This window comes from Pelodiscus sinensis, chromosome 1 (genome assembly GCF_052426305.1).
Source record: "Pelodiscus sinensis isolate ZL-2025 chromosome 1, ASM5242630v1, whole genome shotgun sequence".
Classification (NCBI taxonomy): domain Eukaryota; kingdom Metazoa; phylum Chordata; order Testudines; family Trionychidae; genus Pelodiscus; species Pelodiscus sinensis.
Window position 1 is genome coordinate 135,047,230 of NC_143052.1, and position 115,409 is coordinate 135,162,638.

The 115,409-nt window shown below is 45.6% G+C and overlaps 1 protein-coding gene across 15 annotated transcripts; it reads left to right on the forward strand.

Annotated features, from left to right (window-relative positions):
- The first annotated feature begins 962 nt into the window (after window positions 1–962).
- RIMKLB (ribosomal modification protein rimK like family member B) lies at window positions 963–87,645 on the forward strand. 15 transcript variants are annotated; one of them, XM_089771740.1, is made up of 11 exons: window positions 963–1,914; window positions 2,821–3,334; window positions 10,124–10,346; window positions 56,915–57,145; window positions 64,251–64,337; window positions 70,330–70,533; window positions 74,710–81,718; window positions 83,867–83,951; window positions 84,593–84,635; window positions 87,158–87,226; window positions 87,465–87,645. In XM_089771740.1, exons 3-7 carry the CDS (start codon window positions 10,172–10,174, stop codon window positions 75,171–75,173), a joined length of 1,161 nt encoding a protein of 386 aa, XP_089627866.1. In that variant the 5' UTR covers window positions 963–1,914; window positions 2,821–3,334; window positions 10,124–10,171; the 3' UTR covers window positions 75,174–81,718; window positions 83,867–83,951; window positions 84,593–84,635; window positions 87,158–87,226; window positions 87,465–87,645. The 15 variants fall into 15 exon arrangements, with proteins under 15 accessions (XP_089627866.1, XP_089627870.1, XP_075758320.1 ...); XM_089771744.1 differs by having other exon boundaries at window positions 83,883–84,127; XM_075902205.2 differs by having other exon boundaries at window positions 83,883–83,951.
- Window positions 87,646–115,409: the final 27,764 nt, after the last annotated feature.

Below are 115,409 nucleotides of genomic sequence, written 5' to 3' on the forward strand. Positions count from 1 at the left end.
GTACAGATCACAGCTGGAGGATTCTCTGCATCTTGGGGTCTTCAAACTATTTGAAGGCTTCAATATCTGAGATATAGGTGAGAGGATTATTCTAGGAGGGGGTGGGTGAGAGTCTGTGGCCTGCATTGTGCAGGGGGTCAGACTAGATTATCATAAAGGTCCCTTTTGACCTTAAAGCCTATGGCTACGTCTAGACTGGCCACTAATTCCGGAAAAGTCATGCAAAGCAGGTAAGTCAGAATAGGGAAATCCGCGGGGGATTTAAATATCCCCCGCGGGATTTAAATAAACATGTCCGCCGCTTTTTTTCCGGCTTGGGGAAAAGCCGGAAAAAAGCATCTAGACTGGCCCGATCCTCCGGAATAAAGCCCTTTTCCGGAGGATCTCTGAAAGTAGGAATAAGAGATCCTCTGGAAAAGGACTTTATTCCGGAGGATCGGGCCAGTCTAGACACTTTTTTCCGGCTTTTCCCCAAGCCGGAAAAAAAGCGGCGGACATGTTTATTTAAATCCCGCGGGGGATATTTAAATCCCCCGCGGATTTCCCTATTCTGATTTACCTGCTTTGCATGACTTTTCCGGAATTAGGGGCCAGTCTAGACGTAGCCTATGAGTCTATGTGGCCCAATCTCTGTGTTGGCTGTGTTAAACATGGTGGTGGGGACATGGCAGCACGCTATGGGGTAAGGACGATTGTGTCTGTGCTATGTCAGGGCCGCAGGGCTGGTGTGGTGCAGGTGTTGTCCATGCAGGGGCGTGGGCTGCGAGGCAGCGGGACTGGTGTGCGGCACGCTGGGGGGCCAGGTGTGCCCCACACTCAGAACGGGCGCGTGGCAGAGAGGCGGGGTGGCCGCGAGTAACACGGGGCTACCGCTGGGGAGAAGGGCGGGGCGGGGCACAAGTGGCCAGGGCACAAAGTGACGGTTAATCCCGCCCCCTCTCCCCGCTTTGTGGCGCGTGAGCTGTTCGCTGCAGCGCGGGCTGGAGGAGGGGGGCGGGCCGGCCCTTCTGCGCGTCTCGCGCAGCCCGAAGAAGCAGCAGCGAGCCGCTCCTGCGCTGAGGGGGGGATTCTTGCCCAGTGCGCGTGCTCACCCGGCCGCCTCGGTCCCCTGCCCGAGCCTCGCGCCCCCTCCCTTTTCGTATGTTAGCGTTCGGCGCCTCGCGCACTCCCCCGGGCTGAGCTGGCTCAGTCGGACAGCAGCAAGCGCAGGAGGCGGCGGCGGCGGCGGCGGCTCTGCGGTTGGAGCATCCGCAGCACGAGCAGGGGGGAGGAGGGCTCAGCAGGAACAGCCGAGGCCGGGCTCCCCTCTGTCCGTCAGAAGGGGAGGGAGACAGCGGAGGGGGAGGGGGCCGAGGAAGGGGCGGCCCGTCACCCCGTCTCCCAGCGTCGCCGCGCGCGCCACTCCTGCTCGCAGCGGGGCGACTCTCCACTGGCCCCGCCAGCGGCCCGGCTCCCGCAGCGCCCTCCCCCAGCCCGGGGCGCGGGCTTGGCGGGTCGCGCTCTTGGGGGGCGGCTGTTGTTTTCCCCTCGGTGCTTAGCGGGTGTGAAGGCCGGGGCGTGTGCGGCGGGGAGCTCAACTGCTTAGCCGCTGGGGGATGATGTAGGAGGGTTGATTAGCTTTCCTAATTAGCGTGAATAATTCGGGGCGCTGCCGGCGAAAGCGATTGCCGGGGGCTTGCTCGGGGGCTTCTTTTTCGGTGGGTGGGATTATTTCTTCTTTTTCGGTGGCCCCTTTTTTCGGGATTATTCTTCTTTCCTCTCCACGTCCCACCCTCCGGTTTTCACTGGTTTAGTTGGTTCCCATATGTATCTTTTACACTGTGCCTGGCGGAGACGGGGAGCATTTTAACCTCCATCCCCAACTTTCCCACCATCACACGCAGTGCTGCCCGGGAGGACAGAAGCAGCGGCCAGGTTTGTGACTTTAAACAACCACGTTTCTTCAGGCGTGCATTTGAACTCGTGCTGTGTCCTCCACCCCAGACTCGTGTGCTGTGAGAATTCTCTGTCTGTGGTGGTTGTGCGTGTACCATAATATCTGCATTTACACACTCGTGCTTGCAGTCTGTATATTCACATGCATCACTGTGTAAACATGTTAAAATACATAAAGGGGTGCAAAAATGCGGGGGCGAGTGTTTGTATGGTTCTAAAATGCGTACAAGCGTGTATCCTATACTCTTATAACAAAATCCTTTCAACTGGGTTTCTTTCTCTTTAGTTGACTCTTTTTATTTTAATATTCGTTTTTTTATTGTTAACTTCTGCCATCATTCACGTATGATACATAGTGCCAAAGACGATTCAAGTGCTGAATAGTCATTAATCTTCCACTATTTAAATTTACTAAATTATGTAAGCAAACATCTTTAGGAAATGGATTTTATCTTTTGGTTATTTGCTTCTGTTTAGAAACCACTAGGCTTTATGGGGCTATGATTTCATTCACATGAGCATGCTTCTGAGTTTAAACATGGTTCAGTTAATTTAATAATTTTGTGTCTTGATTGGCTTCAAAATGTGATATTTGAAGGGTGTAGAATAAAATATAAAGCATGAATTTTCTTCCTGTATTGACATACCTGTTATTGAATGCAGTTATCCTTGGGTAACCTCATTTGTTCCCTATTAAGACTTCTGATTTTGTATATTTTATATAAATTATTTTACTTAAGGTCACGCTCCCTAAAATTATATCCATCTGATTTTTCTTCATATCTTGTGTCTGTCATTTTCTTTTTTCCAGGTTACAGTCTGATTTCCTGGTCAATAGGTTGGGTTGTTTTTTTTTATGTCTAATATAAATCTTTCTTTCCATAGGTGTTGGTGATTCCAGACCAGACAGTTAGGGGTTCAGTTCTCAGGAAGCAGAGACGCAAGGGGCTTATTGGATTGAATCTATTTTGCGCAGGGCGCCACAGCTCTACATCAATATCCTATCTTCTCTTGCCCACCCTCCTCTCCCCCAAGGGGGGGGGAGGAGCTGGGAATCACTTTTAATACCCCCACCCCTTCCCCAGCACACCTTGGTCCCTGGGGCAGACGCCAGGCATCACCCATTGTTGTATTAGGAGAACATAATCCTCGTCGCTCCTTTCCTGGCTTTGGGGGCTCCAGCAGGACACTGTTCCCTCCCTTGGAGTGCAGATCAGAAAGGCACTGAGAGGACTTCATTAGCACCTTCTTCTCAGGGGACATCAAGGAAAGAAGGTTACCTGCAAGCCTTCACTTCACTGGGAGAGCTGGGACTGAAGCACCAGCTATTGGAGGCACTGAAAGAAGCACCAGTCTTTCACACCCCTTCATCTCCTGCCCCCTGCTCCCCAGTCCTCTGGTAAGTTGTACCACATTAATTCATTGGATGCTCTTTCCCCTCCCCCACTGCTACAAGAGAGACATGTAGAGATATTGAGAAGAGGGTGGGGGAAGGGAGATGAGAGAAATGGTTATGTACATGTTTTGGGGGGGGAGGTGTATCACACACCCACTCTGCTATGGAATAAGGACAGAAGCCTGCTGTCCTCAGACAGTGTAGAATTTATACCTTATGTGCACACTAGAGAGGTGTGTAATAGCTTTGAGTCTCTGAGAGAAATGAGATGGATATAACATGTTTACAGATCAAGTAGTGGTGGGGAGTTAATGTTGACCAATATCAGTTTTTTTAAGGCAGGGAGGCAAGGGAATAGATTACTCGCTGAAGATCAGGAACTGTGGTGTATGGGTGAAAAATGTTCTCCCCTACTTGCAAGCTTGGAGAGATGAGGAAAGAGGGGGCAGATATGTCTGTGTGTGAGGGAATTGTGTGAGATGGGCTGCAGGTATCTTTAAGATTACTCAGTTGAAGGGAGGAGATTTGAGCCCATAAAAGTAGGAGGAGGTTCTGCAGGAAAGAGGGCATACTGTAAAGGAGGCAAAAAGGAAGATGATTTTATTTTTTTATTCTGTAGTCTTGTTTACCACACAATATGCTTACCATGGTCCTTCCTCCTTGGACTGCAGTAATCTACAAGTACCAAAAGGAGATGGGGAAGAAGGGTGTATGAATACAGTGCTTATGATTTCAAAGAAGTGTGTTTTAGATTCACCTGCCTGCAGTGTTTAAAAATTGTATAATGTGTATATGGGGAGGGCAGATGATGTGTAGGAGTGATGGATGGATTAAACTGCTGTTCAGGATACCATGGATTTTTGTTTTATTCCCCCCCCCCCCAATTTCATTGTTTTTTGTAGTCTTTTGTTTTCTCTAAAGGCCTTGAAGCAGTCATGTTGGTACATGTTGCCGTTTTTATAAGAACATCTAATTTTTAAAAACAGTGAGCTGACCTGTGGCACTTTAAAGACTAACAGTTTTATTTTGGCATAAGCTTTCGTGGGTAAAAAGCTTATGCCCAAATAAATCTGTTAGTCCTTAAGGTGCCACAGGACTCTTCATTGTTTTTGCAGATATAGACTAACATGGCTACCCCTCTGAAACTAATTGTTATTTCTGTAATAAAGGAACTCTACTCCTTGAGGCTGTCCCTAGGCATCTATGTAGTGACATGAGGGTGGGTTGCATTTGTTTTGGTTTTATTTTTTAGTAATATAATAAATGGTCAAAGATATTTTTTAAGTAAGTCCTTATCTGTGAATATCCTATTGGTTAAATTCTTGATTCATAACTGTTTCTGTAAGTTTTTTTTTCTTAGGTGCTGATTGCCTTGGTATCTATATGCACAGAAGGTAGAATTAGCTACTTCCTGTACTTCAATTTAAAATATTTTTGATTAGTTCTTTTTTCAGCATGACATAGGGAGCAGTTCTGGTTCCATAATGTAGTCATTTATCATGACTCTGCTCCCCTTGCACAATGACTCTGAAATTCAGCCACAGTCTTTTTCACCAATGTATGATGGATGGCATTTTGCTAACTGTCCCACCTTATCTCATCCCTGACATTGATCAGAATTATTATGGCAATCATGGGCTAGCTATCTTCCTTCCTGCTATTTATGTCAGTCTCGCAAAGGTCCTTTGCCAGTCTTGTAGCTGTTGATCCCACTGTCTTAAGGTGTGGCCTTGAAATAATGTAGAAATTGCCATCATGGAATAGGCATCTGTTCTGTTTAAAGTATAGTCCAGTATCTGCTTATTCATGAGGATTTGGGGGAAAGTAAAATAACCTTCCTCTCCCCAATAATGTGCTAACGAGAGTATTAAGAATTTGTTATAAATCAGAAACAAGGGAGTGCGTAGTAAAGTGTGGTGGGTGGGGTTTCTTTTCTTGATCACCTTCTCCCTGGGATGATCAGATTTCCTCCCACCTTCTGAATAAGATTTGATTACCATTATAGCCCCCAAATCTGAGCTGATAAGGCTCAAATAGACTTTGAGATCTATTAAAAATAAGATTAGCTTTTACTAATAACTCTGGAGTAGCTTTGGATGTAATTGAGACCAGAGTCTAACCCAAAAGACTAGAAAAGAGTTAATGAGAGATCCTCTCCAGTATCTTGTGCCCCCCATACTATTCTGCAGACAGTGGGAATATACCATAACCACAGATCACAAGCCAGACCAATTGAGGAATCTAAATGACGTGCAGTCCTAATGTTGTGAAACATCTGGAATTTCATTCAGCATTCCTTCACAGAATAAATTAAGTGTGTTGGTGTTTTTATTTAAAATGCAGCGGACTCTTGTGACAGTGGCACATTGGGGAAAAAGGCTATGGAACAGTTTACTTCTACAATGGATTGATTCTAATTCAGTCACTTGTCAGTAATACCTAAAGGAGTTACTATCTTGATGGTTGTTCAATTTGTGCCGTAGGAATTGTTGGATTCTCAGTTCATCTGCTAAAGGAAAACTCTTCACATTACAAACAAAAAAATAGATTAGCACAGTTGTTCCTTTTGTTGGCTGACAATAGTCCATGGAGATACTGCATTGCTAGAGGTAAAGGTTGAGATGCACTACCATACTATCCATAATCAAATCACTGGAGGGTTGTGACTGATTTAATCTCTCTGAAGCAGATACAATCCCTGATTGCAGAGATAGTCTAACTGGCATTGAGTTAGCTGTGGTCCTTAATGGGATTTTTGTTGTCACTTTCGATCAGGTAAGTGGGTCGAGCATTTGATTGTTTCCAGTTTGGAAATTGTGGCTTTCAGTGCAAAGGCTTTTCAGCCATCCTAATATCGGAAGATGTTTACACATCATCTGCTTCCCTTTCCCCCTCATACATGGATTTTTGGAATTAGTACTCCCATAGACACTATGGAAAATATTTAACACACATGCGGCGTTATCTTAGTCTGTGTCTGTTAGATCATGGTGGGTGGGGTTAGTTTCTGGGGAGGAGATCTGGAAATCATATTCTACTTAAAAGCTGATGCTGTATGCAGCTGTCTGAAGCTTGGTGTACGCTGGTAATATATGTCAGTATAACTGTGTTGCTCTGGGAGTGGATTTTTCACAGTAATGGCATCTAATTCCTGGTGTAGACGATGCTATGTTGACAAGAGACCTTCTCTCGTAAGCATAGCTGCTGCCTCTTCATTACATGGATTACCTACCCTAGTGGGAGAAGCTCTCCCATTGATGTAGGTGGCTTCTTCACTGAATAACTACAGCAGTGCAGCTGCAACCCTTTAAGTGTAGACAGATTTTGAGAAGCAGACATTCCTCAGAATATTATTGAGAATATGGGCAGTTCTCTTGAGATGCTGGTGTTAATGGAACAAATTATATTTTTTTTCGGTGTGTTCCTAATGACACTAACTTTTAAGAATTCTAATGAGAGCTTGAAGCTGAATTGTCCAGACTGTCTTTCTGATCAGAATGCTAAAATAATGGTGATAAGATATCTTTACACCCCTGCATGACTTTCTTAGACTGTGAAACAGGTGGTGATCATGTGCTATGATGCTGGCAGAACAGAAGACTGGGAGCTAGGATTTGTAAGTTCTTTCCTCATCTCTACTGGTTGATTTGTTTTCTGGCCTTAAGCAAGTTCCTTAACTCTGTGTTCCAGTCAGTAAACTGGGGCTGTTTTCTACCTGCCTTACAAGGATGTGATTTATAATGTTTAAATGTTATAAACCACATTTAGATCTTCAGATGAAAGATACCGTAGAAAAAGAAAGTCCTGCTTCAAAGAAGGCTGATCTATATCTGTTGTTTACATAGATCAAACTAATTTGCAATTTAAACAAATTAGTTATAAGATATTTCTGATGTGTACATCATCTTAATATATATGTGACAGTATCTAGATGACTTTTCTCCTTCCTGGTCCTATTACATCTATGCATGAGAACTTGAAGTCTCCCACTCCTATGCTTGTTCCTAAGAAAGGAAGAACCAAGATAATCAGGAAATAGACGGCTGAGTCTCTGCAGTGTTCAAGGATGGAAGTAGTGTTAGGTTGGGAAGAAGAGATTTGAGAGAGGGGAAGTGAAAGGAAGAGATTCCTTTTGGCAGAGAAACTAAGGGGCAAATTGGTGGCAAGCAGTAGGAAACAAGCACAAGTGAGAGTACTTGATACTTGTTTTGATACTGGCAAGGGGATGAAATGTAGGGTTTGTTTCTATAGAGAAAAATTGTTAATTTAGATTGGAGATGTCAATGTATAATTGACTACAGGATTAACTGATAAATCTGGATGGGGGGCAGGTGGGAGCCGATATGCACAAGGAATCAGCTTTCAGGCAGGCTGTCCATGCGTGCTGTCTCTGTGGACCCGCCTGCCTCCCCGTCCTTGCTGCCTCCTATAGAGGGAGGGGAGCCAGTTTAAAAGCCCCTGCTTGCTCCCTCCCTGCCCTGCTGCCTCTAATGGGAAGGGTAGGCTGCTGTGAAGCAACCTCTGTCCATGGTGGTTTGGGTTCGCTGTGGACAGAAGCTGGTTCATGGCAGCAGCCCCAGTCTGGGGGGCGGTTCCGAGCTCCCCGTGGACAGAGGCTGCTCCGGCATCCTACGGAGCACCCTCTGTCTGTGGTGAGCCTGGGCCCACCATCGACAGAGGCTGCTCTGTGGCAGCAGTCCCTGTCCGTGGGGAGCTTGGACCCCTATGGACAGGGGCTGCTGCCACCCCACAGTGTTGCCTCTATATCACAGGGAGCAGCACAGAGTGACAGGCAGCCAGTCTGCATAGGGAGCTGGTTTTTAACCTGTATCAGAGGCAGCAGCAAGGCATGGCAGGGGGCAACCCAGGAGTGGTGCCGGGAGTGCACTGGCTGCTGGCTCCTACCCCAGAGACTATCGAATAGTCATGTAACCGCCAAGAATTAATGCGGTTATACAACTATTCAGTTACATGATATCTAACATCTCTAATTTATATACACTACTTATTGGTGTGGAAAAAACAACAAATGGTCTGGTAGCACTTCAAAGACTAACAAAACATGTAGAAGGTATCATGAGCTTTCATGGGCACAGCCCACTTCTTCAGATGACTGGAGTTACTGGTATGGACACTCATTGCAGAGTGCCTTTGTTTGTATATTAGCTTAATGCACTTTGAAAGTATACTAAGATGCCTGAGTGTATTCTTAGTGTGCAGGAAGAGTGTCCACATGGGGAATTAGTGTGGGAGTTACAAGTGTGCTTTAAATTCACACCCTAGCTTAGTGTATGCTAATTTCCTTGTATATACAAGCCCCTTGAAATACATGCTGCAGACTTATAATAGTTTTAAAAATCAAAACATGTCCGTCTGTATTTGTATACATTTGATGCTTTATGGCTTGGTTTAAAATAAGGTATGTCTGCCTGGTTAAGGGTTATAGCGTACTTTTAAGGAGGAGGACAATAAGTGGCTTCTTTCTGTCTGCCATTAGTAAGGAAATGTTTGTAGAGAGTAGAAAGGCTAAACTGACAAGGAACCTACTGAACTTGGCTTTTCCTTTGCTGTTTATATTTTGCTCTTTCTGAACTAAATATCCTCTTCCAGTGCTTAATATGCTGCCAGCAGAGCTTCAGTAACCTGCTAGCCATAGAAGGAAACCTTAACCTAATTCCCAGAGGCTAATACGGAAGATGAAGTAGGGCAGAGCTGCAGAATTGCCGGCTAGTGAGGCCCAGGTTCCTAAGTTTCCAAAGAAATAGCAGTAGAATGATGTTGATACGATTTTTGGCAACTTTCTTGCTGTACGCAGGTCTCCAAATAGCAGATGAAAATGACCAGTTTTAATTTCATCCTGCTGTTTGGGAAAGTGAGTACCAGCTTTGCGTGTCTACAGTTACATTTTCTAACAGTTTCTGGCCACTGATGGGTGTTTCCAGAGAAAATCTCAGCATAGGGAAAGTCTTTGGGTAGATGGAACCTGCTTCAGATAATATTCAGGAATATTCTTTTCCTTTTTTGCCATCCATGAGAATAGGAAACTTAATACTTGAACAAGTGAAAGCAGATCATCTTTAATTCTGCTGCTTACTTCATGCTTCCTCATATTCATCAAGGAAGGTTTCTTATACACCAAAGGAATGGATTTTTCAGTGATACAGCCTTTTTTCTTGATTGCTTTACTGTTTTGAATGATGTCAGCAGGTGGTAAAAAGGTTACTAGAGACTGACATCCTCTATGTATCCAAAGCGGCATGGGGAGCAGCAACAGTGCAAAGCCATATGGTGCTACTTGTCACCTGGCAGGATTATTTGTACCAACAATGTGGAATGAGGAGGCTGTGGGTTTTATAATTTGAGGTAATATGAATTCAGTACTTTTCAGCTCTTGTGGGAATGGGTTAGAATCTGCTGATATATTCAGTGTTTGAGGAAGGATGTCCTTTTAACTGAGGAACAGAGTTGGGACTAAGACCTGAGTCCTGATTCTGCCATGGGCTTAGTGTATTGACTTGGGCAGGTTACTTTATCACTGTATGCTTCAATTTTTCCATCAATAAATTGGGATAATATTGAATGTCTTGACAAGATAGCTGGGAAGATTGATGAATGCTTATATTAATTGCGTCTTGCTTTCCTTGGATAGGATATGCTATATAGATACATTTTTTTCCCCTCCTCTCTGGACCCGGGGCAGAGCGTTGTGTACAAGGATGAGGTTGAGGTGTGATGGGAAGCATGGACACACAAACCTTCATATTCTGACTTCTTATCTTCCCCCTTACCTAGAGTTCCGTTGAAAGGAGACCCCAGAGGTTGCAAGACTACTCTATCAAGATGTGCAGCTCAGTTGCTCCCAGGCTGTGGTTCTTAACAGATCGTCGTATCAGGGAAGACTACCCTCAGCAGGAGATCTTGAGGGCGCTCAAGGCCAAGTGCTGTGAAGAGGAACTAGACTTTCGGGCCTTGGTGATGGATGAAGTGGTACTGACCATTGAGCATGGAAACTTGGGTGAGGATGAGGGGGAGGGCAGAGTATGGGCTGGGGAGGGGATCTGACAAGGAGGCTGTAATACTGGGGGTGGCTAATCTTTGTATTAATAAAGTACATATGTGCCAGCATCAGTATGTCTAATATAAATAGTTCATATAAATGCACTGCTCTTGGGTACTTGATCATCAAATAGAAATTGTTGACTTACAGTTAGATAAGTTTTATGCTCTGCCTGCATAATGAGGGGAGCAAAGCTGTTTTAGAGCAAAGAGGTCATGCTTGGGCATTGAAGCCTTACTATATGAGAAGGTTCTCTCCAAGAGATCATAGTGAGCTAATACAAGGTTAACTGTCTCCCGGATGGCTGGGTTGAAGAGAATTGATTTCATTTAATTTTTGTGGGTTTTGTAAGTTGATTACTCATGTTTAGGGGAAGCCATGAGGGTAATACATCAATATCTCGCTACAGGTAGAGAGCCAAGCAAACAAACTGAAAGTGAATTTCAGAGAGGAGTAATATGAATGATATTGGAAGGAGTGATTTATATTGAGATTAAAATAGTTAAATATCTGTAGCTTAGTTAAAAGATGACTAAGATGTGTCCTCTTCAAATATGATAAATATAAACATGAAAAATGAAAAGGTATATGGAAGAGGAAGTGAGCAGTGAGGAAATAAAATGTCAACAATGAGCACAGTTATTTAGGTTAGTTGAGACTGAAGAAGACTGGACTTAAAAGAACAAAGAAATTAGGTGAGTGGATAGCACAATGGCAGCGGGGCCGACAGCCACTGTGTGCCACTGGGCAAGGTGAGGAGGGGCTACTTCACACTCCCGGAAAGGGCCAGGCAGAGGGTAAAAGGGGTAGGTCCAAGGGCATTCAGCCTTCAGCGCCACCAGGAGCATGGCAATGGTCCCTCCTCCAGTCCTCAAAGCTGTGCAGAGTGGCACTCGGGTGCTCCCATGGCAGTTCAAAAGGGACTGGGGCTCCACCTGCTGCCACAGTAGCAGCGGTGGCGGCCAGGAGTTCCCACATTTGTCCCCTCCATTGGTGGGCTTGCACAGTGGCAGATGAAATTTAGGGTTGACAAATACGAAGTACTGCATATCAAAATAACTTGATCTATTGGTACACCTTCATAGGTTCAGAATTAACTGTAACAGTTTTGGGAATAAATTCTTGGTGGTGTTGTGGACAATCAGTGAATACCTTTAGTAGTGATGAAAAAGAAAATAAGACATTAGGATGTATAAGTAATGGGATTTAAAATAATACTGAAAATACAATACCATTATTACAAGTGGAGTGACATTATGTATAGTTGTCTAGCAGTTCCCGTTATCAAAAGCTTTCTAACCTTTAAGATTTCTAATGCTCTGTGATTTGTATCAGGAGCATGACCTTTTCCTGTGGTCAGTGAAGTGTTTTGTGTTTTTCCCCATGAAGTTTGTTCAGATTTGGCAGTGATCATGTTGTGCAAGCTGTACTGAACTCCACAGAGTTTGCAAGAGTCTTACTGCTAACATTTCAGAACATTCCGTCTGCACTGAGCATTCTTCCTTATGCCAGGCTAAGGCAACTACACAGAACCATAGGTACCAGTATTGAAAGATAGATGGAGTGGGAAACACATTAAAAAGCTGGAGGCCAGAACATTTCTGATGGTAGTGGCTTCATCCACTATCAGAAGAAGAGATACTGGGCTGGATGGACCCAGTATAGCCATTCTTGTATTCTAACACTGTGCAGATATAATCCAAGAAGATACTGACATGCTGCTGCCAGCTCATTTTATTTTTGCAGAAATTGTAGGTACCTAATGTAGTGTAGGGTTCAAGTGTCACTAACACATGGTGTAGGGAAGGTTTTTACACTTGAGTTTGTGTTTGCATTTTTCTTTGTTAGAAACCTAGGTCATTATGTTTTTTTAAAAAAAAAAAAAACTTTTGGCACATTTTGCATAATCAATAGCACATTTTCCTTCAGCTTGTGTACAGTTGTTGTCATCCTGTTGCAAAAATATGGCAGAAACAGCAGAGGTTCAGAGGGAAAACTGATCAGCAGCAAAAAAAAAACCCCTTACATATGATGAGATTAAAAAGACTGGGACTGTTTACCTTAGAAGAGATGAATAACAGAGAATATAATAAGCTGTCATACAAAATAATGCTACAGAGAAAGTAGACTGGGCCCTTCTTTCCTACATTCTTACAAAGCAAGAACGATAGAGCACCGAGTAACATTGAAAGCCAGCAAGTTGAAAACTGATAAAAGGAAAAATAGTGCAGTGCACTATTAACAGTGGAACTGCTTGCCATAAAATACCACTGAGTCTGAAAAATTAGCAGGATTGTGTATCTACATGGAAACGGAGAACATCCAGAGCTACAGTAATAAAGTGGCTTTTTTTTTAAAGCTTGGAAGGGGTAGAAACTGCTAATCATTTGGGGGCATGAATCAGATCCTAAAGGAAGTGATAGAGGACTTTCCTTATGCGTTGGATGCTCCATAATTGCAAACTTCAGGGTTCTTGTAATCAACATTGAAGTATCTCTTGTTGGGCATGTTGGAGATAGGATACTATATTATTAAACTAGGTCAGTGGTTCTCAAACTGTGGCTCAATCCTCCCCCTCCCACTCTCCTCAGCAAGGAGCCCGCACTATCCCTACCCTGCTCCTGCACCCTCACCTGTACCTGGACACTCTATCCTCTGCCTTCTACTGCACCCTCACTTACTCTTGTACCTTGGCCAGACACCTACCCTGCTCCTGCATCTCCCCCCTGGACAGACTTTCTATCCCCAGCCTGTTTCTGCAGTCTCCCTCTTGGCTAAACGCTTCCCTCCCCAAGTGCTCCAGCAGCTCCCCTTGCTCTTGTCTGCTCCCCTTGGTGCAGGAGCAGAGTGTCTGGCCTACCTCCCATCCAGACTTGGCACCCTCACCTCCTCCTGAACCCCATCTCCCACTCAGATCCTTCACTCTCTTTCCTATCCCACTTGCTGGCAGACTTGTCCCACAAACTGAATCCCACATTTTGTAGGCCATGGGGGTCTACAAAATCCACTAACCCTGGGACCCCAGAAGAGTAAACCTGGCCTATGAGAAGCCCTGAACCTCACTATTCCTTGTCCCTCCCTCTCCCTCTGTGGGGCTCGAGCGTAAGAGGAGTGAGGTGTTTCAGTTGGGGGCCACATCAGTGAGGGTTGAGGGATTTTTTAGAGGCTTTTTTTGCTTCTCACTTATGTGGTCTCCAACTGATTGTTCTGTGGGTCAGTGGTCCCCAACTCAAAAAAGGTTCCCCACCCCTGCCATAAATAAATAAAACATGGAAACCCTCTGTGTTGGACACAGATTATTTAAAATGAAGTTTGATAAACTGACATGAGAAAGTTAAAGTGCTTAATCTGTTTAAGAATTTAAATTTATATTTTCTTTCTTACTGGTTAAATTAATCCATTCTCTCTAGCTACAGCACTAGCAAAATGACTCGGGCATAATTATGTAATTAATAGCGAGTTTCCATTAGCAACTGGTGGTCTGCAGAAAGGTTTGCATTGAGCTTGGTGGGCTGTGGGACAAAAGGTCTGAGAACCACTGAACTAGGTGAACTGTTGATCTGATCTAGTATTGCAATTGCTCTATCCCACTGAATGTGACCAGAAATAAATGGAATAAAATTGAGCAAAGTTGTGTGACTTGAGTCTGGATATCAGAAAATGCATGCTAACAGTAAGAATTCTGTTAAACTAGGGAATGATCTTCCCTCATCTCTCCGGGACAGCCATAAGGATCTTGCGCAAAATGGGCTTTTTGCGTGAAAAGGAAACGTCTGCATGGCTTCTTTTTGTTCAGAAACCCCTTGTGCAAAAAGAAACGGCAGAAAATGAGCTAATGATGTCACAACTCATGCTAGTGAGTCCCACGTTAGCATATTTTCTGCCGGAAAAAACCTGTTGTGCAGACGTAGCCATAGAGACTACTGGCACCATTCCTATCCATCCTGGAAAATAAATTCATGGAAGATAGGTCCATCAATGGCTATCTAGTTCTTTTTTTAACCTTGTTAAAATCCTGGTTGTCTTAACATCGTCTGATAAGGAGTTACATAGGTTGACTGTGCATTGTGTGGTGAAATACTTCCTTTTGTTTGTTTTAAATCTGCTACCTATTAATTTAATTTGATGACCCCTAGTTCTTGTGTTATGGGAGCAAGTAAATAAGGAAAAATTATCTACTAATCCAATAGTTTTCTATATAGAATTGAGAAGGTTTTGCATAGCTTTTTGTTAGTTGGCCAGTTTCTTTAAAAAAAGACAACAGAGAAATGGAGTAGGGGACGTAGATGCTGGTGAGAGCATCACTAAAGAACCCTTCCACCAAAATTGTTTATCTGAACATCCATCTTTGAAATCCTTGCTCAGTAATTACCAGCAGTTCTTCTTTGCCTCTGATATTGGAGGGGAGAGAAGGTTGGGTGTGTGAGATAAAACAGAGAAGCTCTTTTAGGAGCTCTTCATCAGGTAGAGCTGCTGAATTGAATGTAGGTGGTACGTCCTAAAAACTATTTGGTCATAAAACGACGACTGCAGACTTTAGAGGATTTTCCAGGCTCCCCCACACCTGGAAATGCAAAAATGAATGAGACCCTGGATAATAATGAACTACAGGAAGGGAGAATAGTGGTATGGGCATAAGTGGAAAAAACCCCAGCTGGGATTAGCTGGCCTGTTTGTTACCAGGTGGATGATGTCTGGAAACTGTAAAAGGGCTTTATTTCTATATTTTTGAAAGGGAGATACTCATAAAACCAAGATATTTTGTTGTGGAGAATGACTGTAGGGGCAAGCCAATAGGAGATACTGATTCAAGCATTTGAGTTTTCTCAGGTAGCTGTGACCTGGAAGGATGCAATCAAGTACAAGTCCACCCTGACCTACCTCTCCTCCACATCCAGGGACCTGACTAATTTCTTTCCATGCAATTTGTATCTTGTTACTGATTCAGCCATCGAGTTGGAAAGAAGTAGTTGAGGTCCTGTCTCACTAAGTTCCTGTGGTGGCAGACAAAGATGCTAAAGGGAATGATGAGAGCAGGACATGTGGGCAGAGAACTGGAAGGAATAATGAGGATTAGAGGATGATGATCATTCTTCTTAGTACAACAGCATAAAGAGTAGAAAGGTGCTTTCTTGTGTTTTAGAAGCAGTCCCTCTTACTGAAGCCCTTTAAGAGCCTCCATTAAATCTACTGAAATACTTTAATTTCTCTGCCTTTGTGTACAGATATTGCTGCTGCTCCCTTCATCATCTTTTTGGTATTAGTCATTCAGCTTTGTTTGAGAGCTCTCCCTACAATATGCAGCAGATAATTCTGGGAATGATGGAATGGATGCCAGTATGTATGGCAAGCCTCATTCAGCACTGAAGAATTGGAATGTCTCCTGCTGCTGCCAGCAGCTGTCACAAACTGTTTCCTTGATGATGTGTGGATTAAGGATGTTAAGAAGTGGGTAACTGACTAATAGTGTAACCGATACAATTTATATCAGCTACACAATTTGTCAGTGAGGAGAGGAACTCTGTCCCAACTCGTGCTAGGTCTAGGAGCTACTCCTGCTGCAGCTCTGCAGTTTAATAGTAATAGGAGCTGGGTGTGCAGGACTGTGGTGCCTCTTCATTTTAAATGTAGTAAGAGCTACTCAGCTCTTACTACAATTAAAATGTAGTATCTCAGCGGAGGTGGGTCCAGGACCCGGTGCGAGCTGGGACAGAGCAGTCCCAGGTCGTGCTGGATCCCAGACTGCTGTGCCTCTGCCTTCCCATTCCTCCTCCCCTGCATCACAGAGACAGTGCTGGGGTTTCTGCTTTCCCTCAGCCCCTCCCCGCACACTTGCTGCCTCTGTATCAGAGGCAGCAGTGTGGGGAGGGAAGTGAGTAGTCAAGTATTGACTTGACTAATCATTTACATTCCTAGTGCAAATGTTGTAAATCCACACTAGAGACTGGAGAGGAAATTTAGAGGCTGGAGAGAATTTATGTGAATGTAATGCTCATGGAAGGTGCTGAGATCGGTACCTATTAGAGCTGTCATAGTCTTTTTTCCATGATCAAGAACAGCAAAGGTGCAAGATATTTTTTGTATTGCCCGCCTCCCAGTGTACATCAAGTTTTAGTCAGGGCCATGTCTAGGAGAAAAAGCAAGATTAATCTCTGGTTTATTTAATCCTTGGTTTCTCTGGAGACATTCCCAACATTCTAAAATTAAATTTAAGGATTGTTTCTTTGCTTACCTTATGAAACCTGATATTTGCTCTACAGGACTGCTCATTGTTTTTTAAGGCTATCTCAAAATTTCATAATTATAAAACAGTGCAGTGACATGCAGGTTCCTTTGCTGTTAATTATATCAGCAGTTGTTCAAGACACTTTTATAACTACAGAGTTGGGTGTTGACAAATTAAAAAGCAATTTCAGTTTACATTTTAGTAGTACCCAAATTCCATCACATTAATTCTGCCTCTTGCTCTCTCTAATCTGAATTTCCAAGGATTTGCTAAATTGATTCAGGTTAAACCCAAGAGTTCAGAATCACTATTTGGACAATTACAGAGCACAAATTGTGGGGTTTATAATGGTAAGAGCAGCAACTTTTGTCATTCAAGTCCTGGCATCTAAAGAAACTGCAATTTAAACTGTTATATCTGTATACACTTTATAGCTGTCACATGAAGTGGCAAACATTGCTGATTCTCTGCATGTTTTCATCATCATGGTATTGAATATAAATTTTCCACTGCTGAACCTTACTTGCAGGTATTAGAGTTCACTAACGTGGTATTCTGTCAGCTAAAATTATTCTGAAGGCTAAAAGTGTGGATAGTTATCTGAAAATTCTTAGTCATTCCAGTGGGTCTTAATAATATCCCACCAATAGTAGAACTGGCCTCACTCCAGAGTATCATCTGTGCATGATTAAGTAATCTAGTTAGAAGGACAAGAATCTCTATGTGGGGAGTTGTTTCTTCATCTATCATCTCAGAAATGCGTATAGAAATCAAGCCATTGTTTTTTGCTTTAGACAATTGAGCAAGAAACTGCAGCTAGAAACTTGCTCAGAAGGTCAGTGTCTGAAAATGTTGAAGAATATGGTTGGATTTTGGGATTTCTGCAAGGAATCCCAAGGATGGCTGTATTGGAAAAACACTTCTTTATCTGGCATTATTGGCAAATATGACTTTTTGGATTATGCCCAGTTTCCAGGATGGCACTCCAGGCCAGTTCTGGTGTTGAAGCAACTTCTCCTGCTTTTGAGGTTCCCAGAACTGCTCAGGAAATCAGACCTCCTAATCTGCAGATGCTTCACCTAACAGCCTGTTTTTTGGATGGGCATCTTTGCTACCAAAAGGATGCTCATCAGCAGTGTGAGATGTCCTCTTTGGTTGCAGAAAATAATCCATAAAGTGATCCTACCTAATCGAATGGAAGCTTTACCGCCTGGGCTTAGTGCAAAGGTGTCACAGATACTATCGGCATTCTTAGATTATCTCCTATCACTGAAGGTATTGGTGCTTGCTCTCAGCTCTGTCAGGATGTATGTAGTGATCACTGATGTTTTTCCATTCCCTTGTGGAGGGGCACTCAGTTGTCATTTACCCATTGACTTATGACTCTGGAAGGGTCTCATGTGGATGTATCTTCTCATTTAATTGATTGCTTCCCAGTGAGACCTCAGCCTTGTCCTCGTGGCATTGATGAAGTTGTTCTTTAAACCTATGGCATCCTACTCCCTTCCCTTTCTTTCCATGACGGTTGCTTTTCTGTAGCTATAAGATGAGAAGATGGGTGAATTGGGGACCATGACAGCAGGGCCCCTTTTTCACTATGTTCTGAGACAAAATTTTCCTGTTTTGTATCCCAAGATTCTGCCAAAAATGGTTTCCTGCTTTCACATCAACCAATACATACACTTACTAGCTGCCTTTCTGAAGCTGCATGCCTAAGAGGAGGAATGGCGCCTTCACTGTCTATAGAGCTCTGGATGAACCTATTCATGAAATTTTCTAGGCTATTTCTTGTTATAGCAGAAAGAAAAAGGACAGGCTATCTATGCTCAGAGAATTTTTAAGTGGGTTTCAGGTTGCATTATGCTCTTATCAGTTGTTGGGACTATTTCAACCCCGTGGAGTACAGGATCATTCCACAAGAGTGCAAGCATCAACTACGACAGTGCTTCTTGACATGCCATTCGTGGCCATATGTATGGGAGACATTTTATTTAGTGGGACTTCTGCTGATGCATCTTTTCGCACATTTCACAGAATCATAAAACACTAGAACTGGAAGGAACCTTGTGAGGTCATCGAGTCCAGTCCTCTGCCCTCATGGCAGGACCAAGCACCATCTAGACCATCCCTGATAGATGTCTATCTAACCTGCTGTTGAATATCACCAGAGATGGAGGTTCCACAACTTCCCTAGGCAATTTATTCCAGTGTTTAACCACCCTGACTGTTTGGAAGTTTTTCCTAATGTCCAACCATTTCTTTGAAGTTTACATCCTAACTGGTTAAATCCAGCTTCATGCACACATTCAGGCTGTCTTCTATCAAATCTTATGGCAGGGGGCTGGAGATGTGGAGGTGCAGGAATCTGGGTTGAGGTGTATGAGTGGCTCAGGGCAAGGGCTTTGAGGATGATTGACTCAGGGCACAGGGTTGGGGTGTATGTGGGTGTACTGCAGCCCTAGCCCCCAGAGCCACTGCACAGCAGCCAGCTTCAGCTCAGGCAGCTGTTGGCCATGTGCCCGGGTTATACCCTAGCCCTGATCCCGGAACAACTGCAGTATCACTGAGCTCTGGCAGCCATTCACCACACAGCCTGGGTCTCCCCACACCCCTGTGCTCCTCCCTCAAGTCCACCAGCAGCAGGCCAGGAAGGTGAGTGCTGCTGTTGAGGAGGTGGGTGAAGTGCAATATTTTGGGCATGCCCCCCAGGTGCACACCCAGTGAACTCCAAAAGAGCCATACTTAGATCTCTGGGTCACAAGCCATAGGTTGCCGACCCTTGCATTATAAGAGGCTATTTTCAGTTGCTTGTAATTTGGTCAGGTTTTAAGTAGGAATGTTAGATATCGTGTACTGTAGTAATTGTGTAGCTGCAATAATTTTTAGCAGTTACTAAAATACTTCCTGGGGGCGAGGCTGCCAACCAGTGTACTCCTGGCTCCCGGCCCCAATCCCAGGAAGTCCCCTGCCATCCTGCGCTGGTTTTAAAAATCAGCTTCCAGTGCAGACTGGCTCCAGCCTACCATCCCGCACTGCTCCCCGTGGACAGAGACTGCTCCATCATCCTGTCTGCTCGCCTCTCCCCCATCCCAAGCAGAGGCAGAAGTGTGTGATCTGGTGCTCATGGGGAGCTGGCTCTTACCTTTGCCCCATACTGCTGCCTCTGTGTGGGGCGAGGGGGCAGGCAGTTCCACGGGAACGAGCATGTGCTGGGAGCCAGCTTTTAAGCCAGCTCCCCCCAAGCATCAGCTCTTGCTTTCCCCCCTTGCATCCTCTGATAGAGAGGCAGCAAGGGGCAGAGGGAGGGTTGTGTGTAGTCATTTGGATTAATTGATATGCCTAGGTTAATTGGTTAATTGTTTACATGTCTATACGGTGATATCCCTAACTACTTCTTCGGGTAGTGTCCCCGTGGGTGCTCCACTTGAGGTGTTGGGTTTGTCCCGGTGTTGCAGTTGGGAGAATCATCAGCTGTAGTTCAGCCGGACCGCGCATGTGCGGCAGCACACGCTGTTCGCACCGCTTGTGAGCATGCGCACGATCCGCCTCCCACCAGTTCCTCCTAACCATTCAGTCGCAGGCGGAGCTACTCCTTTCTCCTCAACAATTTGTCAGCAGAAACCTGTGAATAGTTTAGTTAAGAGTTCATAGTTATATAGTGTTAGCTTTTAATATACCCCTGTTACCTCATATTTAAAAAAACAAAAATTCCTTCTCCTCAGTTCACCATGTTGGCTTCCCCTGGTTTTAAGAAGTGTACACAATGCCGCGACGCAATGCCAACGTCAGACGGGCATTCTATGTGTATAAAATGTCTGGGTGAGGGTCATATACCCCAATAATGCCCACACTGTACAAAATTGACCGCCAGGGCCAGGCAGGACTGCGAAATGAGGCTGAAACTGCTACTCTTCAGCAAGGCGCTCCAGCCCGGTGATGCAGACCCTTCTAGGCCATCGACATCAGCGACCCCAATGAAGGGCACGAAATCGCCACACTGCTCATCTGCATCTAAGAGTGGGAGTGTTAAGCCTGGGTTCTCGGGCTCAAGGTTACCCTGGGAGGCCGAGCAGCATAAGTCCAGCCGCAGTGTCTCAGAGCCGAGTCCCTCTCGTCATAGAGGGCTGGCATTGACACCCGCCATGCCGCTAAGACCAAATTCGGCTCCGGCATCAACTAAATGTAAGCCGGCACCGGCAATATTGACGCCTACATTGCTGTCTGTATCCTCACCGGCACTGACACCAATGGCACAGGCTCCGCAGGCACCGGCTCCGTTGGTCGCTGCATCCACTGCCCGGGCACCGAGAGCAAGGGCACCGAGCACCCACCATTTGTCTCTGGCACCATCTTCTGCCGCCTCGCTCACAGCTTCCTCTCCCACATCGGAGTTGAGCTTCTTCCCGGCACCAACCGAGCATCGAGCACACGCCATTACACCGAGGGAGCATACACCTTCAGCAACGCACCGATCACCGTGCGGGGGAAGGCCAAGCAAAAGTCCAGATGAATAATAACTCCCTCTCCCAACCCGGAACCTGTGTTTTTTTTTTTTTTTTTCTCCCCAACCACTATCACCAGCCTCAGTCCATTCAGTACCACTCCAACAAGAAACACAACCCACACCTATACCAGAAGATCACAGGCACTCCTCGAGGTATTCACTTTCACCTCATGATACAGCAGACATTCTCTCTCCTCTTCATATGCTAGACACAGATCTCGCTCCCCTAGATCGCTCACACGATCGTCCTCTTTGAGATATCGCCATGGCTCTAGAAGGAGATACTCACAAGACCACTCTCCTAGACACTACTATCACAGTCATTGAGACTATTACCGTCGACGCCAATACTCTTTGGAGCACTCTTTATCCAGATCTCCACGCCGTTATCATCGACACTCCCATAGTAGTTTTAGGTTGCCCACACCAGCAGAACCGTCTACCCGACCACCTACACCATCTGGCGATGTGCTGCTTCCTCCGGGACAATCAGAGCCAGTGCAGGCAACTGTACCAGAACAGATGCAACCGCTTGCCCAACCAGCGTCAGAACACTTTGTCGTCTTCGCCAGACGATGCGGTCTTCCCCGGTGACTCATCCCTTACCGGTGACATTTGCCAGTTCCTAGAACTGTTCAAAAGAGTGGCGGCATCTCAAGAGCTTCACGCAGCAGAGGTTCAACAAAAACAGCATCACCTACTGAAGAACCTCCAAAAATCACAAAAACCGAAAATGGCACTACCTTTCGATGAGGCAATCATAGAGATTGAGGACAATATTTGGCAAACACCTGCATCGGTCCAGCCCACACACAAAAGATCGGACAAGAAATATTTCATCCCCCCTAAGGGGATGGAGTTCTTATTTACGCACCACGCCCAAATTCCCTAATCTTTAAGGTAGCGCAACAAAAATCCAAAGCACCACAGCATAAGAACATCGCTGCAGACAAGGAGACCAAACAACTGGACCTGTTTGGATGGAAAATTTATTCCTCTACTACTCTGATACTCCGGATGGCAAATTATATCGCACATCTCTCCAAACACAGTGTCGACAATTATTGAAAAATGGTAGCAGCCTTGCAGTACCTTCCAGAAGATCAACGACAGCTCGTTAAATTGCTGATTCAGGAAGGCTACATGGCTTCAACAACTGCCCTGCCAATCACGTTAGACATTGCTGATACAGTAGCTCAGTGGTCATGAGGCGGTCCTCCTAGTTACGGATGGCCTCAGTTCCTAAGGACCTGCAAACTAAAGTTGATGACCTACCGTTTGATAGACAGAGTCTCTTTGCTGAGAAAACAGATTGGCTGTGTCTACACTGCACCCCTTTTCCGAAAGATCCCTGTCTAGACTGGTGCTTCTTTCCGGCAAAGCCCTGAGCCGGAAAAAAGCGGCAGCCATGTTCATGCAAATGCAGCAGGGAAAATTTAAATCCCCGCTGCATTTGCAATTCTGACTTGTCTCATCTGCATCCCTTTTCCGGAAAAGGGGTGCAGTGTAGACACAGCCATCAAGTATTACGCTCCGGCAAGGACTCTAGGACCATCCTAACAACATTAGGAATGTACACACTTCCGTATCGCTGTAAGCGATACATTCCTTACTTTAAACAGCGACCATTCACATACATGCCACCCAGGTACCAACAACAAGACCAGCAGCAACAATGTATGAGACCCAGACAACAAAAACATAGACGACAAACTGGACGACCTTCCAACTCCCAGTACAACAGGCAGCAAGTTTGACGGTTCCATCGAGGGATTGTGAACCATTCCTCTTATGTATCCTCCAGAATCAGAGATTATTTCACCATCGACTGAAACCCTACCAGCACAGATGGTTTGCCATCACTACAGATTGCTAGGTCCGGGAATTAATAACATTAGGCTACTCCATTCTCTTCCTCTCTCTTCCTTCCACCTTCCCCCAATACCGTTCCTTTTCTGGGACCCCTCTCACCAGAACATTTAAATGCAAGAGGTTCTTCGACTTTTAGATATTGGGGCGATGGAGAGAGTGCCCGACCAAGTTCAGGGCAAGAGATTTTACTCCCGCTGCTTCCTCACAGAGAAGAAATCGGGAGGATGGAGACCTAGCCTGCACCATCGGAATCTCAACAGGTATCTCAGGAAACGCAAGTTCAAAATGGTAACCCTAAACACTATTTTCCCAGAGTTAAACGAAGGCGACTGGTTCACGTCCCTCGATTTACAAGATGCCTACTTTCACATGACAATACACCTGGCCCACAGATGCTTCCTAAGGTTCGTCATAGGACCTCACCTTTTTCAATACAAACTCCTTCCCTTTGGCCTGTCATCCATGTCCAGGGTCTTCTCCAAGACGCTGTCAGTGGTCGCGGCATATCTCCATCGCCAGGGCATCATGATCTTCCTGTACCTGGATGACTGTCTTATCAAGGCTCATACGTATGACCACACTCTCTATGCCACCGAAGTCACGCGGGACTTATTCGCGAATCTCAGCCTCGTACTCAACGTTCCGAAGTCCTCACTAACATCACAAAGATCCCTTGTATTCACTGGGGCATGATTAGATACTATGATGGCCAATCTTTCTCTCCAAAAGATTCCACGGAATACAAACCCTCACACAAACACTTTCCATCAGTCCAAGGGTACCAATACTTACCTGTCTCCAGCTACTAGGACACATGGCAGCCGCGACGTATGTGGTCCAACACACCAGGCTACGTCTCGGATGCCTCCAACACTGGCTGGTATCTGTCTACCGACCAGGCAATTCCGATATATACAGACTAGTGACATTGTCTCACTATCGGTGGCAATCTCTAACATGGCGGGCTTCCCCAGTGAACATGCTCGCTGGAGTTTCCTTCCATTGTTCGCATCCTACTATCCAGGTCACGTTGAACGCCTCTCTCCTAGGCTGGGGAGCCCATTGCGAGGGCACCTTCGCTCAAGGCCAGTGGAACATGCAAGAAATTCTTCAGCATTTCAATCTCCTCAAGCTCAGAGCGGTATGCAATGCATGCAGGGCATTCCTCCCAAGGATCTGCGGACAGATGGTCCAAGTCTTTACGGACAACACCACCATGGTTTACTATGTCAGTCGCCAGGGTGGGGCCCATTCCAGATCCCTCTGCGCAGAAGCAACGAAGTTGTGGAACTGGTGTATACATCACGGAATCACCATAGTCGCTACTTATGTTCTGGGCAAGGACAATTCAATTGCAGATGCCTTGAGTCAACATTTCTTTCCCCAGCACAAGTGGGAACTCAACCCAGAGGTGACCCACTCCATATTCCAGAGGTGGGGACATTCTACCATAGATCTGTTCACGACACATGTCAATGTGAAATGCTCGAAGTACTGCTCCAGAGCCAGTCTAGAGCCAAGATCCCTGGGGGACGCGTTTCTGATCAACTGGTCTCACTGTTTCCTCTATGTGTTTCCACCAGCCCCACTTCTCCTGAGAGTTCTGGAGAAGATAGTAGAGGACGAGGCCACAGTAATACTCATAGCCCCGTTTTGGCCCAGACAGACGTGGCTTCCCCTTCTGCTACAAATGTCTCGCCATACCTGTTGCCTAACCTACCCGACTTGCTCACACAACCGGGACTGTCTATGACACAATCCCAGATCGACTGGCTCTGCCTCAAAGGATGGCTCGTAGCTGGTTCCATTGCATGGAGTTCTACTCTATAGCAGACGCAAATCCTCGTGTAAGACTTACCTGTATAAATGGTGACATTTCCACGCTTGGTGATTGGCCAATGAGCTGGATGCACTTTCCACGCCAATCGATCGCTTCATTGATTATGTACTTCATTTACATCATTCCCGCCTGGGGATTTCATCCATCCGGATACACCTTTCTGCAATTTCTGCATTTAGACAACCAATTGATGGGGTGTCAGTAATGGCTCACACCGTGACCAAGAGCTTTCTGAAAAGGCTGATGAACCTATACCCCCCACACAGGAAGCCTTCCCTGCTGTGGGATCTAGAGTTAGTTCTTGATACTCTTACATATCCACCATTCGAGCCTTTAGCTACCTGCGATTTCCCCAATCTCACTATGAAAGTTGCGTTTCTCCTGGCTATAACTTCAGCTCGACGAGTTGGAGAACTGGCAGCTTTGTCTGCCAATCCACTGTATATTTTGTTCACCAACCAGGAGGTAATACTTCGTTCTCACCATAACTTTCTACCAAAGGTGAACTCGGATTTTCATATTAATGAGCCAATAATACTTACTACTTTCTATCCTAAACCGCATAATTCTGCACAAGAAGTTCGCTTGGATACCCTGGATGTCCGTAGAACACTGGCTTTTTTTCTAGAACACACTCTGCCCTTTCGCCGATCTCCACACCTTTTCCTATGTTCGGATGCAGGAATTAAGGGCCAGGCATTGTCCTCACAGCATGTATCAAAATTAATTGTGAACTACATGCTACCCCTTACTCAATAGACCCATTACCACACCACTTATTGCTCATTCCACCAGAGCAACATCTTCTTCACTGGCATTTCTCAAAGCAGTCTCAATTCAAGACATTCTCTGTGCAGCGACATGGTCCTCCGACATGACATTCGCTAAACACTATGCCATAGACGCTATGGCCAGGGAATCAACACTGGCTTCCACGGTGCTGTCCACAGCACCCAAATACTGACTCCGATCTCTCTCCTGCAGATGGGGCTACTGCTCTGTACTCACCTCAAGTGGAGCACCCACAGGGACACTACCCGAAGAAGAAGAGGAAGTTACTCACCCTGTGTAGTAATGATGTTTCTTCGAGGTGTATGTCCCCGTAGGTGCTCCACAACCCGCCCTTCTCCCCTCTTCAGAGTCTCCTCTTTATGTCTTTCAGGAGTGACCTGATTAGGAGGAACTGGGAGCTGGATTGCGCGCATGTTCACAGGAGGCGCAAACAGTATGCGCCACTGCATGTGTGCAGTCCTGCTGAACTACAGCTGACGATTCTCCAACCTGCGGCGCCGGAACAAGCACAACAACTCAAGTGGCGCACCCATGGGGGGGACACACCTTGAAGAAATGTCGTTACTGCACAGGGTAAGTAACTTCTTTAACCTCTTGGGTTAAAATTTGCCATGCTTTATATTGATTTCCCTCTTCTTCCCTCCCCTCGTTGGGAAAACTTCATCCAAAACTGTTCAGTTTCAGAGAATGCAGTTATGGAAAATATTTTGTTTCAACTGGAAGTTCTGGCAACCCTTTCTTTGAGAAGCTGTAATGTCCTCATGCTTTAGAGCAGGAACTTGAAATTTGGCAAGGTAGTGAACTTTGTGTCATGAATGAACCTTTTGTTGTCCCTGTGAAAATTCAGCCTTTGAAAAATCATAGTTTTGCTTACATGCTCAGAAGAGACTTGCTAGAGCTTTACAGCAGGCCCCCGACTTGCGACATGATTGGTTCCTGGGGAAACATCTTAAGTTGGGGGAGCATCATAACTCTCTAACCCTCATTTTTGATTGGCACCGTGCACTGTCATAAATGTAGGCCAAGAACATAAGTCGGGGTTTTTCAGCCCCTTCCACACTTACAACCATTTTTTTAAGTGCAGAGGATCGGAACTCGGGTGGTTGCAAATTGGGGGCCTTCTGTACATCTAAATTTCCTGAATCTGCAGAGAAGAATGTGCTCCTGTTCTGGACTGAGGAGGACTTTCCTTATAATTGTAGCCCTAGGATTGTACAGGCTGGGTTGGGGCTGCGCACTGGATTAGAAAGCAGGCAGACTCTGCTTTCACTGCACCCTCACTGATACTCAGGCTGCATGAAAGAGTGTTCCCTGTGATCTGACTGAGTCTAATGTATGTGCTTCACTGGTTCTGACTACAGCTCTTATGCATCATTCCTTACTGACAGCCGTTACAACTAATACACCTCTCAAAAGGCTTCCTCCTAAATTGAAGCAAGCAATTATTTCCCTAATACCTCCACCTCCAGGTTCAAATTGATCTTTCTGATACTGGAGGGGTGAACTTGTCCTTAGTCAGAGAAAGTGGACTCTTCATTAAACTCAAGAGGTTGATTCTTACATGTCTTGTTCTAGATATGTTCTATAGCCTTTGTGGGGGTGCCTGCCCCTCATTGTATTGGCCGCGATATAAACATTCTGAGGACGAATGGCCCAGACATAACTGAATCATTCTACCATATCAGTGGCCCTTTTGGAATCTTGGGGTTTCCCTCCACCTTCTAGAGCACCTTGGCTTCCTTACCTACCTACCTTTCCCTTGTGCTTTTGGCTAGGCATTGGGAGCGTCTGCAACAGTGTCATCTTTTACCTGGGGTTAGTACTGTGCACTGGAAAATTTGTGCTCTGGATTCTACTGTAGTGGAGTTGAAGGAGGCTCCACCTTAACCCTCGCCCTCTTTTTCATCTGGTGATGAGAAGGCAATAAGTCTGCTTCTCCCTTTCCTGGTGAGCTTGTCAAAATTTATTGTGGAAGGTTACTTCAGTTCTAGATTTCCATCTGGAAGAGGTACATGAGAAGTCTTGACAGGCTCATGAACGTTTTAGCTTTGGTGGGACATGATTGGTTAGCTTTCCCTGTTAATTAGGCTCTATTGGAGCCCTCTTCCCTGCTTGTCTCTCTAAAAAGGATAGAGAGAAGATATTGCATCTCTTTTCAGGGATTCAGATATTTTTATGCCTGTCTTCCAGGCTTCCTGGTAGTCTTTTCTGCTAAAGAAAAAGTGTGTCAATAACACCAGGCCTTGAGATCGAAAGGGAAAGATGCAAAGAAGCTGGACCTATTTGGAAAGAAGCTTTTTACCACAGAAGATTTGCCACTTAAATCGCAAACTGTCATACTCTGCTGGTACAGTTTTAGCCTTTGGAATAATGTCTTGAAATGCAAGGACAGATTTCACAGTGAATTAAAGTTAGATCTCACTGTTGTGGTCAAACTTCGTTCTTCTTTGAGGAGTGTCCCCGTGGGTGCTCCATCTTCAGGTCCATCAGTGCTGCTGCGCTCATGATTGGAGATTAGCGATAACAGTGCCCTGTGGCCGGCTGCGCGTGTGGAGCAGGCGCGTGCAATCTGGAGTGGCTACTGCGTATGTACAGCTGGTCACTCTTAGTTCCTTCTCAACTGCCATTGACTTTGGTCGCAGTTCAGCAGTTGCCTTCTACTATAGATAGTTTTTCGTGTGTTCACTTACGTGTTAACGTATTACACTAACAGTGTTAGCGACTTACGTAGTTATTACCTCAGAATTAGTTACTCTGTTTGATTTTTCTTAACTACAGAACCCAAAGGGATAAAAAAAGTATTAGAATTATTTAGATTAAGCTCTTTTTGCAGACACTGCAGTTCTGCCAAAAAATCTGTTTCCCATTATATGCCTGACTCACTCGATTTAAAAAGTGTATGGGCTGCAGACTATATTTGACAGACCAGACAGATTTCCCCATTGCCTTGGGGAAAAGCACCCCATAGAGCACTGTCCTCATTGTCATACGTTAACAACGTGTACCAGAAAGGCCAGGGAGCTACAAGTAAAAATGACTCAGCTTGAGAAAAAAGCTCGTCTGGCTCTAACCCCAAGCAGAATACCTCTCCCAGTCAGAAATTACCTGGGACGGGGTTGGAGAGAGAGCAGCGCCTGAAACGAGCCCGAAGGACTGGGGCAATAGTCAGTCCCAAAGGAGTAGGACCTCTTCTTGGGATTAAAATAAGGAATAAGGGATCTTTCAGAAAAGGCTTTATTTTCCGAAAGATCTGCGTCTAGACTGCTGCTTTTTTTCCGGCAAAGCTCTGAGCCGGAAAAAATGGCAGCCATGTTTATGCAAATGATGCGGGGGATTTAAATCCCCGCTTCATTTGCAATTGCGATGTGTCTAATTTGCATCTTTTTTACGGAAAAGGGATGCAGTCTAGACACAGCCAAAAAGAAAGAACATGCCTCTGCTAAGGGACCCTCTGAGGCGAAGCGCAAAACCTCCTTGCTAGCACTGGCGAAAACAGCTCTGATGCCAGACAAGTGGTGCAACCAAGTTGAGAGTGTTCCACCTCAGGCAGCAGCAACGGCACCATCAAAGCGCTCAGCGCTGGCCTCACATAAGAGGCAGCTGGCACCACAAACAACCCCACTATGCATGCCACACATGGTGCAGCCCTTAATGCTACCTCCCACTCCACCAGTACCACATTTTACAAAAGCGGCAGAGCTACATGTTAGTTCAGTGCCAGGTATTCTTCTTTTTGGTATTGATGGCATGCATAATACTTCAAGATATAGTCCTTCCTCCATACCTGCCACTTCAGCAACCCCTGTGTTTAGCGATGATGAGGAAGTGTCTAACACATCACATTTACCAAGACACTGCTTACCCAAACACCAGCAATAATTACAACAATGGCAACCTGCATAGTGGTTTCCTTCTCCGCTTCCTCCCAACTGACCGTATTGGGACCCATGGGCGGCATACAGACCACAACAGGGTTACCAACTTCAGCTACCATCCTTGGCACCGAGGTTTCGGGCACCAACACTCCAGTCTTCAGAACACTACAGTTCAGAAGCAGAAGACCAGGAAGTGGACATTAATAGCGATGAGCCTGATGACACAATCATGCCCCTACCAACAATCACCGAGGATGTTATTAAGCGATTTCAAGACCTTGTTTAGAGAGTTACCGAGACTTTAGAGATTTCACTGTCTATCTCTGAGACACAGCATAAACTGACATATCTTGAATGCACATCCCCATGAATGAGGCATTTATAGATCCTGCCAGAAATATCTGGCAGACGCCCGCCACAATCACACTGACCTCCAAGAGAGCCGATAAGAAATACTATATTGCCCCTAAAGAAACAGAGTTCTCTTTTCCCACCCCATACCAAACTCCCTGATGGTCGAAGCAGTCAACCAGAGAGGGAAGCAGCAGGCTACTTGTTTCATCCCACATATCAGGGATTGAAAGAGGATGGACATAATGGGGAGAAAAGCATATTCATCAGCAAGTCTTCAACTCAGAATAGTTAGCTGTGGCATTACTGGCAAAATACACACACCACATCTTTGACCAGTTAACAGCCTTTATTGAATCATTACCAGGCAATCAAAAGGAATAGTTTTAAGGCTAACATCAAGGACGGCTAGCTAATATCATGTATGGCCCTCCAGGCAGCGCTTGATTCAGCAGATACAGCATCTAGATCTCAGGATTCTGCTGTAGTGGTGAGATGGGCCTCTTGGCTCCAGATATTTGGCTTCCTGAGAGAGGTACAATCCACAGTGGAGGATTTGCCCTTTGAGGGCACCAAACTTTTCTCAGAATCCACGAATACTTCACTGCACATTCCAGAGCTACTCTAAAAACTCTAGGCATCCACATACCTGTCATGAAAAGAAAGTAAGGCAAACCATTCACTCAAAGATATGGACCATAACTGTTCATTCAGCAGCAACGGCACTATGACAATAGACATCAGCTACATCAAAACAGACACATACAATGCAATGAATAGTCATCGACTCCACAACCGTCAACATCTAGACAACACTTTTGAAGTCTTGGACAAGGGTCTGATAACCACAATATTTCTGAGGAAGCAATCAGAACCGTTCACAATATTTGGCAGCAGACTAGCTGCATTCTATCCAGCATAGTCTGGCATGACCACCGACAAGTAGGAATTGGAAATTTGTGAAAATTGGCTACTACATACCATTTTTAGTTATCCCACCATTTTCCATCCCCCCCCCATCCCTTTTCAGGGACCCCTCTCACAAGCATGTGCTTGTACAAGAGGCAGAACACCTTCTAAAGCTGAGAGCCATAGAAGACGTACCACAACATCACAGGGGCAAGGGTTTCTACTCCCATTACTTTCTGACCACCAAGAAGTCAGACGTTTGGAGACCTATTCTGGACTGCCTCAGGTTTTAAACCACTTCGTCAGATACCAATGCTTCAAGATGGTGACCCTTGCCACGATTATCCCTGCCTAGGAAAAAGGAGCTTGGCTGTCTATCCTCGACCTCCAGGATGCTTACTTTCAGATATCAGTACACCGGTCACACAGGAGATTCCTACGCTTCACTATACAAGACAGACGCTTCTAGTACAGAGTATTACCATTCGGACTCTTGACAGAACCAAAAGTGTTCTCAAAGGTGCTGGCGGTAGTAGCTGCACATCTATGCAAGATGCTCATCGCCATTTTTCCCTTCTTAGATACCTGTCTAGTGATGGGTCCTATATAACAGCACACATTGCAGGCAGTAGCAACAACAACAGTCCTCTTCAAGACACTCAGCCTCCACATAAACATAGCAAAGTGCACACTCACCCCGACTCACATTAAAGTTTATAAGGGCACACCTAGATTGCACACAAGCCTGGGCCTCACTACTGACCCACAGTGGAGCTACACTGAGGGATCTTACAACAACAGTCCAAAATAGTCCAGTGACCTCAGCATGTTTCTGCCTTCAAATCCTGGGTCCCATGGCAGTGGCCGCTTTTGTAGTACCCCATGTTCACCTACATATGAGGCCACTACAAGCATGGCTGCATTCAACCTACCACCTGAGAATCCACTCTCTGAACAAACAACTCTCCGTACTGATCAGAATTAAATCTTCTCTCACATGGTGGACCCAGCAGGGAATGAGTGCATAGGCATCCCTTTCCAGGGCAGCCTCCCCCGTCAGCCACAATTACTACAGACGCATTGCTGCTAGGCCGGGAAGGACACCTTGGCCATAGAGCTGTCCAGGGCCAATGGACTCAGGACGAGTCCAGGCAACACATCAGCCAACTAGAACTAAGGGTGGTTCGAAAGGCATGCTTACACTTTCTCCCCCTAATATACAACAGAACAGTCCAAATCCTCACGGATAATGTTACCACAATGTACTACATCAATAGACGGGGAGGAGCACGCTCCTACTAGTTATGCCAAGAAGCGGTCCTATTGTGGGAATAGAGCGTCACGCACAACATACACCTAATTGCCACTCACCTCCGAGGCAATGACATCATACTTGCCAACACTCTGAGCAGGCAATTTCTACAGAACCATGAATGGGAACTAAACTGATCAATGCTGACCTACCACTGCAAGAAGTGAGGGGTCTTGACAGTAGATCTATTCACCACATATAAGAATGCTCACTGCCCACAATACTGTTCCAGGGTGGGGCACAGGGTCCCACTCCTTGGGGGATGCCTTCAGCATCCAATGGATAGCTCACCTAGCACATGCATTCCCCCTTTCCCTCTAATACAAAGGGTGATCCTCAAGATCAGACAGGACATGGCCAGAGTAATACTTGTAGTGCCCAACTGGCCCAGACAAACATGGTACTGATGAGCATCCGCCCACCACATCGATTTCCACTAGTACGCTCCCTGTTTACACAGTGCAGGGGCCAGATACCCCATCCAATGGTCCATACATTACATCTCCATGCATGGATGCTTGTTGGCTAAACAATACAGAGAGGTCCTTCCTGGATTCAGTACAGCTTATGCTCACAAATTCCAGGAGACCTACAACAAGGAAGACATACATGTAGAATAGGAAGTGTTTCACAGCCTGGTGCAAGTTGTTCTCCTCCTATAAACCCTCCCACACAGGAGTCTCATGAATTCTACAATACCTACTGGACCTACTCTCTCCTTGAGTTCCATCGGAGTTCATCTTGCTTCCATATCAGCCCTTCATGCCTTCAAACAGGGATATTCTGTCTTCACAGACTCCTCCATAATGCTTTATTAGGGGCTACACATGTTCCCCCCCCCCCCCATGAAAGGACCGAATTCTACCCTGGGACTTGAACCTCATGCTAAAAGTTCTCATGGGCAAGCCATTCAAGCCCCATGCCATGTGTTCATTATTGTATCTGTCCATAACAGTGGCCTTCCTCGTAACAATTACCTCTGATAGATATGTCAGGGAAATGGTAGCTTTAATGGCAGATCCCTCCCTCCCCCCATACACAATATTCCACAAGGACAAAGTGGCACTGCGGATTCCTCCCCAACGTACTTGCCTCATTCCACTGCAATGAACCCATATAGATATCTGTCTTCTTCCCAAAGCTGCACAAGGCCAACAAAGAGGCAACACTCCTTACCTTGGATGTCCACATAGTACTTGCCTTTTACCTGCAGTGTACAGAGCCCTTTTGCAAAACACTATGACTGTTTCATCTGTGGAGGGATCACAAGGGTTACCCATATGTGACAGGCCCATCGGGGTCCCGAACTAACCCGGGGGGAAACCTCACCAGCTCCCCCGGCAGACAGGCGGGGTGACGGTGCTCGCCACAGCCAACCTGCCACAGCCGGGTCTGAGGGTGGCAAGATGCCACATTTCCCACCATGGAGGAGTCACAGCAGAACAGCATTGGGGCACGCTGGCCAGCCGCTGCGTAACCTGGGAGCACAGGAAGGCCCTTGGGATGGGGCTCCGGGATTCCAGCCCAGCGTCCCAGGGTGTGAGGACGCCCGGGGGTGGGGTGATGCACCACCACGGCCTCACCCTGGCCATTTGAGAAGAGGCTGGACCAGAGGCAGCAGGGAGGCTCAGGAGGAAGGAGCCACTGCCAGTCGCTACCTAGGGGAGAGGACGTTCCCCCACGGTGGCAGGAGGATGGCAGGAGGCGGCAGGAGGATGGCAGGATGCCACAGAACCCTACTGAGTCCGAGGATGGCGGCAGATGGGTAAGCCCCAGAGAGTCGCTGGCAGTGATGGAAGCTGGGCGGGAGGATAGGAAGCAGCCTGGGGCAGAGTGTTTCCGCTGCCCATGGGCTGATGAGCTTCAGGGTGGAACCTTGTCAGCAGGTGAAGGGAATTTATTCCCCAAACATTAGGGTCATGGGCTGGGACCCAGTGGAGAGGGCGGGCCTGAGTCCCTCTAAATCTCCCTTCCCCCCCGCCTCAGCGCACTGTCCTCATCTGCACACCACTAGGCACTGACTTCAGGTGAACCCAGGACTGCAGGTTGCTAAAACTTGGACCCCAGGAAGGGGCCAGGAAAAGGGGCTAGGAACCCCATGGCTGGGTCAGAGACCAGACGGTGGGTCCGCTGTGGCCCCCCCCCCCCCTCGGTTGGGAGGGAGCGCTCACACCCATTAAACCTGTCACCAACTCGGAACCGTAACCAAGATTAGACGGTGGGTCCACTAGGCCCCCCTTGCGAAGTTGGGAGGGGGCGCTTGCACACAGTAAACCCGTCACACCGTATCAAACCAAAGAATTTCAAAATGGGTATCTAGCTGCAGCCACCTAGTGTACAACTTAGTAGGGAGAGAGCCACTACTCCATGTCAGGGCCCACTCCATAAGGGCTATGGCAGCTTCTAGTGCATCCCTTCACCGTGTACCTATGGAACACATTTGCAAGGCTGCGACATGGGCATCCATGCACACTTTCATGCAGCATTTTGCTATCCAAACATTTGCAGATGCAGAGATGAGTTTTGGCCACACAATACTCAGTCACAGACTCTCACCTACTGATGCTGCTTCCTCCCTCTGTGACTCCTGCTGTGTAGTCACCTGAAAGTGGAGCACCACGGGGACACTCTTCACAGAAAGGAAGTTTACTCACCAGGTGTATTACTGGAGTTCTTTGACATGGTGTCCCTGTGGGTGCTCCACCACCCACCCTCCTCCCCTCTGCTTCGGACTCCAGCACATCCAGCTCAGAGAAGGAACTGAAGAAGCGGCTGGCTGCATGTGTGCAGTAGCTGCTCCAGATTGCACACACCAGCGCGCCGCATGCACAGCTGGACACAGGACACTACTGTCAAAAATCACTGATTGTTAGCGCAGCAGCACTGATGCACCTGAAGGTGGAGCACCCATGGGGGCAACCATCTTGAAGAACTCGTTACTGCACCTGGTGAGTAACCTTCCCTTTAGTTGCCAGAACAGACTTGCCTGCAAGGCTTTGCAGTTTGAACTATGAGCATGTCTGCCCTATAAACGTAAGCTGACTTCAGTGAAATCAACATCCAGCTGCCGAAGCAATTTTTTTTTTTTTTGCTCAACTACTTTTCCTCTGGAGTACCAGCATATTTATTTTTTTTCTTTCAAAAAAGCACTGCTAAGGACCATAACGTTATAAAAAAAGACTTAATACAAAGTTTCTACAATATAAAACGTAAGTCTTTTCATAATGTCTTATAGAAACTTTGTATTACTTTGTATTAAGACTGCATTATAAAGGCTACTACAAAGTTCAGACTTACGAAGTTCCGATGTTATAAAACGACTGATACAAAGATTTATCCACATTCGTAATATTTTGCATTTCAAAAGGGTGGCATAGATATGCCATATCTTTAGAAGCTTGGACTCTGCTCAGCTGTGTACTGTTATGGGCATTACAAATGCCTCACTACTTATCCTGCAATAATTCTAGATCTTCAAGAGGAGCCACTGCATGGAACATTGCAATGTCCTTCAAGCAGTTCTGCTCTCAAAGCCATAGAACAGAACAGAACAACAGCAGAACTTTGGAAGCGCCAATTCTGGCCCTGAGAAACAAGCAGTGACTGGTAAGGTGGCATTGTTATGCAATTAAAGGATGATGATTAGTGGCTGGAGAACAAGGCCATTTTCCTGGAACTATGTGCAGAATTTTCGCCAGCCTGCAGGGACCACAACACTAAAATGAGGTCTGCTTTCATAGTGGGGAAGTGTGTGTCAGTTGCTATGTGGAATCTTACAACAGCAGACTGCTAGTGGTCAGTAGGAAATCCAATGTGGGGGTGTTTTGATCCAGTTATGCAGGACCATTCATTACTTTGGCTAAGAAGCGTTGACTGTGTCAGGCTGTCCAGTCTCTATCTTGGGTGGGCATAGAGGAAGTTCCAACATTGCTAAGGCAAAAAGGATTTTATTCTTTATACGTCTTAATTCTGAAATCAAAGTGGGGCTGGGGGCAGAGGTTCCTCAGTTCTATTTTAGAACATAGCTAACTAAATTCCTAAAGAAAATACAATTCTAGTTTTTTATACGTTCCATCGATCACAGTAGTATGTTGTCTTTAACTTAAAAGATGCTTATTTTCACATGTCAATTCAACAGAACACCCCCCCCCCCCCAAAATTCCTCAGGTTCAGGGTCAATGGATTCCATTGTCAATCCACAGTGCAGCTCTTTGGTCTGTTAGTAGCTTCTCATGCTATGGATCCTGTACCGTAGGCACATCAAGCGGATGGAGCAGTTCCACATGCGCACCCTATGATCAATCATGCGAGTATGCTGGCAGGACCGAATTACTAACCAAGAAGCGCTTGATAGAACTAGTTCCACAAGTATCGAAGCCAAGATCCTCCAGATCCAGCTTCAATGGTCTGGCCATGTTCTCCGCATGGACAAAAGCAGGATCCTGAGGCATCTGTTCTACGGGGAGCTGGTACGTGGTAGTCGCAAACAGGGACGCCCGAGGAAGAGGTATAAGGATAACCTGAAGACCAACTTGCAGGGTACAGGCCTTCAACCTCGACAATTTGAAATAGCTGTTGCAGACAGGACTAATTGGTGTTCCCTTATGAGAAAAGCAATGACAAAGTTTGAGGACTACCACCACCAACGCCTCACAGCTGCACGTGAAGGACGACATAGAGCTGTGTTCTCTCCTGTCCTGACAGCCGGCATCCCATGCCCTATTTGTAGCCGCATGTGTGCTTCAACCTTTGGGCTCCGGAGCCACACGCGTATCCGCAAATGAAATGCACAACATGTCTTCCTCGGCTCCCGAGAGACAACCAACAACAAGCTTCTCATACATTCACAAAATGTGTGCCCTTATAAACTTTGTAGGCATTGCTATGGCCCCCCATCAGTACACCTGGCCTTTAAAAATGAATGGCATAGAGATCACTGCGTTAGTGGATTCAGGGAGTACAGTCATGCTGATCTCAGGAGAGCTAGCGGGGCGGGACAAGCTGTCCCAAGCTAAGTGCACTGGGATATCCTGTGTACATGAGGATGTCATCTCTTACCTCACCATCTTTGTGAGGATAGAAGTCCAAGGGAGCATCGCAAGGATGATGTGGTGGTGGTGGTGGTGGTGGTCTATAGGCTGCCCTATTTGGTTGTCCTAGGATGAGACTTCCCTATATTTAACAACCTGCTCCCCCTGGACGGGGCAGAAGAAGGTAGCTCCCTCCTGATCTTCCATGAATTTGCCCAGGACCAGTTCTCTGGGCCAGGGAAATCCTGGAAGACAAGGTGGCAGAGGAGAGCAGCTGAAAGGTTGAAAACAAGAATCTTGGCCCAAAACCTAAAGCATGCACTTACAGGGGGAGAGGAGGAAGCGGGTACGACTACTAGGAGGGCAACACAAGAAGTGGATGAGCCAGAAGCAGGACACAGTTCTTCAGGGTCCCTGGAGGAGGGGCCCGAAATAGGCCCCCTTAAGCTCAGACATGTTGGACCCTCATGGGAGAACTTTGGGCAGGATCAAGCCAATGATCCCATCTATCATAATGTCTGTAAGGACATAGTCGAGGTTAATAGGGTCCCGGTGGAAGGAAAGAGCAAGGTCCTGGGCCCTATTATATAATTGAGAGATCTGCTATATTGAGTAGTTCATGTTCCACTACTTGGTCTGGATCAACTCTTGCCTCGGAAGCACTGGTGGGCAGTATTAGATTTAGCCCACAGCCATTTGTTTGGGGGGCATCTAGGGGTATTTAAAACCCTGGACTGGATGTTATGGGGGGTTCTTCTGGCCAAGGGTTTACATGGAAGTCTGAAGGTATTGTGCCTCCTGTCCCGAGTGTCAGTTATATGGGCCCTGAACACACCTGAGGGTCCAATTGGTACTCCTACCAATTATTGAAGTCCTCTTCAAGAAAATTGGACATAATTGGGTCACTAGAGAAGTCCGTATGGGGCCATCAGAGCATTCTAGTTGTTTTGGACTGCGCAACCCAGTACCTGGAGGATGTGCCCCTACGCAATAACTTGTCCAAGACTATCGAGGAGGGAGGAAAAATTGTTCTCCTTGGCCTCTGAGAATAGAACAAGAAACAAGGGGGTTAAACTGCAGAAAGGTGGTTTAGGTTGGACATTAGGAAAAACTTTTTAACAGGGTGGTTAAACACTGGAATAAATTGCCTAGGGGGGTTGTGGAATCACCATCTCTGGAGATATTTAAGAGCAGGTTGGATAGGCATGTATCAGGAATGTTCTAGAATGGTGCTTGGTCCTGCCGTGAGGGCAGGGGACTGGACTTGATGACATCTCGGTCCCTTCCAGTTCTAGTGTTCTGTGATTCTATCACTAGAGAGCTCATTCAAATTTTCTCTAGGGTGGGAATACCCAAAGAAATCCTAACGGATCAAGTGACTCCCTTTGTATCAAATTTGACAAGGGACTTGTGTGCAATGCTCTGCATATAGGCCCTGAGAACATCAGTCTATCATCCCCAAACTGCCAGGCTTGTTGAAAGGTTTAACAGGACTCTGAAAATTATGATAAAGAAAATGGTACGCCAGGATGGAAAAGACTGAGAGACCCTGCTTCTGTACCTCAGGTTTGCCATAAGGGAAGTCCCTGAGGTTTCAACTGGGTTCTGCCTGTTTGAGCTGTGCTATGGCCATAATCCATGGGGTATACTGGACCTTGCCATAGAGGCTTGGGAGGTGCAGCAAATCCCAGGAAGAAATATTGATCACATACTCCAGATAAGGAAATGTATTGGCTTGTTTCTTCCAAAATATAAAATATGCTGATAAATTATGACACTTTCCTCCAAGAGTTTTTAAGAATATTTAGTATTGTGGGCATACTCTGCATGAATGAAAGTATCCAGTTTTGTTGGGAATTGGTCAAGGGTGGGATTCTTGGTTGTTCAGGTAATGTGACTATGAAGCTAAACAGAATCAAATACCATAGTTTCCATATGTACTGTTAAAAGCTTTGGCATTGCAAACTGTTCAAACTGGCTATTACTGAGTTGCATCCAAAATGCTGCTAAATGAGGGGGGTCATCGGAAAAATATGTAACCATTGGACATTAAACTAAGCTTTTTGCAAAGCTGGGGTGTTGTTTGCAGGACTAAGGAATGTTGGCTGGGGAAGCTTAAGTATCAGTGTATAGCGCTAACTAAACTCAAGACCATATTTTCAAATGTGAAGGCTGGCTGCAATGTAGCCTCCTGTTTTGAACATAATATCTTCAAAGGCCAAAACTAAGGGCACGTCTAGACTACAGGCTTTTGTCAACAGTCTAGACTACAGCCAGTTTTGTCGAAAAGCAAGCCACTTTTTTGACAGTCTAGATGCTCTCCTTTGAGAAAGCACAGAGTGGATGCAATAGTGTCTTTTTTTTGACATAACTCTGTCGCAATAAGGTGTTATTTCTCATAGAATGAGGTTTACCACCGTCGACAAAACTGCCGCGTTCTGTTGACTTACTGTCAACAGAACTTAGTGGTAGTGTAGATGCAGGTATAGTTTTGTCGACAAAAGTCCACTTTTGTCGACCAAACCCTGTAGTCTAGACGCACCCTAAGTATTTTTGGAAACTATAGGTTTGGATAGCAGAGAGCTTTCCTTATGCTTGCTTTAATTTGCAGTCTTTGGAGTGGAGTAATAATAGTCTTTGAATGTTTTTCTAATCACAATTTGAAGAGCTGCATTCAAGTGTAATACCATGGGGGGTGTTGATTTTTTTGTATCAAGTTCTTAATTACTGACCTTTGTGTTTCTGGTGTTAGCTGGAAGATCCTGCAACCATCTCAGAATGAGATAGGTAGTCTTGGGGTCACTTATTTTCTTTATAATTCTGGCATGGGACCCTGCAGTGCTGCAACAGCCACACACACAGTGTAAATCATATAACTTTTGTATAGAAACCAAGGACATCTTAACAGGGCTAGAGAAAGCTGAGGTACTTTTCCTGTGTTTGCCCTCTCTCTGGTTGCAAATTCTTAATTCCTGCCAGTTGACACTAGCCATTTTATAGCTCATAATCCTGAGAGCTTTTTCTCTAAGGTGCGTGTCCTATGACAAGTCCCAAGTCCACGTGCAGTGCACATTTGGGAGCATTAAATATTTGTCTTTCTAGTGGTGCGTACTCCCACAAAGCAGGGAATTCAAGAGATTGGATTTATATGTCTTAAAGGCTTAGTCTCTCTTATTTGAAGAGTAATGGTGTGAAACAATTGTTGATCTCTTGTCTAAATATTTTTATTGTGTGTGCAATTTCTAAGTTTACTGACAACTGCAAGAGAAATATAAGGAACAGTTTCTGGCTCTACTTTAAAAGGGTAGCTCATGGTCAGAACATCTCTTCAAGTGGCTATTGAGGCCACTTATATGCTCCCCTTATTCAGTGGTCACCACGATTTCCATGATACAATCTTCCTGGCTTCAGGTTTCTAGTGTTTTGAAGAAAGTGTAGAATACAGTAGAAGATTTATCCTATGTAGCATCTGTACTATTTTTCAGCATAAGTCTATGCTGTGCACACCTTGAGAGAATCCCATACAATACTTTGTTCACTAGGAGTTTACATTCCACAGAAAACTGCTTAAACCACATTCTTATAGATCAGGGATGGGCAATAATTTTTGATGTGGGGCCACTCCAAGATAAGTCTTGGTCAGTGGTCAAGGGCAGCACTTTACTATGGATGCGATGCGGGATCTGGGATGAAGATTGGATGCACAAAGGAGCTCAGTAGGGGTTTGGATTGCAGGAGATGGTGTGGAGTCTGAGAGGGAGTTAGGGTGAAACAGGGGGTTGTGACTTGGGGCAGGAGAGGATTCTGACCTGAGGGATGGGTGTGGGAGGGGATGCTGGGTCTGTGAGAAAGTTGTGACCTTGGGGAGGGAAGGTGCAGAGGGTTTGAGTGGTGACCTGGGGTAGGAAGGGGTGGTGACCTAGGGTAGGGAGTTGAGGGTTGGAGGCAGGGTCTGGCCATAATGCGCTCACCTGCAGTGCAGTGGGACCTTGAAGCAGACCCAGGCCACTCAAAGCAGCTGGCTGCTCCACATGTCTATCTCGCTATGTGGTTTGTGAGGGTGGCTTTTTGCGCTGCCTCTGCCTCTAGCACAATCTCATAGTTCCCATTGGCTTGGAGCAGTCTGGGCTGTGGCAGGCAGGGAGACTCTCTCACGGTCCTGGTGGGACAGGCACAGGCTGGATCCAAAGGCTTGGCAGGCCGGAGCCTGCCTCTGCTGTAGATCCTCTTTCCAAGGATGCAAGGATTTCTTGAACAGAAGGTCAAGTGCTCCTCCAGGTCTCCAACTGACTTTGTCTCCAGTAGGCGCTTTTCACCAGAATACTCCAACCTCTTAAGTAGCCATTTCGACTGCTCAGTTGAGGACAGCAAGGTAATTATATCTCCTTCCTTTGGAACAAGCCTCCCTCTTTCCCAGGGCTTGGGAAATGTCACATCAGCAAAGTGGATACTCAGTACAGAGGGGTTACGTTATCCTGTGCATCTCTCTCACTTTTTCCAGCTCACCTTCCCCATCCTGTCTCAATGGCTAATTTCATAAAACTATACTACTTCAAGTAGGATAGAAGAAGTTCCTTATCAACAGAGGGAAAAGCTTCTGTTCTTGATACATCCTGAACCTGAGGCTATTTGGTAATCTTTGCCTAATTCTAGAGGTAAGTAAGCTGAAAGTTTTCTTTAACAAGTTTAGGATGAACACTCTTGTCTCCATTCTCTGTAAGTTGGAGACTGTTGTGCATCCCTCAGTTTGCAGGATTCATACTTCCATGGGGGAGTGCTTCCTGTGGTCAAGATGCAGCATTGATTCATAGCATGTAATCCATATACATACTTGCCTTCCGGCTGTCGTCAGCCCTCTGGGCCTTCTCCAAGTGCATCTCAGTGGTAACAGCTGATGCTGTTTTAAGAGTTCAAATATTTTCTTACCTGGACAATTGGCTAGTTCATGGAGCATCAAGCAATGGAGTCCCAAACAGCATCTGTGTCATCAGACAAATGTTTTCTCATACGAACCTGAAACTAAATTTGGAGAAATCACAGTTACAGCCAACACAGCACATAACTTCATTGGAGCAGACCTTGACGTCATGATCACTGTGTGTTGTATTACAAGAAAAGGGTTTTAGTCTACAGCCGTGGTGTCCAACCCACTAGCCACATGTGGCTGTCCGGTTGAGTGTGGCTAGTTGTCTTGAACAATTGTCAGTTTGGCCAGTTAAGAGTGGCTAGTTCACTATTCTGGTAGCCACTATAGTGGCTCCATGTGGCTCCACTATAGTGGTGACTGCATCAGAACTGGGTTCACCGTCTTTTTCAGAAAGCTCCATGTCCAACCCAGCAGCATCACTACATGCATATCTATTGCTTCTCAGCTACTTGGCTTTGTGCATCTATGTAATTCCTACTAAACTTCACTTTTGCTCTCTGCAGTTCTGTTTGGTGTATCATTTTTCCAGTCATCTATGGACATTCAGATTTGTGCTTCAGTCTCCAGACTGGTAGATGGATCTGTGGAACATGTGAGAAATGGAACTCCTTTGGCTTCCAGAATTGAGTATGATTCTAGTAACATATATCTACAAAAGCATGGGAGGTTCATCTTGATCGACTTCAACCCCAGCTGCACAGTTAATGATTAAATGCTTAAAGTTACATTGTTTAACCCATTAACTTTTTAAATTTATATTTATATCCCTAGTTAAGAGCCAGGTTGCACAAGTTTGTATTGGCAATAGCACTGCCATGTTTTATCTGAACAAGTAGGGAGATGCAAAATCATCTCAGCTATGCCAGGAAGCTATTCTCTTATGGAATCTATGTATAAGAAACGGTGTCTCCTTTAATGTTCCATCTTCCAAAGTGAGACAGACAGTTGCCGGTTCCCTTACCTGGGATTTCATAACATGTTTTCAGTCAAAAAGAATGTTCTTCAGATTTTCCATCATGGAGGGTATTTAGTGATAGACTTGTTCAGATTGCAGGAGATTTTGCTTCGGGACCGACTGCAGCTGGTCTCTGTCACCACAGATACCATCCTTCTCCCTTGATGCTATCATTTTCTATATATATTCCCTTGAGTTCCTCTCATTCCAGAGGTATTCAGAAAACTGAGACCAGGTCTGGACCACGTAGGGAAGGTCGGCTTAAGGTATGCAACTTCAGCTACATAAATAACTTAGCTGGAGTTGACATACCTTAAACCAAGCTTGGCTCTGACTCCGTAGTCGGAGGTTGACAAGAGAGATGCTCCCATCGACTTCTTTTACTCCTCGTGACAGCAAGGAGTACTGGCACAAATGAGGGCAACTTCAGCATTCAATTTAGCGTGGGTCTTTACTAGAACCACTAAATCAAACCCCAGAAGATCAATCACCAGTGTTGATCCTTTGGTAAGTGAAGATGTGGCCTGAAAAGAGAGAATTGTAATCCTTGTGGCATCAACGTGAGTATCCATCTGGCTTCCATACTTGCTCTACATCCACCAATAGGTGGCATCTCTCACACTGGGATTTCTCAGTTCTAGAAAGGCATGCTTAACACATACTCTCATGTTCCTGATCATGTATCTCTATAGTGCAGTAATATAGTCCTCTCAGAAGTGCTAGGATTTCTTTTTCAAACTGTGGTGACAACCCACTACATATACTGTTAATGAAGATGGAGTTTTGGTGACAATCTGAATCCCACCTTGTGAACATGAACTTGAAGCTTTCCTGGATGATCACAGGGATTTCAGCAACTTCCACTCCAACATAGACCTGAGCCTTTACCAGTCCATAAAGGAGATCCTCTTCCTTGACACTACAGTACAATTAAATGATGGCCACATTACCACCACCCTATACTGGAAACCTACTGACTGTTAGTTTTACCTATATGCCTCTAGCTTCCATCGAGGACATATCACACAATCTGTTGTTTATACTCAGGCCATAAGATACAACTGGATTTGTTGCAATCCCACAGACAAACATCTATAAGATCTTTATCAGGCATTCTTAAAACTTAAATACCTACCTGTGGAAGTGAAGAAACAGTGACAGAGCCAGACGAGTACCCAGGAATCTACTTCAAGACAAGCTCAACAAGGAAAATAACAGTATACCACTAGTCACCACTGCCAGCTCCCAGCTTAAATCCCTCCAGCACATCATTAGCAATTTACAACCTATCTTAGAAAATGATCCCTCACTTTCACAAGTCTTGGGAGACAGGCCTGTTCTTGCCTAGACAACCTCCTACCTGAAGTAAATTCTTTCCAGCAGTCACCCATCACACCTCAGAAACACCCAAGAACCTGCTGCAACAAACCCTGTTGTCAATTCAGTCCACACATCTATACAAGCAATATCATAACAGGATTTGACCACATAAGCCACAATATCAGGGGCTCACACAACTTCACATTCTCTAGTGTAATATATGCCATTAAGTGTCGGCAATGCCTCTCTGCCATGTATATTGGCCAATCCGGACAGTCTGCGAGACAGGATTAATGGACACAAATCCGATATTAGAAATGGTAACACACACAAATCCATAGGGAACATTTTAACTTGCTTGTTCACTCAATCATGGATTTAAAAGTAGCCATTCTTCTATAAAGGAATTTCAAAAGAGTGCAAAATTGACTTTCATATACAAATTTGACACTTTTTCCCTTGGCCTGAACTAAGACTTGAACTGAATGGCCCATTATAAAACCAGCTTTCCTTACTTTCAACACCTCATTGACATCAAAAGCTAAGTATGGGACACTTCGAGTCCACTCAATTAGCCTCATTAGCACCTGCACTACAGTTGACAAACCCTCCCCCCCCCCCTCCCCACCTCTCTTTCCCACAAAGAAAACAGAAGTGCATGTACCACCCTAGTGGTACTACTGGAAAAATTCTCTGACTCAGGTGCAGTGTTCTCTAACCTTTTCAATCCTTGGGTGTGTTGAACTTTTCTTTGGGCAGGTTAAATTTTCTTCTGAGCAATACTAATATTGAGGTTGTGTGGATGTGCACCACCACTACAAACAAAAAACCTAGATATTTTTAAACCATTCATAGGTATGGAAGAGGGGGGGAATATTAAAACAAGAAATAATTAACAAGGTGCAATGCTTAACGTGCATTCAAAATGAAATCAAATAAAAACAAATTAACACTGTCCTTGGAGTACATGTGTTTTATCATCCTTTCTAACTGCTCAAGATGATAAAACACCAAAATGGGGCATACTGAAAACAGCTATATAAATAAATCCAAGACATGGCCATTACATAGATAGAAGCATGTACCAGAGCCCTAATTTAACAACTTTATGCCCTAAATCACTAAACCACTAAATCTTCAGAATCTTCAAAAATGAAACATGATAAAACTAGCATAATACATACAGACTTTTGCAGTTCACAAAATTATCCTTCTTGCATGCATATTATCTACACATGGCTCGTCTTTAAGATGCTAAACAAATTTGAATCAACTAGAAATTGTCATGGTCTCCTTGCAGATATTAATACAGTATTTCACTGACACTGGAAAGGAGAGTAAAAGGCATTCACTCAGGTTTATACAGTTTCTTTGGGATGTCAGCTCTTAATTTGATTAATAGTGCACAAACACAAAACAGTAAGTAAAAATAAGTAATAAAGCAAAACAGACAGCAAACAAAGCTGCAGATAGCTGACAATACTGAAAATACAAAAGTTAGTAAAACAGGAGATGATTGGTTATGGGTATTTTAAATGAATGTTTAGGATCCATGCTATGCAAGTGAAACAGAGACCCCAAATTCTCCTGGTTTGAAACTAATCAATTCAGATTAGGAGCCGCAGGGCACATTAATACATGGCTTCAGAGTTTGTAGACAGATCCTTTTTGCCTTTTTGGATATCTGATGTGTCTTTCCTGTAGAGACTGTCCAGTTTGGCCAGTATCCATGGCAAAGGGGCATTGCTGGCATTTGATAGCATAGATCACATTAGTGGATGTGCAGTTGAATGAGCCTCTGATGTGGCTGGGTCTAGTGATGAAATCGCTTGTGTGGACAGAGTTGGCACTGGGGCTGATTGCAAGGGTGGATTCCTGGATGATTATGATGGAGGTGTGACGTGTGGTTACTGGAAAGAATTTGTTTGAGGTTGGGGGGTTTTGTCTGTAGTTGAGTATTGGCCTGTCCCCAAGACCTGTGTGAGTCAGGAGTCATTTTCCAGGATAGGTTGTAGATTGTTGATAATTCGTTGGAGGGGTTTAAGTTGTGGGTTGTAGGTGGTGATAACTGGAATTCTGTTCTTTTCTCTTCTTGGCCTGTACAGAAGTAGTTCATGTCTGGGTACTCTTCTGGCTCTGTCAAATTCTGGCTCTGTCAAACTGTTTTTTCACTTCTCCGGGTATGTATTTCAATTTTAAGAATGCTCTGTGTAGATCCTATAGGTATTTGTGTCTGTCAGTGGGATTGGAGAAAATCCAGTTGTATCATAGGGCTTGGCTGTATACAGTAGATTGAGAAATGCGTGTGCAGTGAAGCGAGAGGTATGAAGATAAGTGTAACGGCTGGCAGGTTTCCGGTATAAGGTGGTGGAAATGTCTGTCATGTAACTGTACTGTAGTGTCAAAGAAGTGGCTCTCTTGTGTGGACTGATCCAGGCTGAGGTTGATTGTGAAGTGGAAGTTGTTGAAATCCCTGTGAAAGTCTTCAAGGGTCTCTTTTCCATTGGTCCATATGATAAAGATGTCATCAATGTAGCATAAGTAGAGTAAGGGTGCTAGAGGGCGAGAGCTGAGGAAACGTTCAAGGTCAGTCATGAAGATGTTGGCATATTGAAGAGCCTTTTGGTTGCTCATGACTATGCCACTGACTTGAAGATACAAATTGTCTCCAAATTGGAAATAGTTCTGGGTGAGGAGAAAGTCGCAGAGTTTTGTAACAAGTCTGCAGTGGTGTCATCAGGAATGGTGTTCCTGACATCCTGTAATCCATCTTTGTGTGGAATGTTGGTACAAAGAGCTTCTACTTTCACGGTGGCCTGGATAGTGTTTTCAGGAAGATTACTGATGTTCTGTAGTTTCCTTGGGGTGTCAGTGGTGTCTGGAAGATAACTAGGAGTACTGGTAGCATAGGGTCTGAGGAGAGAGTCAATATAGCCAAATAATCCTGTTGTGTGTCAATGCTTGAGATGATGGGTCGTCCTGGAATTCCAGATTTGCATATCTTGGGTAGCAGATAGAAAACTCCTGGTCGGGAATTAGGGGAGGTGTTTGTGTAACTTTGGTGCTGAGCAGTATCAAGGAGCTTCATGAGCAGTTGTTTTAGGATGTGGTTGGGTGTGGTGTGGTTTTTTTTTTTTTTTTTTTTTGTAGTAGTAGTCTTTAGTGGGATCAGAGGAGAGAAGCCTGTGGAATCTGATGTTGGTGAGTTGTCTGGTTGCCTCATGTTCATAATCTGTTCTGTTCATGATGACGATAGCACCCCCTTTTTGTCAGCCTCTTTGATTATGATGTTAGAATTGTTTTTGAGGCTGTGTATAGCATTACTTTCTGCATGACTGAGGTTATATAAGCTTTTGTGAGTTACAGGTGAGCCACCTCCACTCTGATTTAATTAGCACTGATGTCACACTCCTGTCTTTGTATCTCTTCCTTTTTTTCCCTTCAGCATCTTAGGAAGTGAGTTGTAGCTCATGAAAGCTTATGTCCTAATACCCTAATAAACTTGTTAGTCTTTACATTTGCTGAAACAGAATAACATGCCTACCCCTAAAACCTGTCATTATAATCAAAGAATCCAAACATTTCCTGATCAGTAGATACCTTCAACTTATCTGAAAAATTAAATTCAATAGATTTAAATCAATCTCAATATTAAAAGAAGCCTTGAACGCAAGTCTGTAAAAAGAATGTCAAGCAATTATATGCTTTCTTATCTAAATACTTTAGAACTCTTATTTGACTCTGTTGCTTTTGGAACTAGTTTCTGATTTGCCAAATTGAGACATTAATTAAAATATATTATAACGCCCCTCACACTGATTTGTAGCAGTAGCCAAAATGGAAAGGTTTCCAAAATGACTTAGTAGTTTGTAATTTGGCATTTGATTCTTTGTCTTGTTTTAGTTTCAAATGGAATTGTGTAGAAACACAAATTTATTAGAAATGTATTACTGTTATAGACTATATAGTGATAAGGTGGTGCACTGGGTGAGAACATGGTTAAACATAGTTTGGTCCCATCTGTGCTAGAAGAACCGACTACAGTAAAACCTGTGTTATCCAGCACGCTTCGGGATTAGGGGGTTCCGGTTATCTAAAAATTCCGGTAATCTGAGGGTCCCATCAACCTAGGAAAAACCAACGGACAATAATAGTAAAACTCAAGTTTTTAATATCTGTAGTTTTGTAGCGCGAGGCAGTTGGTCTCACATTTCTATTTTGAGTTAAAGATGATTAGTACTTCCTAAATAAAAAATTAAGCCAATCATGGTAACTAAGCCAGGCCTGTGCGCCTGAAGATGTGACAATATTGTGGCTTGGGGCAATGCCGGTTAACAAAGTTTTCTGGTTAACGGAGTGCCAGATAATAAAGGTTTCACTGTATATTTAAATGTGTCATGGAATATTGTAGCTGCTAATAGTATAGAGAGGACCTTTTGTTTATTTTATTGTAACTTTTTTCTGTGTGTATATATAACAAGCATATTTGTTTTAAGATGGAAATATTTTTAATGGACAATTCCATTTTTATTGCTGCTGTAGAATTAATTCACAAGATGGAAATAGAGCCAGGCTATCTAAATTAACTCTTATGTCTGCAGCATGCCTTTAAAAAAGTCAAACCCCATGCATTTGTTTATTTGGGTCCTTTTATCACAGAGATGGAAATAACACTCAGAGGCTGATCCCAGATTGCATCATTTAATTCTTTCTATGGCTGGAAACCTGGCTTAGAAGTACAACTCTAGCAGTTACCACATGAACATTTTTATTGGTACGAATGCAGTGCTGAATATGGGCATCTGATATCTCCTCACATCTGAAATGAACCCCTATTCGGAGGGGCTAAAAACAAAAGGGAAAAAAGGGAGGAGATGTTGCCTTATATATTAAAAATGAACACACTTGGAGTGAGGTGGAGATGGACATAGGAGACGGAAGTGTTGAGAGTCTCTGGGTTAGGCTAAAAGGGGTTAAAAACAAGGATTATGTCATGCTAGGAGTCTACTACAGGCCACCTCCTACTGGTACACGTCATTCCACGAGGAGTAATGGTAGTTCGAATTAGCCTAATTTGAACTACCTACTCGGTGCCGCGTGTAGCTGCAGGCACGGAGTCGGCACTAACGGGGATTTAAAAATGGCGGCGCCTGGCAAGATGCAAATGAAGCCCGGGATATTTAAATCCTGGGCTTCATTTGCAACTTCGAATGACTACATTAACCACCCTAGTTTGAACTAGGGTGGTAGTGTAGACATACCCAGAGTAATTATTAATGGTTCACAATCCTGCTGGAAAGGAGTAACTAGTGGGGTTCCGCAGGGGTCTGTTTTGGGACCAGCTCTGTTTAATATCTTCATCAACGATTTAGATATCAGCATACTGAGTACATTTATTAAGTTTTCAGATGATTCCAAGCCCGGAGGGGTTGCGACTGCTCTGGAGGATAGGGTCATAATTCAAAATGATCTGGACAAATTGGAGAAATGGTCTGAGGTAAATAGGATGAAGTTCAATAAAGACAAATGCAAAGTGCTCCACTTAGGAAGGAATAATCAGTTTTACACATACAGAATGGGAAGCGACCGTCTAGGAAGGAGTACGGCAGAAAGGGATCTAGGGGTTATAGTGGACCACAATCTGAATATGAGTCAGCAGTGTGATTCTGTTGCAAATAAAGCAAACATGATTCTGGGATGCATTAACAGGGGTGTTGTGAGTAAGACACGAGAAGTCATTCTTCCGCTCTACTCTGCACTGGTTAGGCCTCAGTTGGAGTATTGTGTCCTGTTCTGGGCACTGCATTTCAAGAAAGATGTGGAGAAATTGGAGAGGGTCCAGAGAAGAGCAACGAGAATGATTAAAGGTCTAGAGAACATTACCTATGAGGAAAGGCTGAAAGAATTGGGTTTGTTTAGTTTAGAAAAGAGAAGATTGAGGGGGGACATGATAGCAGTTTTCAGGTGTCTAAAAGGGTGTCATAAGGTGGAGGGAGAAAACTTGTTCATCTTGGCCTCTGAGGATAGAACAAGAAACAATGGGCTCAAACTGCAGCAAGGGAGGTTTAGGTTGGACATTAGGAAAAAGTTCCTAACTGTCAGGGTAGTCAAACACTGGAATAAATTACCCAGGGAGGTTTTGGAATCTCCATCTCTGGAGATATATAAGAGTAGGTTAGATAAATGTCTATCAGGGATGGGTTAGACCGTATTTGGTGCTGCCATGAGGGCAGGGGACTGGACTCGATGACTTCTCAAGGTCACTTCCAGTCCTAGTATTCTATGATTCTATGAAAACACAAAGTCCGTTTCCCTTTTTCCTTCCCATAATGCTCCGCTCCATGGATTTTTAACCAGCGTGTTGCTGTAGCTTGATTTTTCTGATGAGAGGACGCAGTGAACTGCCCTTACGACAGGGAGGGGGTTGAAAATAGAACTGTTGCATCCAGGCTCCTGTTCTCCTATCTGGCCAGATCTGCTGCCAAACTGAAAGAGGCCTTCTTTTCCAGGTTTCTACAGCAAGTTAAATTTATAGACTTGTAAATTGTAATCAAAGCGCCTTCTGTCTCATTGTCTCCCTCCTTTCTCTCACCCCTACTTTAAGGAAGGAGAATGTAATGAATGAAAATCTCTTTTTTACTTTATAGTTCTAATTTTATTTGATGGGGGGGAAGCGACTAGTGTGCAAATGCTTATCGGATAGTCAACTAGTTGTTCACGTCCCTATTGAAGATGCTCCATCACCAGCATCAGCAGAGAAATGAGGGTGGAATGGTATGAGGGGGTCGTCACTTTGGTGGGTAGGGGGAGGCTGGCCTTATGTGTGCTGTGGTCAGAGTGTGCATTGGTAACAACCCTTACCCTCCACGCAGTCAGCCCAAGGTCCCTTGAATCCTCAAATGCTAGGACTGGGCAGGGGTAAAGCTGGGGTGACCTAGCTTGGGATTCCTACCATGCTCCAGATTCTAGCTGTTAGTCAAGCTAGGAAGAGAAAGGATCAGACTTCCGCTTCAAGAATGCCTGTGGGACTAGGCCAGAGCCATCTTTAGGACCCTTCCAAAGTACAGGAAACTCTCTTGCTATTGATTGAGAACCCAGCTCTGAAGGCAGTACTGCTACCAGCAGCAGCACAGAAGTAAGAGTGGTAAGGTATGGTATTGTCACCTTTATTTCCATGCTGCTACTGACACAAAAGTAAGGGTGGCAATACCACACTATGCCACTATCACTTCTGCACTGCTGCTGGTGGCATCCCAGCCTTCAGAGCTAGGCGGTTGGCCAGCAGCTGCTGCTTTCTGGTTGCCCAGCTCTGAAGGCAGCACTACTACGAGCAGCAGCGCAGAAGTAAGGATGGCCCCCACAATAGTCTTGTGATCCCACCCCCTCCAATGGAACCTCTTTTGGGTCAGGGTCCTCACAACATATGAAATTTCAGACTTAATTATCGGAAACTGAAAATTAAGATTTTTTTTTTTTAAATCCCATGACCAAATCATTTACCAGAATGAACCATGAATTTGTTAGGTCCCTGTTTATAAAGCTTTTAGGAGTGTGGGTTTGAGGAGATTTTTATATCCAAAATGAGCTAAAAATAAAACTGATCCACACAATATCTCTTTATTTATGAAAAGATGGGTAGAGATGGAAAGAAAAATCAAACAAATCATTCAACCTTTAGGTATTTTGCAAGATACCATTTCTGTATTCATTAGAGTCATAGATGATGTGAAAGAGCCATGGGCAGGGGTGAAAAGAACTTGAGAAGAGAATTGTGACAAATTAGGGTAATCTTGAGTTGATACATTGAGATTCTTTGAGGAGAGGAGCTACAGAGAAGGTTCTTCAGCACTTGATGAGGAATGAGATTTTTGGGAAAGGGTGGAATGGGAGTTATTTAAGATAGGTAGAAATAAATCCAGGGACTACTTCTAAATAAGTAATATGCTTATATGTTTCCTTAAATTCTAACAAATACGAAGTTGGTTTCTCTGTCCTATCTGTGGATTTAATTGATTAATCAGAATCGGCAGAAAGGGCCTAGTGCTTGACTATGTCCAATCAAATGTATAACAGATAAGTGGGACTTCAAAAAAACCCCAACCTTCATCACTTAAACCAAACTTTTCACAGGTTGCCTCTAACGTGAAGTGACTTAAGTGTTTTGGTTAGCTTCACTCTGGGAGCAGGGTTGGCAGGGGGTTCCGCAGGAGTGGGGTTGGAGTGCACTGGCTGCTGTCCCCGTCCCTGGGGACTATCGAATAGTCATGTAACTGCTAAGATTTCATGCGGTTATATGACTGCTCAATTATACAATATCTAACATTCCTGTTACCCACGTGTCTTCCTGTACTGTAGAGATGTGGCTTCTCACCTCTGATCTGATAGCAGTGTCATTGAAAGTTGGTGTTTAGAATTTACACATATTTGATTTGTGTAACTACACTTGTAAATATATTCCCATAGTTCCCATACAATACTCATTGTGTTAGTGTGTTAAAATTATTCTACATGTTTAATTTTATATTTAAAAAATAACAAATAGTCTGGTAGCACTTTAAGACAAAATATGTAGATGGTATCATGAGCTTTAATGGGCACAGCCCACTTCTTCAGATGACCGGAGTGTTGGATGTTTAACTTCATATTAAAATTCTAATGGTCAGGGACAGGCTAAGGAATGGCTGTTTTACTGAGTGTAAAACACTATTTAAAAGTAAGATTGATGCTAGTCAAACGGAGACAGTCAAAGAATCCCAAAGTGCTTATTGTCATTACATATACAGGAATTTCTTCTCCCTGTTAAAGCGAACATTTTTGCTGGTCAGAGGCCTCAAGTGGATATCAGTAAAGTACAGGAAGTGTCAAATTAAGCTTCCCTTCTCCCAATATGCCTAAACTTGATAGGAATGAGGATGAGTGGATAGCTGTGTCTACCTGGACCATTCATTTGTGAACCTCCACTTAGACTGCCAGCAAGGCAGCCAGTCAGTCATAGTTAGGATACTCACAGATGCCTGCTAAACGCTGGCCTAAAACAAATTCATTTCAGAAGCTGCCAATTAGCCTGGGAAGTGACATATCATTCTGGCCTCTGGACAGAAGTAGTCAGTACCATAGAGGTGAGATACTCTGTATGCTGTTTGCAAAATTCTCAAGCCATTCACTCACTTCCTATAACTCTCTGCTATCTTGGTTTTCATATCCTATTGAGAAAGCTGCTGTTTGAAAAATTAATTACCCATATACATAAACATATTACTGCATACCCCATAACCGAATGAGTGGATTTATAAATCTACTCATCATGCAGTCAGCTTCTGGATATGCATTTGTCTATAAATGGCTAAGTTTCAAGGACAATGTTAAATAAAAGCTTACTTTTCAAAATGGCAGGATCTGACTTTCCTGTTTACCGTAATGGAGCTGCCTCTCATTGGCAGCTCTGTTGCTGGGAGACTAACTAATTTTTATGGTGCACGTCAGTAGCGGTGACTCAAATTATACATTTCATTGAATGCCTTTCTCCTCTTTGTTTTTAAACTGTCTTCTCTAAAGGGAGAGAGAATGCTTTTTGTTCTGGAGAGAACAGTGTCCAGAACAGTTTGAATCTAAACAAAGGGCCAGATTATCCTCTTGGTTACATCATTGTAATGCCAGTGTCACTCCATGGGGGTCGATGGCCTGATGAATTTTACACCAGTTGTAATAGTCAAATCTAGTCCAAAATATTTAGGAGGATATTAAAGGTGGCTTATACTTCTCCTTCAGTTGCTGCATCCCTTTTGTAAACTCCTGCAGCCAAAACCTGCTGAATTTAATATAATTTTATTTTGAAGAGAAAATGCCAAAGTGGATTCAAAGATTTTTTTTTTCTATTAGAAAACTGCCCAATTCCAGTTCACATCACAAAAACATACAATGACTGCTGTAGGGTCCTGTCTCTTTCCCACTAACCTAAACAGTTACACAATTTACATGTGTCTCAATACATGCATACAAGTAGGATGGTAAAAAGTGGGTGTGTATAGGGATTTAGTCAGGGAAGAGTGTGACTAATGGAGAATCCTACTATCTAATTGCTCTGACAACATCAAAGCTTTGTGATTGCAAAATCAAACTTCCTCTTCATGTTGTAGGCGATGGTAGCCCTCTCCTTAATATTTGTGTCCCACTTGGATTTTTGTAGTGGCTATTTTTAATCTTGTTTGAGAGCACTGTAAAATGGTGTGTGTGTGTGTGTGTGTGTGTGTGAAGCCTGCCTGCTTAAATACACAAGCCATGTCAGCTGCAATGCGGCAGTGCTTGGTGCTAATGAAGTGAGCTGCCAGAGCAGCCTTCCCCCTTGTGTTTTCTCTCTCTTTTCTCTGTAGGAGATGGAATTGGGGGAAAAGATCTGTATATGGAAAGGCTCTGTTTCTGCTGTTTCCAAAAAAAGGTTCTGTGTGCACGTGAAGGTGGGGAGGGCGACTTTCTCTGTGTATTGCAGGTGGCATCTCCTTTCTATTAAAGGCATGATCTGAAATGTATCTTAGGTGGGAGGAGAGAGCTATGAGAGGAAGAGGAATAGAAAAGACCTGTGTCCAGCTAAAAGCATGAATTCAAATACTCTTTAAAAGCAAAGTGAAACATAAACTGTAGATTGGCGTTCTTAAAATAAATATGTTTTTGTTATGGGGAGAGTCAGCAAATATACAATGGCCAGATTTGAATTGTTCCAGCTGGCTTACACTGTTTATGGAAATCTAAGTGCACTGTCATCTCTTCCTATCTCTTCCCTCCTCTTTTAACCTTTAGGGTACCAATAGCAAGTACCATCATTTCAGTTAATTACACTGAATTATGGGTTTCCATCACCTCACTTTATTGACATGACAAGATGATCAAAATGGCTTCTGGGCTCCCAACCCATAGTCATCTGCCAGGTCCTCCTCTGGAGACTTGACATCTTGCAAAAGCAGCCCTTTCTTGCGACTTGTTTCAATCCAGCTTTCCCTACAACCCCGTCCCTCTAGACATACAGGCTGTTGATTAGATTGCTATTTTACCATCTCTAATAATTCATCTCATTGGGGGCTAGTCCAGGATTGGTCAGTCCTACTTTTAAATATATCATGGAGGATAGGAAAGATTTTTTGCCTTTGTACAAAATAGGGATGTTAACTAACGTGTATTTGTGTAAATAATGGATATTTTTTAGTAGTTACTCCCCCCCCCCTTCCTGCTGCCTCTGATAGAGGCACCAGCATGGGGGGCAGGCGGCTGTAAAGCTGCTTCCCACATGTACTGGCTCCCAATTGCCTTCCCTCTCTCCACCCTCCCGCATGCTGCTGCCTCTTTATTAGAGGTGGAGGGAGGGGAGGCAGCTCCTTAGGCATGGGCACTAGCTTCTGCCTCTTCCCCTGCACTGCCTTTGATACAGAGACAGCAAGGGGGGGGGGGGCTATGCATAGTCATTAGTAGGGATGTTAAATATCAGTTAATCAAATAGTCAAGTAACTTCATGAATTCTTTCTTGTTAGTTGACTACTCTAAAGTACCCGGGGGCGGGGGTGGCAGCCAGTGCACTCTGGCCCCACTTCTGAAGAGCCCTCCACTCCTTGCTGAAACCTCTGTATCAGAGGCAGCAGTGTGGGGTGCCAGGTGGGAGCTGGTCTGCGAGGGGAGCTGGTTTAAAAACCAGCTCTCTTGGCGGACCAGCTGCCTGTTGCCCCAGGCTGCTGCCTTTGACACAGAGGCAGCAGTATAGGGTGGCAGCAGCTCCTATTCAGGGCAGGGGGAATCTGAGCTCTCAGATCTGGCATGAGCCGGAACTGAGCTGAGCTGAGCTGCCTGCCAGCCTAGCTCTAAAAATGCAGCACCTCAGCAGGAGTAGGTCCTGGACCTGCCACAAGCCAGGACTGAGCCAGGTTGCTGGCCATCCTACTAAAAAATTTACTTGGAGGAGGTGGGGGAGGAATGCATGTAGTCTGTAGCATTAACCTATAAGCTTTTGCTTATCGGTTAATCGACTACACTATTACATCCCTAGTCATTAGTATTAACCAGTAAGCCTGGGCTTATTGGTTAATAGTGTAAACAACTACATGCTAACGTCCCTAGTACAAAATGGGACAGTTGACCACGTAGATTACTCTCATAATGGGGTGGTATTTAAATATAGAGCATTAGACATCTCTTACACATAGAATAAAGATCAATGGTGTGCTCTGGCACAGATTGAACCTCTCTAGTCCAGAACACTCTGGTCCAGAAACATCAGTAATCCAGAATAATTTTAGTTAATCAGAGGTCTACTTTTCATGGGTGTGGCCGAATTTGCCACAATCCCATAAAGTTTGTTTACAACCACCAGTCGTAGAATACTGAGAGCTGTTCTGTTTAGTTCTAATTTGCCCCTAAATGTCCTCTAACAGTCCAGTAAGCGGTGAAAGTATTGGTAGACAATATTGACTTTCCATGGTCCGGAAAATTCTCTGGTTCAGAACTGGTCACGTCCTGAGGGTGCCGGATTAAAGAGGTTCAACCTGTAATATAATTATTTCTATGCTTTGTTTAGCCATCTGTCAACATTTTGGGCCCTTTGGAGTGGCATTCTTTTCCTTCTCTTTTGCAGGTCTCCGGGTAAATGGGGAGCTCATTACCGCCTATCCACAGGTGGTTGTTGTACGTGTGCCAACACCCTGGGTCCAAAGTGACAGTGACATCACAGTCCTTCGCCATTTGGAGAAGATGGGCTGCCGGTTGATGAATCGGCCCCAAGCTATCCTCAACTGTGTCAACAAGTTCTGGACCTTCCAGGAGCTGGCTGGTCATGGTGTGCCTCTTCCAGACACCTTCTCTTATGGTAAGCCAGTGGGTTAAAAGAGCAGTATACTAATAACAGTTGAAACATTTAGTCGAGTTTGGGAAGGCTATTATTATTGAAGTGTGTAACAGCCCTAAAGGAATATTGTATAGTGGCTAGATTGGGGATTGGAAGTCAGGACTGCTTGGGTGTTCTACTTTGGGCTTTGCTGTGACATCGTGGGCAAGTCATGTAGACTCTGCTTTGATTTCTCTATCTGTAATGTGGGGTATTGTGAAGATTATCTAAAACACTTAGCTTTTTCCGCTGAAGATGTCCATTGCTCAACACATAGATAATTTGTGGAACTTGATGTCACAGGATGTTGCTAACGTCAAGAATTGAGTTGTATTTGACAAAGGATTAGAACTGTATATGATCAGGCACATCCACAGCTACGTTGGACAGGAAAAAATGTATACGGGTTACAAATCCTACTTATACTTTATTACTTACAAATTTCCAGGGATTAGGAAGATACCTTCCTCTATGGGATAATTATTCACTTGTTTACAAATGATTTTACTGCACCTTCTTATAGTGTCTGATACAGGCCATTGTCAGACACAGGATACAGGGCTAAAAAGATCTGTGATATTATCTAGTATGGGAACTTCTTTGTTTTTAACTGTATTACAAGTTGACTGTTTCCTTGCATTAGAGACTTTGCTGCCCCAACAATTGGGACAGGGGAAGTGCATGTTGTTTCTTTGTGAAAATGCATCTCTTATCCTTCACAGCTTTCTGTATAACAGATGTATTGTTTGCATAATAAATTGGGTTTAGGATTGCCCTTCTTCTGTTTAAGTGGTAGTTGGCTTGTAAAGGGTGTCATTGCCAAGAAAAGCAGGAAATGTTGAGCTGCTTACTTTCCATTGTGAGCAGCAAAATCCAGGGCAGCAGCATTTGCTGCTGATTTTTCAAACCATCAGTCACTCTGATTTGAGTTCTCTACTGCATAAGTCTCTGAGGGATCTCTCCCTAACCCCCTCTCTTCTGTTCACTATACTATAATCAGCCCTCTAAATAAAGGGTGAATTGAGCTCAGGTAACCTTTAGAATGTTAAGCTGTTTCCAGGTAAACAACATTTAAAAATACTGTTCTGGTGGCTGTATTACTTGCAGAGGGAAACATTAATCCAGGAGTTAGGGAGGCAAACTGAGATGTGAGGAACTCAGATCTATGAATAATATATAAGAGTTACAAATCCTTGTATTCTTATTACTAAAAACTGCCTGGAATTAAGAACATAAGAATGGCTGTATTGGGTCAGACCAAAGGTCCATCTAGCCCAGTAGCCTGTCTGCCGACAGTGGCCAGCACCAGGTGCCCCGGAGAGGGTGGACCGAAGACAATGATCAAGCGATTTGTCTCCTGTCATCCTTCTCCAGCCTCTGACAAATAGTGGCCAGGGACACCATTTCTATCCCCTGGCTAATAGTCTTTTATGGATCTAACTTCCATGAAAGTATCTAGCTTCTCTTTAAACTCTGTTATAGTCCTAGCTTTCACAGCCTCCTCTGGCAAGGAGTTCCACAGGTTGACAACGCACTATGTGAAGAAGAACTTTCTTTTATTAGTTTTAAACCTGCCTACCCATTAACTTCATTTGGTGTCCTCTAGTTCTTCTATTATGGGAACTAATAAATAACTTTTCTTTATTCACCCTCTCCACACCACTCATGATTTTATATACCTTTATCATATCCCCCCTAAGTCTCCTCTTCTCCTTCGAGAGGTCCCTCTGGGTGCTCCACTCTGGGTGCTGGTGTGTCCTCGCGCCGGCGACCGGAGATCTTTCTAGCTGTTTCTACCACGCTGTGCACGATCCAGAGCACCCCCCTGCGTCGTTGGAATCCGTTAGGCGCGCATGGGGTGCAGCTCCTCAGTTCCTTCTTTATCGTCCTCGGCAATAGATGGAGCTTCTTCTCCTCTTCATCTTTGGTTAAAAAATAACCTGGTTAATTCGCACAGTTACCTCAGATTCTGAGGGTTTTTTTTTTTTTTTTTTTTTTTTTTTTTTAACCTTACTACCTACCCTAATCTATAGTTAGAACAAAAAACAAAACAAAAAAATTTTCTCTCGTTGCGGCTTGCCACTTGTTTCCCGCGCCTCATGCCGGGATCTCCCGGCTTTAAAAGGCGCTAGACATGCCGGGATGCTATGCTTGTGTCTGATGGACATGCGGAATGCATTAAGTGCCTTGGCGAATCCCACCAGACTCAGAAGTGCCAGCACTGCTTTAAATTGACCTCCAGAGCACGGAGGGACAGGGCTAATAGGTGGAAACAGTTCTCTAAGAGAAGTCTCTACGATCTCCATCTGACGACCCACCAGCGGCTCCATAAATGGCCTCTCTGACCAAGGGTATGGACGAGTCATGTCCCTCTGCCCTGTCTACCCCGGCAGCATCGAGAACTGCTCGTTCTCTGACCCGTTCGCTACCCTCGGCGTCCTCAGCCTCACGGGTTAGCACCACATACAAGCCGGGCATGTCTGGTACGGCTTCGGCCAAAACGCTGGCACCGCACAAGCGAGCACATTCTGATCTGAGACAGAAAGCATCAGCACCGTCGTCCTCCTCGGCACCAGCCACACTGGCGGGCCATAAGGAACATTCAGCGCCGAAACACCCCCGGCACCGGTTGCCAGCACCGACTGTGGAGAAGCCCCGCACTGACATGCTGCCCCCGTGCCGCTCGGCACCGCCATCGACACCAAGCAAGTCCCGCACCTTGGCACCGAGCCACCACGCTGCGCACTACCACTCGCCGGTACGGAGCCGTTCACTGCTGGCACCGACTTCACCAACTTCTTTGGTGCAGTCAGTTCACTCAGGCAGACCGTCCCACATCTCACGGTCTCCAAGCAATGCTGGTATGAAACCCAGGAGTAGATTCTCCTCCCAACATTCTAGTCCTGTCCACAGACCTCCTCCTTGGCAGCCTTCGGTCACGCAAAACGCATACCCACCTCTGCCACCACCATGGTATGCACAACAATATAGCTACCCACCGCTGTCATACGCTATTCAATGGCAGCCATGCGAGCCAAGACCAAAGCAAAGTCGTCATAATCCTCTTTCAACAACTTCTAGAACATCGGCTTCGCCACCTCTTACTGCGTCCATGACAGAACTAAATTCCCCAAGTCGCTCTGAGATACAAGATTCTCTCTCAGAGGGCGAAGACAGATCCCCTCTACATAACTCCTCATCCTCTCCTGATGAGGCTGTCACACCAGAGGCTCCACCATCCGGTGATGACTCTAGGAAATTTCATGATCTTTTTAAAAGGGTGGCGCTAGCAGAGGAACGGGACTTACAGGAGGTACAAGTTAAACAGTATAAGCTCCTACGTACACTGGAACCATCTACTACTTCTTGACTGGTGATCCCTATGGATGAGGTCATTATGGACCCAGCCAAGAGTATTTGGCAGACTCCTGCGTCTATTTCCCCCACCAACAAGAAGGCTGACCGCAAATACTTTATTGCACCAAAGGATGCGGATTTCCTTTTCACCCATCCACCACCTAATTCCTAATGGTGGATTCGGTTCGCCACAAAGGGAGACAACCTAACCTAAAGACGACACCACAGGATAGAGATCACAAGAGAATAAACATTATGGGTCTATTCCTCGGCTACCTTGCTCCTTCGAGCAGCAAATTACACGGCAATGCTTGAGGATTATGATCACACAAATTATTCCAAACTCCAGGACTTGGCACAACATTTACCTGAACATAAACGGTCAACACTCCTTAATATAATGCACGAAGGTCATGCAGTCTCGCTTTCTGCCCTACAATCCGCAATGGATGTAGCAGATACCGCAGCCCGTGTTACCGCATCAGCCATCGTATTATGCAGAATATCAGGAGTGCACAACTAGTTCCTACCATGACGGTACGCGACTGTCTCAAGATTCTAGGGCATATGGCTTCCACGACACGTGGTCAAGCTCGCCAGACTTCATATGAGAGGCCTTCAGTCATGGTTAGCCACGACTTACAAGCCCTCCAGAGACTCTCTCCCCAAACGACTAACTATACCACCTCGCATTCTAAACTTGCTACAATGGTGGACAAACCCCCAGAATATGTTAGAAGGCGTACCGTTCCATCAACCTTCTCCCACACTCACTATTGTGACAGATGCATCACTCATGGGTTGGGGAGCTCACCTAGGCACCATCACAGCTCAAGGCAAATTGTCCTTTATGGAACAAACCTTACATATCAACCTCCTCGAGTTGCATGCATACCTGACCGCTCGCCAACCTTTCCAATCCTACATAACTCACAAGTCATTTCCATAATGACAGACAATACTACCTGCATGTACTATATCAACCAACAGGGAGGGGCGTGATCTCACTCCCTTTGCACGGAAGCCATCAGATTATGGAATTGGTGCCTTACGCACCATGTTACCTCCATAGCTTCATACCTACCTAGAGTGCTCAATGTCACGGCAGATGCCCTAAGCCGAATGTTCCACGATTAACATGAGTGGGAGATGAACAGGAACACTGTTGCACCAGTTTTTCGTCACTGGGGGCAACCAGACATAGACCTCTTTGCCACAAAAGGAAAGAAAGTGCCACCTCTACTGTTCAAGAGCAGCTCTAGGGAAGCACTCCCTCGGCGATGCCTTTTCGATCACATGGCATGGTCCCCTTCTCTACGCCTTTCTGCCCTTTCCTTTCCTTCACAAGGTCCTCAACAAGATCAGATTAGATCGTGCTCGAGCCATACTTGTGGCACCAGCCCACACAGACGTGGTATCCTTACCTCTGTAAGATGAAGCTAGCAGATCTGTACACCGTCCCACTTCACCACGACCTACTATCGCAGAACTGCGGGAGGGATCTCCACCCGGAACTCCACAAGCTACATCTTCATGCTTGTCTCCTTCATGGCTCCAAGATGCTGAAAATGCCTGTTCAGAACCAGTGAAACATATACTGATCAATAGTAGGAGGCAGTCCACTAGGAGAACAAATCTCTACAAGTGGAACAGATTGGTGCATTGGTTCAACACTTCTCACATAACATCCTCTGAGCACGCCCCCCTCCCCACCGTATTGGATTACTTGTTACACCTGAAACAGGTCTAGCTCTTACTACTATCAAAGTACATGCAGCCGCCATTGTAGCGTTTCATTGTACAGGTCATGGGATCTCTTCTCGCTGACCCAATGACGAAAAGATTCCTTAGGGGCTACAGAATACCTTCCCACCAGTCCGACCACCACTTCCTATCTAGGACCTCAACCACGTTCTCAAGAGTCTCACAAAGCCACCTTTTGAACCACTGGTAACTTGCTCCTGGTCTCATTTATCAATGAAAGTCTCATTCCTTGTGGCAATAACCTCCAGTAGAAGGGTGAGTGAATTCGCCTCACTGATGGCGGATCCCCCTTATACAGTATTCACTAAAGATAGGGTGATACTTCGACCACACCCTAAATTCCTCCCCAAAGTCCTTTTGCCCTTTCATGTCAATGAACCTATATACTTACCTGCATTTTTTTCCTAAGCTTCATACCAATCCTCTTCAAGCAGGTTGGCACACTCTGGATGTCCGCAGGGCGCTTGCTTTTTACATTGACCGCACCAAACCCTGGCGACAAGCCCCGAGACTTTTTTTGTCCTATGCGGAACGGTGCAGAGGACATTCAGTCTCAGTCTCGTCAGAGGATTTCTAAATAGATCTCTTCGTGCATCCAAACATGTTATGTACTCTACAACAAAGACTTACCTGAAATGGTTACAGCACATTTTACCAGGGCGATGTCCTCCACCACCGCCTTCCTCAGCAATGTCTCTCTACAGGATACCTGGTCCTCAGACCATACCTTTGCACAACATTATGCTCTCTCTTCCTCAATTGCATCTTCCCTAGTTCGAACTAGGGTGGTTAATGTAGTCAATCGAAGTTGCAAATGAAGCCCAGGATTTAAATATTCCGGGCTTCATTTGCATCTTGCCGGGCGCTGCCATTTTTAAATCCCCAGTAGTTCGGACTCCGTGCCCGTGTTCCATGAGGAGTAATGGTAGCTCGAATTAGATAGCCTAATTCGAACTACCTGCTCCATGTCGCATGAAGCCACGGGCACGGAGTCCGAACTACTGGGGATTTAAAAATGGCGGTGCCCGGCAAGATGCAAATGAAACCCGGGATATTTAAATCCCGGGCTTCATTTGCAACTTCGATTGACTACATTAACCACCTTCATTCGAACTAGGGTGGTAGTATAGACATACCCCCAGAATGTAGCACCCGTGGGGACTTCTCGAAGGAGAAGAAAGAGTTACTCACCTTGTGCAGTAACGGTGCTTCTTTGAGATGTGTCCCCATGGGTGCTCCCTCCTTCCTTGGCTCGGAGCCCTTGGTTCTGACGGGTGCAGAAGGAACAGAGGAGCCGTGCCGCGCGCGCGCCTAACAGATTCCAATGACACAGGGGGCGCTCTGGCGCGTGCACGGCACGGTGGAAACAGTTAAAAAGATCTCCGATCGCCGGTACGAGGACGCACCAGCACCCAGAGTGGAGCATCCACAGGGACACCTCTTGAAGAAGCACCGTTACTGCACAACTGAAAAGCCCCAGTCACTTTAACCTCTCTTCGTATGGGACCCGTTCCAAACCCCTAATAATTTTAGTTGCCCTTTTCTGAACCCTTTCCAAGGCCAAAATATCTTTTTTGAGGTGAGACAACTTCCTTTATGGAATGATTATTCAGTCCTTATCTACAAGTGGTTTTACTAGAATGGGATAGGATTTGGAGGGTGCTGGTTTCTGTATTACATCTTGTCCCTCTGCTACACATAGTCAGAATGGGCCTGTGTCTCCAGAGAATTCCCTTGTCAGGTAGATAGAAGGCAGGTAAGTAGAAGTTGATAAAAGTGGAGTGGGAAAAGAGCCGAAAAGAATTAACCCTTCTAAATGTCCTGTCTTCTATTAACCTTTGGTTTATGTTGCTGTCTTTAAGATCAGAGGTGGAAGAGATGTAGTCTGTATCCAGCAAGTCACATACATTAGATTGGTAGTATCAGATTGGCAACATGTAACATTTCTTGGTTCTTTTTTTACCAGGTGGTCATGAGAACTTTGCCAAAATGATTGATGAGGCGGAGGTGCTGGAGTTTCCCATGGTGGTGAAGAACACACGGGGTCACCGAGGTAGGTGCAGGAGTGAGGGAAAAGGTGCATGGTGGTGACCCTCGTTTCAGGGATCCATGTGTGATGAAGGGAAAGGATTTGAAGAGGCTTTATGTCAGGGGTTAGACTTTGTTTTCATTCTCTGTCTAAACTCTTCTAACTTCTGAATTGCTTCTGAGGGTATGTCTATGCTACTAGCTGAATTGATGGTCAGTGATCAATCCGGGGGGTTGATTTATTGTGTCTAGTATAGGCACGATAAATTGATGGCCAATCACACTTCTGTCAATGAAAGAATGTCTCCTGTGGATACACCACAGTGAAGATCTACTTAATGAGGTGTCTAAGTATTTCAACTTCAGCTGTACTATATGTGTAGCTGAAGTTTATGCAACTTAGATCACTCTTCTTGTGGTAGTGTAGACCAGACCTGTGTGTTGAACAGACTGCAAACTTGGGAGACAATTTTTAATGCCGCTGGTAACATAGGGTATGTCTACACTACCCCGCTAGTTCGAACTAGCGGGGGTAATGTAGTCATCCGCAGTTGCAAATGAAGCCCGGGATTTGAATTTCCCGGGCTTCATTTCCATGAAGCCAGCCAGCGCCATTTTTAAATGCTGGCTAGTTCGAACCCCGTGCCGCGCGGCTACACGCGGCATGGAGTAGCTAGTTCGGATTAGGAAATTACAGGGGTTCTGCAAGTGGTGCATTGGCAGAACTGTGTGAGGAGGCAGGACTGGAATAGTGAGTTTCTATAGTTTTTGATTGAGTGGCATGAGCATAACTGTGGAGGGAGGATCCAGGACTTGGAATAGTAGTGAAATTGAAGAGGAATTTCAAGGCTTAAGGTACATCATCTGAATTCAGTGAACCTCCCATTTCTTTTTCTTTATGCTTGTCTTGGTCAATAGTTTCAGTTTAATCAAGTGGTTAAGAACCAAACTGGACCTAAATTCTATAGCAAGATTTCTGATTCTGTGAGAGTGCTGCAAATTCTGAAGCAGCTTCCAATAACTGAATAAGAACCTCAATTTATAATGTAAATGTCAAAAGTTAAGTGTTAAATCAGTTTATCTTAATGTTAAATTAGTAAATTATCAAATGAAGGAAGATATAAACAAATGTGTTTTTTCTACACGGGATTGTACCAGTTTAATTAAATTAACTTTAAAAAATTGCCTTTAGTGAAAGTGATAAAAGCTTCTTACATAGCCAGAGCCTTAGACTTTGGAGCATGATTATGTAGCAGAGGGTAAGCGCCATATCTGTGGAATATGTGGGACCCACCAGGATTTAACTTGTCACTGCGTGGCATTCTGCCGATTAGATCTGCTAAATAGAATCAATAGACAAGCTTATAGCTATCAGTTCTTCTCCTTACATAGCCTGACCTTGCATAAATCCCTATTTATAAAAGGTACTTCAAAACAAAAATAATCCACTGTGAAATCTACCTTTGAATAGTGTCATCCTTCCTTGAATGCTTGCTAATGTCCATTGAATATAGGTGTGTGTGCTGGAAGATTTTCATTTAGCAGTATCCATAAGGCGATGGCTTCAGTGCCCTCTGGAGTGACACGTGCACACACACACACGCTGTGCTATATAGGACACTGCCTTTACGCTCATTTCCTCCTTACTGCTAGTGGTGGTGCTCGGAATGGCTGTGCAAGAGCCCTTACAGTTGCTTTTCTGGTGATTGATATCTGTTTACTTGTAAATAGTTCCTTCTTAGTGGTTAATTGTTCATAGTTCAGAAGAAGTAGTAAGTCCCTTAGGGACGTTGCCTTGGGACTGGGCGTGCTCCAGTCCTCCCTTGCCCCAGCTTTCAGTTGTGTGTTCACAACTATCCCAGGTTTATGCCCATTGGCCACCCTCTTGATGAGTGTTTTATGGTGCTTGGGAGAAGCCCATATCAATGACAAGCACTGAATCTGCAAATCACTTCAGCCATGAATTAAAGAGAGAGACATTTGCCTAAAAGCGCTCCTCATGGAGTCGGTGCTCTGACTTGGAACAGGGTGCCAGTGCTTCGCCAGCACCGATCTCCATCCTTGGCTCCAGCTAAGAGGCCTATGAAAGTGGGCAGAGGCAGGTCGCCAGGCTCACGTCAGGGCAATCGAAGAGATGATCCGGACAGGCAGCTCCATCAACCTCCAAGGCCCCACCTCAAACGTAGAGATGTAGTCCATCTCACTCCCTGCCACCTAGTCTGGGCAGCTGTGCTCAACTATATGTATCATCCTCCCTGGAGCCTCTTCCAGCAGCCTAGGACATTATGTCAATGCTGGGGCTGTCTACATTAGTTGCAGCCCCATCCACACTTTGTCTGCCTTGGTTCTTTATTGGGCAGCATTCCCGCTCTAGAGGAGCTGTCAGCCGACGGTCAGGGCAGTGTGTGTGTGTGTGTGTGTGTGTGTGTGTGTGTGTGTGTGTGTGTGTGTGTGTGTGTGTGTGTGTGTTTCCGAGAAAAGGTTAACGTCCGTGTCTTTACTGCTAGGACCGGGGTCCCATCGCAGAGGGTAGCCAGCAGGCCAACAGACGCCCCTTTATAGGAAGAACTTATTACACCTTAGATTTTAGCTTCCTATAGTCAGCCGCTGGCCAGTTTCAACAGCGGCTGAATCTGGACGCCTGGGACAGAGCAGCTGGGGCGCTGCCAGGTAGGTCCCCACAGTGCCGCACCTCGGTGCTGCGGGGACCAACCCGGCAGCACCCCAGCTGCTCTACCCCAGGTGTTCCCAAGTCAGCCGCTGCTGAAACTGATCAGCGGCTGATTCCAGGAAGCCCGGGACAGAGCAGCTCTGCCTTGGGCGTCCTGTAGTCAGCTGCTGGTCAGTTTCAACAGCGGTTGAATCTGGATGCCAGTTCCGACTTGCATACAAATTCAACTTAAGAACAAACCTACAGTCCCTATCTTGTACATAACCCGGGGACTGCCTGTATAAGAGGCGGCCAAGGAAACAACCCCATTTTCCTTCACTTCATGCTCCACTCGTTCCAAGTCTCTCAGCAAATTCCCTTTTTGAGGTTGAGCCTGAGGGTGACACCACTCAGTTCACCGGATTCTCCCCCTTTTATTTGCCAGCCATTAACACCCCTTCCTCTTTGCTTGGCACTCCATATTTATGGACCGTTGGGTCCTCATCACGGCTATATATCCTGCAACTCACCTCAACTTCCTTCTCCCTGCTCCAGTCTGTCCTCCTTCAGGGACCCTTATCACAAGAATCTGCTTGTTCAAATAGTTATGGGGTTGCAGCAGATGGGAGCAGTGAAGGAGGTTCAGCCCCAATACAGGAACCAGAGGTTCTGTTCCCTCTACTTTTTAATTCTCAAGGCCAAGTGGGGCTTTCGGTCCACCTTAGATCTGAGAGATCTCAATCACTATCTGTTGAAACTCAAGTTTTCCACGGTCTCCCTGACCTCCATCACCCATTCCCTGGGTCTGGGAGGTTGGCATGTCGCCCTCCAATCTCAAAAATACATACGTTCACGACACGATTTTCCAGGGCCGTGGACACTTCTTCCAGTTTACCGTAGGTGCCTCCATGCACTAGACATTGGGGGGATATTCTGAAGTCCAAAACTATAACAGGGTTAAAAAACTAGATAAATTCATGGAGGGATAGGTTCATCAATGACTGTTAGCAGGGATGGGCAGGAATGGTGTCCCTCTGTCAAAAGCTGGAAATGGGTAACAGCGGATGGATCATTTGATGATTCCCTGTTCAGTTCATTCCCTCTGGGATACTTTGGCTACTGTCAGAAGACAAGATACTGGTCTAGATGGATTTTTGACCCAGAATGGCCATTCATATGTTCTTATTCAACGTCCTGCCCTCCTTCTCCACTGTTGGAGTTTCTGGCAAGAAGGAATTGAGTGTGGAGGGGATCTGCAGTACTCTGTATTGCATGGCATGTGCATGCTACTCCAGGAAGTGCTGAACCCATCTCTGTATGGATACTGCTGAGGGAAAATCTTCTGCCACTCGTGCATGTAGTGAGCACACATGTCTACGTTGAATGGACACGAGCAGCACATCTCAAAGAACACCTGTTACAGAAACAGCTCTCTTTTCCAATGGTGTGGTTTCTTCTGTGTCCCCGCTCTGCCAAATACAGTAGACTTCCGATAATCCAGAATCTATGGGACCTAGGTGGTGCCGGATTATCAGATATGCCGGACTGTCAGGAGGTACTATAAGATGGTTATATATACACACATTATATACTGTATATAAAGTGTTCTTAACCCTTTTTATTGTACATACTGTATACAGTATACTGTAATGTTTTCGTGTTTTTTTTAAGTCTTTTTTTACCCTTTTTGCTCAGTTCAGCTGCTGCCGCTGTTACCTTGTAACTCATTTTTTGCCGAAGCTCACTATCTAGGCTCTTGCCATTTTGATGCCGGACTATCAGGAATGCCGGACTATTGGATGCTCGACTATTGGAGTTTTACTGTACTTGAAAGTTAAATACAGAACAGCAGATAACAAATGGTATTTTAGAAAACAATGGCTTACATGTTAATTAAACCATTCAAACCTAAGGCCATTTAAAGAACAGTTTACATCAGTGCAAATGGGCACATTGTTTTTTATTTGATAAAGCGTAATTGACTGAAATGCTTCCTACCATTTTCCAAGTCCTTGTTTTTTCCATCCCCATTTTGGGAGCACAGTAGCTGGGAGAGAGGGGAAATAGGGCTAAGAAGCAGCATGAGGAAAATGAACTTAAGCGCTCTCTGGGACTGGGTAGGTTAGGGTACCATCTTAAATCCTTCAGAAGCAGTGTTCCATGAGTGCTGGCTTTAGCAATTCCATGTTGTATAGCAATCTAGTGCTACAGAGACCATCATCCCTAAAGGAGCAGAGTCTGCTATATTGATGTCTCCAGCATAATACTTCACCTCATCTTCCTTCTGCTTCTCTCCCCCATCCCATTTTCTTCGTTAAACGAGGCAGTTGACCAAGAGATTTTGTAATGCAATAATGATGCAGCACAATTCAGTGAAGTTCTGCCATACAAATTGGCAGTGCCTTAGTACAAAGTGTATTATGTAACACATTTAGATTCACAAAGGGTGTCAACAGAAGAGGAGAGCAAATAAGAGTAAGGCCAATGAAGGTGAGGAAATGAGCTCCAGAGCAGCGAAGTCTGCTCCAGAAGTGCTTTCCACTGACATTAGAGACGTTAAAAGGAAGGATAGGAAACTTATGTGAGGTGACCTGAAGAAATAAGATGTGGAGTAAAAAGAACAAATCAGAGGTTGACTGAAGTAAGTCTTTAGAGTCGCTTGTTAGAAATAGGCATTGGATTTCTAAAGACTCAAGGTGGCCTTCTTTCATAACTGTCACTATGGTCTACTGGTTCTTATGTTTGGTGGAATAAGCTGCTGAGTTGTCTAATTATGTCAGCTCCATCAGAATTAGTCACATATTTCTCTCAAAACCCTCATGTTCCCTGGGATGTCTGTCACCTCAGTACTTAGATGTTGTGTTTACAGGCATGCTATTTTCCTTGGGTATTTTTATAAGCATTTTACAGCAATGTGTTAATGCCATAGAGTTCTAAATTAAATTTATTTCGTAGCTGTCTGAGCAGCTCCCATGCATGAGAGCTTTTTATACCTTGAAGTTCCCCCTTTCTGCCTGAAAGAGGGGAGAGGTTGGCCTGTTGGTTGCATGTGTGCTACCCAATTTGTGTCGCTTCTCCTTTTATCTGTCAGCCCCCTATCCTTAAAAGGATGAATGTTACAAAGGTCCAGCTTCTCTATTAAAGAGCTTTTTTGACTTACCACCTTGACTGTCTTTGTATATTCTGCGGCACTGAAGCAGTTGAAGGTAAAGGGATATAAAATATATCCAATTCATGAGGATGGGCAGTATTTTTTTTTTTTTTTAATTTGAGATTCTTTATGTGCTGAATCTGTAACACAAGGTATGTATAGTGGCTCTTGCCCTCTTTCACCAGTCCCTGATCTCAATGTTTTCTCTTGGAACAGGCAAAGCTGTATTCCTGGCACGAGATAAGCACCATTTGGCAGACCTGAGCCATTTAATTCGTCATGAAGCCCCTTACCTGTTCCAGAAATATGTCAAGGAGTCCCATGGCAAGGATGTGCGTGTCATCGTGGTAGGCGGCCGTGTAGTGGGGACCATGCTGCGCTGCTCAACAGATGGGAGGATGCAGAGCAACTGCTCACTTGGTAGGAATGGCACTCTTAGTGGTCTGGATTGGAATTTGTGAAGCCCCATGGGAGATGAGTGGCAACCCCAATTTAATTGAGAAGTTTCATATTTTTTAATGTATTGATGTTTATTACAGTAATGCTTTGGACCACCTGAGAGTGGGACCCCATTGTTCTAGGAACTGTACCGATATAGAATGATACTGTCCCTGACACACAGCTTAGTCGAAATAGAGAAGACTATGTGGGAGAAAAGGATAGAACACACAAGCAGAGTGAATTGGTGGTAAATATATCGGTGCCATGGTATTTTTGGTCTTGGTTGGTTTAAATACTTTCAGTGGGATTATGTTATGGGAAATAAGATAGATTGGGCAACAGAAAAAAAGGAGATGAGGGGTTGAAGCAAACCATTCCGCACAAGGGTGAGACTGTATGGAGTGAAAACTGGAGAGAGCTGTCTGAGATCACTGTCGGTCAGCACCTGCTTAAAGTGTTTTCTACAGCAGCTGGACCAGCTTCAGTCTGGCTGGCTCCTCCATGCAGTTTTGTTTCCCAAAGACACATGGCTCCTACTGACCTCAAACGGGAGGTAGGGAAGAGATTCTCCCATGCACAGTTCTGGGTTGGGGGAGTTGTGTTGTGGGAGGGTTAGCTGTGGCTGAGTCCCATTTTTACCTTTTTCTTCACGTGCAGTACAACTTCAGTTTCTCAAATGTTATGGAAATCATAAATGGTTGAATGATTGAGGAATTTTCAATGTAACAGATCCTAGGGGACGTGACTCCATTTCAGAACAGTGGTTTGAGAAAAGGTATTTCAGATAGGATTAAGCCATAGAGTATTCATCTTAAGATGCAGAGCATGCACCATTTTCATTAAAACCAGTGGGATCTTTGGCTATAAGGTCATTAGTGTATATGGCCCATTAAAGCAAAGATATCCCAATGATCTTGGCAAAACATGCACATTCATGTCTGAAATCTAGGTACATTTCCTAATGCTTACACACCCACCACTGAAATATAGCCATTCTGTGACAACCGTTTTAACATTAAACAAACGTGCTAGTTAATATTTAGTACAGGAAATAAACAATACTACATACAACTAAAGCTTCAAGGGGCATTTTAAGGAATCAAAATTACTGTTCATCAACCTAGTATTCAACTTGGACACTGGAGTTAAGAAATCTGTGTAAGATTTTTAAAATATTGGGTCAGGAGCACTTTCCACATCCCTTTTTAATCTTACACTGAGTAAAGATAGCCTTAAAGAGTTTCTGTTAAATATTTTACTTTAGATTTTGGCAGTATTTGGAATGCTATGTGTGGTCCTCCTTGGTCTTCCAAAGGCTTCTTGAGATGTATTGGGAGCCCACACTCTGATTAAAGGGAAGAATGTTCAGCAAAACTGCCCTTTCTTTCAAATACTCATTAGGTATTTGAATTAAATAAGGCATTCTTTGCATGGCAGTGGCATAGCTACAGCACTGCCATTGTACTTTTTGTGGTATCATAGCATAGATGCTTCCTTCATCCACAGAAGGGATTAGGTCTGCAGTTGTCAAACTATGGTCTGCAGACCATTAGCGGTCCATGGTTCGACCTCAGCCCACTCCCCCGGCGCTTCTGGGAGCCTGTACTGGCATTCCAGCCTTGCTTCCCCGTCACAAGGTTAGAGCACCAGCGCTGGCTTCCCTCAGGGGAGGGAGCCCTGAGCCTCCCTGCCGGATCTGGTTTTTGGGGAAGAAGCAGAGCCAGAAGCAACTCCATGCGCTGCCACTCTCCTTCCCCTAGCTGGGGAAACAGCCAGAAGCACTGTCAGGAGGCTTTCTCCACTGTTCCCATTGGCTGGAGTTGCAGCCATTGGGAGCAGTGGGAGGCCATGCCTGGGACATTGCCTGTGAGTGGCGTGGGGCGTGAAAGCAAGTGCATGCCCTCCCCCATGCCCAGATCCTGCACCCTCACCCTGCTCCTGCACCCTTCCTCCTGGCTAGACACTCTTACCCCCATCTATGCTACTGCACCTCCCTTCTGGCCACATCCTGAACATAAGAATGGCCATACTGGGTCAGACCAAAGGTCCATGTAGCCCAGTGTCCTGTTTGCCAACAGTGGCCAATACCAGATGCCCCAGAGAGAGGGAACATAACAGGTAATCCTCACGTGATCCCTTTCCTGTCACCTGCCTCCAGAGAAACAGAGGCTAGGGATACCATTCCTACCAGTCCTGGCTAATAGACATTGATGGACATAAACTCCGTGAATCTGTCTAGTTCTTTTTTGAACCCTGTTAAAATTCTAGCCTTCACCGCATTCTCTGACAAGGAGTTCCACAGGTTGACTGTGAGCTGAATGAGGAAACACTTCCTTTTATTTGTTTTAAACTTGCTGCCTATTGATTTCATTTGGTGACCCCTAGCTCTTATATTGAGGGAATAAGTAAATAACTTTTCCTTATTCACTTTTTCCATACCAGTCATGATTTTATAGATCTCTATCATATCCTCCCTTAGTGTCCTCTTTTCTAAGCTGAAAAGTCCCAAGTTTTTTTAATCTCTCTTTATATGGAACCTATTCCAAACCCCTCATCATTTTTGTTGCTCTCTTCTGAACCAGTTCCAATTATAATATATATTTTTTTAGATGAGGCGTCTATGTCTATACGCAGTAAAGATGTGGGTGTACCATGGCTTTATAAAGAGGCAATAAGATATTCTCTGTCTTATTCTCTATTCCTTTTTTCATGATTACTAACATTCTATTTGCTTTTTTGATTGCCCCTGCACACTACGTGAATGTTTTCAGAGAACTATCTACAATGACTCCAAGATCTCTGTCTTGAGTTGTTGTAGCCAAATTAGTCCCTATCATATTATATGTATAGTTAGGATTATTTTTTCCAGTGTGCATTACTTTACGTTTATCAACATCAAATTTAATTTGCCATTTTGTTGCCAACTGCACCTTCCCTTGCTTTGCCCCTTCCCTCCTGAACCCTACCTCCCTTTCCAGATCCTGCATTGCTATCCCACTCACTGCATTGCTATCCCACTCCTGTCTTACACACTGAACCCCTCATTTTTGTCCCCACTCCAGAGCCTATAGGGGTCCCAAAATCCACTAATCCTAGAACCCCAGAAGAATAAATCCGGCCCATGGGAAGCCCTGAATCTCAGTTCTCCCTGTCCCCCCTCCTCGCCCAGTGGGGCTAGTGTGCCAGAAGAGCAAAGTGTCTCAGTTGGGGTTCACATCTCTCTGTGGAGGGAAAGAGGGGGGATTTTTTTGCTTCTCACTTGTGTAGTCCCCAGCTGACTTTTCTGTGGGTCAGTGGCCCCTGATCCAAAAGTTCCCCACCCCGCCATAAATAAAAAAAACATTGAAAACTTTTGTGTTGGACATACATTAATATTTTACTTTATTTAAAAAGAAGTTTGATAAACTAACATGAGAAAGTGAAAATACTTGATCTGTTTAATAATTTAATATTTCCTTTCTTCTTACTAGTTAAATTAAACAGTTCTCCCTAACTGCAGCACTAACAAAATGGTTCGGGCATAAATATATAATTAATGGTGAGTTTCCATTAACAACTGATGGTCCATGGAAAGGTTTACATTGCGACAGGTGGGCCACAGGCCAAGAAGTTTGAGAACCACTAGGTTAGTGCAACATCATTATCTTGACAAGGATGCAAAATTTTTCACATCCCTGACCGATGTAGTTAGGTCAACCTAAGTATTCAGAACAGTCTTTGCTTAAATGGTAATAAGAAAAACTAAAAATCCATTTTTCTCTCAGTGGCTTAGGTTTTCAGGCTCATCTTTTGTGATGCCAGATCACCAATTCTTCAGTTACCATAGTCTTCATGATAGCAGATCCGAGTAGATAACAGGAGAAGCAAGCGGTGCTCAGGGAGGGGACGGCAGAAGAATGACACAATGTCAGACCACATGCTAGCAGAACAAAGAAGCAAAACACACATGGCTTCTTTTTATAATTTGCAGGTCAACTTTAACATCCCTACAATTAAAGTATGTGTTGCTGTCTTTCCTGACCATCCTTCTCTGCAGCACTCTGGATTTGCCTCGGATGTTTCCCATTCATGAATCGAGCCATCCCTGCTATGATAGCAGGTGAAATTTGACCAGACTACAGCCTGAGGTCTGACCCTTCTTTTCCCTTTTGCCAGGCGGTGTAGGGATGATGTGCTCACTGAGTGAACAAGGCAAGCAGCTGGCAGTCCAAGTATCAAACATTTTGGGGATGGATGTGTGTGGCATCGACCTACTGATGAAAGATGATGGCTCATTCTACGTCTGCGAGGCCAATGCAAATGTAGGTTTCATTGCCTTTGACAAGGCTTGTAATCTAGATGTAGCTGGTATCATAGCGGACTATGCCGCTTCTCTCCTTCCCCCCGGTCGCTTGACGCGGCGTATGTCCTTGCTCTCTGTGGTGTCCACGGCCAGCGAGACTAGCGAGCCAGAGCTGGGCCCTCCAGCTAGCGCCGCTGTCGACAATATGAGTGCTAGCTCCAGCTCTGTCGACAGCGACCCTGAGACCACGGAGAGAGAGTTGCTCACCAAGCTCCCGGGGGCTTTATTCAACATGAACCAGCTATTAGCCAATGAGATCAAACTTCTTGTGGAATGATGCCACGTGTAAATACATGACCAACAACACTCTTGTAAATTTTTTTTTAAACCAACTTGCAATGCTGTTTTTCAGAGAAGCTCAGGGAGATGAGGAGAGTGGAGGGGGAGGGAGGGAGGAATTAGATAAGAGTGAGATTAAAAGTCACATATTCTCTGATTGCTGCTCTTACTTTTTAATCCTGCAGAGCATATGATTGATTTAATTTTGGCAGCCAATCTCTAGTCAGTGATAACTAGTTCAAACCCAAATGAGGATTTTATTTATGTGCAGCTGTGGTCCCAAGCTTATTGCAGAACATGTGTATTCATGGGGAGATATTACAGCGCAATTCACACTTTTTTGGATTTAGAATGCTATCTTGCAATTCTCCAAAAGTATCTGTGAACTAATGCAGCTGTGAAGTTTCTCCTTCCTCTTTAAGAACTTGATCTTGTGAATTGCTTGAGTGCCTTTAGCTTCTAAGAGAGCTGAGGGTGTTGAAGGCCTGATCTTTCAAAGGTGCTGAGCATCTGCAGTTCTCATTCACATGAATGGGAGCTGTGAAAAGTTCAGCATCTCTTAAAATCAGCCCATTATGACCTTACAGGATCTGGCCTTAAGTGATGGGGTAGGGACAGGAAACTTGAGCTTTCAGCATAAACCTGCGACTTCTGCCATCTCAGTATTAACTGGCAGCTGTGTGTCCATATTTGTTTTTTAGGGGATTTTTGTTAAATCTGTTGGGTTTTTTATCATTTTAAATCCTGGCTGCAAGGCAGGTGGGTAGAGGAATCAGTCATGTACTCATTCATGGCAGAAGTGGCATGTTTTAACTATTTTTGCACGATTGGAGGAGATAAACAGCATTGTAATGTTCGGTGTACAAAATAATGTTTATCCAATGTGAAAAAGAATTACACTAGTTTAAAACAAATGTGCATTGACTTGTATTTGTTAGTGTTTTAGTCTTTTTGAGAGATAATCTGTTAATGTTCCATTTTTTTTAATACATGCTAGTCCAACACACCGTTCTCTATGCTTGCATCTTTAACAGTGGCCAAAGTGAAAACATCACAACTTATTTAACAAAACACTGACTTGAAGCCTGTAAATCATTATTTTATTTTTGTCATTTTGGGGGGGAGAGGGAAATGTGGTAGGGTGTGGAGGAGGGAAAAGGTTGGTGGAAACCTCAAGGATAAAGCTGAAGTTCATTTATTACCACTAATACTAGGCTTGTATTTTCCATATTGAAAAATGTCTGAACTCTTTTTTGTCAGCTGAGCTCCAAAGCATGGATCCAGGGGAAAAATACACGGTTCTTGGCTTTGGGAAATTGTGCAGAAGATTTAAGAAAAAAAAAAAAAAAAGGCCCAGCTAGAATAAAAATATAAAAGGCCACAAGCAGTGAATAGATGGATCCTGGATCCTGTGTATGTGTGTGTGCTTTGCTTTATTTCTTTTTGGTTTTTGGGCTATTCAGTTTCATTTTTTCGGCTGACTGATTTTCTTTCTTCAGTCCTTCTGGCTGTGCAATTTCTCATTCAACTTGAGCAGTTTTGGGAAACTAAGAACCAAAACAGCAGTGTTAGGTCCAATTTTAAGTCCTCACCTTCCTCCTCCTCACCCCCTGCTTGTTCCTTCCCCTCCTTCTGGGTTCATAAAGCACCACAGATAGGTTGAGAGATGCGCCTCTTTTTAGGGGGGGAAAAAAGTAAAACATTCACAACTGAAAAATGGTTTTGTGAAAAGAGGGTTTGGAGGGTGGGTTTGTGTGTGTGCAATGCTGCTGTTATCTGGATACTTTAAAGGAGCATGTCCCATATATCCTCTGAGGCTCTGCGCTTCCCACCTCTGTGGCCCCTTCTCACCTCTCCGCTGCTCTGCTGCTTTACCGTCACTCGAATTAAGCAAACACAGCTCATGGACACTACGGAGAGAGACTTCAAGAGGCAATAAACAGAACAGTATTAACCTGCTTTCATGGAGGTTTGATCATGCTTATTTGTACAGTTTTTTTAATTTTAAAAAGGAATGTAATAAAATGAGGGGGTTTTGTAGAATTAAATATTATTATTAAAAACAAGTGAAAGGTTGATTGTTGATGTTAGCTGATGGAGTGGTCCAGCTGATCCAGCAACTAAAGATGTTTCAACAGTCAAGGTCATCTTTGAAATTTTATTCCTGATCCTTCAAATACACAAGTTATAACAAATTAAAACAAAGGTTTTCACTTCTATAAAGAATCAAAACACTGCAGCATGGGCTATTTCCCACCCAACTTTCTAATTATTGGGTGAGAAAACTCTTCCTCACAGGCTTGCCTCCCCTTATCTGCTTTCTAAAGAGCTATTTTTTCAGTAGTGTTGTGTGTTCCCTTTGAGACCCTGATTGAACCTGCCGTTTTGAACCCTACTTTACTGTACATACTGTTAGCACCTGTGGAGGATATAAATGAGGGAGAGCAGACAAGTCAGCTCCATGCCAGCTGGAAGTAATCAGCTAGAGCCTCTGCACTACTGTGTCAGTTAGTAAATATACTATGCTGGTGGAAAGTGGCTGGTAATAGCTATCTGATATGAGCTGTCTTGAGTCCCCTCATTGCTAGAGGGAAAGAGATTGTGGCAGGAGGAACATTTAACGCAGCTCACCTTTTAGAATTTCCTACTTGCCCTTTAGAATAATATAAATTTGTGAAATGGTACATATATTTATTCTGAAACAAGCAAATAGACTATGGATATCATGTTGTGGCTGGCTCCCTTGTGATGAGATGCTCTTGTGTGATTGCTGCTTTTTTTTTTTCTTTTTCCAAGATTGGAGAAAAGTGTTTGGGTAGTGCTTGTTATGGAGTAGGATCAGGAGTTAAACCTTTATACACATTCGCGTAGACAGTAATTTTGATATTGCTTATGGAAAGCCTTGCTGAGGATTCAAAGATTTGTCCATTTGAATCAATCTTGTATGTTCCTCCCCTAATCTACCCATTGCCCCATGGTCAGTGGGGAAGAAAAAATGGGTTTCACATGTATGCATGTAATACGCAACTAAAAACTCAAGCCTTTGCTAACCAAGAGATGTCTCATCACATCTAAACACTATATAGCTCAGCACTATGTGCTATACTCTCTTGAGTTCCAAGTCCTAAAGAACACTTTCCACCCTCCAGTACCTTAATAGAGCTAACATTACCTGTCATATTCTGGTTTGGAAGCTAATATTGGGAAAAATGGGTTATCAAAATATGCTGATGAGGTTTATTAAAGAGTTGATACAAATAATCATAGTACATGAGTTAATTAAAAAATAGATTTAAGAGCGGGGAGGGAACCTTGAGTTAGCCAAGCAAGAACTTAGGTTTGCAGAAATAAGTTTCTTAAATTAAACTTGATGGAATTTGTTATCCTGTTGGTAACAGTGATATTTTTGGGGGGTTATGAATTTTTCTGTTATGTGATTTGGTTACATGTTTACAATTCCTTGTTTATCATGAATAATTCTAAATTGTCTGTATGGCTTTGTATATTGTTACGCCTTGTATTATTTTAATTCTTTGATGTGTTTTATAAAATTGCCCCTTTCTGGAATGCTACAATGCTGCGTCTGTAACACATGATGGAAGAGCGATGCTGTGTACTCACATGGACTATTTATTTTTTCGTGTTCCACCCTTCCGAGCTATGTGGTCATACTTTGATGGCTTTTCCCTCCTGCTTCACATTTATAATCTTTCATGTGTGATATTTTGCCCAGGAAACACCTCTGAACTAATCTGTATGTTGGCCAAAAAGAGAGGACATTTCATCAAATTTTTCACTGGACTTTTTAATCTAACACATGAAATCAGTAACTCTTTTAAACCTCCTCTCCTCTTCCTCAAATGCAAAAAGCCCTAGTTGGTTAAATATGTAAGGGGCCTCAAGAGCTTAGAGAGACTTTGTGAAAGCAACCCGTGTATACAATATCTTTCTCATGGCTCACTCTTTTTGAGAAGGTTTATGGGCTATATGGCTGGTGTGAGACACACGATCCACTCCTGTTCTCTCTATGGAATTGTAGGTGCTCAGACAGGTAACCTCTGTTGCTACTGTTTTATTTCCTTCATTTTTAATTTTTCACTGTTCTAGGAATTCCTTTAAAATGTTAACATATTGCAGGATTTATATCCAAGTGTTTGCTGCCTTTTCCTTTTTGTTTTGTTTTGTTTTCTTTTACATCTCTCTTGGCCTTGGAGAGTGTTCCGATGGCGGATCTTAGCCGGTTGTTGGTAATCTCCAAACCCCTTGTGTTCCAGATTTCAGTTGAAATGTTTGGGTTTTTTTCATTTGTTTAAACCAACATCACGAAGCGTAGTGTGGGTTTTGGGTGGACATTGTAATTTTGTTGAACTGAAATTGTTCTATTTTGTGTGCATTATTTTTTCATTTAGAAAAGATGTGTTCTAACAATTCGCACTTTCTTACTGTTCTTTGCAAAACTTTTCAGGAGCCAAAAAAGTCAAACAATCCAGAGAAAAACTTCCCTTCTCCTCTTTTCTGATGGCGAGAGTGAGAGCTTATGAAAAGTCCTTGAGAATGTTCCTTCCTAAACTTTTCTCCCCAGTAATGCAAGCTGGTAAAACAGTAAACGCAGCAGATTGGCAGCGTCCAAAATCGACCTGTTGGCAGGTAAATTCTCTTTCTGCTCCTTCTTTTCTTTTTTTAAACTCTCACGTTTGCCTTTCTTTCTTCCATTTTCCCTGTCCACCCACTAGTTTGATGAAGCTTCTCAAAGGATGTCTTCAGTAATCAGGGTTAGAGAGCAAATCCTGTTTTTATTTCCTCTGCTTGTACAGACAAGATTTCAAGAAACTTCAGGATTTTTCTCTTGCTCTGCTCAGCTGAGCTGCTGCAAGGGTGGATTAAATACCACTGCTGTATCAAAATGATTGGGGGGATGATGCCTAATTGCACACATTCGACCATACTCTTTGTATTTCTATACTTTCTCCTTCCAGTATGCTATTCTGGCTTAAGTTTTTACAGGGTTATGGGGCTTCCCAGGTATACAGTGAGCACAAAGTTTAACAGCATCAATTAGGAGTTGAAATGTATGGAGAACTAGTATTAAAAAGGTTCAATTAGGGTTAAAGTTTTGCAGATATGGTGGACGTGGCAGATGGGAGAATACCTCTGCTAAAGAGAACAACCTCTGGGCTTATTGCATCTGCTTCAGACACTTCTAATGTCCTCCTAACTATAATATCCAAGTACCAACATATAATTTTCTCTTCTGTGGCACCTCCCATCCACTAAAGCATGTTGCACATGTTGACAATTTAACCTCCCAAATTCCTTGTGGGATAGGAAACCCCTGGTTAAACAGGTAGAGGCAGAGGTGAAGTGGGTGTCGGAGCAAGAGTCATTGCAGTGAGAATATGACACTTCAGGCTGACTTACAAGTGCTCACTTTGTATAATTTATTTCTAGGTACACTTGCTCTTCTTTTGAAGATCTTTGTGAATAATTCTTATCTTTATATGTGTTTAAAAATTCTACTTGTGAACTTCTCAATTTGTTTCCTCTGTGCTCTTGAAAAGAACAGTGCTTGTGTGAGCAACAGTACTTAAATAACAGCTTCAAAACAAGACGGGGAATAATTCTAGGTAGAGCCAAATTTTGCTCTGTTACGCTAATCTGAAGTATCAGTGGAATAACCAGATTTTCACTGGCATAACAGAGTATAGAACCTTGTGCCTTTTAATTTTACATGCAAGATAATTGTATAGACCTGTTTGTACTCATATTTCCAATGCTTTTTCCTTTCAGACACACCCACTTCTCTCGTCTCACCACTGGGCAGGCCTTTTCCTTTATTTGTGTATATTTTTGTGAATCAGCTGCTGTAAGACACAATTTAACACTTTCAGGCATGTGGCTGGGTGTCTTCTGTTTTCGGGAAAGATCTGTGGATTTGTATATTCTTTAAAGATAGATTTGAACCCTTCTTCTCTCTCCCGCTCCCTGCCCCTCAATCCCCCTTAAGTTAACTAGATCTTAATTCACCTCTAGACTTTGCAGCTCAGACCCATGGTTATTTTATTTCTTCAAAGTTTTCTTGGTGATAGAAAATGTTAAGCCCTGTAGTTTGTGTAAACAGTCTTTGGTGGGAAACAGAAGAGAAAAGCTGTTGTAGTACACTGAAGCTAATGTGTATATACTATCCCACCCCTCCCTTGTTGTTGGATTGGCTTTCAAAGAGTGATCTTGATATTGCTTGTGTCCAGTGCTATGCAAAAGGTGTTGGGTGAGGGGAGGGTGTTGGAGAAACTTGAATAAGCCTTGGCATCTTAGACAAAGGAATCCCTGTCCTGTGATTATGTGAGTGCTGAACAAGAACTTCTTCTATATGCCCTTATGCTGCAACAGAATAATAAAACTGGTAGGTGGCAGTAGCAGAAGGAGGAACCAATGTGGCTGGGACCCGCAAAACATACAATTCAAGGAGAGATGGATTACAAAATGTTAACTGAAGTAAGGGGGACAGAGGAGAAGGGCAGAGTCCTTGAACTGTCACTTTGAATGGTGAGTGTGATTTTTACTCAATTCTTTCACGAGGAGTACCGGTAGTTCGGAATAGGACCCTAGTCCGAACTACCTAGTTCGAGCCCCGTGTAGCCGCGCTACACGGGGTTCGAAGCAGCGGGGATTTAAAAATGGCGGCTCCCCGCTTATGCTAATGAAGCCCGGGAAATTCAAATCCCGGGCTTCATTAGCAAGTGCGGTATGCATACATTACCCCGCTAGTTCGAACTAGCGGGGTAGTGTAGACATACCCCCAGGTATTAACTAGCAAAACGGTGTTCTGTTGCTTATTCAACCAAAATGTCTTAAAGACCAAAAGGTTCTTGAAATTATAGTGCATTGATATGGCAGAAATATTACGTAAATGTGAATGCAATGAATAATACAGAGTTGTAGCTTTATTTCTTTAGTAAGACTATCCACTGTTCACTTAAATACTAGGAGAAAACCTTGTTTGCTTTCCTTATCTGAGCAGTCCCATCAAAACTATCTGGAGTATTTATTGTGTGGAAAATTAAGCAGCATTTGACCTGAGGTCATTGCAGAGGGCACAAGAAGCTTGGTCTAGGTGCAAATTGGAAACGTGTTTTGAGTACAGATTTGAAAAGAGTTGTGTTCAGTGAAGAGAGACACAAATAAAGTTCTAGAGGATAGAGAACTGTAGAGCAGAAAGCTCTTTATTTCAGTGTCTTGACTGTAAAGACATCAGATTGTGATAGTCCAGGCAAGCGGAGTCAAAAAGCACAGGTGAATGTTTCAGCAGCAGTGGAGTCAAGATAGTCAAATGGAATCCAGTCAACCTTAAAGCTCCCCAATTGTGTGTTGAGAGAAAGAAAACAAAAAACAAACCTCCCTCCCCTGTGGAAAATACTTTTTGGTTTTTACAAGTTTGAGGAAGAAAACAGATTGCAGTGGATCTGAGGATTAGCATGATGCAGGAACCAGTGGACCTGTCCAGACACAGATCGTTATTCTGGTCAAAACTGCTGCCATGTTTCTCATAGTAAAATGTCAGTTTTTTACCTCAAGTGGGAGTGGAACAGGAAAACAGAGAGGTGTGAGGAAGGCAAATCCTTCTGAGAAGAATAGTCAGTCTCCTAACCCAAAATGTATGTCAGTCTTATAACAAGGAGCCTACCAGATTCACAGTCAATTCTAGTCTTATTTCACAGTCACAGGATTTTAAAAACTGTAAATTTCATTATTTCCGATATTTAAATCAGAGCTGTCATAGTTTTGTAATTGTAGGAGGTCCTCACCCAAAAGAGGATTGGGGGGGTTGCAGTTTGTCACCCTTATTTCTGCACTGCTGCTGGCAACAGTGCTGCTTTCAGAACTGGCTGATTGGAGAGTGGTGGCTGCTGGCTAGGAGCTCAGCTCTGAAGGCAGAGCTACAGCAAGCAGTAGCGGTAAAGAAAGGGCATTGCCACCCTTACTTCTGCACTGGTGTGGGTGGGACACTACCTTCAGAGCTGGATGTCTAGCCAGCAGCCACCACTCTACAGCCATCCAGCTCTGATAGTGGGTCAGAAGTAAGGGTAGTTATACCATGATCTATCTACAATAACCTTGTAAACCCCCCTCGACTGTCTTTTGGATCAGGACCCCCAGTTTGTGAAATGTTGGTCTCTGTGAAATCTGTATAGTTCAGAGCAGTAGTTCACAAACTTTAGCAAGTTGAGGATCCCTACTTTGATTTACAGTCAAGCCCTTCTGCTTGACCCAGGACCTGCCCCCTTTCCTGAGGCCATGCCACTACTCAGGCCATTTTTTGCTCGCTGCTCACTTTTACCAAGCTGAGGCAGAGTTTGGGGTTCATGAGAGGTTGTCAGCTCTGGGAGGGAGTTGGGGTTCAGGAGAAGGTTTGGGGTGCACACTCTGGGAAGAGTGTTGGTGTGTGGGAGGGAGATGTGGGGTAAAAGTACACAAAAGACCAGACTTCATGGTCTGAGACACATTTTTTTCTTGACTGTGAATTTGTTAGAGCCCTACTCAATGCATCTCCAGCAAAGTTGTCTGGGGAGATGTGGATAAGGGCAAGGCTTTAGGTAGCCATTTTAGGTGTTCAGCAAAAGCTTCTGAGATGCAAGAAAAGTGAGGATTAGATTAACATTTTTCTCACTTTTTTGCATGGCAACATCTGTCCAGTCTGTTTTCCCATCAGATGCAGCAGAGAGCACAGTGTTTACTGCAACCCCCTACTGGTAAAGAGATCCAAGAAGGGATTGAAATGGTTTGTATTTCTTTTCATAGAGTCGAGAAGGGGAAAGAGGTGCATTCATGAAAAGGGGTGGGGCTTCATTGGATTTTTTTCTCTCCTTTCCCCCCACCTCCATGCTGCGCGCCTGCATGGATTAAGCTGGGACAAAGAGTGGCATTTACATTGTGCTGAAGCAGGGCATTGTCAGGGTATTTCTCCATTTTCCTTTTGTTCTCTTCAGAAACCCTCTTTTTTTCCTCTCTATAGAATGTCAGTTAAAAATACAGGGGTTGGGTGGGGTGACAGAGGGAATGGAGACAGTTGCTGTTAGCAAATCAAATCAAAACTCTTTAATGGCATGACAAGCGATACAAGCGTTGTCAAAGTATACATACAGCTCCTTTGTTACTGTACTTTAGAGGAGGGTCAGCATATTGGACATTTGTCCTGGAGAGGGCTTAATAAAAAGATGTCAATGGGTTTCGGCCTCTATGTCTAATTAGTGGTATTGGTCATTTCTGATTTGGTGGCAAGTTGCTATATAGGAAAGAAAGAAATAGCATCTCTAGGATATGCAGAGGTTTCTCTTTGCTCTAGCACTGTACTTGGCGGGAGGGAGAGCAATGTTTTTTCACTTCACTGCTCATTCCCAGTCTGGAATTTCTCTCCTATAGGGAGCAGAGTGGGAAGGAGGAGGGAAACCTGGATACATCTTTGGTAAGCAGTAATTTTGCCTGTGAAATAAAATGCAGGTTTCCAGTCTGATTCCAATCCTGCACTCAGTGATATTTCCGAGAGAGAATCAGACTTGCTGGTTAGTAAGGGAGGAAGAGAAACAGAAGGAGGAGGAAGTTGAAAGTGCTCTATGCCTTGAATAACTGCATCCTTTGTGGCTGGCTTTTTATAGCTTTCTGGTGTGGCTGTGTATATGTCTTACTAAAGGAATGGCTGGCTGCCGAAATCCCTCTGCTTTTGAGAGATGAGTTCAGTTGGGGAGAGGATTAGACTAAATGGTACCTAACTAAAACCTACCAGTTAATTCAATTTTAGGGCTTGGCAAGACTAAGACAAAAGATGTTTTTCTTTTTTAAATGTTAGCTAAAAAGTTTTAATTATATTTTCAAATGTCTATAGAATAGGCAAGTTGTATTTTAACATGTTAGCTGGTAAAGGTGAACTCCCAGGTGGGGTTTTAACACCTACTAAAATACACCTTGCCTAATCTACTCGAGATTTAAAATATTTTAGCTAATGTTTTAAAAATTTACTTTTTACACTAGTCTAGGCATATCCTTTCAAATACTGGGGAAAAAACGGAATCCTGTGGCACCTTAGTGACTAACAATTATTAGGGCATGAGCTTTCATGTGTAAAACCCACTTCATCAGATGAATTGGAGTGGAAATTACAGAGGCAGGGAGGGTATAAATAAGAAAAGAAAGAAGTTACTTATCATGTATAGGACCAGTATTAATGATGCCAATTAAGTCTTGGTCTGGTCTACTCTAGAGATTTAAAATATTTTAGCTAACATTTAAAAAAGAAAACAATTAAATATTGGCCTCATTAACACTGGCTTTGCACTTAATAAGCAACTTCCTACTTTATACACGCTGCTCTGCCTCTGTATTTTCCACCCCAGTTCATCATGAAGTGGGTTTGACCCACAAAAGCTTACCTGTTAGTCTCTAAGGTGCCACAGGATTCCTCATTTTTTATTTTTTTTTCCAGATAGACTAACATGGCTGCCTGCTAAGATCTTTCAAATGCTGTCATTTAAACTTTTCTGCCCCCTGTGAATGACCATATTCATTTCTCAAAGGGAAATGTTAGAGTCCAAACTTTACTTAGTCTTCTTGAATGTTTAATTTGTGCTGAGTACAATGGCAAGGGGTAGTTCTGTTTTGGGATGCACTACAAAAATGGTTCTTTGAATTTGCAGAGCACTAGTAATATATAACTGCCACAGAGAAAGGCAGCAGTTTTCAGACATCGTTTTTTTAATGTGATCCTGTATCATTTACCATATATATTGCATTTATATAGCAATGTTATATCCTTGGCTTGAACTACAGCAATATGATGGACTTACATTTTGTGGTTTGGAGGCAAACTAGAATCAAGTTGATAATAGCTACTGTTTTATGGTATCATAAAAAGATGTGTATAGTCAGTGCCCAGGGGGATTATTAGTTCTGAGTCTGTTATATGAACTCTTTGTATTATCTGATGGAATCTTTGACAAATTGTGTCTTGATTCAAGTTTGACAAGGAGAAGGATGCGGTTGTGCTTCAAATCACTTGGACTAAGAGTTGGAAATCCTGGGTTCTGTTCCTTCCTTTGCCACAAACTTGTGTCCTCTGGGGGAGTCATTCAATTTCACTAAGCAGGCTTCCTCTACCATTCACAAAGGAAGAAAGTGGGGGGAATGATGGATACTGACTCCATCATGTGTGTGGTCTGAGGCTTAATTCACTAAGAAGTACATCTTCTTAGTAGTATTATTGCCTAGATAAATAAACAAGAAGTGCTGTAGAGCATAGCTCCATGACCCGGGAAACCTAAAACTTCAGCAGAAAGAGGGCAATGGGTAGTACTCGGGGGGAGGGGGCACGTGCGTGCACACACTAGCTCCACTTTTCGATGTTTTAATGCAGTTGTGGGGTAGAGTTCAAGAGTGTTTGCGATAGCAGTGTGTCTGTGGTGGGGGATAGGAAGACAGCTGTGGCTCTGCTTCATTGCCTTTTTGTATAAGAATAGGATTCCCTCCAGTGTCCTGCAAAGTTTGTCAACACTTTGATGGGGAATATGCTGCATCACTCAGTCTCCACTCTCTCCTACAGGTATTGGCCTTTTGCTGCAGTTGTATTTTATGCACACAACTTGCAATACACACTAGATTCATTAGGAAAACAGTCAAGATGAATTGCTTAAATTTTTTCAGGGGAGTGAGAATACCATACAGCCCCAGCCATCTGACAAACATATGTACGATAGATTTCACACCAGCATTCTAATTATCTTCCTCTCCATCTGTGGGTCAGCGTATGAGATAAGTAGCCCAAAATCACAGTCTGCTGTAGGAAGCTTTTGTACCCCTTCCTGAATGCCAGAAATGTTTGTCTTCATGTGCCCGATTCTGAGGCTTTGTCAGTGGGAGAGCCAGGAAGAGAGAGATTGCCGTTTGACCCTGCTAGATTTTTACACAAATTTCTCTCCATATGAAATGTTTCTGCAGGAATGTAATGCTGGTGAAAGATGCTGGATCAGCTGCCCAAGGGATTGACATCCTCTATCCACAGGACAGGTAACACACAGGCACCAGTGGTCAAACTTTGGGCATGCAGCCTCCACTGCACTTTACCCCCTGTGGGGAAGGGAACTTCCTTCAGGTTAAGAGGGGAGTTTGATCTACATGGCCTATTTAGTCCCTGGCATGTCTGCTGAGACTGCCAATTGCAGTGGTGGTTTTTGTATTGCCTTCTTGAACTTCTGTTTGTACAGTCTCCTTGGTGAGAATAATTTTCTGTGGTTTATTTCTCTAGGTTTTGTGAAGCGGCAAAGAGATCTTCCTTTCACCTTTACCCTCTCGATAATGAAGGGAGAGGAGAACAGCACTGTATAGATGTGAGATAATAGCCAGAGTTTCAAGATGAGATGACAGCAGCCACATTGACGCTGCCTTTGTAACATGGAAAAATTAAATAAAAGTGTTGTAAATTGTAACTTACAGAAGTATGAGGTTATTTTCAGTAGCTGTTTCTCTGTAAGCTTATTCTCTTCCTCTGCCTTGTGATTAACTTTTCAGTGTGTCAGCTGACATAGAAAATGTGGTGACCTCATAGCACTAGTGTGGTAAAGACAGAAATGTACAGCTAACTCCAAATTCTCTATCCTATATCTTTTAAAATATCTGGTATTTCCCCTGCACATTTCATTCTAAAAGGCTTTATGGAGTGGGTATGGGGTAGAGCTGGATGACCCCGAAATGCTTTAGAAACCAAACATCACTTTTCCAGTTTTATCAGATCTTTGCTATAAATCAACAAAACCATAATACAAACCAGAGTGTGTGTACGTGCACTATTTCTGTCCACAGGGCAGTCAGAACTGCTCAGCTGTGTGTCATAGGTCACGTATTGCTGACCCCAAATGAAAATTCTTAGATCATGTATTGGTGATACCAAATGATTAGATTAGAGTAGAATATACTACTTATTACATCTTTTTCATGTGATAGGAATGTGTGTTAAAAAAACAACCTGAGATGTTAAATATATACATTCTGAACATTTCCCCATGATAGAAAACTGCAAGATATTAGTAAAAATACAATATATAAGAAGAAAAGTACATTTTGACTACTGCTTAATTTATAACTTGCCTTTGGAAAGTTTTAAAAATGTGTTACAAAGATTGAAGTAAATTTATGAGAGATCTAATTTGACACAGTCAATGAACGCTCTTCACTCCTGTTAAAAGTCAAGAACTTCAGTTTCACATCTCTCCAAAGAAGGCTTTGCAAAACACCATAAGGATTGTTAAAATTAAGCTCTGTACCAAAGACTGAAAGACCTTTGCTTGAGAACTTCTGGAAATGCAAATCTAGAATCAAACTTAGGTGTCTTAGTTGATAGCCACTGCCCTAGGATGACACAAGAAAGAAGCAGTGCCTGTTGAGGACCTAACAGACTAAAAGGGCTTTTAAGGTTAAAACTAAATACTTGCATGCAATGTTGCTCCTGCACCCTCTCTCCTGGCCGCACACTGCACCCTCCCTTGCTCTTGTTCCCTTCCCCTGGTCATACACCCCACTCCCAGCCTACTTCTGCACCCACCTCGCACCCAAACCTCGCACCCTCACCTCTTGTACCCCACCTTCCGCCCAGATCCTGCACCCCATCCCTATTCCGCTCACTGGTAGCCCTGCCTCTCTACACTGAACCCTTCATTTTTATCCCCACCCCAGAGCCTAAGGGGGTCCACAAAATCCACTAACTTTGGTACCCCAGAAAAATAAATCTGGCCTATCAGAAACCCTGAACCTCAGTCCTCTTTGTTCTTTCCCCTCGCCTTGTGGGGCTGGTGTGCCAAAGGAGTGAGGTTTCTGAATTGAGGGTTGGGGTTTTTGGGAGGAGTTTTTTTGCTTCTCACGTGTGATCCCCAACTGATTTTTCGGTGGGTCGGAACCAAAAAAGGTTCCTCATCCCTGACTGACAAAGAAAACTGAAGCCTTATGTGTTGGACATAAATTAATATTTTACTTTATTTAAAATGAAGTTTGATAAACTAACACGAGAAAGTTAAAAGGCTTAATCTGTTTAATAATCTAAATTAAACCATTCTCCCTAGCTACAGCACTAACAAAATGGCTCTGGCATAATTATATAATTAATGGTGAGTTTCCTTTAGCAACTGGTAATCCGCGGAAATGTTTGCATTCAGCCAGATGGTTCACGGACCAAAAAGTTTGAGAACCACAGGAATAGACTGTATTCAGCAGTACTGCCTGAAGGAAGGGGCATCTGGTAAGGAGCCAAGACATTTAGGCTCTATTCTTATCTCAGCCAGTGATTTGCTATGTGTTCTCAAGCCAGTTGTTTAATATCTTCATGCTTTGGTTTCCCCTTGTGAAAAATGGGAAGTAATTACATTTGGCTACTCATGTGAAGTACTTGTGAGACATGTGGATCATTCATTCTGGCCGAAAAATAGGCTGTTTCACTGACTTATTATATATATTGAATGTCCATCTACAGGACTTGACAGGGAATTACACAACTAAACAATTTAAAAAACTTTATTAGCAGATTTATGCACAAATTGAATCAGTGTTAAATTATATATAGAGAGAGCAATAGATAATGCTTGTGCCTTTAAGATTAAAATAGCATCATGCTTCCCTGTGACTAACACTGCAACTTCTCTTTGTGCACACACTTGCTAACCAACATGTGGGAAGGTGGTTCTGAAAAGAAAACGTAGGATCTCTAGGGCTGTATTTTATGATCATCCAAAGATGGGTGTTCCTATTGTACAGTGCTCCTAGCAGCAGGATTGCCACATAGTACAGATTTGCTAAAGAGTGCTAATTATTGAATCAGAAATGTACTTTGTGTATCCCTTATATCAGTGATTTTCAACCTGTAGTCTAAGATTTCCAAAGGGATCTGCACTTCCATTTAAAATTGTTTAGGGATCTGCAAATGAAAAAAGGTTGAAAATCACTTCCCTTAAATATCCCCTCCAAATACTGACCAGTTTCATCCCACTTCAAGGTGCATCTAAACTGCACCATTATTCCAGTAAAACAATACTAGTGTCCATGCAGCAATTGCATTATTTTGAAAGAAAATCGAAATAATGGATGGCTTTTTCCAACGTTGGTAAACCTCATTCCACGAAGAATAACACATCTTCCGAAAAAGCTACACTCCATTGCTGCTACGTCAAAATAGATCCTCACTAGGGCCCCCCAGTGCCTCCTGTAGCTCTAAATCGAGGTAGTGTGTCTACATTAGGGGATCCTCTCCAACTAATTTGATGGCTTCCCTGTAGTGTGGACACACTCTATTTTGAAATAAGCTATTCCGGAAAATATCTATTTCTGAAATAAGCTTGCAGTGTAGACATACCCTCAGTGAATGAACTTTTTGGAGGCAATGAGACTCTATTCTCCCAGTTTGCCTTGAGGTGATATGGGTCAAGATGTACTAATATGAGTCAGTAGTGAAATCTATTGCCAGCTCTCTGACTTGACTTAAAAACCCTTTTGCAATATATATCAGGAACGTCTTTTTGCAACTTGGCTGTAGCAATCACACCCTGCCACTTTACAACTTTGACTTCATGGATTATTTGTTCCTCTTATTCTTGGTCTTTGTGTATTAATTAAATGTCAGTGGAAGCTAGAAATGTGATTTTAATATGTAGAGTCACTATAGAAGTATCTGCAATCTGCAGCTGTTTGTGTTGGAACACATGCCCAAAACAACATCCTTGACTACTAATATCAAGAATGGCCAGTAGTGGCCATTTTAAGTCAATTGCAGCTTCCTTGGAATTTCTCTGGGACTTGCCCCTTTTTTTTACTGCTCTTACTCACTAGCCCTATTTGCTTTCTCCAGTCTGGTTTCAGCTGCCTGCTTTCCCACCCTTTCCAAATCACAGTGGCTTATTCATATTTGCTGTTCAATGGCTATTGACAGCCGCTCTTTGATATTCAAATTAATTCCCCAAAAGGCCTATTGTCATTTTTCAAGTGGAAAGCGAGATTTCTTGTTTAGACATTAAACATTCCCTTTTAGGAATGTGAAGCCCAAATGCAGAATCAGTGAGCAGCTAGTAAAGTGAAATGGAGCTGTCTAGATCCTTTGCCAGAATGTTGTGAAGTAACGAAGTTAGAACACTGAATCAATGCTGAGAAAAGTAAGTGAGACCATGGCTTCATCAAAGGGGGTTTCCCATGTGATCCCTTTCCTTGCTACTTGGCTCTCAAATTTTCATTCTGTCAATTCCCACAAGGAATTGGTCAGCTGTAGTTCGAGTCCTGCTATGCCGTTAAATGAGTGTCTTCTGCCCCATTTTACTTGTGATCCTTGGCATTCTTCCCTTGGTTGGTGAGGGAACGACACACTGTGGCCTGTTCTATAATTGAAAAGCTCTGGTATAAACAATCTCAGAGGGATAGCCACATTAGCCTAAAACTTATGGTCCTGTAGCACCTTAGAGACTAACAAAGGCTGTGTCTAGACTGCAGGGTTTTTTTGAAAAAAGCCTTTTTTCGAAAAAACTTCACCTGCATCTAGACTACAGCCGCGTTCTTTTGAAATTAAATCGAAAAAACGTGGCTTTTCTTTCGATGGCGGTAATCATTTCACGAGGAATAATGCCTTTTTTCGAAAGTGTTCTTTCAAAAAAAGGCGTTCTTGAATGCAAACAGGGCTTTTTCGAAACAGAGCATCCAGACTGCCTGGGTGCTCTCTTTCAAAAAAGCAGCTCACTTTTTCGAAAGAAAAGGTTCCCAGTCTAGACACTCTTTCGAAAGAGGCTTTTTCGAAAGATTCTTTTGAAAAAGCCTCTTTTGAAAGAGGCTTGTAGTCTAGACATACCCAAAGATATATAAATAGCATCATTAGCTTTTGTGGGAACAACCACTTCTTCAGATCACAAATAAACAGTATAAACTGGTACAAACTTCTGCTGCGCTCCTGAATCTGTACAGCTCTTCATTCCTCTCCAGTGGAGCTCTTGTCATAAACAAAACATAGTGGGGTGGAGATGCTGAACTTGTTAGCACAAGCTTTGGAAAACATTACTTTAGCTGGCTTGCCTTCCCAGCTGTGTATGACAGAAGCAGACAGTTGTGCTTTAACCACTGCCCTTTCTCTGGACCAGTTTCATCCATTGCCTTTTGCTGTCATCTTCTTCCTGGTTTAACAAGTTGAGGGGAGTGGGAGTTTCTTGTTGCAGGGAACAGCACAACATTGGAGACTCCAGTGACCTGGTGACCAGGAGACCCAGCTTGGAGGGCACAGACGGTTCTGGCCAGAGGGAGGACAATGGGCTGCGAAGAGGAGACCTTGGTGACCTGCTCAGCTGACTCCAGCCAGGGAGAACAAAGGATGGAGGAGAGGAGGTGGAGAAGAGAGGGGCCCAGGCGACCCTGTTTACCTATATAGAAGACAATGGATAAGGTGGGGGGGGGATATTGGAGGCTCAGCTAGAGGAAGGGGGTTGCTGAACGGGACAGGGAGAGAGCAGGCAGAGCCCACTTGGCTACAGGGGATACTTAGATGTGCAGGGCTGGAGGGAGGGATGGACAGAGATCCTATACTTAGTTCAAAGCTTAATAAACCCTCCTATTTAATACTGGCTGAGATTAGCTCTGGTCTGGAGAACAGGGCTGCACTATTCCCTCTGGGAGTGGAGGCCCCAGAGGTCCAGAGGGAGTGGACCTTCTCTCCCTCCCTCCCTAGGGGCTCCCAGCAGAGACAGTGCTTCTCAGGGCCTTCCACCTATCTCAGAGGTGGATGGCTGGACCCCTATGGGGGAGAGAACTTCCCGAGAAGGGGCTGTTGCACTGGAGGGGTTTGTTCCACTTGGGGACCGACTGGTCGAGCGTGGGCACGACTGTGAGCCTGTAAAAATGTGGTAGCAGTAGATGGCTTGGGGTGCACTCTGTGCACTGTTGGCTGTGGGCGCAGGTGCTTTGCAGTGAGTGGCTGCCAACGAGAAACGAGGGCATTGAAGGAACCAACAAGGGAATGGCTTATGTGCTAAGGATATTAAGAAGCAAGTATTTGGCTAATCATGTAGCCAGTACAGCTTTTATTGACTACACAATTAATTGATAAGGGGAGGTGCTCTGCAGAGCCATAGTGGGGATCGCTCCTGGAGCCCATGTGAGGGGATTGGTCAGTTCCGGCTCATACCAGCTCTGGCACTGCTGCAGCCCTGCATTTTAAATGTAGTAAGAGCCTGGCAGCTCTTACTACATTTAAAATACAGATCCACAGCGCAGGTGGCTGACCTGTCTCATGATGACTCTGGGACCACTGCCGTTCTGCCTCCCACCCGCCCCCATGTGGAGACAGTGCTGGAGGGAACCAGCTTTTAAGCTAGCTCCCCTCAGCACCGGCTTCTGTTCCTCTCCCTCTTGCTGCCTCTGAGAAGCAACAAGGGTGGGGGAAACAAGTAGTCAGGGAGTGGACTTTGACTCCCTGAGAAGCCTAGGCTCATCAGGAAGTTATTACTCGAGTAGTTGCTTACATCCCTGCTATGCCCAGCTCCGTAAGAGTGACCTGACATCTCACAAAGGAGCAGCTAATAGCTCAGCTTGTGGAGACTGAGTGGTTGGTGCTACAGGCTCCAGATCCCAGTGGGGCTCCCAGGATGCCCAGAGAGTTGGGGAGTAGCCTTGGGGGCAGTCAGTACAGCAGCCAGGAGTTTATCAGAGCTGACTCCTCAGACAGCACAAGGGATCCCCAATCTGGGCTCTCCCTGAGGGAGCTGCAGAGACGAGGTGGAGCTGAAAGTGGAGGAGTGGAGACTGGTGAACAGAGAGAGAGCAAGAGTACGGTGCAGAGCAGCGGAAGCATGAGCTGGAGTTGGAGGTGGGATGGGCCAACAGGGCCTGCTGGGGCTACATGGGGAAAGGCCCCAAGATGGCAACAGGAGAGGAAGCTGGATTCCAAGCAGCTACCCCAGTTTAGGGAAGGGAAGGATATTGCCTCCCTCACAGCCTTTGAGAGGACTTGTGATCTGCACCTGGTTGACCCTGCAGATGGGCTCGGCTGTCTGATTCCCTCCCCCCCCCCCCTTGCTGGGACCCAAGGCCATCGCGACATTCTGCCAAGTGCATGGGATTGAGACTGGGGTCTATGATCTGTTCAAACAGGCCTGGCTGCTGTCATGTGAGGCATAGGGACATGGATCCGGGGTGTGCGCAAGTCCCCAGGTGTCACTTACAAGGAGGCTGCCAAACTGCTGGGGAATATCTCTACAAGTAGGGGGAGGTGGCTGGGGCCAGTACCACTGAGGTTGTGTATAACCAGGTGGAGTTGGAGCAGCTGTAGGACATTTGCCCTCCAGACCTAAAGGTGTGGTTGGCTGACCAGAAGCCCGAGGTCTGCGCAGTGCAGGGACACTGGCAGATGAGTTTGTGGCCAGTTGATTGGGGGAGGAAAGAGACCCACATCAGGAACCCAGAAGGGGCATCACCCAGAGACCCCTCAAAGGTGGGACTCCAGGAAACCCAGCCCAGGGGTGCTCCAAAATGCTGGGGAAGCATGACCCCCACCATGGGACTTGAGGGACAATTTCTGTGCCCAAAAAGAACACAAGGTGGCACAATGCCAGAGGGTGAAGGAAAGGCAGCCAAGCTGAGCCCTCAGAGCATCAGCTCAGTGGAAACCCACCATGAGGAGGCACCACTGGCCCTGGAAGGGTGCAGTGGACTAGGCTGTGCCAAGGGGAGGGGACTGGCAGGGCACGCCAGCTGGGGAGGGTGGAGTGTCTGCCCCAGAGTAGCTGTACTCCATCTGCTTAGTGAGGGTGGGACAGGCCCTAGGGAATAATCATTGCATCATCCCCATTGAGGTGGGGGGTAGGAGCATCCAGAGGTTCTGAGACACATGCGTGGAGGTGATACTGGAATGGCTGGAGGTGGTGGGCACAGACTGCCCAATGGCTACCTGACTGTGAGGGGAGTGTTCAGGCCCCCTGTCAAGGTGCCTGTAGCAAGGAGACACCTAAACTGGGGGACTAAGGAGAGGCCCAGAGAGGTTGGGATGCATGAAAGGCTGCCCATGGAGGTGCTAATGGGTATCAATCTGGAGGATTGGCTGGAGGTCACACACAGTGGCCTGGTCCTCTTCTGGAGTCAGAGCCAGTGAGGGGTGCAGGACCTCCCAAAAGGGGGGACTGGAGTACTAAGGTGGGAGCTATATGGGAGCAGGCCAGAGCCTCTGGCCTAACATGTAGAAAGCTGAGGCACAGCCCTCCAGGTCAGTACCCCACAGCCCGGCAGTGGAATTCCAGATAGAGCTGCACAGGGATTCCCTGCTTGAAGAAGCTGAGGGCACTGGCCAGCCACCGCAATGCAGGATCCCTCGGGGAGGACTGCAGGGAGAAGTTCATGTGGGAGAAGGGATTCCTGTACTGGGAATGGACCATCCCAGGGCAAACTGAATCGTGAGAGGTGAGGATGCATCTGGTGGTTCCTTAGAGGTACAGCCACAGGCTGTTGTACCTGGTTGACAATATTTCCTTTTTGGGTCATCCGGGAATCCGGTGCACTAGGCAGAAGCTACTGCAAAACTTTTACTGACCTGGGTCTTTGACACTGTTCAGCAGTATTGCAGGTCCTGTGACTCCTGCCAGAGGGTGGGGAAAGCTCAGGATAAGTGTAAAGCTGCTTTGAGGCCTCTGCCCTCACAGAGGAGCCTTTCCAGAAGGTGGTAATGGAGGAAAGAAATACAAACTTGGTGGTGGTAGATTTCACTAGAGTAGCTCTGTCTTCTATCAAGGCAAACTCGGTGGCAGATGCACTGCTGACCATTTTCAAGGAGGTCCTCACTGACTAGGGGTCCAACTTCATGTCAGCCCTGCTCCAATGCTTGTGGGAGAAGTGTGGGGTCCAGCACATCTGGGCCTCAGCCTATCACCCTCGGTGTAACAGACTAGTGGAGAGATTCAATGGAATGTTAAAACGAATGCTGAAAACTTTTGTGGACCAGCACCTGCAGGAATGGGACAAGTATTTACCACATCTGCTGTTTGCTTACAGGCATCCACAGGGTTCTCCCTATTTGAGTTGCTGTATGGGAGACGGGTGAGGGGGGCCCCTAGAACTGAGGAGGGATTAATGGGAGGGGAAGGCCTCTCCAGAGGGAGAATTGGTGGTGGAGTATGTACTGATCTTCCAGGGAAAGCTTACTGAGCTCATGGGCCTGGCCAGGGCATAGAGAAGACAGAAAACCTGGTACGACCGCTCTGCTTGTGCCTACTCCTATGCCCCTGGGGATCAAGTGATGCTTCTCATCCCCGTGAGGAAGAATAAGCTGCAAGTGGCCTGGGACTGCCCCTCCTAGGCAGATAGGTAAAAGAGGTGAACTGTGTAGTGGAACTGTCCAACCAGGCGCACAGCCACCAGGCACGCCATGTCAACACTATGAAGCTGTACTGGAGCAGGAAGAAGGTGCTGGCCGTGTGTGGGCAGTGGGAGGAGAAGGGGGAGGATCCCCTGGTGGATCACTTCATAGAGCCTGAAGCTGACACCTTGCTGGAATCATTTCCCCTCTGACCAGCTAACTCCTGCCCAGCAGACAGACATCAGAGAGGTGTTGCATTCCCACCAGTGGCTGTTCTTCTCCCGGGTGGGGCTCACTAACCTGGCTGTCTACCAGGTAGAGATGGGAGCTCATTCACCCATCAGGTGTACCCCAGCACCTGGAGAGAGAGGTCGGAAACATGCTGGCTCTAGGGATGATCCAGCCATCCTCCGACCCCTGGGCCTCTCCAGCGAGGTTGATCCCCGAGAAGGATGAGACAATCGGGTTCTGCCATCACCGTGTCCTGATGCCTACCTCATGCCCAGGACTGGTGAGATCCTAGACAAGTTGGGGGGAGCCCAGCACCTCACTACTATGGATCTCACCAAAGGGTACTGGCAGTGCCCACAACGAAGTCTGCCTTTGCCACCCCAATAGCGCTCTTCAAGTGCCTGGTCCTACCTTTTGGCCTCAAGGGGGCACCTGTCACCTTCCAGTATCTGGTGTATCAGTTACTGAGGGGAATGGAGAACTTTGTCCTGAATTATATTGACGATGTCTGTGTCTTTAGCCAGGCCTGGGAGGACCATGTGTCCCAAGTGAAGAAAGTTCTGGGTCTCCTCCAGAATGCTGGACTGACCATAAAAGCTGGGAAGTGCATGGTGGGGATGGCAAAAGTGCCATATCTGAGCCACAAGATAGGGAATTGCTGGCTGAAGCTGAAGCCCGCTAAAGTGGAACCCATAAGAATGGCCATACTGGGTCAGACCAACGGTCTATCTAGCCCAGTATCCTGCCTGCCAACAGTGGCCAATGCCAGATGCTAATAGCCACTGATGGACCTAACCTCCATGAATTTATCTAGTTTTTTTTTTTTTTTTAGAACCCTGTTAAAAGTCCTGGTCTTCACAACATCCTCTGGCAAGGAGTTCCTGGATTGTGCTCTGAATGAAGAAAAACTTCCTTTTGTTTGTTTTAAATCTGCTGCCTATTAATTTCATTTGGTGTTTACGTTATGAGAACAAGTACATATTTTTTTCCTTATTCACTTTTTCCACACCAGTCATGATTTTATAGACCTCTATTATATCCCCCCTTAATGTCCTCTTTCCTAAGCTGAAAAGTCCAAGTCTTTTTAATCTCTCTTCATATAGGACCTGTTCCAAGCCCCTCGTCATTTTTGTTTCCCTTTTCTGAAACTTTTCCAAGATATATATATTTTTTGAGATGAGGCAACCACGTCTGTATGTAGTATTCAAGCTGGAGCCAGCTAAAGCAGAAGCCGTAAGAATGCCATACTGGGTCAGACCAAAGGTCCATCTAGCCCAGTATCCTGTCTGCTGCCAGTGGACACAGTTCTGATGCAAACTAACTCTAATGGCGAAAGGCATCCCCCTTGTGTACTTGAGCAAGACTGTGCTGCCCTGGGAGCTGCACTATGTGGCCATAGAGAAAGATGCCTGACCCTGGTTTTATAGCGGCAATAAGATATTCTCTGTCTTATTCTCTGTCCCCTTTTTAATGATTCCTTATAATCTGTTTGCTTTTTTGATTGCCCCTGCACACTGAGTGGATCTCTCTCATGAGTAGTTGTAGCCAAATTAGTCCCCATCATATTCTATGTATAGCCATCAGGGATTGGCACGCTTCCCAGACTAAGAAGCAGATCCAGGCTTTCATTGGGATGGCAGGTTAATACCAGAGGTTTGTGCCCCATTTTAGTGCCCTGACACCTCCACTGATGGAGCTATGTAGGAAGAGCCAGCCTGACGAGGGGGTCTGGATGGAGTAGTGCCAGAGGGCTCTCTGTGTGCTGAAGGAGTCCCTCATCCAGATCTGGTGTTGGCCAACCCGGATTTTAGCAACCGCTTCTTGGTGTTCACTGATGCCTCAGACACCGGGCTGGGCTCAGTGCTGATGTAAACAGACTGTAATGGTGACAGGCACCCCTTGTATACTTGAGCAAGAAGCGGCCGCTCCAGTACCAGCACTATGCGGCCATAGACAAGGAATGCCTGACCCTGGGGTGGGCCCTTAGAAAGATGCAGCCATATCTATTTGGGCAGCATTTCAGTGTATACTGACCACTCTCCCCTGACCTGGCTGCACCAAACGAAGGAGGTCAATACCAACCTGCTGAGTGGAGCCTGCTTCTGCAGCATTATGACATGGGGGTGGTCCATGTCAAGGGGATCGTTAATGTCATAGCGGATGTTTTATCCCAGAGCGGGGCACCTGAACTTCCCTAGGTCACTGGCTGAAAGACCCTGCTCAGTTCAGACTGGAAGCAGGAAGAGATGTGGCAAAGTGGGGGATTTTTGGGGGGCGGGTTGCATGCAGAGAGGGGGGACACTTATTTTTACTGGCTTAACAAGTTGAAGGGAGAGGGAGTTTGCCATTGCAGGGAACAGCACAGTGCTGGAGACCCTAGTGACTGGCAGCCTGGTGACTAGGAGGCCCAGCTTGGAGGGCACAGCCAGTTCTGGCCAGAGGGAGGACTATGGGGTACAGAGGAGACTTCAGAGACCTGCTCAGCTGGTTCCAGCCAGGAGACAGCAATGGACCGAGGAGAAGAGAGAGGCCTAGGAGATCCTGTTACCTGGATAGAAGATAATGGACATGGGAGGGGATACTGTAGGGGATATTGGAGGCTCATTTGTAAGAAGGGGGCTTCTGAACTGGACAGCTGGAAAGCAGGCAGAGCCCACCTGGATGCAAGGGAGACTCAGACATGCTGGGCTGAGGCAGGCCAGGCTTACAGGCCTAAGGGGTCTTTGTTGCATTCAGCGTTCAATAAACTCTCCTGTTTTATGCTTGCTGAGAGTTGCTCTGATCTGGAGAACAGGGTTGCACTGATCTCTCTGGGAGTGTAGGCTCACAGCAGAGACAGGCTGAAGGCCTTGAGAGGCACCATCCCGGATGCGGAGGGTCGGATCCCAATGAGAGAATGGATTTCCCGAGAAAGGGCGGTGGCAATGGAGGGGGGTTCTGCCTGGACACCTACGGGCCAAGAGTGGGCACGACTTGTGAGAAAGTGTTGTCTATTAGCTAGAACAGGGATTATGGAATCCGGACAGCAGTGTCCTCTTTCATGCTCTGGAGCTGCCTAATGAGATCTTGGCCAAGTTCCTTAACACCCTGCTTTTGTTTCCCTCTGCTGTAATGTGCGGATAATTGTGGGTGTGGTTGATCATATTGGGCTGAGAGAGGTGCTTCAGGAGAAGCAATTATGGTCACTCCCTGCTTTGTTCCACTGCTGTTGTTCTTTGATGCAGTTTAGTTCTTTGAGTGATTGCTCATGTTCATTCCAGTCCACCACATGCACAGATCGTCGGGAACTTTTTCCCTCAGCCATACGCATCAGGCCAGCAGTGAGCCCTCTGGAGTGGTGCCTACATATGCACACATATATTCCCCTTCCTCACCACCCCTTCAGTTTCTTTTTACTGCCCATGACGGTCATTGGAACCTCCATCTCACTTACTTTGCAAGTATGATTAGCGGTACCTGTAGTTAGCTTAGTTCTCACTTTTCAAGTTTTTTCTAGTTAGCGTTAAGTGTTAGTGTTCTGGTTCTCGTTTTTGGTTGGGGTTCACTCGTTGTGTGCCCCTTCCCACCTTTCCCTGGGGCACTCCTGGGTCCAACCCAAGGGTTCAAGCCCTGTGTGGACTGCTTCAAGCCCATGCCCTATGGGGACTCGCATGACTCGTGCCTTAAGTGTTTTGGGTCAGGCCCACGTTTCCACCAACTGTAAAATTTGTCAGTTTCTCAAGTCCTACACTCAGAGGGAGAGGGATTTCGCTGATGGAATCAGTGCTCCGCCCAGCACCAGCCGCTGACTCGACACCTGCCTCCCACAGTCCACCATCTTCAATGTAGGAAGTCCTAGGACTGGCTGGTGCCTCCTCGGTACCGAGATGACCAGCTCCCAGTACCACTCTCAGTCACTGGTGCCACAAAAGAAGAAGGGGTCAGAGGCAGCTCTCCGTCGTGGCACTTGTCTAGAGTGCACCCTCAGTCAGGGCACTCCAGCACCTCCACCTCTGCCGTGAAGCCTGCAGTGCCAACACCCTCGCTGTGCCACTCAAGCACAGCCCAGGATCCCAGTCCCAATGAGCATCCCATCCTGGTGAACCGGCCTTCGATACCGGACACTTTTGAGGTAGCCAAGGGGTTCATAGAACTTACATTCTCCCCTGTCCTCCTGCCAGTATTGGCACAACCAAGAGACTCCTACACACAGCTGTGCACCAACGCTTCAGCCATGCCCAAGGCCAGCATCGATGATGACGCACTTTCACCCGCATCCACCGGCACCAACAACAGCCACAGCCTGGAGCTAAGGCCTGGCACTGAGTGCCTGCGGGTCAATGGTGCTGCCCACAGCACCGGGGCATTTGATGCTGCTACTGCCTTCTCAGCACCGTGGCAAGCCCACGGCCATGGTCTGGCACGCCTCTTGACACCGGTCTCCAGGCCCATCTTCCACACCGCTGTGGTCAGCTCAGATTATTCTTCAAACTCAGATGTCCCTTAGGTCCAGAGATACGGCCTCTTGCTCCGTGCCTGGCACTGTTCCTGATCTCAGTGCCGATCTCGCTCTGGGTTAAGGTTGAGCAGGTCTCGGAGGACTCTGACCAATCAGTGGACATCCTGAACGAGGAAGCCCCATCTATGGTAGCCCTGCCTCTGAACAGTGGCAGCCTCCATCCCCCCTATGGACAGGCAGGTAGAGTGGAAGTACTTTGTCCCCCAGGCAGGCCACGGGCATCTTTTCTCTCATCCACCTCCGGGTACACTCATGGTCCAGGCAGCTAACCACTGGGAGCGGCAAGGACACCCTGGCCCTACTTCTAAGAACAGGGAGGCCAAGAAGATGGACATCCTGGGCCATAAGGCCTATATATCAGGGGGACTGAAGCTCAGGGTTGCCTACCAACAGGTGTTCCTGAGCAGATGTCCCTTCAACACCTGGGTGGTTATGGACAAATTCAAAGATCTATTACCCCAGGACTCGAGGCAGGAGTACCACACACTGGCCAAGGAGGCCAAGGTTGACTCTTGTGCAGCCCATCAGGTGGCCCTTGATTCAGCCGATGTTGTGGCCTGCACCATGGCAACTGGATTGGTGTTGTGGCGAAGTGCCTGACGGCAGGTTTCAGGTATTCCCCCAGAGGTCCAGATGACCATCCAGGACCTGCCATTTGAGGGGACAGGTTTGTTTTCAGATCAGACTGACACCCACCTGCACAGGTTGAAGGATTCTAGGGCCACTCTTAAGTCCTTAGGGATTCACACACCCCTGCTCCCCAGAGGTACTCACTCCACCCTAGATCCCCTTCCTTCGTGTTCCAATACGGCTCTAGTTCACTATGGGCAGGGGTAGGAAAAACAACAGGAATGGTAGGCGGCCTCTAACCGTGGGACAGGGCCCTTGAACAAGCCCCAGGGCCTCAGGCCAAGTCTTTGAAGGTTTACCCGGGGAGAGTATGCCAGCCAGTTTTCTGGGTCTTTTGTCAACCAATTGTCCCTTTTCTTCCATGGCTGGTCAGGTATTACAATGGACTACTGGGTCCTAGGCATGGTGGAAAACAGATACTCGATCCCATACATCTCCCGTCCTCCCTTCCATATACTCCCTTTCCTCTTCAGGGACACCTCTCATGAACAACTTTTGTGACGAGAGGTGCTTCAGTGCCTTGAGCTGAGGGCTATAGAAGAGGTCCCTGTGTCCCTCAGGGGCAGGGGTTTTTACTTCCATTATTTCCTGGTCCCAAAAGCCAAGGGAGGCTTTCATCCCATCTTGGACCTCAGGGGCCTCAGCGCGTTCACAGAGAAGTTGAAGTTCAAGATGGTGACGCTAACTTCTATTATTCCTTCCCTTGCTCTGGGAGACTGGTACATTGCCCTTGATCTAAAAGATGCTTATTTTCACACTTCCATCACAGAAGCTCACAGACACTTCCTGCATTTCACTATGGGCCGGAGCCACTACCAATTTACAGCATTGTGGGCCAGGGTGCAGGTTTTCCCTTATCTGGATGACTGGCTCATAAAAGGAACCTCCTGTGCCCAGGTGTTGGGCTACATCTCCCTAGTCAGGGAAATCTTCCTCCAGAAGGGCCTCATTTTGAATGAGGCCAAATCCACCCTAGTCACCTCTCAAAAAATAGAATTTGTGGGAGCCTGTTTTGATGCTATAACAGCAATGGCCTCCCTGCTGGCAGCTTGGTTCCTCACCATAAAGGAGGCCATTGTGAAGTTTCACCTGTCCCCCATCACCATGGCCAGGAGCTGCATGAGGCTTCTGGGGTTCATGGCAGCATGCACGTATGTGTGCAGCATGCCAGACTCAGGCTCTGTCCACTACAACTATGGCTGGGGCAGGTTCACAATCCTGCTTTCCAGCCCATGGACATGGCACTGACTGTGCCTGAGGATGACATGAGGTTCCTTGACCGGTGGCTGCAGGAGGATGTGGTCTGCGCCTGGGTGCCATTCAACAGACCTCTTCTGCCGACCCGGTTGGTGACAGATGCCTCTGACATGGGATGGGGAGCCTGGCGATCTGAGGACTCAAGGTATGTGGTTCCCCTCAGAGCTTTGCCTGCATTTAAATGTCAGGGAGCTAAGGGCCATCCACCTCGCTTGCCAGGTGTTCTCCCACAGCTTCAAAACAGGTGCGTTTCGATCCTGACAGACAACACGGCAGTGATGTTTTATATCCACAGACAGAGTGGAGCTCTGTCCCCTGTGTTGGGAAGCCCCCATCCTTTGGGAGTTCTGTATCGCCCATGCCGTTCACCCGGTAGCTTCCTACCTTCCGGGGACTCGGAACGCAATGGCAGACTGGCCACAAGTGGTCCCTCAAGGTGGATGTGGCCTTGGACATCTTCCACAGGTGGAGATTTCCCCTCCTGGACCTATTCACAACTTGCAGCAACAGGAAGTGTCCTCAGTTCTGCTCCTTTCTCAACCACCATCCTGGTTCCTGGGGGATGCTCTTCTAGTTTGCTGGCCCCCTGTCCTCCTGTATGCCTTCCCTCTGTTCCCATTGATTCACAAGGTGGTCCTCAGGGTCACGGAGTTCAGGACCTCCCTGACTGTGATAGCACCAGCTTGGCCTTGACAGCCCTGGTTCTCGGCCCTGCTTGACCTGTCGGTGGGCCAGCCCACAGCTCTCCCATTGTACCCGGACCTGATAATGCAGGGCTTCATCATCTGAGCTGCCAGTCTCTGCACCTTATGGCCTGGAAGCTCTGTGGCTAACTGCCTTGGCAAGACAGTGCTCAGAAAAGTTCAGAGGGTTTTGCTGGGTAGTTGGAAACTCTCTACTAGGGCTACATACCTAGCAAAGTGGAAAAGCTTTAGGTGGCTCTGAAGGGCTTTTCTCCTACAGAGCCCCTATCCCAGCCATCTTCGACTACCTTTTGGACCATAGGACTCAGGGCCTTGCCACCTCTTCTGTCAGGGTTCACCTTGCAGCTGTCTTGCCCTTTACTCAGGTCCCCGGGGAAAATCAGTTTTCACTGACCCCATGGTAAATGTGGGTTTCTGAAGGAGCTAGTTAGGCTTTGCCTCCACCCTGTTTTTTTCCCCAAGGTGCTGTCCCAGTTTCATGTCAATCAGGGCATATTTTTCCCATGTTTTACCCCAAACCTCACAAGTCTGGAACAGAACAGGTTTTATGCACTTTAGATGTGCCTTGGCCTTTTATTTGCATAAGACAAAACCTTTCCACAAGTCTTCCCAGCTGTTTGTCTCGATAGCTGACAGGATGAAGGGTATGCCAGTCTCAGCCCAGCATGTCTTGTCCTGGATCACATCTTCTATTAGGGCTTGTTCTGAGCTAGCCCATTTACCAGCTCCCCCCATTACGGCTCACTCCACTAGGGCCCAGGTCTTGTCTGCTGCCTTTGTGGCACAGGTGCCCATTCTAGATATCTACAGAGCAGCCACTTGGTCCTCGTTGCATACTTTCACAAACCATTATGCCATAGCACAGCAGGCCAGGGATGACGCAGCTGTTGGTTGAGTAATGTTGCAGTCTGTCTGCAGGTAGTCTCTGACCCCACCTCCTTGGGTTTGGCTTAGGAGTCACCTACGTGGAATGGGCATGTGCAAGCACTCGAAGAAAAAACAATTACTTACCTCTCATAGCTGTTGTTCTTCGAGGTGTGTTGCTCATGCCCATTCCAAAGCCCACCTGTCTCCCTTGCCTCAGAGTGTTCCGGCAAGAAGAAACTGAGGATGTGGCGGGCTGGCAGGGGATTATAAGCGTGTATATACAGGCGCTACTGCAGAGGGCTCCCTGCTGGCCTGGCGGGTACCACTGAGGGAAAACTCCAACAATTCGAGCATGCGGTGCACACACCCTACATGGAATGGGCACATCTCGAGGAACAACAGCTATGAGACATAAGTAATCATTTGTTTTTTTTCTTGCAGTAACATCAACCCTAATAGGAAAAAGCAATGGCCCTATGTTTCGGGCATGGGATGAGGAGATTCTCTGAACCAAACCTCCCAGCTCTTCAGAGAATTTGTTGGTTAATATTCTAGAGAATAAATCAGGTGCATTATAAGAAAGGCATGGTGGCTAGAGAGGCCACATGGACCTCTGGGTTCTTTTCCTGGCTTGGCAACTGACCTACTGTGAGAGCTGGGGCATGTCACAAGACATGTGCCTCTGCCTTGCAATTTTATAGATGCAGAAACTATGGATGTGCCCCTCCCAGGCTTCTGTGCCTCTTATCTCCCCAGTGTTTGTGAAGCACTTTACTATCTGTGGGAGGTAAAGTGGTATTTTAAATGGAGGTTAGGACTGGATCCTATGAGGAGCTCTCTACACACACAGTACTTCAGAAGATCAATCACTTTTTCTGTTCCTCCACTCCTGCCCTTGTTGATTTTTTTTTCCAGCCATTACACCTCCCCCAGCTGCACAAGGCAAATGATGGTCTTTAATCTCTGGTGGCTCTTCCAAATTATGTGAATTGGTTTCCTGTCAATCTCCACAAAGAAGCCAAGTTAATTTGACTTTCAGTAGCACCTTCTAGCTGAAGATCTCTAAAACAAGGAAGGAAGCAATCATACTCTCTCCTGAAGGTAGGTCAGTATTACCCCTGTGATGCTTCCATGGGTCAGCTCCCAATTGTAGCAGCCATGGGCATGGCAAGCAATCTGCTCTAGGCATCGCCGGCCCCACTGGCACTCAGGTTAGAGATGGGCACACACCAACCCAAGTGCCTTTTGAGTATCCTCCGGAGTATCCAGCCTCACAGCTAGGCACTCAGTTTTCACAGATTCATGGCTTCCAACAGAAAGCTTAGGCCTCAGACCACCACTTTGCTTAACACACAGCACCTGGATCCATTTAGTGAAATCAAGTACACGTTTACTTAATGAAGAAAGATTCAAGCAGCAGCAACTGGAAGAACTGAAAACAAATGGTTACAGGTAAAACAATCTCATAATGTGCATTGTAAAGCCCAGAGTTATTAACACAATCCTCTCATGCTGTATAGCATACTGCTTACTCCAAATCCTCAAAGTGTTATACAGACTGGTTGGGTGTGCGACTTGTTTCATGAAGCAAGTATGTTGTCAGATGGGCTACCAGGTGAAAAATTCTGTTTCCTTATTCATGTCAAGATAGACAATCGTTTGTCTTTATTAATAAAAAGGACACTCCCTGCTGTTTGTTGAGTTTTGTAGATTTCTTTTCTTGTAGATTTTGCAATTGCTCAATTTAGTGTGAGACCGCCATTACACAATATCCAAATAGCTGGACAGGGAGATGGTTGTCTGTTGCTCCTTCCCTGAAAGGGACACTTTGGAGGTATGTAACCTCCTGATGAGCTGCCTTAACTCCAAGACCTTGAGACATACTCTTCGGTATAGATACATAAATCTTTAAATGTTACCTGTGCACATATTTCACAATGATGATGGTGATGACTACCGGCTCTTGGTGGAGACCTCACTTTATCGGCTGTCATGTGTATATCTGACCTGGGATCCCGTATAGTCCTGTGCTCCCCCTGTGCACTCCACCCATGCTCTTAGTGCCAACTGGTGGTAGGTGAGCCCCAGCCAGCCCTCCTATCAGTGCCAGACCAAGCGGCCAACCTGGGCTACATGCAGTTCACAGACACACAGCCAGCCTCCCACTTTTCTGTGCCCTCAGCCCTGCACTCCACAAGCCACAGCCCCATACTTTGCCTCCCTGGCTCTTGGCAGTGGAGGTGGGGGTCTCCACTGTGGATAGCGACTCTCCTTATAGAATCACCAGGTCTTTGGTGAAGTACCAGAGTGTCGGTTCGCTTCATGGGCCTTATGATGGGCTCCCCTGAGTTCTTAACCTTTGCTCTGCATGGCAGTGTCCCCCACCCGCACCCTTTTCACACAAGGCTCAATAAATGTGTCCCTGCATGTCACAGTTCCTATGGTCACTCTCAACGGGAACTGGACGGACGCCTCTCCCCATATACTGATCAGATCCTACAGCTCTGTGGTGGCCCAAGCAGGGGAGAATTTGGTTCAATGGCCTAGTACGAGCACCTGGGAAGATGCCATGAGACCTCTGTATGCTGAGCCAGCACATGGATGGGGGGGGGGGGGGGGGGGGAGGAAATGGTTTTTCCAGGTGCTCAGGCAGCAGGAAAAGGGTTTATAATTTCATGGGGCTTGCAAGGGGCAGGGAGGATAGCTGGTCACCCTGCTTCAGGGCAGCAGAGTTTAAACTGTTGACCGGAGTGGTTGCTTGGGAATTGTGGCCACTTCCTGGAGGCCAGGATCAGTAACAAAGCACCTCAAGGTGCCAACTATGCATGTTTGTTGATAACACAGGGAGAAGAAAAAACAAAAGTTCCTCTTGGAGCAGGAATTTTTTTACCCATGACAATTGCTCTTTTGTGTGACAAGTGTCACATTGCAGTGTGAACACTCACGTGCTCTTGTTGACAAAACCAAAAGGCACTTTTCCTTGACAACTGGCCGGTAGACAAAAGCCTCAGTGAAGCAGGTTGGTTAGGAAGGATTTGGAAGCAAGGGGTGCGAATATGGCATGGGAGCAGTGTTTGCCTAGCAGGGAGAGGTGAGATTCCTGCCCATAGGAAGTTTTACTCTTCCATGAGTCCTGTCCTCATTTTTAGTATTCTCTACCCATCCACATCTCCCTAAGCTAATCACCAGGGCTTCCCTTATAATGAAACTTCCCTATTGTTCAAAAACCAGCCCCTTCCTTGCAGATATGTGACTTCCTCCCTAATACCTGTTGCCTTATTGGCACATAGGCATGGTTATCGCTGGTTAAGTTAGAGGTGCATTGCAGAATGGTGTGATGGAGAAAAGAAGCTTTTGCACAATCTGTCTGCAATACCCTTATCTTCCTGCCCTGGAAGCACCATATGTATTCCCCCAGATAGAGTCAATTAAATGCACTTGCTGCCACTTTAACTAGTATTTTCACCATGTCTGCAGATTTGAAAGATGTGAATCCATTTTCTACAGTTGTCTGTATTTTGTTGTGCTGAGTGTCCATTAATATCAATTGGAACAGAGGATGCTCAGCACGTTTGAAAACCAGGCCTAAAGATGCCCAGGTCACCCATTCAAAAGCAGCGGTACCCCAAATCAGAGGTTATTCTGAAAACCTGTTCCTTTTTCCTTACTATTGTCATTGTGTTTAATATAACATCTGGGATAGAAACAAGCCTGCCACGTCTTAATGGGCTATATTTATCCCTGGAGTAAGTCAGCTGATTCCAGTACAGTTACACAATGAAGGGTTTTGTCCAAATATCTTCACCACAATGAAAGGATGATTGTTTGTCTGAGGCTCTGTCTCCTCCTGCTGGTAGCCAATATTTTTCATCTTTCAGGCTTTTTCTGAAGTATACCTCCATATACTTGGGAAGGAGACATTTTAAAAAACTGTAATTTGAGGCCTAAATATACAATTAAAATGCTTTGATATCTCTTATAAACATACATTTTGTTTTGCTTTATTAAAAAAGGCATTTAAAAAAGAAAGTTTCAGTCAAAACTTGAAGTACAAAACTAAGAACCAACCCCCCAAACCCATTAGAAATCCTTAGCAGCATGGGCTACCTAAACATTGCAGCATAAAGAAATGCTAAGTAAAACTGGCCATAAGCCAAAATGAAACCGATTTCATTGAATTTCATTTTCGAAACTGAGAGATACCATTCAAGACATTTGCTTATTTAACTTTCGCCATAATAATCTAAGTGATTATTAATGACATAAGCAAAGACAATGGTTTCTGTAGAAGCTGGTATTTTTCTGAGTAGTAGAGGAGAGAGGGCTAGTGAAACTAGTTCCTTTATTTTTAATTATTTAAAATATTACTTCCAAAGTGACTTCGATATCAGTGTCCCTACAAGCATATGGGGGAAGACAATAGTGTCATTTAACCATCTGTATTTTAGTGGTGACATAGTCATAACCAGGCAGGATGGAGTGATTTAAACCACTTGTTTATTTTGTTTGAATCATTGTTATAAACTAGTTTGAGGTTAATTTGAAAACGTGTGCCATTGCAAGTGTAGGTTAAAATGCAGAATGAACTAAAATGTAAGTGTTGGATATTTTTAAAGATACCAGTACTGGTGGGTTATATGTTTTGAATGTTTTAAAACTGCTTTATGCAAAAAAATCAAAATATTGGAAATGGAGGTCCTGATCCTGGAAATACTTATGTAAGCATGTAACTTCACTTGCATGAATGGTTCCATTGGGACCACGCATGTGAGTAAAGTTAGGTATGATCTCCATGAGCTAAAATTATATTTTTATTAAAGCCATTTCTCCTAGCCCTGCTTTGCACTAGGGCGTTTTTTTGAAATAACTACACTTAGGTTGAATTTATAAGCAGAGCATCCACACTACCACTTATTTTGAAATCTGTACTCCTGCTTTCCTCAGGGAATAAAGCTAATTTGAAAATAGTGTTAGTGTGGATGCTCTGCTGCTACTAATCATATATATAGTAGCCCAATGTCTGTCTCTGTAACGCTGAAATGCTTGCTGTTCCCTCTGGGCAGCGCTGTTGCCTCCCACCATGGCGCTCGGCTGACTTCTGCGCCGCTCAGCCGGGCCGCTGCGGTGGCCCGGCTGAGCGGTGCAGAAGTCAGCCGAGCACCATGGCCAGGGCCAGACGGAGGCATGGGTGAGCCGGGCAGCTGCCCAGGGCGCCAACCCACAGGGGGCACCTGATGGCAGCTGTCAGGGGCAGGCAGCATCCCTTGCAGCTGCCATCAGGAGCTGCGCGCCCGGCTCCTGCAGCGCCGGCCCCGTGATGCTGGACAGCAGCGCCCTTGCCTCTACAACTGCGGGGCCATGCACGGCCCAGCGCGTGTGCTAGCAGCTCTGGCCAGGCTGGGCTGGGCAGCGCATGTACCGTGCGCCCCGGGGGCGGGCCCGTGCACCCTGGGGGGGGGGCGGGCCTGCACCTCACGGACAGGCCTGAGCATGCACCCAGGGGCTGTGCTGCCCGCCTGGGCCCAGGGCACCAAAAGGGCTCAGGCCGGCCCTGGCCACGGTGGGAGGGGAAAGGGGGCGAGGCGGTGATGTCCATGGCGGGGGGCGGGGCCTGGCTGTGTACGTCACCACCCCACCCCACTTTGCCTCCCGATGTGGTGCTCAGCTGACATCTGTGCCGCTCAGCCGGGCCACCATGGGGGAGCCCAAACAGTTGCTTACTCCGCTTGCTCCCCACAGCGGCCCAGGTGAGTGGTGCAGAAGTCAGCCAAGTACCACGGCGGGAGATGAAGGGCAGCGGGGTGGTGACGTGCGGCATGACAGCGGCTCCAGGCCCTGCCCTCTGGCCGTGAACGTCACCGTCCCGCCCTGCCCTCCTTCGCCTCCTGCAGTGGTGCTCGGCTGACTTCTGCACTGCTCAGCTGGGCCGCCAGGTGGGAGCAAGTGGCGCAAGCGACTGTTTGGGCTCCATGGCCCCCCGAGTGAGAGGCAGGAGGGGGAGGAGAGTTGAGAGAGAGAGATGGAGCGAGAGACCGGAGGCTCAGAAGAGAAGACCGACGTGGAGGAGAGACCTGAAAATCCCATCTTATGTCGGGCTAATTGGCTAGTTCAAAATAATTGGCCTCCAGAAGCCTCTAGCGGCTACAATTCTGACTGCTCTGGCCACTCTTGCCATCTCCACTGGTCCCCTTCTCCTGCGGAGCTTAAAAGTCCCGGCAGCAGGAGAAGAGCTTGTGGCACGTGGCCAGCAGTGAAAGCCCATTGTGAGACACAGCAGCAAGCAAGGCAGTGATCAGCAACCCCAATGCTCCAGCAGAACCTTCTATGGCTGCTAGCACTCCTGCTGTTCCCATGGCTGCCACTGGCCAGGGATGCAGGAGAGCTCTGACCTGGATGGGTGCGTAGATCCTGGACCTGCTCAAGGTCTGGCAGGAGGAGACCAACCTCCACGATCTCCACACCAGAAAGAGAAATACCGAAGTCTATGGCCAGGTCATCTCCAGCCTGTCCGAGAAAGGCCACACCTGGACACTCGACCAGTGCTGGATGAAAACAAAAGAACTCTGGCAGGCCTACCACAAGGCCAGGGAGCAGAGAAGATGCTCTGGGATGATACCCCACAGCTGCTGCTGTTATGCATACCCCAGTGACCCAGTAGAAAACTTTTAAACCACAACCTCACAAAGGCCATATCCTGGCAAGACCAAGTCAGACTTTCCTAGCAGATACTCAAGATGTACCAGACACAAGTTGTCCTGCTTTCAGCCTGGTGAAAACCTGGGACAAGTTAAACCCCCTTCAGGGTGGAAACAACCCTATTGAAAGAGCGTCCAAGGAGGGAGTAACAATCACTTCCCCAAATCTCCCCTTCTTTGTGAACTATCCCGCTTCTACCATGACTGGTCTAAATCACCTTGGATTGCTGGGTCCTCCACATAGTGGAGGTGGGAAATTCTGTCTCATTTTGCTCCTTTCTCCCCTCATCCCGTCACTCTTGAGGAACCCTTCTCTCAAGCAATTTTTCCTAAAAGAAGTGCTGGAGAAGATTCCTCCGGAGTTCAGAGGCAGGGAATTCTACTTCCTTCATTTCTTTATTCCCAGAGCAAGGAGAGGGAGGCCTCGGGTCCACCCAGGATCTCAGGGAACTCAACAAGTTCCTAGCGAAATGGAAGTGCCATATGGTCTCCCCGAGCCCCATCAGTCCCTTCCTAGACCTAGGAAATTTGTAGGCCGCCCTTGATATGAAGGACGCATATTTTCACATCGCCATCAAACCAATTCACAGGCAGTACCTCAGATTCACAGTGAACAATGTCTACTACCAATTCATAGCCCTCCCATTCTGGCTGTTCACGACAGCCCACATCTTCACCAAACGCACTGTATTGGTAACAGCCGTCCTCCTTCACCACTGCATTCAGTTCTACTCCTACCTGGACAATTGGCTTCTCAGAGGCCAGTCTTCTAAGTAAGTAGAAGCTCATTTTCACATGAGCCAGACAACACTTTCATGATTGGGCCTACTGATCAACACTAGCAACATTCCCACTCAGAGGCTAGAATTCATGGGGGGATCCTGGATGCCATGCATGCACATGTGTTCCTACCTGGGCTGCAATTCTTGACTGTGTTACAGATGAACTGGACATGCCCTTTCCAGTTTCCCCATGATGACCACTGCAAATCTGGTGAACATCAGCGTAGTACCCAAGCCATGACAGCATAGACATGATAGTTATGCTTCCTTTCCACATCCTAGAGATGCTCCATTGGTGGCTGGACCCTCAAACAGTGTGTGAAGCAGTCCCATTCCAGCCACTGCAGCTCTCACTTGCTCTTCTCAGAAATGCGTCAACTTCAGGCTGGGGAGCACATCTCGTACAGGACACGACACAGGAGCCGTGGAAGAAAGAAGACATGTATCTCCAGATCAATTCCTGTAATCTCAGGGCAGTCCACTTAACATGCCAGGCATTCCTGCCCCACCTCCCGGGCTGGTGCTTGGTGGTCATGTCAGACAACAAGGCTGCCATGATTTATATCAACAAACAGGGTAGAACTCGATTGTTGTCTCTGTGCCCGGTAGCCCTACAGCTGTGGGAGCTATTCATAGCCCACTTAATCCATCTGGAGGCGCTGGACCTCCCTGGAGTCCAAAATAAGCTGGCAGATCAGCGTAGCAGGTAGTTTTTCACCCAGATGTCATCCACACACTCCAGAGGTGAAGGTTTTGCTTAACTGGAAATGCCCCTAGCTCTGCTCTTTCAGGAACCACAGCCCAGGGTCATTAGTGATGTCTTCTTGATCCCATGGAGTGGGTACCTGATGTATGTGTTCCCACCATTTCTGTTGGTACACAAAGTGCTCCCCAAAATTCCCTGGGACATTCTGGTGACCCCACTATGGCCGTGCCAGCACTGGTATCCCACACTGCTGGATCTGAAAATCCAGCCACCTTTTCGGCTTCCCTTCCTCCCAGACCTCATCACACAGGATCATGGTTGCCACCACCCCTTAGACCTACCCACAATCCTTCCATCTGGAGCCTGGAAGCTTTGTGATTGAAGTCAGCAGAGCATGCCTGTTCAGAACATGTCAAACTTGTCCTTTTCAGCAGCAGTGAGCCTTCCACCAGAGCCACATACCTGGTGAAGTGGAAAGGAGTCACATGTTTGTGCTCCTAGCAGCACACAGACACTGCCCATGCTTTCATTCCAGGTGTGTTGGAGCACACCATGTATAAGCAGGGTCTGAATCTCTGCTTCCAATGCACCAGCTGCAAGTGGAAAGGAATCCTGGGTGTGCTTATGCTCACTCAATTGTTTAGCCCTGCAAGGTATTCAACTGTTATGTAAATGTAGCTCATGCTGGAATGGGAAAGAAATCCTGGGTGTGCTTATGTAAATCCAGTTCAGTCAGTGCTGTAGGCCTGATAGTCAATTGTTAGAATGGTATTTTTCCTATTATAACTAATTTGGCTGTTGTGGGGTCACAAACCATGTGAACCCTAAATGTAGGAATTGTAAAATATGATACCAGTTCTTGCAGGAGAGAGACTGTAATTGCAAAGAATCTTAGATGGACAACCCTCTCCCTTCTATACTCAAGTAAATTGAATCGGGGTTGGTGGTGTGGGGAAGAGCAGAGCTCTGAACCAGCAGGCTACATGCCCTCCAGGCATGAGCTGTAAGACTGATACAATCTGTTTCTCCACACACTCCCCCACCCAATTTTAATGATAGAACTAAAACAGACTCCACAAAGAGTCTCTTATTTTCTGCTGGCCTGTACAGTGGATCAAGAGCTGAAATCACTAGGTTTGGTCCAGATCTAAACCTATCAGCAGCAGGCGGCTGGCAGGAGCAGGCAGCCAGCGGGAGCTCCAGCAGGAAGCTGGCTGGCAGGTGGTCAGCATGGGTAGCTGGCAGGCAGCTGGTGGGAGCGGCTAGCAGGAGCAGCAGCGAGTGGCCAGCAGAGTGGGTGAGACGCCTCCTACCCCCACCTCCTCCTGGGTGGGAGGTGAGCTCTGCAAATCACCTCTGAGCTTCGGTCTGCCCTGACCAAGGGCAGCAACTGTGAGTGGGGTGCAGGGAAGGGCTGGGTATGTGAATGGGACACTTACATTGCTGGACTTGTGAGCTGGAGAGCCAAAGGACATTGCTCAACCTGCTTGAGCTGGGATGTTCACTCATAGCTTGGTTATGAACTCTGTTCGTGGTATTTTCCCAAGTTAATGCCATGTTACTTCTCTCCCTCTTTCATTAAAAGTTTTGTTTCTACACTCAGACTGTATGCTTGTGAGTGGGGAAGCGTTGCCTCCCAGAAGCATCCAGGGGTGTGTGTGAATTTCCCAGGCTACTGGGTGGGGTCTCAAGCCAGTTCTGTGTGGGATGGATAAAAAGGAACCCCTAGATATTGAACCCAGCCCTGGCTGCTATTGGCACTACCTGGCAAAAGAATTACACATGTACCATAAACATCAAGGGGTGGTGACTTCATCCCTCAAGGTCTACCTGGAAGCTATTTCTGCTTTCCATCTGGGGGAAGTAGGTTGCTCTGTCTTCACGAGCCCCTTTGTTGGATGTTTCCTAAAGGACCAACAGACTCCACCTGACAGTCAAGCACCCTGTACCCATATGGGACCTCAACTTGTCCTCTGCTCACTCATGGGTACCTTCTTTGAGCCCTTAGTGACATACTCACTCCTGTATCTATCTTGGAAGGTAGCCTTTCTGGTGGCTATCACTTTGGCCTGATGTGGGTTAGAGCTCTGAGCCTTAACTTCTGAACCTCCCTGTGCTGCTTTTCCTATAAAGTTCAAAGAAGAGACACTCGCATGAGGCCCGCCATCCCCCTCCAGAACCGGGTGACCATTGCCCTCTGGAAGCTCTCTACGCCGGACACCTACCGATCCATCGGGAACCAGTTCTGCGTGGGGAGATCCACCGTCGGGGCGGTGCTCATGCAGGTACGGCACTCGTCGGCCACTGCGCCGGGGGGGGGGGGCTGCAAGGAGGGGATGGGCCGTCCCAGGGACAAAGGGGGGGCGGGAGGAGGCAAAAGTGCCCTGCACCGGAGGGGTTGGTATTTCCCGGCCGTACTACAGGGTGGTGTGCCCTGCAGGCCCAGGTGCTGCGGCTGTGGTGAAACAAGACCAGCGGTCAATTACCCCAGGGGCCCAGGTGTGTGAAACCCAGCTCGCCTCTGCAA

Excerpts from the sequence above, each read along its gene's own strand:
- RIMKLB (XM_075902131.2), top strand. The coding sequence starts at position 10,172 with ATGTGCAGCTCAGTTGCTCCCAGGCTGTGGTTCTTAACAGATCGTCGT. Across the intron at positions 10,347-56,914 it reads CATTGAGCATGGAAACTTGG|GTCTCCGGGTAAATGGGGAG; the intron begins GTGAGGATGAGG and ends TCTCTTTTGCAG. Across the intron at positions 70,534-74,709 it reads GCAGAGCAACTGCTCACTTG|GCGGTGTAGGGATGATGTGC; the intron begins GTAGGAATGGCA and ends CCCTTTTGCCAG.